The following is a 120,672-nucleotide window of genomic DNA, read 5'->3' as shown; positions in this document are numbered from 1 at the left end:
CAACGGCTCTAGGACATGAATGAACTAGGTGAAGACCAGCAATTGGGGGAATCCGCGAGTTAGGATACTAGATCCATAGGACTTCTCTGGTATAGGCCATGGTCCATTCTTGAGTCGTATTGAAACCCAAGTCTCTAGAGTCGGTCTAGGACGAGTCTAGGGAGGTCTCTTGGCTGAATTGAGCTCAGCTCAATGAGGTTAAGGGATGTGTCAAGTCCGAAGTTTGGGCGGCAACCCGGACGAGGTCCCCACCTTGAGCTCACAAGGCTCAAGGGGCGTCTAGCTAGGACTTAGCCGTTTTTCACTTCTTGATTTGCTTTATTTGAGTTTGCGCCAATTCGGTTTTTGATTCAAACTTACCAAGGCGGGTTGTGCCTTGGATCCGTTTTGCTTTAGCATGTTCTGGATTTGGATTTGGGCTGATTCCATGCATGGGAACCAGATTTATGTACTCATGTATATAAGGTTTTGATTCATGTGTAAACGGATGGAATTTTTGGAAATCAAGGTCATTTGCTTCTTTGCTCTCTCTCTCTCCTCACTTCTCTCTCTCTCTTCTCGTGTCTCTCTCTCTCTCACGTTCCCTCCAATCTCTTCTCGCAAGACCAGCATGCTGGCCCTCTACTTCCCCTTCCCCCTCACGTCTTCCTCTCCTCTCCTTCCCAACTCCTCACTATCTCCCCTCTCTTTCATTTACATCAATTCTCGTTGAAGAAGAAGGTGACGGCTTTCTCTTGGGTGAGCCACGGCCCTAGGAGTTATCATCGTCTTCATCTTCGCATCTACCCAGCCACGTCTTGGGTGCAATATCTCTGCTACATCAGAGATATTAGAGGCCTAAGTTGAACAAGGAGGTTGCGTCTTCATCCAAGGAAGGACAGCAAACCCACGGTTTCCTCATACAAGGTTAGTTCTTGGATTCCTAAGGTGAAAGCTAAGCAACTACGTTGGTTTGGTTTGATCCAAGGTTTGACTTACAAGAAGAGGAGAAGTCTCGAGTCACAGCCGAGATTCCCTTCTTTTCCACGGTTGAAACTTGATTTAAACTAAGTTTTACGTGTCTTAGAAGATCCTAGGCATTGAGGCTTTCCTAGTTGAGAAATCACTCAAGGAAACGGCACAAGAAGAGTCGATCGATTCTAGTTTTCATCCGCGGTCCATCTCTGGAATTTCGCCGGCAAAATCAGAATTCCATCCTCAAGAAATCACGGTGAGACCATCTTGGACATGAGAATGGACCATATAAGGTGATTCCACGCAAAGAAAGAAGAAGATACACATTGGTTTCGCGAAGAACGGCCTAGGCGATAGCAAGCACCAAGTCACCGGGAACTTCTAGTTTTCCGGCGACCTCTACCATAATTCCGGCCACATTTGGGGGATTCTGGTCATCATCACCCAAGGACCAAAGTGCCCTTCCTTGCCACAAAGTGGGACCATCATTTCCAAGGGTAAGTCCGTCCAAAAGTACTCCAAGGAGATATCGCATGGAGAGGAGATTTTCTAGGCAAGAATTAAGGGGAAACTCCTACATTCTAGCTTCAAAAAGTGGTACGAGCTTCATCCTTACCCATCTAAGTCTCTCCTAGCCCTTCATCCAGATCCTTAGGAGAAGATCTGACCCTTGATTTGCACGTGATTTGGAAGAGAATCCCCACATTTGGAATCATCATTCCACAAGGCGCCACCTCGCCACATTTGACTACATTGGAGGAGCCGGCGCCACTTTAGTTTAGGTGATTCAATCATTAACCATCCCTAGATCCCAGCCACATCACATCCCACTTACCACCTTTGAATTTTCAGCCTTAGATCTAGAGGATTATCCTAGGTTCAAGTGTAGGAGTCCACCTTTTGATCCCACGTCAAACTCACTCACGTGATCCCTAACCCTCCTTAGTTCCTCATTAGCTCTCTCATTTAAACCCAAGCCACTCGTTCAATCATCCTTGAACCTAACCACTGGTTCCTAATCATCATCCCACATTCCCTTGTCTTAAGCCACCTCATTGACCTCACACCCTTAGATCATCTTCCCTTACACCGTAGTCGAAGCCGTCCAAGCCCCTATCGCTCCTAACCGGCCCTAAGCCAGCCACACTTAGGATCATTACCAAGCTCTACGGCCGAGCTTTCCTCTATTGACTGTAGTTAGGTAATTCCTCAGCTAAGACCAAGCTGAATCCACCCATCCCCAGCCACGACTACAGCATTTGGTGTGCACCCTTGGGCATTTCATCCACTCGCCCAAGCGAATTGAGGTTGCTATCACCAAGCAACCGGATCCCGTGTGCTACCACGGCACTCAGCCAGGTGGGCTGAGCTAAGAGGCTCTCTCTCAGCTATATCTAGAGCCTACTGCCACACCCGGGGCAGCAGCATTTGTATCAGCTCCGTCAAAACCAGCAGCAGCAACCGAGTTGAAGAGAAAACATCAAAGACTTTACCAGCGATCTTCTCCAACTTGGCGTCTTACTTGGCGTTGCAGCACCTTCCACCTTGGTGTCCCGATTTTCTCAGCTGCAACCTGACGTCTGGAATTCATCCTCAACAGCACCTACAGCAGATCATCAAAGAATTCCAGAAGATTCATCAAATGAACCCCGAGCAAGCCTTGGGGGAGGTACTTCATTTAGACTAGTTAGATTTGCTATTTTCTTTGCATAGTTTTGAATCGCTTCCGCATTTGTCCAGTATTCCTGTAGTTTTTCGGTGGCCTAGAGCCTAAGATCCGGCTACAAGGAGTGTGTTTGGTCTGAGTCTAGCCTTAGTTTCCTCTTTGAGTTGTGTTGGTTCAATCTTTAGGCGTCTTTAGACCCGTGTGGACCCTCTACGAGGATCTTGGGTGTAGGATCGACTCTAGGACTGGGCTGTCGCCTATACCGGAGTTAGGTCCTACCACGTACCGACTCAGGCTCGAATTCTTTGAAAAAATAGGCACTGAGCCACTCGATAAGTTGTCGGCTGCCTCGACTAATAAGTTATTTGTAATATTTACGTTTATTAATTTACATATATTATATATATATATATAATTATGATTAAATTATATTTATATATTATTTTATATTAAAATAATTTTTTTTAATTTGAACTGGGTCGAGCCCAAAATCGAATTCAGGCTGCGTCCACACACGAGCTGTGGCGCGATCAAAACCCGACTCCTTATCAAGGCAGCTCAAGCATTTTTCTTTTTTTAACGATAATCACAAATATAGTTTTTGAGTTTTATACGGTAAGGTATTATGTGTAAAATGGTAAATTTCTTTTCATAAGAAAATAATAACTATTAAAAAAAATTAATCTTTCAAGAAGAAAGAGGAAGGTGACCGAAGTCTTAAAAATTAAACATAGGAAATATGAAAATAATTATTTGGTAACTAAAAGCTACAAAATGAAAACATGAAAAAAATGGGAAAATGCAAAAAAAATGTGTTTTGCATTTTTTACGATTTAAAAAAACACAACTTTTTGGCGTTTTATTAGGCTGGCTGACTCGTTTTTAATATTTTAAACCTGTATTTTTTTTCTTTGAATAATAGGTGTTTTCTGTGGCTATAGTTAAAATCAACATCACCGATGCTTCTGCTGTCCGTTCCTTTTTCCGTTCTCTCTCTCTCTCTCTCTCTCGCGGTCGTTCATTTTGATTATCTTGCTTTTATTTCCGTGCTTCACGTTTTGATAGAGATCTGTTTTGCAGTCCTCTGTTCATCTTCATTTGCTGGTTCGGTTCTTTCATATTTTGATTTTATAGAATAAGAAGTTCGGGGACTTGTCTTTTTCAATTTTTCTGGAAATGAAGACTCAGATACGCTTCGGTGGGCAGTGATTCTTTTTTCGCTGCGTTCCTTCTTGTTGCATAAACAAGGCACATCTCTGTGGGGATTCTCTCATTGCGATCGTGTTCGGGCAACACTGATTTTAGTTCTCACTTTCATTTTGCTGTGACAGTTAGAAATGAGAATTTTGTCGAACAGGTAAAGATGGCCGGAGATAAGTGAAGTAGACAACAATGGAGAATGGAGAAGGTCGGTGATGGACGCAGCAGGGTCCACTAGAAGAAGAGGAAGAGGAGATATTGAGGGTAGAACCAAGTTTTCCACAATGAAGTCCATGGTCTTCCCTCACTGGTTATGCCTAAACCACAGGTACCTGAACGCGTTGGTGCAAGAACACTGATGAAAGTTGAGATGGGTTTTTTCCGGATTTAGAGGAACAAACATTTTCCTGTGATTGTCTTCCGGCAAGGTTGGGCATTGCGCTGCGTCGGCCGGTCGACAAAGTCGGGCTCAGGTTGATCCAAAGTCTTTGGCGGCAGCCAAAACCCAGCCTACTTAGTTATCAAGTCTGGCCTGACCATCAACTTCTTACTTGTTGGGTACTCGATTCTTTGTTTACCTTTATTCAAAACTCTTAACATTTTATTTTTCAATATCTTATAAACACACATAGATGTGTCAAGTGTTATTAAGAGAACCATCAGCGATGCACCAATTGTATGTTGTCATATATATATATATATAGAGGACCTAACACTAAATATCAGTGTCACACATTTTTATTTTATGAATTAAAGGATAAAAGTTCGTCCCTGACGTTCAACAACCTAACACTTAACCAATAGAAAAGAATATGGAGGGACATCTAAAGGTAAGACAGAATGCTTCATTAGTCGAACCATTGGCTTGTAAGAAATTCTGAACCTTGAAACTCACTTCTTCAAGCTTCATTTCATCCTACTCACGTTTGCCTCTAGTTTTACGGTAATTGCATCGTGTACTCAATTAATGTATGCGTGTTAATTTCTTCAGGAAAAATGTTAAGCAACTTTTCTTTAGCTATAAATTTTAAAAATTTAGTCATCTGACAACATTTGAAATCCAACAAATTATATATATATATAAAAGTTTCAGCATTAGATATCATATCTCTTTTAATATTGTGGATTTGATAAGTTGGAATGGTCTAAGTCATATCCAAAAACCAAAACTGGATAGATAAACATTCATTTAGAGGTTCAGCATAATTCAAAGTAACAATTTCAATGACTTTGTGGAGATGGTATGACACATTTAAGAATAACACTAGTTGGGATTTAGGAGATATTCATGAGACAATAATAGTAAGTGCATTACCATTGTCAAACATCCAATTAACTTATCAAATCTACAATTATTAAAAGCGCTATCATATCTAATGCTGAAACTTATACATATATATATATATATATATATATATATATATATATATATATATATATATATATATATATATATATATATATATATAAAATCCAAATTTGTTGAATGCGGAATGTTGTTAGATGAATAAAAATTTAAAATATAGCTAAAGAAAAGTCATTGTATATAATGAATTGCTTAGCAAATTTCCCATAAAAATTAACACGCATATATCAATTAACTCAACAATCCTCGATGCAATGACTGTAAAACTAAGGGCAAGAGCACACATGGACTGGTGTGTGCGATTATATTAATACTTGTGGATCATATAATTATTCACACACTGGTTCCCACTTAAAAATTAAAATTTGTTATCCTGATGTCACTCAGGTATGAAAATTTATAGCTTTGTCACTCCATAAAACATAATTCAAAATTATAAGTAAGCAATCATTTATTTCATTCAAATAAAAAAAAAATCCGAATCAATTTAATCCAAGGTTGAATCCGACCTGTTTGAGAACAGGATTCGAATGACAATTGGCAAAGCAACCCATTTGCATGTTCGTTATTATCTGGATCCAACTAAAGTTGTTTGGCAACGAGTTTGTTATTTTGTGTGAAGCGATAACAAACTATTATTGTTGTCAGACGGCGCCGGCAACAGGTGGCCGGTGGGGCCCACCTGATGGAAAATTTCCTCAAAAGATAGGGTATTTCGGTCATTTAATGAGTCAACGCCAAGAAGTTGGAGGGCTGGGCCTTTGACTGTCTTTTCCCTCCGAAACGGGACACTAGTAAAGTATCTGACCCGGAGAGTTGGAAGAGCTATCTGGCGATGGACGGCCCAGAGAAGTTGTCGTGGATCCAAGCTGCATCGAACGGCTGAGATACTTCCTCCACCCTCTCCAGGAGTCTCCTCTCCATGGAGCCCTAAAAATCTAGGGTTCCGTCATTATCTCTCTTTCTCATTCTCAGAGAAGAAAAACTAATCTTCGTCCTCTGCGTAACTCTTTCTGTCTCTCTCTCTGGGCAACAATGGTGAAGGGACCGGGGCTCTACTCCGACATTGGGAAGAAAGCCAGAGGTGATCTTCAGGAGAACCATTTTCTGACCTTCTATGGCTCGTAGTTCAAGTTTTTGGGTCCTCTTGTTTACTTTTTTCCTTTGTTCTCTTTCCCAGATCTTCTGTACAAGGATTACCAGAGTGACCATAAATTCACTCTCACTACCTACACATCCAACGGCGTGGTAGGTCTCCTATTTGGACTTCCGTTTGCTCTGATGTGGCCTTTTTAAGGAGCTGCAGTTTGTTTAGTGGACCATTTTGTGTGGATTGTGCCTTCCTTCAGTTATATTTGGACTGCGAGTTTCCGTTTCGTTTTGTTAATCACGGTTTTTCCTTTTTGTTCTCGAGCGTCTGGAGTTTCTGATTGTTCCGAGGTCAAACCTTTCCGGATTGGGTTGACTTCTCCGTTCCTGTTCATTATGGCTTCCGTCAGTTACGTTTTTAGCAGCGATTCCGTTGGGGATTGATTGCTCTGAGGTCAAACCTTCCCGGTTGGGTTCATTTTCAGCTAAATAATACGGAATGGTTTCTTTTGCCTTGCCTATATTGCTTTTTATGTGTCTTTGATATAGCTGTTAATATCTGCTGTCGCACATTCTTACCGCGTGCATATCTGATATGGTTTAGGGTTTTGGTTTTAGATAGATGTGTAACTTTTGGTTTGGTCGAGTTCTGCTTTTAAACTATCATTTTTTTCTCAATTGGGTTGGGTCTATAAGCGTGCGTCGACACCTTAAGTAGTGCTTCTCTTTTTGTGTTTAATGTTGTTCACCTTTTTTTGTTTTGAATTTCTGCTCCGACCTTTCACTCAACATGTGAACATGCTGGAGAGGAATTCCGTCTCTTAAGTTTGAGCTGCCTGGTTTATCAAATGTGGTTTCACAAAAATCAGGGTTTTGCAATTCTGAATACTTTTTTTTTTTGTGCAACTAGTACATACTACATAGGGCTTTATAAGCTGGGATGGTATGTGCTTCTCATAGATTTGGCTTTTGATCTGGTTGTTTACGAATGTGAGCTTCTTATTGAGGGTCATATCTTTTCTTTGAGCTCAAAAAAATGCTGGTTCATAATCTCCAAGTCCGGTACGTCTGTTCTTTCTTGTCACTTAATGGTGGCATCTTTTGATCATCTTCTGACTACTTCTCTGATGGAATTTCAATTTGATGACTAAAAAGCCACAATTGAACATCAGATTAATTTTGTTGTTAAAGTTAGTTTATGTGGCTGTTTGTTTCCTTCCTGTTTTTTCTTGATGCTTTGGGGTGAGGAAAAGGAACACAGCAATTGTGCTGTGTTGTGTTGTTTGAATGCCTTTGGCCAGTTAGTCCTTGGAAAGTTTGGTGTTACATTTCACTTGGGACTTGAGCTTCTACATCAATCCAAAGTCGCTCTCTATTTGTCTTTCCTTATCCTTTCATTTGCTGTAGAAGCTAAGATAAATCTTGTCTATCTCAGGCTATCAGATGTGGAAAGTTCACGAGGTTTCTGTAGTTTGTCTTTTTCAATTTTTATCATCTTACGCAGATTTTAATGTGAACATGGTTGACTGTATCAGTGTTGGATGTTAGAGTGTTCTGGCGTTGGCTACGTTTGAGTGTTCAAGAAGCTGGACACTGTCGCATGTTTTCACATGAATATGTGCACACAGGCAGTCCACCACCTATACAAGGTGACAAACTTGAAATTCAGCGCAGGCTAGAGGCCACCAAAATCTTAGTATCTTATTACTGTATTTGTTTCGTGGTCCCTAGTATTTCACAAAGATATGGTTACAAAAAACATGAAGTTGTGTGTATCTAAAATACATATAACTATATAAGTTGGGTTAATGTAAGAAGTAGGAAATGGAAAAAGGGAGAAACTGAGAAGTTGAAGAATTCAGACATAGGAAATGAAAGAAATGGAGAAGAAAAGAAAAAAAGGAGGGAATGAAAACGATTTGAGAGAAATAATATATAAAGGGTGATGCAGCCAATAATAAGTATTGATCGAGATTGGTAATCACAAACATGTAAATATGTGTTACTGACTCCATTAGCATGAAATTTGAGGTAAATTATTGATGAAAATATGCTAATTGATCCTAAATTCTCTTTTAAGGCATATTTGAATGGCTGGATGGAGTGTCTCAAAATGTACTTCTGAGACACTCCAACTTACTTTATCAGGGTGCGACATACTCACATTCAATAACATTTCAAAGGAGTTGTCTTCATTCCCAGGAATGTGACGGATATCTTGAGACACTTCCCCTTTCGGGCACCCCATCTGATGCCTCTCAAGCAAGGCCCTTATTGGCAAGTGACAGCATTTTTTTTTTGGTGCCACACAACATTGCTTAAAATGAGAAAAATTTGAATATAGTTCTGTCACTCATTTGCAGCGATTCAGTTGTCTGGATAGTGGAACTGCATTAATTCTCTGTCCTTATCTCCTCAAGATTAAAGAACTGGCATTGAGATGCATGTTGTGTAGAGCCACTGAGCTGGTTTGCATAGAGGAATCGAAAACAAAAGTACCTGTATTTGGACACCATGGTTGCTTCAATTTTGGTTGGTCAGGACCGTTGAACATGCCTTGTGTGGAAACTTCAGCAAATGGACACTCTTCATCTTGTTGATGGGTACCTGATAATTGATAAAGCTGAACTTTCTCCTACTTCTGATGGCTAAGTTCTGTTTGGTGAAACAATCTATGTGCAATATATTGAATTGTTTCTTCCTGCTGTTTGGGTGTGCTTTTAGAACCTTAGATGTTAGATTGAATATTAAAGCATTTCACTTGCTCCCTCTTTCAGTGAGGCATACATGGGTGTGCATATTTAGATGCTTTTGTCAACATTATGTTTTGATTAGATGATTTTTTCATCTTGCAGGCAATCACAACATCAGGGACGAAGAAGGGTGATTTATTGTTGGCAGATATCAATACACAACTGAAGAATAGGAATGTCACTACTGACATTAAAGTCGACACAAACTCAAAAGTAAGATGATGTATTTGCTTTTAGGTGAAAATGAAATCTAACTTTTGAATTCACTCATGAAGCATGCAGTTATGCCCTTAAATTTATTTTTGGTTTAAATTGTGAACTGTGACTTGTGGACAGCCTGCTGATATATTTGTCTTTGCCAGCTTTTTACAACTGTAACTGTTGATGAGCCAGCACCAGGACTCAAAACTATCTTTAGCTTTGTTGTTCCCGACCAGAAATCTGGCAAGGTAGCAAGACGGATCCTTTACTCCTTTGTTAGTTTTATGATGGAAAAGGATTTGGTCTATTTATATCTATTGCTTTGTCTGTTGTATGATGATTATGATTGTTTCTTTATGATATGTTCTGTCAACACAGGTTGAACTCCAGTATTTTCATGACCATGCGGGGATTAGCACAAGCATTGGCCTGACTGCAAATCCTATCGTTAAATTCTCTGGTGTTCTTGGAAGCAGTGCTGTTGCTCTTGGCACCGATGTTGCATTTGATACTGCAACAGGGAATTTCACCATGTACAATGCTGGATTGAGCTACTCAAATGCAGACCTGATTGCTTCCTTGAACTTGTAAGTGGGCTTTTTCATTATTGCTTCTCTCCTTGAATTTTTAGATATGAATTTTGCAACTCTCCTTATGCTCTATGCATTAGAATTGTGCATCTGGATAACAATTCTAAACCTTTAATGCTACTTCAGCATCCTGAACCTTATCAAACACAATTATGAACTCTCAAACTTTGGTATTCCAAAGAGCAGTTAGTGAACTTGTTAGTTTTGATAGGTACACTTGGTGAAATGGGGATCCTTGTTTTTTAATTCATTGTGACAGATTTGGTAGACAATGATTTATGGAAGTAAGTGTATATTGCTATGTTTTTAATGGCCGTAATTGTGGCTTGGGCTGTTGATTGTTTTTGTCTAATGAAGTCTCCATAAATATTCCTTTTGAAGAATTTATTAACCTGAAAGGTCATTTTGTCAATCCAGTCATAGGTTGACTCTCTGCACCTGAAAGGTCATTCCGAAGAAAAGATAGGTTACTAAGTATCATGGACTCTTCAAAAAAGTTGCTGCACCCGAGTTGACATGACTTGTTTTTTTTTTTTTTTGAGTGAATCATTGGTGGAATTGTAGCTTTAAACTAATTTTGTTGTTTGCTGCATGTGCACCTGTGTCACATAGGTAAGATCAGTTAGGAATAGGAAATATTATGGCCCTAATTGGAGCTTGTTTTTGTTCCCTAGTATGAAACCATAGATCTCATGCTAAAACATCTCACTAGGTTCACATATGTGCATGCAAAGCCATTTTCCTTTTACAACTGAGCACCCCACTGTTTGCAGCATCAGCTCAGGAGTGTTTTGGTTGATCCATGAAAATCTAGGGATGCTACATTCCTTTTCAACTATCAGTATTTGATTGTGCTTACAGATGTGCCAGGGATTTAAAGATGCCCATGATTTTCTTGTTTTCTTTTATGGTTTCTTTGAACACCTGGGGAAACCAGCCTAAGTTGACCATATGACATGGTTGAGCTGGTTAAGTGTGACAGTAATGGTTGGCCATGTCTGTAGGATAGGATGGTTAATCTGGAAGACCTAATTTCCATTTCAGCACTAATCCTTCTCATTAAGATACATTATGTTTCATAGTTAAGGGTGGGTATCGGGCTGCGCCGGCCCGGCCGTCCCGGGTCTCGTTTCGGGCCGGGCCCTGCCCGGCCCATTTAAATTAAAAAATATTTTTTAATTATAAAATAACATTTTTTAATATAAAATGTATTTATTAAGAATAAAAAAATATTATTAAAACAGAAAAATTTAAAAATATTTATATATATTTTTAACTTACCGGGCCTAAACGGGCCGACCCGGGCCTGGCTGTCGGGCCCGGGCCGGAATTTTCCCGGCCCATACCGGGTCGGGCCGGCGGCGGCCCAGCCCGACGCCCAGTCTTATTCATAGTTAGCGTTCACCATTACCATAAGAATCTATGGTGTTTCCTTTGGTCATTATTTTTGTGCATTTCAGTTTTGATGCTTGCTATACAGCCAAAAGTGTTGCTAGCTGTCTGCCTACGTGCTCCTCATGTCTGGGTGGTCACATATTCAAATAGGCTGTAATACCGAGTGGCCAATTTTTGTTTTTCTTCTGCTTTTCTTCCTCTTCTTTTTGTCCTTGTTCTTCCTCTTCTTCCTTCTCTTTCTTTGTGTCGCTTTTTTTGGCCTGCCTAGGCTCCCACCTAATTGCTGCCTAGTCCTTTTCTGGAAGTCCAGTCCGTAGGTTTACCTAGTTCTTTTGACCACGTGGTCTGTTTGCACCACTGTCTAGTCTTACCTAGTGCTTTTTGTTTCAAAGGCTGTTTTGTCTGCACACACATGCATGTGTGCAAGTACGAATGCAGTACAAAGCTAACTTATCTGTTTCTCATCTGTTAAAGTCAGTGACTGTACACATCATCATGAGCAATGGCAGAGCCAGAAATTTTAGTGAAGGGGCACTGATATATAAATTTTGTCAGCATTGTTCTGGCACCCATACAATTCTTTCTACTTGATTGTCTTTGGTGTCTTGTGATAACATGCAGGCATGTGCGAGAGGGTAGTACCAAGCCACACTCTACCAGCATATGTTTATGTCATAACATATACTATTTACAAACACCTAATGTGACTGCTCTTCTATTCAAAATGAGTGGCTGTATACATCCACATTCTTGTTCAGCATGATTCTGGCGTCCATACAACTCTTTCTATTTGATCGTCTTCATTGCTCTGTGACTAGTTACCATCTTGGATGAGGTCCATTTATCCCTTTAGGTTTGGTTTATAAAGTTTTTGTTTGAATTGAACAGCTGCTACGCGTAGTTAACTACTTTAGATATTTTCCGGCGTTACATGGGTATAATAATTTCTCTTCAGTATCTGCAGACCCCAGATTGAATGAAGGTAAAAATGGACTGTTGAGTGTATCTTGTTTACGTCGAGAATCTGGTACTTGAGAGTTGAAACTGACTACCTGCAGTTTTCTCCCGTTCATGATATTAGTGTGCCATTTTCCTTGCTTCATTTATGGGTCAAATGATATTGTGTAACTGCGGTGCCCATAAACTGCCGGTAATGGTGGCTTTCGATGGTGATTGCAGGAATGACAAGGGGGATACCTTGGTTGCTTCCTACTTCCACAGTGTAAGCCCTCTAACAAGCACAGCCGTTGGAGCCGAGCTTTCGCACAGCTTCTCAAACAATGAGAGCACCCTAACGATTGGCACCCAGCATGCATTGGACCCTCTGACGCTGGTTAAGGCTCGGTTGAACAACTATGGCAAAGCTAGTGCTCTTATCCAGCATCAGTGGAGGCCAAAGTCGTTCTTCACAATCTCTGGCGAGGTGGACACAAGGGCAATAGAGAAGAGTGCAAAGGTGGGGCTTTCACTAGCTCTCAAACCGTGAATGTTTTAAGGAGACGGTAGCTTGATTCTCTTGCAGGGTTGAGCCCAAAATAAAGCTACAACTGAAACTCTGGCTTATATGTGACCGGTATTTTTTGGCTACCATTAGAGTTTTACTGTTCAATTTCGGGGATGTACAAAATAATTTTGCCCATGGTAAGACCATGGAACCTAAATGCGGTTCTTTTCAAAGCTGGTCTCCTAATGTCGCTATGGTCTCTACTTTAAATGCTCTGAAACGAGATCTTAGGCCTTTTGCCGCAGTTTTCTTTCACTGAAAGTTCTGACATTCTGATGCTGTATTTTGAAGGTACCCTTCATGTTTCTTTACTGATCTTGTTTCTTTACAATCTTTCTGATTTGTAATACAGCAGTTGGGATGCTCCTTTGTATGGATATCGCGTGTCTAGGCGGACGGGGTTGTACGCCTCTAGCGTCGGCCCTCATGGGGTTGTACCTTCTCGTCCCTACGTTGTACGCTTTCACTTCTAGCATCGGCTCGACAGCTATGAGATTTGAACTATCACTTCTCAAATGACTTCTGAGATTTGTAGACCAAACATCCACTCAGTCAATCCCTTTGGTTCTAAGTTTGGTTGAACGATAGCCGGGAAGCCGTTTTTCTTGTCGAATATAGGAGAGGAGCCTTATCTGAGGGAAGAGATAGCATGAAGGTTCTCACCTCTCCAGTGGTGCCCCCGAGAAAACGAGCTGCTGAACGTACCTAGAATCATCGTCCATGACTTCTGTTTGCAACTAACAAGTCAATGTCTTTAAACCACTGGCTCCAAGTGTACAAACATGGGGCATGAGTGCGCTTTATGTGCAAGTTGAAGTATGTATGGAGAGATCTCACTATCTCGTAAACAAACCTGAGATGGTATCTGGTATCAGGGCCAAGGAAAAAGATGGTATCAGGTATCCTGGGGCAAGGAAAAAGATGGGGCTTTGGCTTTTATCTGGGTTGTGGGATCAATCCTTTTGCTTAAGCAGATACCTTCAAACCACTGCGTCTGCCACCATTGCATTTGCATCTACTACAAATATCAGATATGAACTGCACCAGAGATGTACAGCGAGACTATAGATGTGGAATCCAGATATGAATTTGGATCTGAATCTCGATCCACATTGTTGGTGGCACCATGGCACTAGTGGGGTGGCAGACTGGCAGTGTTACGTGGACAGTGTTGGATTTGCACTCAAATGCAGATTAACGAAGAGGGATGGCATTGGATTTCCCGACTCCACGAGCGCCGGCTCGAAGTTGCTGGTTGCTTGCACACACACGCAGACGCAGCACCCCTATGACGTTTTTTTTGCGAATTAAAATACAACAATGTAGATGCCTTTTGAAAGTAACATTATAGAGGTTCCCCTAACCTCAACTCGCCAATTTAAATAAGAAATTGTGGACTTCAAGCCAGTACTTTATTAATTCAATAGTAAGATACCCACATTTTTAGTGCTTCATTTCATGGAGTCATTGACCGTGTTCGAAAACCTTGAAACCAACGTTAAAAATGATGCCTTTTCCTTACGTGTTGATAGGAGTTTAATAAGCAAAGAAAGCTTATGCATCAAGAAACATGGATTCCACGTCGACTCTTGAACCTTTGAACAAGAAAATCTTGTCCATGCAGTTAATTTGCGAAAAAAAAAAGCACTCGGGCAGCTTGTTCATTGTCCCCGTAGAATATATGATCATTTTATCTTTATATTTGTGTTTATTAAATTGAATGGCCACAAAATCCTCGGAAAAAGTCTTAATATTGCCGCTAATCCAACTTCAAACTCAAATTTAATTCCTTGAAACTTCCAAATCTAACCCGGTTATGTCCCCTACTCTAGACGAAATAACTCTTGGGCAGAGGCAGAATCGGATTTTTTTTTTTTTTTTTTGGGTAGGACCACTCATTTAAAAAAATATTAAAAACATAATAGATAGATTGGACACTAAGCAAATAAGGGGCACACATATAGGAACAAAAAAAATTCTGGAAAACCAACTATGTGAAAATAAATAAAAATATGTTGAACTGTGTGAGCAACTGCCCACACATGCCCCTTCGTGCGCACTAAACGCTGAGCCGACTTTTATCACATCGGCCCATTGCGAATTTTGGAAGAGGACGACAAGAACATTGATATTTCATAATTCACTTACTTTCCTATTTCAAATTATTTTACATAGTGTTTTCTTGATATGAACAAATCAAAAAATTAAATCCATTCTCCCATTTCTGTCTGAACGAGCTTAAGGGAAACTGGTAACTGAAAATCCAATACGTAAATCAGAACATAAAAGGTTTTGATCAGAAACTTAATCATGCCATTCGATTTCATCTAGCGGGGATAGCTCAGTTGGGAGAGCGTCAGACTGAAGATCTGAAGGTCGCGTGTTCGATCCACGCTCACCGCAACAAATGTCAAATCAACTCTGTTAAACTGACAGGGAAAAATATGTCATTCCGTTGAGGGCGTACACTCGCGTCACTTTTTCTTTTTTTGTTTGTTGCTTAGGCTTTCTTTAGGTGTGGTCCAAATTTCTTTCTGAAATTACATGCATGTGTCTTTCTTTCTTCTTCGACCAAAAACAGGGATGAGGACGCTGAATTAGTTGGGTCTCTCTCTCTCCCCACCTTCTCTCTCTCTTTTTATATATATATATATATATATATATATATATATATATATATATATATATATTATCATTTGTTGAGGATTTTGGCCGGCAACCCTAAACCGAAAACCTCATACCAGCTTGGTCTTTGATCTCTTTCTCTCTTTCTTTCTTTGATGCGTCCGGCCATATTGACCTCCCAAAACCAGAGAGAACATATAAAAATTTTTATATATTTAATGATTTCAGCAAGTTTTTAAGCATTGAGTAGTTAATATTAGATTTTTGGAGAAAAATTAAAAAGAAAGAGAGAGCTACATGGATTACATGTCAATTCTTAGTACTTGATTCGGCTGAGTAATCAAGGCAACCCACCGCCTGGCTGACCCAGTTCCAAGCTTGATTTTCCAGTTTGCCAACTATCTTTGAGGTCTTTCGCTCTCTCTTCAACAATTTGGATTTCAATAATTTAGTGCGCTAGGAATGAGAGTTTAATATGTTTAGATATGAATAAAAACCTAAGACAGCACTTCAGGACTCTCCAAAATGGCGTTTTTGGAGCGTTTGGGTGAAATCATTTCTTTTTCCATCCAGTAAACCAAATTACGGCTAAAATCAGCCACAAACATGAACATGAGATATTGGTTTGGCAATTTTTCTTTCATGTGCTGCAATTCTTTCTCTGAAACTTCAAGCATTGAGCAAACATTGAAGATAATCTTCTTTTGAGGGCACATGAAGCAACAACTAATCAAGGCAATGTTATGTTCACAATCCCATTTGTTGGCAAAGCTAGCACATAAACATTCAGGTAAACAGATTATTAGGCATATACACTTGATATCTGATATCTCTATGAAATTCATAATTGCAGAGCACATGATAAATAGAGCTTAGTTGAAAGAAACCAAACTTCTCAGAACAGCACACATTCAAGGCTTGACTGGATTCCTTGGTTGTAACGGGATTCAGAGCTTTGATCGTTACTCACGCAATCTCGAGACTTTGAATGCTGTGATTTTTAAATCATTGATTTAGCGCCAGTTTATTCTTGTTTTGTCTCTTGAGGATCCATTTCGTAACAGTAACAAGTTATTACTGTCCTATAAATCTGTCTCAAGTTGAGGTAAATTCATAAACACATTGTGTTATTTGGGTCTAGGAATCTATCCCAAGATTTACAGTTGCCAAACATGTTCTAAATTGTCCTTTGGCAGCAAGTGGAGTTTCTATGAATCTGTCCAAGAATTGTGGTAAGTTCATCCGACATTGAAACTACTATTTCATGATTAGAGTAAATCTTGCATAGCAAAAACTGCCCATTCTGCGAATACCTTTTCTTAAAATGATAATAGAGCAGTTCTATTACAAAAATGAAGTCGTTCTCCATTGTACATAACGCTGGAGAAAAGCAATTTCAAAACAATCCTCCCTGATGCTTCCTAAAGCTTCGTGATTTTAACGGAATTTAAGTATTTCACACACACACACACACACACATATGTATATATATATAGGGACGTTAATGCGTAGGATATAGTTCAGTAGTTGGTTCAAATTCAAAATCTATGTATTTATATTCAACAAGAAAGTTTTGATCCCCTAGCATGTAATTGTGAATTGCATCTTAATATAATTATATGTTAAAACTTCAGACATGGTTTCACATTTTGAATATTCTAATTCAATTCTGTTCCTAATCCTATTAAACTAGTATACGATTGGTCCGATATGGCAACAAGTATAAAACAAGACACAATATGATGAGTTGACATCCCAGCTGCTTTGGCCATACTCTGTGTCCGATTCATCAAGCCTTTGACCGGTTCAGGATTACTGGTTCGCTCCGGCCCTCACTGGGTATCTGGGAAGGAGGACGGCGAGGCATTGACAAACAAGAGAGAGAGAGAGAGAGAGAAAGGAGGAGATGGTGGAAAGAGGGGGGAAGGAAGAAAAGAAAAGCGTTGCGTTGCCTCCTGCGCTTCGATCTCCCAAGGACGTCATCAATCGGATCTTTTGCCAGCTCGACTGCGTTGATCTCCTCCATTGCTCCCTCGTTTGCAAGTACCATTTTACTTTGCGGAAAATTTTTTATACATTACAGCTCTGTCTGAACTACACCTCCTTCTTCTTTATCTGCTGTGTTTGCTAATTTCCCTCAGAACATCATTTTACGTCTTACAGTTAGCGTTTTTGGATGCCATGGCTTTCATGAACATGGGACTTCGAGGGGAACTTTCACAATGAAAGTTGGACGCGGTTCAATTGGCGATTTCTCTTTCTTTCCTGTTGCCCAACTAAATTTTGACGTTGGCGGTCTGTTTTTGAGTCCTACCAACAATTTGTTAGCTAGATTAGAGTACCCGTCTCTTGCAGTCAGAAACTTATCCTTTCTTTCTTTGAATTGATAAAAATAGAGGCATATTGGAATGTATATTCCCTCGCGTGCACGGGAATTGGAAAAAGCAACTATTTCATCATCATTGTAAATCGTAAACGCTTAGAATTTAGGCTCATATGAGCATATACGTATTTCTCCTTACATGTTTGTTATGTTTCTAGGTGAGAGAAACGAAACCTCTAACATCCGAAAATGGAGATAATTTAGCGCCGTAAATGTTTTTGAGAAGTCTTGAAGGAGATATGCTCGTGAGCGTGCGTACTCTTTCATAGTTTTTTGCGGTCGAAACGAAGTCGGCTGCAGGCGCACACGGATACTCTTAAGTCTTAAAAGGGGGTAGAAAGTAAACATCTCAAGGTGGCCATGGCGGTTTAACGCCATATTGATGATTATGAGAAGTTTCCTGGAGCTGATAATACTCGTGCGTGCTAGTACCAGTTCTTCCGGTATGTAGACTTTTGGACACGAACTGGAGTTCGGCTTTGGGTGCGGGGAAATCTGCCATGCCGAGCACTTGAGACAGTTTTGAGTAGCCGTTACAGAATATTCAACAACTGTTGTTTCCTTTGGAGTTTGGCAACTCATAAAAGTTAGTTTTTTTTCTCTGGTCAGTTGCTTCGTCTGCCCATATGTGATCTATCAACTATGTAATGTGATTAATGGGTTTGAGTGTAAACCAGAGGGTTCGGCGTTTGGTTTTGAATCCAGTTAAGAAGTTTGTGGACGCTGTTGTGTGGTGTTTAGGATTGCCTTGCCAATTATTTGGTTGCTCTCCAATACCTGACCCTAATAGACGTTTTTATGGGCTTTTTCGTCTGAATCTAGTTGATATTCCAATAAATGAATATTTAAACGGAAGCCTCTTATAAGCAAAATATTTGGATTCAATGACATTTTCTGCACAATAATATTACCAGGTAGCCAGTGTCCACTTAGGTGAGTATCAAAATTGGCTCATAAAATGGCCTGATTGGCTGATTCAGGACCTTTTTGTATTCCTACATGTGTTGTTCTTAGTCGATGCTTGTCATTAATCATATGTAAGAGGTATGTCCTCTCTTGTATGTCAAGAGTGGTTGTATTCTTCGAAACATGTGATGAAGCAAATGCTTTTCTAATTGGATGCAGTACCTTTTGATTTCTGCTAGTTCTATTGCATCTGATTCAGGTGGTGATCATGGTCACATATCTCAGGATATTTCGATAGTATTACCATTGTAGCATGAAAAGGAGAGGATTTAGAAATTTTGGAATATATGTCAACATTTTCATTGTGTGGTTGTCAATATCATTTCAGCTCTCTGAGGCCTAGTTATCTGCAGTTAAAACTTCACAAAATAATGTTCTTTTATTGTACTTGGGTTCATTAGCTAAGTGAATAAATTTTACCTTTTTTTGTTTTCATGATTTTGAAAATCCCAATATTTACCTGAGATTTATCAGAAACCCTATGCCATTGCTGAGTCTGACACTTATGATTATGATCCTATAATTCAAGTATCATCATCTTGGACTGTTTATCTGGGAAAATTTATACTTTGTCTAACTGTGTAGATTCTGATTGAATGTATTCATTTTGTGCTTTTCAGCAGGAAGGGTTCGATGTGTTTTTTCATCATTCTTCGTTGTCTGACTGATTAGCAAAGAAAATAACTAAAAGTGGTAACTTTAGTACAAAGAACCACCATGCTTCAGATTTTGGCAAATGAACTTGTCTCCCATGTAAAGTGGAGAATTGAGAGCAGTACATTGTTTTTTTCTGGCGTCTGTTTCTGTATTGTAGTGTTGCTGTTTCAGTTGGATGAATGTTGCCCTACCACTAAGTCATTTTTAGCTAAAGGATATAAGCTTTAAATCAGCATATGTCCCTTTGTTTGCTCAGTAACAAGGAAAAAATGAAAAAAACAATGATTCCACTTGCAGGATAATGTTGCAATCTCTGGCTCCTAGGTAGAGCTGAGTCACCAGCTTTGAAGCTTTGAGCTGAGGATTTATAAGTCCTGTTTTTAGTTCAATCTTAATCTTACTAGGACCTTTTGCCATGTTGAACTGAATCTGGACTAAGGGTTACCGCACATCCACATGACTTTCAAGCAATGCCTACTGGTTTGTTGAGGGAAGGTACCCTGACATTCTATTCAGAGAAATAGAATGCTGAGTAACTGGACACCTGTTTCATCATACCTGAGCTGCATAAGCACATTCAAGCCATGCACACATATTTCATTGGGAATAATTGAGGCAAGAGACACCCTCAACATCTTTGAAGAAACAAAAAATAAATATGTAGTTGACCTATACGGCAAATTGTTTTTGTGTTCATTTTTATTAAATAACTTTATTATTTTGAGGAAAAATGAATTTCTATTAACAATTGTATGACTGTTTCAGACAGTGGTACAGAGACTCCGCAGAGCTAAGGGAGGGTTGGAAGAATGAATATCTAGAAGCTTGTAATTTGAGAGGTTTGTGCATTAAGAGGGAGACTCATCCACCATCAGCATCCTGTTCTATCAGAGGTCTGCATAGCTGGTGCTTTTGATTCTTGCTGCTGCCATTAGGCTTTGTTCAACTTTGAAGAAGAAACCATGGGAGAAGCTTACAAAATGATGCATGTACAGATACAGGGAAAAGAATGCTTTTGTAAAAATGGGGTGATTCATGAGCTTGATTTGAGATTGTAGTATAGCTATATAAGTGCATCTGTATCAAACTACACTTTCGCAGGAATATGATAAAAAATCTGCTCTTGTTTAACACTTCAAAGGTTTCCTGAAGCATACTTTGTCATTCAACCTATCTCACATAGGTATGGGCACAAGTGCCAACACAGGTAAGACCGTGCATATATATATATATATATATATATATATATATATATATATATATATGTAAACAACTTAGCACATAAACAACACATAAAATATATACCAACTGCTTTTTTAGCAGTGTGTTTAAGAAACCTATGAAAAACTCTAAGTATGAAAAACTTTAAGCATATGGACAAAATACATATCAATCTCAAAGTCATCTGCTGCATATATTGCAAAGTTGCAATTGAATAAGGAAAATCATCTACCACACAACTGAGCAGCCCCTTAGACAGTCAAATACGAATCACGACTCAGCATTATGGAACTGGAATCTAAGTGCTAAATGCTGAAATGGAATGGGTCAGTTACATAAAATAACATGGGAGCATGCACGGATGCACGGTTATTTGGAAAAAAAAAATGGTTACATATAAATGTAAAAGAGAAAGGGTAGACAATATAATTTTTGAAGAAGAAAAAAAAAAAGAATAGTTGATGCAGGACATAGAAGAAGGGCAAACGATTCTAAACCTGTCGCCGAAAGTAAATAATTAGACTGCTGGACGAGAGACTGCCAAAAGAAAAAAAGGCCTTAAATATGAAACTTCAACAAAAAATGACCAACTCAGTCCACGGAGAAGTCGCTGAACAACAGTAGCTTTCCTCTCATCGAAAACTGCTGGAAACAGTACATAGAGCAGCCAACATCGCCGGAGAACTCCACTGCACTGCTGCTGTGGGTAATACAAAGAACCTTTGACAAAAGTTGAGGGTTCTGTGTTTTGTTTAAAAGTAAAAACAAAAGCCCTAATTTAAAGATATTTTTGGACTCAAATCAACTTTGACCGAATCTGAAAAATACCAGATACATGTACGGTCAAGCAAATATCCAAGCCACACCCAGTTGCGCATCGGCACCCATACCGGAATGGTACAGGTACTGCTCCCGGTGTAACAGCATTTAACTAGTGCTTACTAGGTAAATGATGTTTTGCTGGTTTGATCTGCCCAGTTTTTTCTTTTGTTTTATGTGTCAAATTGGTGGTTAAGTTGGCAGGACACATCTAGTTTAGAATCATATACGTAGGAAGTGCAGTTTTATTTGGTACTTTTCGTTGACCTATGTCTACAAAACAAGATAAATTGGATACATTGATTTCCAGAACTAATGATATCTTATTTTTTTCAGCTATGTTTCCTTGAATCATTGAACTTGTTCTCATATCCGCTGAAAAATTGTTGTTCCTGTAGTTATAGAAAAGCCTTGCCTTTCCCTCTTGCTTTGCAGTGATTCAGAAATCCAAGAGGATGCAGTAGGCCAATGTTATAGGCAAAAAAATAAGCATGCCAACAATTACCTTACATCAGAAATATAATTTGGCGTTCAATATATGAACTTCAGTGGAGTTTCGGTGCAAAATATTACTTTCCCAGTGCTCAAAATATTGGCTTTGAGATTGTATTCTTTAGCAAATACAAATGGTAACTATTTCCTTGAGGAAGAGCTGCCTGCATAGAAAATTCCAAATATTGACGAGTGATGTTTTGAAATGGACAGAAGATTGACTACTAGAAAAGGATATGCTAATAAGACGACATAACTTGATGTCATTATCTTCAACTGATCTGTATTAACTGATAACTGGTTTTCGTTAAAGCTAAAGTACAAGCATGCGTGCATGTGTAAACATCTCCTCTCATTTATTCCTCCATAGTTGCATGTCCACGAATATGAGCAGTTGCACTTGCCAAGTAAAATGTCTCTGGTCAAAGGGATAGAATAGATTAAATGTGCAGGTCCTGAATTAAGATTCTAATTTGGAGGACTATTGTTAGTGGTGGTGAACTAGATTACGTCTACGGATGCACACAAATTTACAGTTGCATGCTCAAAGACAATCCATCAGAATTTGCCTGCTGCTGCTTATGTTCTCACCTGCACAATAGCAAAACTTTAGTAACGAGTTTCTCAACCCCACGGCTATGGCAGACAATGCCATCACAGCTGGTCCTGAAAAGGAATCTTGCTGCCAAAGCCAGAGGTGGAGCCAAAAGTTTTTTTATGAGGGGGCCTGAATTGATGTTTTTAAATTTTGATGGGAACCCAAATATCATTTTTCAAAATTTTATAAAAAATAAGTAAATTTTTTAAATTTAAATGTATTTTTTTTTTCTTGAGTTGAGGCCAACGCCCTTGAGCCCCTGGCCAGAGCTGCAGCTGTCATTCTTTTCCCACATGCCGCTATCTTGGGTTGAGATCCATGAAAAAGACCTACTAGAGCATGATCTGAGAGGAAGGATTTAATTGAAATAATTATTGTGCACGTCACATCCCCATGCCAAACACACCAGTGGTAAACTTTTTATGAAGGGGTCGAATTAAAGTTTCTAAATTTTGACCCGGTCCAAAATATCATTTTTCAAAATTTTTTAAAAATTTACATGTGATTTTTTTTTTTAATTTGGGGTCATGGCCCTTGGGGGCCTACCATGGCTCCGCCCCTAAGCCCACCATCTGATAGTATGGAGATCGATTTCTCAATCACCTTGGGCATTGCCATGTCAAACCTAAAATTAATCTTCTTGAACTTAGTACTTACGAGATGGATATGGGAGGTAAAAATGAAATAAAGGAATTAGGTGGTTCATTTCTCAAAACCATCACATAAGAGTTCATAGGAACACATACGATACGATGCACCTTCTACCGTATGTCACATCACAAAAATACGATACGATCCACCTTCTGCCGTATGTAGCATTAGTTCCTCAATGAAAAATTGTATATTGTGTCGGTGGTAGAGCCAGACATTTCTAGTTAAGGGGCACTCTAAGTTTAAATTCCAAATTTTAAGGAGCACTCGTTCGTACAAAATTAAAAATTAAAGAAGTTTTTATATGTAAATAAAGTACATTTACTGGCACACCACATAGCAGTGGCGCCGATGAATGGACATGCTCGGGTGCTAAAATGACCAAAATGCCCTTAAAACAATTAAAAAAGTTCAATTTATAAAAACAAAATGAAAAAAAAAACAACCAAAATACATTTGAAAAAAAGAAGGGAATGTCCTTGTGCATTGTTAGGGTTGTGGTTGGGCATCGGCTAACCCGCAACAAATGTATCTTAGCATGACTCGAATGACTTTATGTCAGTAATGGGAAAATCAACTCGGAATTGAATGAACCAAACTGCCAATTTGGTGAATTGGCGTATTTAACGATTCAATTGAATTGATCAGTGAATTAGCAAAAATGATTAAAGAGTTTACTTTTAGAGTAAATTAAAAAAAAAACTACAAGATTTAGTTAAAACTCCTAAAATAGTTTAAAATGTGCACCTTGCAAGTTGACCAGTCGTTTCAATTTGAATAAGCAAATTCAGACAAATTCTAATAAAAAATTGGTTAGAAGTGCTGTGAAGAAAAATTTCTCACACCACAAACTCAAAAAAAGAGAGAGTGGACCTCGGCTGTCAAGAAAGCAGTCATATATATATATATCAATTGGTATAACTGATCAACTTCTATTGTCTCATATTTTAAAAATAGTTAAGCATGTAGTCAATTCGCAACCGAGAATTGGTTGATACTGATGGCATTGACCATTACAATGATTGGTTGCCATCAAAACCGGGTTTAAAGAAAACTTAATTTAGACAAAACCCTGTTTTGTAAAAGGAATCAAAAGCCTGACCTCCTTTTGAGTTATTCAGAAAAACCAAGCTTTGAGTATGTCATCCAAAATAAATAAACAAAATCCCATTACCCATTAAAAAATTTAGTTTCCACAAATAAAGCTTTTAGGAAAAGAGTATGGTGCCCACGCCCCTGTCCGATACCCACAGGCAGGCTAGAAGGGGGCAAATTAAAGTTTTTAAAATTTGATTAGGGCCGAAATACATTTTTCAAAATTTTTATAGCAAAATTTTTTAAAATTTTAAATGTAATTTTTTTTTTTTTAAATTTTGAGGCAGAGCGAGGGCCCATGCGAGGCTGCCGATACCCACCATCCTTACTTTCCATGGAGACAATTTCGACAGATGGGCGCCTAAATGGCCAGAGTCATTTTACACCAACGTCCAAAGTTAAACTCAGAATGTTGCCTTTCAATAATACAATGTGGAGAGCAATTGCCAATTGAATATGTGAAGCATGACAACCAAAAACTTGTATCAGCAGAGATAAGGATGCCAATACATGAAATTTAGATTGGTTATGCGACCAAACTGTTTTGAAAACATAGGATGTGGAATGAAATTTAATATTAGATTAAAGAATCAGATCGGATTTAGATTTAAGAAATGACATCCGATCAGATCCGTATAGAATTTGGATATACATAAATATATAATAGGATTCAGATATGAGTTCAGGTTGGACTTATTTTTAAACAAATATCCTATATCTAATACCCTTACATTCTGAAAATCAGTCAAATGAGGTTCAAAATTCGGATTTGGATGTGTCAGATTCATATGGTGAAATAAAATTTTAGACTCAGATATGAATTTTCTTTTCCCATATTTGAGTTTGAATTCGAATCAACATGTGAATATTTGAAAAAGTGGATAAATTTAGGATATGTCTATTCGGATCCAATCCATTGACATCAGTTTTCTATAGAAGGGTACTAATATGCAAATTGAAACATACAAGGAGTACCACTCTAAAACATCAACCTCTACTTAGGTAGTAGGATTTCCTTCCGCTCGCCTAAAATTATTTTTGTTTAGTTATAAATGCATGAAGGTAAGTCGGTATATTAATCATTTGAAGGCGAGACTTAGTTTGAGAAGAATGAAGAGTGGCTTCATTTTGAGGACAGGAGGATCTATTAAAAAAAAAAATAGCAGCGAATTGTACATTTTGCTGACATCTGTATCAGCAACATGATCTCATTGTGACGCTGGTAAAGACAGTCTCACAACAAGTTATTAAGTTGACTTGAGCATTAGATTCCCTACAGTCTACGGGGAGGGAGCGACCAATTTTTATGCAGGGGAAGAATTCTTAGTTCCCCTTATTTTTAAGGGAGACTACGTTTTAAATTTTCAAAGAGTCAATTTTTTATATTGTAAAAAAAACGCAACTAATAGGTAAGTTGAAGCGTAGCAGAGGTAGGTAACACTTTGAAACAAAAAAGTAGCTTTCATATTTGAAGGGACAAGTATGGATGTTAATACATCCTATTGGGATCGAATGTCTGACCAAACTTTTCTCAAAAAAATTAGATATAAAAGAAAATTTAATATCCGATTCAAAAATTAGATCGAATTCAGATGTGAGAAATGATATCCAATTGGATTTAGATTCAGAGAACATAAATATCCGATCACATTCAGATATAGATTTGAGTTAGATTTATTTTTAAACAAATATCTTATATTTAATACGCTTACATTTTGAAAATCAGTAAAATTCGGATTTAGATTGTGAAATCAGATTTCAGATTCAAATATGATTTTGAATATGTGAATATTCAAACAAGCAAATACTAAGAGCATGTCTGGTTGGAATCAGATCTATTAACATTCTTTAACAATAAGAGGTTAGGTGAGGTCTCACCCTTAAAGCCAAGCGGTGGGTGAAATTTATATACATAAAACAACACTTTGACTCACTATTCAACCATTTTTAGTTTCGAATTAAAAAAAAAAAGAAGTTAGGCCTTAAGGTATCTGTCTATTTGTTTCCTTTGTCAAATACAATAGAGTAAATGATAAAATAATTTTCAATCGGTCAATCCTTTTATATGGATAAATTGAAATATTTATTGATTATTTTTTAAATAAAATAGAACATTTCCTTGCGAAACAGCGTCAGTTGGAGGAATTATGGACAAGTTGTATATATGACAGCGAAGGTCCACTGACATCTATGCCAAGCGTTTATGATTTTTTTTTTTTTTCCATATGCAATTTTTTCTGAATGGTTGGTCATATATTCTACTTGGAGATATTCTGGTTTATGAATCTTGGATTTTCTGACAGAGTTTTTTTAAGAGAGAGAGAGAGAGAGAGAGAGAGAGAGAGAGAGAGTTCACATGGCGCGGACTTGGAAATGTTCTCCATGTTATTCTTTAATCCGATGGGATTTCCACTGTCACTTGGCTGATGACATTCTGCCGATTATCTTTTCCTGATGGGCCATATATCGATATGCCCCTTATGATCTTTCCTCCGATTTGACGTGAAACTTCGTTTAGGATTTTTTTTGTTATGTTCATAATACCCGTCTTCAAATTCCACTATTGATTTTTCCAAGCTTGAGGGACGAATTTTCCTACAGTTTACGTCACCTTTCATCATTCTTGATCGAAAAATGGGGTGGGTGGTCCCTGTTAAAGCAAGTCAAAGCTCCCCACCGGGAATTATGTTCGCGCCCTTCGCACGGCCTTCCTGCCGGCGACGCATTGTTCAAGTTTCTGGCCGATCCCCCAACTAGAGACGGTTTGCTCTGTAATGGGGCTAACGTTGTTGAAGATTGGCATCCCCCGCCCCCTCCTCCTTCTCCTCCCCCTCCTCCTCCTCTCCATCCATGTCGACCCTGCAATGAGCGGCAACCGACTTCCCGAAAGCCGCTGCTCCGTCGCTGCCAATTACACGGACGGAGACGAATTTGAACTGAACATGGTCGACGTCTTTTCCACCTTGAGGAACGAAGCCCCTTCCACTGGTTTTTCCAATACCACCGCGGGCCAAGGAACGGAAGAAGTTTACGGCCTGGTTCAGTGCCGGGGCGACGTCGGCGAGGAGGAATGCAAATCCTGCATCTCTAGGGCCACCTCCAATACTGCCCTAACACGAAGGATGCCATCATATGGTTTGAAAAGTGCCAGCTGCGCTACTCCAACACCAACTTCTTTGGACTCCTCAACCTCAATGATTCCAATAGTTGGTCTTGGGCAAACAGTACAGTGGAATACCCGGAAGAATTTTACGATTCGTTGGGCAGTTTGCTGAAGAATCTCACGTCTGCAGCGACAACAGAGCCTTCGAGGCTCATGTTCGCAAGGGGCGAGACCGAGTACACAATTCGACAGACGCTCTACGGGCTGGTACAGTGCACCAGGGACACCAGCCTCGCAGATTGCAAGGACTGCCTGGAGACGGCCATCTCCCAAATCAACTCGACTACTTGCGGCGATTCAAAAGGCTGTGAACTTCTCAAGGGAAGTTGCCGTGTGAGGTTTGATACGAATAGTTTTTATAGTACCACAGACACAACAAGCCCATCTCCTCCGCCCAGTTCGCCACCTCCAAATTCAAGCCCTCCACCGATTGGTACAGCCAACAGGTTATTCTCTCTCTCTCTCTCAATCTCTCTCGCTAAAGTATATTTTATACTTGCAGGGTCGCAGAAAAGCGAGAGCAGAAAGCGTGTCTTTATCATATTGGCCATCTCTATCTTGATTGTGGCTCTCATTGGTTGCACAATTTGTGGCTTTTACTGGTGGAAAAGAAATCGCTTTCTGCAATTGCAGAGGAACGAAGAAGAGGACGCCTTGCAACAAACAGGTTGGTAGAAAAAGCAACAAAATTGAGAGAGAGGGAGAGAGAGAAAGAGGGGGGTAAGCAACCACAACTCTTATTTTGAAAGTCCTCAGGACTTCAGCCCTTAGCCTTGGTTGCAACTACAACCCTTGGGAGGGTCCTCACAGTTTGCATGAATCACAACCCTTGTGAGAGAACTTCACTCTCAGCCCTTAACCTCCAACACCAATAAAAGGGTAATGCTTACAAGAATTGAACTTGAGACGGGTTGTTCCGCACATTCGACCAACTATGCTATACAGTAGACGAATTAGTTTAGCCAACTGCACACAAGACAAATTGGTCTCAACTCAAGCTTAAGTTTATGAGCTCGGGCTCCGCTTCAGAATGTTCAAACTCGACTTAGTTAGGCTCAAGCCAAGATCTGAATTGAGCTTAGTGAAGCCGTTTATGAAAAAGTAAATAAGAAAAAGAAATTTTACCTTTAACCTAAACGCTAATGACCAGGTTTACTAGGAACCTAATCCTTGCTATTCCTGCTATTTCTTTTTTGCAAAACCTTACTATCTTAGTAAAGCTCTTGACAAAAGATGGTATGACTTATTCCAAGCCAACGAGAATTACGCATGGCGCATGGAGCACGTCTCCCTTGCACATGAACGCTTTCGTACACATACTTCGCAAACTGATTTCGTGGCAATTTGGTTATTTCTGAAAACCAATTCATATTTTGGTGATTTTACTTTTATACGCTTCATTTTTCTTATTGAAAAAGGGTCTTTCGTTTCACATATAAAAGTATTTAACCAGCTCCCAGTATTAAGAACTAGGATGATAAAATTTATATTCCTTCATATGTACGTATCTCTAGACTTTCAGCCTTTTTTATTTGTTTTAAAAAATGAATTAGAACTTATAAATTTAACAAATCAACAAAGTTTAACATCGAGTCAAATTTTAAGAGGTTTTGAAATCAATTGCTATATATATATATATATAGAGAGAGACAAAAATCAAACTGCTTGAGTAAAAGACAAAAGGCGTACTGCTCCCGTAACAACTACAGCTTTTGATCTAATAAAGTTGGGCGAGTCCCCGTAACAACTACGTGCTTCAGTCTCTGGCCCGTAAAAGGGCCCGAAGCAAGCTCAGTTCACCTAGGAGGGAGGGTGACGAGGGGGTCCTATGGCAGGAAGTTGGGCGAGTCCCCTACCTATCTGGGATTGTTGCTTGGGAGCCTATTGCAGTGAAGGCAAACGGCAGCCTCCATCAATTTTTCAAGAGTGAGAAAGGTTTTACTTGCAAATAGCGGTTTGCAAAGAGAGTGGGGGTTTAGGGTTTGTGCGATGGAGACTGATCTTGGAGAAGAGTTTCTGATTCTTGGCGATTCTTCGACTAAGAACAATGGATATGTAATGGAGAAACGCAGCTTGAGGATCAAATCTAAGGCCATTGAGCCAAGGAAGTCATGGGCAAGGTGGAGGATGATTGGACCATCTCTCGGCTAGAGGTGATGGAGATTGAAGGTCGCCCCAAGATCATCATTCAAGAAGGAAACCGTTCGAAGATGGCAGCTCCATTCCAGGGGTATGCGGTAGCCACTTTCATCCGTGCTTCATCGAAGGTAGGTGTCGATTATGTTTTTGCTACCCAAGAACTACTATGGGAGGGCCTTGTTTCGCCTATATCCGCAGTGTTTGTCAAAGGGGATTTCCTTATTAGGGTGTCATATGTAGGCGAACTTAATGTCATCTTAAGGAAAAGAGCTTGGTTGGTTACTGGTGAACAAATGGTGGCGCATGCCTCATTGCATAAACATTGAGGGTTAAAACCCCGTTATGGTTCCAATTATCTGGTTTGCACTGTTGATATTTCTCCCCATAACGCATATACAAAACCAAAAATATATACCCTAAAACAGGATCATGCTCATGCTAAATCATTGAAATAAACGAAACCTTAAACTGAAGCGGAAGCGTACCTGAATCCATCTGATTTGGTGCGCGGGAAGATCGCAGCAGGGTCTTCTAGAGTACGTGCGGCGCGCTTGAGGTCTCTCTCAAATGGGGAAGAGGAAAACCCTAGAAACCAATGTTTCAGGCAACCCCTTGCACGACCCCAGGGACCACTACCATTTTATAATAAGAACAATTACGGATTCCACCCATCAAAGAGTCCGTAATTCCGTACCGGTATCTATACATTTCAAAATTACCCCATACCATCTAAAATGACGTAATATCCCGAAATGCAATCACTTAAGCTGATATTTACATTAAGACAGCCATAATGTCTGAAATTCAATGATCTTACAATCTCTCACTTGAGCCAAATATGTCTTAATACATTCAGACATTACACAAAACCTTAAGAGCTCATAACTGCTATCTTATTAAACATCATTTCACCAATCTCGTCCATGATCATATCAACACAGAACCAAAGCGGCTTTCGCTATATCAAAATTAGCTAAACCTTCAATGATCACAAATGTTAACATAATCAATGACATAGATCTGATATGGATGTATAGCATGAGAATTACATGTAATGTGATTACAACATGTCTATTCTCAACTGGTCCAACTTTAAAACCTTATGGAGATCAAAAACATAAGCACATAAATATAGAATGGAACCAAAGAACTTTAAACTTTATTCTGCAGAAAACTGAATATGTGTCCATACATAAGAGCAAACAAAATACAAACTCCCAGTAAACCAACACATCATCCAAGGATAACACCCCCATACGAACAACATGTTCGTGAAAGACCTTATGTGTTAAACCTTTGGTAAACGGATCCGCAAATCATAGAGTTTGTCCCAATATGCTCTAAAGACACCTGACCATTCTGTATCCCCTCTTTAACAGCCCAAAAAACTTAATGTCGATGTGCTTCGACTTTGACAAACTGTGGCTGTTATAAGAGTACATGACTGCTGAATTATTGTCACACAACAACCTTAGTGGTCTTTCTATACCATGCATAATGCGCAACCTCGTGACAAAATTCTGCAATCATAAAATCTGATTGAATACCATTATCTTGGCACCCAGCAAAGTCAGAATCTGAATACCCAATGATCTCCCACTGGTCTGACTTCCTGTATGTGAGCATAAAATCTTATGTTCTTTTTAAGTACCTCAAAACTCTTTTGGCTGCTTTCCAATGTCCCATACCAGGATCACTTAAGTATCTGCCTAACATTCCAATGATAAATACAATATCCAAACGAGTACAAACCTGAACATACATAAGGCTTCCCACAACAAACAAATAGGGAATCATTTTCATTTCTTTAGATTCGATTTTACTTTTAGGGCACTGTTTGAGACTAAACTTGTCTCCTTTAGCAACTGGAGTCTTTCATAGTTTACAATCCTTCATGTCATATCGCTGATGCACCTTATCAATGTAGGCCTTTTGTGATGATCCAAGAATACCCCGAGAACGATCTCGAAATATTTAGATCCCCAATATAAAAGATGCACAACCAAGATCCTTCATGTCAAACTTTGATGACAAAAATTTCTTAGTTTCATGCAATATGTCCACATCATTACTTGCCAACAATATATCATCGACATATAAAACCAGAAAGATAAATTTGCCCCTACTGAACTTATGGTACACACATTCATCAACCATATTGGTCTCAAAATCAAATGAAACTATAACTTGATGAAACTTGTAATATCACTGATAGGAATCTTGCTTTAGCCCATAGATGGATTTCTTGAGTTTGCAGACCATTTTCTTTGCATCACCTAAAGCAAAGTTTTCTGGTTGCACCATATATATCGTTTCATCAATGTCTCCATTTAGAAACGCTGTCTTAACATCCATCTGATGCAGCTCTAAGTCAAAATGAGCCACAAGTGTCATTATGGTCCTGAAAGAGTCTTTCAACGAAACTGGAGAGAAAGTCTCTGTATAATCAATGCCTTCCTTTTGGGTAAAGCCCTTTGCAACAAGACGTGCCTTATACCTTTCGATGTTACCTAATGAATCTCTCTTGGTTTTAAATATCCATTTACAACCAATGAGTTTCACACCTTCAGGCAAGGGAACAACTTCCCATACGTCATTATCCATCATGGACTTTATTTCCCCATTCATGACATCTATCCACTTAAGAGATTTAGAACTCTCTATTGCTTGCTGGAGGTTGACAGGATCATCTTCCATTAAGCCCATATCAACATCATGTTCTTAGAGATAGACAAAATCATTTGAAATTGTATTTCTCCTCTCTCTAGTGGATCTCCTCAGTGGCACCTCTACTTAATTTTCTTGAGGTTGTTGAGTTTGTTCTCCAGTAGGGAGATCAACATCATTGCCCTCTTCCGAATAGAGTGGACTCTGGTCCCTCTTCCAAGGCAATGTTTCTAACCTGATCACCTCCCCAAACTCAATATCCTCAAAGAAATTAGCATTTTCCTTTCAAAGAAAGACTTACTGAATGGATTATAAAACTTATAACCCTTTAATGTTTGTTCATTTTTCCTTTATACATTCAGTGCAGACATTAAAGTTTGCAAAATCAAGGGACTCAAGAATTCCTTTTGACATAAGCCTTTATATTCTCTTTTCAGAGATATGTCCTAAGCGCCAATGTCATAACATAGCAGAATTCTCTTTGGCTAATTTTCTTTTAGTACCACTAAACGTAACATGCAAGGATTCATTATATGAAGCAACCGTATCAAGCAAATAAAGGTTATCGCTACTAGACAAAGAACCAGTGACAATCAAATTTGAGTACAGAAACAACTTAAATTCACTTCCTCCAAATAAACAATAATAACCGAATTTGTCCAATGAGAAAATAAGAAACCAAATTCCGTCTAAGAGACGATACCACATAAGTTTCTGTCAAATTCAAATAGCAACCAGTCTTTAACAATAACCGAAAATCTGCTATGGCTTCAACCTTCGCCTTCTTGCCATCGCCCACATAGTCGAATCTTTCAGCATCAATTGGCGTTCGACAATTTAGGCAGTCTTGCATAAACACTATGTGAGTAGTAACACCGAATCTACCCACGAAGTGTTTCTAGGTACTGAAGTTAAATTAACCTTAGAACAAACCAAAGTGAAAAGTGTACCCTTCATTTCACGCCATGCGTGATGCTCAGTACAATCCCCCTTCATATGACCTTCACCCTTGCAAAAGAAGCAGCCTAATAGGCCTTCCTTATGCTTCTTCTGTTTCTTAACGGATGATTGGTCAACTGCAATTTCATTAACAGTCTTTCTTTTCATACTTGAAAAAATCGAATCATTTAACTCATGATTAGTACTCAAAATTTGCAAATATCATATAAGCAGAACTCACTGTACAAAGAACAAACCAAAAATACCAAACATGCTCACAATCAATACATGTACAAAGATGAAATAACAAATATAAATGAATTTAAATACAATGGCCTAAATCCCACCACAAGGTACCGGTGCAACATTAATATCCAATCTTTGGATTGAAATACTAACTGCAAGTGGTATTCTTGGTCAACAATGAATATAGATAATTAACTCTGTCAAACAACGAGCCTATCTTTGGATTGACCCGCTATTTACATGGAAACCTGAAAAATTATCACATATTCATTGTCCTGTATACTTAAACCTGACCAAGCAACAATCATTCTTTGGGTTGATCAGTGCCCGCATGGATCAAGTATACTATCATCCAATGTTCAAAACAGGCAAATTCGTACAACAGAGGTCACTTTGGCGACATAAAATACAAACTTACTCATTTCAAACAACAGACATGTCCAAAGATTAAATTCATAATCCAAATATTCATCTAAAGTACACACACAAATTTAAAAACATGCAAAACATGATACATGAATTAAAATTTACATATAAAATTGTCATTCATTGAATCTAAAACCAAATGATTCAATGACGTGACACATACAAAATTGCCTTACATGAATCTAAAACTTGATGCATAAACCAAATTATATACAAATTTGCCCTACATTAAATCCAAAACCAAATGATTCAATGATATGAGCCCAAAAGAGTCCAAAATTTTATAAACCGATACCATAATTGTGCTTAAGTGGGTCAAGAACCACTGAATCGTCCTTAAAGTGGCCCTTATCGTTCTTAAACCGCAACTAGAACACCCACATGCCCCTAAATAGGACTGAACCGGTCTAAAAATTGGACAAACCGGTCAAAAATAGACCGTATCGGTTCTAAAACCCACTGAACCGGTTAAAATTGGCTAAAAACGGTTCCAGAACTCAATGAACCGGTCTGAAAAGCCCTGAATCGGTCTAAATATCAAGTGAACCGGTCTGAAAATTCCCGAATCGGTTCTAAAACTGAATGAACCGGTCCCAAAATGGTCCGAATCGGGTTTAAAAGGTCCGAACCGGTTCTAAAACTGAATGAACCGCTCCACCAAATGTCCGAATCGATCCCCGAAGGTGCGAACCGGTTCCAAAAGGGTACGAGCCGGTTTGAAAACCAACTGAACCGGTCCAGAAAAGATCTGAATCGGTCCCAACATGTCAGAACCGGTTCTGAATCGAGTTGAATCGGTCTGAAACTGAATGAACCGGTTCGATTCTTTTCAAAACCGGTTTGATAATAACGAACCGTTTCTTAAAAGTTAAACCATGGATAGTTAAACCATTAAATCGGCAAACGAATTTTTTTTTTTAAAGCTAATGGATCCGGATCGGGTCTGCAAGACCCGACCCGGTCCGCCCGCCCGCTCGACCGCGCGAGCGATCGCAGGCGTTGCCTCCACCGGGAGGCCACCCAACTGCGTGGGTGGCCGCCAGGACGGCCGGCCGTCGCCCGCCAAAAAAAAAAAACGGCCAATACCGCCGGTTTTCTCCTCTGCTTTTGCAAATCTGCCCCTTTCCAATTTTGTGCGTTTGCATCGAGAACGAGAGAGCCACCGGAGAGCTGGGTGGGCGCCGGCGAGAGGCACGGCGACGTCCAGCGACGGGAAACTCCTCCGGTGGTGGAGATGCGCAGGTGGGTGCCGGAATCGGGCCCTCCCGCTCCACTGCCCTCCCTCTTGTCGCCTACCCTGTTTCCCCTTTCTTCTATCGCCTGCAACGCCCGATGCAAGGGAGCCACCGGTGTTGTTGGGTGGTCGCCGACGGGCGCCGCCTGGACGGCCAGAAGCCACCCGTCGCCCATCCGGCGACCGACGCCCACTGATCCGGCCGTCCCCTTCCTTATGCGTCGTCTCCATATGGCTGCAACGGAAGCCCGACGGCTTCCGTCGCACGCCCTTCACATTTTTTTTTTTTTTGAAAAACAAAAACTTGCAGTCGAAGAATAAAAGGGGAAACATCCCAATGGGAATAACGTACAAAATCATCAATAATCAACGATTTAACGAAGAACATAGGCTCTGATACCAATTGTTGGGATTTCTCCCCATAATGCATATACAAAACAAAAAATATATACCCTAAAACAGGATCATGCTCATGCTAAATCATTGAAATAAACGAAACCTTAAACTGAAGCGAAAGCGTACCTGAATCCATCTGATCTGGTGCGCGGGAAGATCGCAGCAGGGTCTTTCAGAGTACGTGCGGTGCGCTTGAGGTCTCTCTCAGATGGGGAAGAGGAAAACCCTAGAAACCAATGTTTCAGGCAACCCCTTGCACGACCCCAGGGACCACTACCATTTTATAATAAGAACAATTACGGATTCCACCCATCAAAGAGTCCGTATTCCGTACCGGTATCTATACATTTCAAAATTACCTCATACCATCTAAAATAACGTAATATCCTGAAATGCAATCACTTAAGCGGATATTTACATTAAGACAGCCATAATGTCTGAAATTCCTCATAGACATATGTCGGCCCACCAAATGATCTTACATGCACCCCATTTGGGAGAGTTTTCCGAGCAATCACAAATATTCATAAGGGAGATTTGATAGAAGTTGAAGAGCATACGAGATTATTCAGCTGCAATAGCTTTACCCAAACTAGTGGCGATATTTCGATGAAGGCTAAACTAAAATTGAAGGTTGATTTGATGAAAGGTGAGACTAGTTTCTCGCAATCTTTGATTTTGGTGGTTAAGGAAGGGGTAAAGCACCCAATTTTTGGGTTAGCATGGAGTGTTGCTGTTGTCTTAAAATTGTCTGTAGATCTTTCCTTTGCATAGATGCTTCTAGTGGATTTTATCCCTTCCAAGTTGCATGTTCCTGTGAGCTTTAGAGCAATGAATCTGGCGTACCATAAAGGATGGTCGAGGAGGTTTCGAGATGGGCTACCTACATAAATCTCCTCACTCAATTTTCTATTACAACACTTTAGGAAGATCCAATACTTGCTGGTCGCAACATCCTGGCCTTGAATCACCGTTGGGTCCCATGACAAGCATTTGTGCTCATTTGATAGTGCTGGACCAATTAATACGCTTATGCTCCACCAACATCATATGAAAAAGGAAAGGGCAGGCTGACGCTTTCTCAGTAACAACTCGTGCTTGGCCGCTCGCTCGGCGAGCGGCCAGGCCCCTATATTCCTCGAGAGCATCAGTTAACTACAGTTTCATACTGGAAGCTTTCCTCAACCATCGAGTCCTGCATCATCTGCAGAGAGCTAGTGTTAAACTCACTTAGACTTTGCTATGATCACGTAATACATTTCTCCCTGATGCTCCTCTATGTCCTCGTTCTGACCGTATATCTTCCTTTTTCCAAGCTCCTAGAGCCTCGTTCTGACCATTAAGTAGGACTAGTTGTTGTTTCCTTTATTGGTTTGCTTATCTGGGAACAAGAAGCCTGGAGGAACCTCGCGTAGCAAGGGGTCATCCTTATAGGTTTTCTCCCCTCTCTCTTACCTGGGTTGAGTGGAGTTTGCAAATTCCACTTCCTAGAAACCCACATCAGTAACTGTGGCTTTGGTGATTCCCTGACTCTTACACTTTCTTCTTTGGACACGCTCATCCCCAATCTTGGAACCAGAAGATTTGCCTATTTTAAGCTACTTGCATTTTGAGTAGCATGCCTATTATTTGTAGCTGCGGCTTCATGGCCTGTGTCTTCAGCTACTCCATCGACTTCCCACCAGAAGCCATCTCAGCTAGGATACTGTCCGACCTGCTGAAGAGGAGTCTGGTTGATCTGAAACCCCAAATCATGGGACCCCTGCCAGTGTGATATGGGCTCATCATCCTCCATGTTTTCTTCAACCTTCAACATCAACTGTCAGCCGCCCAACCTGAGAAGCTCTAAGCTATAAGAAAGAGAGAGTCCATTGACAAGATTGCCCAAGTCGCTTTAACGTGGTCTGTTGAGCCGGAATGAGTATAGCAGTTCGAGTCTCCAATGGTTGTGTGGATGTGTTATGAGCAACATGGTAGCCTTGTGGAGTATCATACTACTTAAAGTTTTAAGCAGCAAAGGATGAAAACTGGGAGATTGGTTTGCCCAATGCTTGTAAGGCAAATAAAAAGCCAAAAAACAGTATTTTTTTAAAAATGTGGTTCATCACATAGGTGTACTATGCTCAATGCTTGGTCAATTTTTCAAGAGGAAGAAGGTCTTCATTTCATTGGAATCTGGTCTTCTTGATGTGGTTACTGTTTACAAGAAAGCAGAGTCGATCCTTATCATCCTTCCTATTTTGATTTGCACAATTATCATCGATTTGGGAAGGTTGGATTAAATTAGTTAACATATCTTCAGTGGCCATGTTGAAAGCACATGTGCTCCTCATCTTCCGACACCATCTCTTTGGTTGATGAAACCATTGATTGGTTCATACTATTATTGAAAAGAAAATGAAATGGAAATAAAATCAAATATTATACCTAAGTAAAAGGTAACTTGCTCAAGATCCTCATGTGAGGATGAATGCCACAGCAACAATTCTCATATAAAGGAGAAATGTATACTTCCACAACAATATTTGTGGAAGGAGAGAATATACACTTCTTCTCATAATACTTTACCACAAAAAGGGTCCAAGTCTTACTGTTTCAGTATGTTTTTACTTTGTCATCTACCCCTATTTATAGGGTTATGTAATAACCACCATGCTTAGAAAAAAGGGGGTGTGTTTTCCAAATCCACTCTCTCTACCTTGTCAAAACTTTGAATTCGAGAAAAATTCAAATTTGTATATGAGAAAAAAAAATCGAATCCTTTTTCCCATCCTACTCTGATCCAAATCCAATTTCTGACAACTAGCATCCTTAGAAATGTAATATATATACGAACGACTGACATGAGAACCGGCCCTTAAACAATTTACCTTGTTTACTTGAGTTTATTTCAGCTTTTAGGAGAGCAGATCCGATGGATGGACCAACATTTGACCTGGCCACTGTCAGATTTGCTACCAACGATTTTGCAGCGGAAAACATGCTCGGGGAAGGAGGATTTGGCGCAGTTTACTGGGTATTCAGTATTTTGTTTTACCTCTGTTTGCAAAATACCACATATGAAACTGAATGAAACTGATACGGGATTTGTTTTCTTCATTAACATGCACTTTGTCAGGGCGAACTACTGGATGGTCAAGAAATAGCTGTGAAGAGACTATCACGCAATACAGGGAACGGTCCAAAGCAATTTGACAATGAGGTGCAAACACTTGCTAAACTTCAACACAGAAATTTTGTCCTACTTTTGGGAGGCTTTCTAGAAGGTGGTGAAAAGATACTCATCTATGAGTTTGTGCGCAATGCTAGTCTGGACAATTTTCTCTTCGGTAAGCATGTTTCAGTTCTCGCCCTTGTTGTTTACTTAGGCGTTTTGGTTGTTTAATGATGGGGTCAGAGATGTTGTGAGAAGGGGGCAGGCGATACCTTTCAATAGGGATTGCACGTCCAAAGCCCAGATTCTTATATTTTCCTTTAGTTTATTAGGCAAGTTAAGTGTAAACTGCTTTTTTACAGTCACTTGCTCGACGTTTACTTGAATCTAGTGGTCTGTCTGGTGGTGAGTTTGACAAACTGGAGGGGTTGGATCGTAAGAATCCTAAGAAGTCGTAGGAATGTAGGAGCAAGGAATTCTCTTGTTTTCTTACGAAGAGATTTCATTTCTTTAGCCAACTGTAATCTGCCTATAGATGTAGTATCACTCCTTATGAAACCAGTAAGCTGCTATCTGTGAAGCATTGCTTGTGTTGTGGACCTCTTTGTTGAATTGGGATTTTTTCTTTCTCTTTGTGAAATTGTCTTTGTATTTTAGCTTTTAGTTATACAAATTATGGATCACATTACTAAAAAGGAAGAGCACAACTTACCTTTATTTTTATTTATTTTTCTTTTGCTTTTAAAGGAGAGCCAAGAAAGCGTGTGCAATTGGACTGGGTAGTACGTTCCAAGCTCATAAATGGAATAGCAAGAGGGCTTTTATATCTTCATGAAGATTCTCGGCTAAGAATTGTTCACAGGGATCTGAAGGCAAGCAATATTTTATTAGATGAAGACATGAACCCCAAGATCTCAGACTTTGGCACTGCAAAGATCTTTGAAGATCTTTGACACATGCCAAACGCAAGCTGAAACATTTGAGATTATGGGGACTCGGTAAGTTGGTTGCTGCTTGTTGCACTACTCGCCTTTGCAAAAATGAAAATCATGTACCAATATTAAGTGTCAGACTGTCAGTGCATCTGATTAGTGCAAATTTATTGGCAGCTTCTTCCTGAAACCATATTAGTTCAGTGATGTTTACAGTTGAGCGGAATTCTTCAAACAGATTAGGCCAGTGATTGCTATTAACTTGTCCCATAACGTCATACCCCGGCCTGATCGGGCCCAGGCCCGATAAAAGCTGCCTGGGTTTCGGTCCAATGGCAGCTCGATAAATTTTAAATATTTTTTTATTTTATTAATAATATATATTTTATTATTAAAAATGTATTTTATATTAAACAATTATTTTATCTTTTTTAAAATATTTTTTTTATTGTAACTGGGCAGGGCTTGGGCTCGGGTTTCAGACATCGGGCTGGCCCAAACCGATGCCGAGGTCTAGTTCCAACAAAAACCTGACGACCTAAGTTACCATGTGATGGGCTGGCCATATTAGATCCCGACTTGCCTATTAGTTTGCTTCCCGTACAGACCTACATGGGCTGTAAACTATAATACAAGAGAATAGTAAGTTCAAATATACAATGATTTATCTTTTGTTGGGAATTTACTATGACCTTACTCCCACTTCATTTTGACATTAAACTTTCTCTATCAACCTCCCTTGAGGGACATGTGTCTTCGTAGACAGTACCCTATCGGCCTATCCAATTCCAGGGTAGTCCACAATACCAACCATAATGTCCTAGCCTAAAAGTTGACTTGAGTACTTTGTCTTTAGATCCTAACTTACTGCTCGCATGCTTCAATTTAATAACTAATGGGCTGTAAATTAAAACTAGGATAGATAAATATTGTCAATACTTTCCAAAATTTTAAACACAAAATATTTCCCAACTGATTCCCATAATTTGGGTTGCATATCCTATCTCCCCGTTTGCCACTTAAGATGCACCTAATGCATTTATTGAAAAAAGAACTTTCACATGCAATTAACAATTAAGAGAAGTGTCAACATCTAAACATTCTAATAAGTTTTAGTTTTAACAGTTTTTTGCTTTTTCAAATTTTTCTCCAGTGGATATATTGCACCGGAATATTTTTTTGAAGGAAAGGTTTCAGTGAAGCTAGATGTTTTCAGCTTTGGTGTTTTGCTGCTAGAGATCATTAGTGGGAAAAGCAATTGCTCCTTTAATCATCAGGAGACAGATGAGAACCTACTAAATTATGTAAGTGATTAACATTGTTCTTGCGCTTCTGCAATTTAGTAGTTAAACTTCATCCTACTGGGTTGTGTTTAAACTGCAATATCTAGGTCACTTGATGTCTAAGCCATTTCCAAGCAAAGAGCATGTTCAGTATGATATCAAGAATCTAGATGTAATTAAGGCATTGCTTGTCTTTCGTTCTTTTTTTTTTTTTTAGTTTTCAAGCCTAAATAAAAACACCCAGCCATTCATAGTAAACAATAAAATAAATGTCATTTTTCAGGCATGGAGACTTTGGATGGAGAACAAGGCTCTACAGTCTACAAGTTGTGGATCAAACATTGGATGGAACATGTGACAAAAATGAGATATTGAGATGCATCCATATTGGCTTGCTATGTGTCCAAGAAGATGCATCAAGCAGGCCAAAAATGTCCAAGGTAGTTGCGATGCTTGAAAACAGCTCTTTGATTCTTCCATCCATTTTGGCTCCTGCCCCTTCCATCTGTAAAATCAGGAACATTTCTTTGGGTCCACAAACCAGCTCAACCATATCACGGACTGGTTCAGAGTTTGGTTCATCTACTTAGCGAAACTTTGAACTCATAAGAGGAGGAAGTAGTAGAGACGGTAATTTGTTCCCTGCCCTTCAGGGTATCGTTTGTTCTTCTGGTGTTTGAGCTGTGTACGTGTTGATTAGTTTACTGCAGTCCTGTTCGTTGTTGGTAATACTTCTTAGTGAGATGTGGAGATGCCTTATAAGTTCGTATTCCTTTGATGACGAGATGAATGTGTACTTCCTTATTCACAAGGATAAACCACTTTCTCGTTTGTATCATCTCAATGTAATCTTCCTATAGTTGTTAAGACCATAGATAAATGATCTCAAAAAATTGCAGAGTGCATTTATATAGGACTCTTTATGAACTTTGATGACCATCTTTACGTAGAAAACAGAAAAAATTAGGTTTCTCGTGGCTGGAGCTGTACACGAGTTGAGCTGGCCGAGCTCCACTCAACTCATATATCGTTCGGCTTGAGCTCAAGTTAAGTTGTACAATGTCAGCGCGAACTCGATTTGCGCTCGACTCGATAGCTTGAGTGCTGGATCAAGCTTGAGCTCAAGTTGTTTAAGCTCATTTACCAATTCTCTGTTTGACTTGATCGATTTCCTTGGTTTTAAGTTTGAAAATTACAAAATAAAAAAATAACATTGATTAAACGAGCTTACTTGAGTTTAATTGAGTAGAGTTAATGTAACTCAAGCTCGATTTCTTTATAATCGAGTCATGCTTAACCCAGTGAGTGAGTTTAAGTCAAGCTCGAAGTTGGCTTGACTCATTGTACAGCCTGGCTCGACTCATTATACAGCCTTACTCGTGGCAGAGTTAACTTACTGCAATTTGGAATGACCACTTTCCACTTGAAGAGCTATTAGTGCCACCAATCTTAACTGTTTTTCTAAAACAGACGACTACCAAATACCACTTGTTGGATGAACATTAACTTGGAAAATATTTTCAACTGGTGCAGAAATAAAAAAGAATATTGGAAGAGAGGACGTATTTTAAGGGAGACCATGTACCTTTATCTATCAGACATCTTTCTGTGAACAATTGAATTTTGAGAGCTTGCTCGAAAGTGAAAACAAGAAAAAAATACTGAGAAGTTGTATGAAAGGGAATCTTGGTCCAACTGGGTATGTAGTAAGATACTGAGAAGTTGTATGAAAGGGAATCTTGGTCCAACTGGGTATGTAGTAAGTAAGACGGCATGGCGGCTCTCACAAACAAGAGAGAGAGAGAAAGAGAGAAGATGGTGGAAGGATCAGTGAAGGAAGAAAAGGAGAGCGCTGTGTTGCTTCCTGTGCTTCGATATCCCAAAGGATGTTATCAATTGGATGTTTTGCTAGCTCGACTGCGTTAATCTCCTCCATTGCTCCCTCGTTCACAAGTACCATAATACTTTGTGGAAGGCTTTTTATGTGTTACTATCAGCTTTTGATATATCAGTCTTGATATTCACAGCAGTCTGTCTTGCAGAAAAGAAAATAAGGAAGAAGAAGACCAGAGTTGAGAAGGGAGATGACTGCCATAACTGCACGCAGTCTCAACCCTAAAATTTATTATTGCACGTTAGATATAAGACTTGAATAATAAACCAAAAGGGTACAAAAAATTACTTCATATGCCATTAATGAAACATAAACGCACATGAGAAATAAAATAGAAATGAAGCAATGCCTATTTTTGACGGTTTTGGTTCTCGATCAAGATCCAAACCTGTCAGGCCATCCTTTAACATCCTCCCTCACAGTGCATGTTCCTTATAATGCACAACTTGCTATTGAGAAACCAAAATTGATGACTAGTCAAACCTTTTGTAAGCAAATCAGCAACTTGATTATCGGTTTGAACGTAACATGGCTCAATCTCCTTGTCCTCAAATTTTGAGGAATGAATTGTTGATCAATCTCAATGTGTTTCGTCCTACTATGAAGAATGATATTAAAAGCTATGCTGATGGCACTTTGATTGTCACACAATAAGGAGGATAGAATAATAAGCTCTCCTAAATCGCCTACTAAATTTCTCACCCATGTAGCTTCCGCGGTCCCTACTGCCATAGACTTATATTCAGTTTCTATACTAGATCGACTATGGCCTTTTGTTTCTCACTACTCCAAGTAACGAGATTTCTTCCAATAAAAACACAATAGTTTGAAACTGATCTCCTCTCATTTGCCTGCTCAGTTTGCATCTATGTAAGTAATTAGCTCATGCCTTTTACAAGATGAATCACTTCTGCAACCGACAAGGCTCGTATGACCGTTTCTAGGAGCATGCATAAATGTTGAAACTGATCTCCTCTCATTTGCCTGCTCAGTTTGCATCTATGTAAGTAATTAGCTCATGCCTTTTACAAGATGAATCACTTCTGCAACCGACAAGGCTCGTATGACCGTTTTTAGGAGCATGCATAAATTGTGACACTTGATTCAAAGAATAAACAATATTTTGCAGTGAAAGTAAGATATTGTAACATGCTAACAATGTTGTAATACCTTGTTGGATCATGATATATGTTCTTTTCTTGTGAGCTCAACTTTTGATTTAATACACTAAGAGTACTAACAAGTCAATGAAATATCTCATGCTTAGGGATGTCAATGGATTAGATTTGGATCATATATATCCTTAATTATATCTACTTTTTTGGATATTCACATATTCAGATTCAAATTCAGATTCAAATTCAAATAAAGAAAAATCATATTTGAATCCAAATCCAAAGTTTGATTTTATAATTCGAATCCGATCCGATCTTATTTTTATATTTATATCCGAATCCAAATTTTGAACTGGATTTTGTCAATTTTGAAAATTTAATAGCATTAGATACATGATATTTGTTTAAAAATGAATCTGATCCGAATCTGTATCCAAATTTGATTGGATATTTATTTATATCTAAATCCAAATCCAATCGGATGCCATTTACTAAATCCGAATCCGAACCGATTTCTTAATCAGATATTAATTTTTTTTCCATATCAGTTTTTTTTGGATTGGATCGGTCGGATATCTGATTCAAACAAGATGTATTGACATCCCTACTCATGCTTGTCTTGCTCAAAAGATTCAGAGTGTATATTTGGTGTGTCAATGTCAAGGTATCTTGTTGTCTATCAATCTCCACACCAAGAAAATGTCTTAGCTCTCATAAATCTTTTATTTTAAAACTCTTCACCAAAAAATTCTTTACTTTACAAATATAGTTGTCACAATTTCTAGTGGTAACAATATCATCGACATATATGAGAAACTAAGTAGTGATGTTTTTGCTTTGATAAATAAAAAGAGAATGATGAAGAGTGCTTCTATGAAAACCATATTGTTGAATTTGTTAGGAAAGTCTATCAAACCACATAAGCTTGCTTTATAAACCCACTCGTAGCCGATTACATCTTTCTCATGAGGCCTTGGAACAATTTCCCAAGTCTTGCATTCATAGAGTTCCTCCATCTCTTGATTCATAGCTTTTAACCATTGACATGTTTTGGAAGCTTGATTGTAAGAACTAGGTTCTCCATGTTTAGTAGTTTGAGCCATGAATAACTGAAAGTCCAGATAAAAAATTTTATAACTAACCCAACGATAAATGGGATGACGAATGCGTTATGATCTTCTTATAGACTCTCTGGTTCCTTCATGAATTGTGTCGCGATTTCTTCTATGTTAGACAAAACCAAAAAATTGTTGAGGAGCAGCTTGTTCCACATAAGAACCATCATTCGTCTCGAGTATGTCTACATAATAATCATCATTGGATTGAACTGTTTTTAATTGTGCATGTACAAGAGGACAAGAGGATATACATGACAGACTTTCTCTTCACAAGAGTTCTGAATTCAACCACAGGTTGTAGATTTCCTTTTGCACCGAGATTGAATCAATGAGGTCATATTCCTCATCAAACTCATACTCATCAAATACCACATTTCGTGAAGTTTGTATTTTCTTACTGTTAGGATCATAACATCTATATTCCTTATAATCATCCTTCTGGGGGTGCTGAAGGACCTAACTTCAATTAAAAAAAATACTAATTTTCAAAACATTACTTTTAATAGGAAGAGAATATTGGTAGATAGGTACGAGACAAAAGATAAATCCACTTGATTGGGGTAGGGAATAAAAAAAACTAAACATTTAAAATTGATCCCTTTTTATCAAATAGGACATCAAAAAACAATAATTTACCTTAAATGAAAAAGTAAAAATCGATCGCTTAGTATGGCCTTCCTGTCGGCGATGTATCGTTCAAGTTTACTCTCCAATAGAGCTAACGTTGTTGAAGATAGACATCCCCCGCCCCCTCCTCCTCTCCACCCATAGAGGAAAACTCTTATATGGGCCATATTGATGCACAAAATTTCTGATATGGTTAATGACAAAAGTACTATGACAAAAGTACTACTCGTTCACATAAAAAATGACAAGTTTTTGGTAAAATAAAAATAAAAATAAAAAAAGTGAAATGACTACAAAAGACATGTTTTTTTAAATTACATAAAACAACCCCCTTCTTTTATTATGCACGTAAGCTACGCACACATAACAACATACACAACCATTACTACAGATCTACAAAGACTATGAAATGAGCAGCAATCCATTTCTCTGTTGGCACTGCTCTTAACACCACGTTCCCCAAGTCAAGTGAAGATAATTGTGTAGGTGAGTCCCACCAAGCACAACAGTTTATGCATTATGGAGACACGAAAATAGAGCCTAACTTGTGACATGGAGCTTGAGATGGCCTTCTGATTTTGATTCCCATAAATGCTATTGCCTGAATTGTAGACAGTGGAAGACATTACTTTCGGCGTGTATGTTACGTTGTGATTCAATTAACTCAACATTTAATTACAAGAAAATGTTGTTCCAAAACCGCACAATCATCGCACAAGAGGTGTCACTTTCGGCGTGTATGTTACGTTGTAGCCTATGATTATAAATTCTGCACTCGCGTGAAAACTTTTTATGGTTATATGACAATGTTCTAGTTTTAAAATAGGTCAAGTTGGCGATAGATTGAGAAAGAGAGATGTTTTCTTTTTTTTTTTTAAGGACCCGTTTGATGGCCCGAAAATATTCTATAAACGAGGACATATTATTCAAATGTTTAAATTGATTCTTTTTTATCAAGTATGAAATAAAAAAAAAAAAACTAAACGTTGTTGAGCTGGTTTTTGGAAATATGTTTCTGAATACTTTGGAAAAAGATGCCCGTTACTTCAAATTCCACTATTGATTTTTCTAAGCTTGAGGGAAGACTTTTCGTAGAGTTTGCATCGCCTTTCATCATCCATGATTGGAAAATGGAATGGGTGTTCCCTGTTAAAGCAAGCCAAAGCTCCCCAGCCGAGTTTATGTTCGCGCCCTTCGCACGGCTTTCCTGCCGGCGACGCATTGTTCAAATTTCTGCCCGATCCCCCAACTAGAGACGGTTTACTCTGTAATGGGGCTAACGTTGTTGAACATTGGCATCCCCCGCTTCCTCCTCCTCCTCCTCTCCATCCATGTCCACCATGCAATGAGCAGCAATGAATATCTCAAAAGCCGCTGCTCCGTTGATGCCAAGTACTCGGACGGAGACGAATTTGAAGTCAACATGGACAGCGTCTTCTCCACATTGAAGAACGAAGCCCCTTCCATCGGTTTTCTCAATACCACCAAGGGCCAAGGACCGGAAGAAGTTTACGGCCTGGTTCAGTGCCGGGGCGACGTCGGCGAGGAGGAGTGCGGCACCTGCATCACTAGGTCCACCATAGAAATCGTCCAATACTGCCCCAACACGAAGGATGCCATCATATGGCTTGAAAAGTGCCAGCTGCGCTACTCCAACACCAACTTCTTTGGACTCCTCAACCTCAATGATTCCTATCCTTGGTATTGGTATAACAGTACGGTGGAATTCCCGGAAGCATTTTACAGGGATTTGGGCAGTTTGCTGGAGAATCTCACGTCTGCAGCGACAACAGAGCCTTCGAGGCTCATGTTCGCAAGGAACGCGACGGAGTACACAGATCGACAGACGCTCTACGGGCTGGTACAGTGCACCAGGGACGCCAGCCTCGCAGATTGCAAGGAGTGCCTGGAGACGGCCATCTCCCAAATCAACTCGAGTTGCGGCGGTTCACAAGGCTGTGAACTTCTCAAGGGAAGTTGCCGTGTGAGGTTTGATACGAATATTTTTTATAGTACCACCGACACAACAAGCCAATCTCCTTTCCCCACAACAAGCCCATCTCCTCCGCCCAGTTCGACACCTCAAAATTCAAGCCCTCCACCGATTGGTACAGCCAACACTCTGTCAGGTTATTCACACACACTCTCTCTCTCTCTCTCTCTCTATCTCTCTCGGTAAAGTATATTTTATACTTGCAGGGTCGCAGAAAAGCAAGAGAAGAAAGCGTGTCTTCATCATATTGGTCATCTCTATCTTGATTGTGGTTCTCATTAGTTGCACAATTTGTGGCTTTTACTGGTGGAAAAGAGATTGCTTTCGGAGAAAGGAGTTGAAGCCTGGCCATCTGCAGGGGAACGAAGAAGAGGACGCCTTGCAACAAACAGGTTTGTTACAAAAAGCAACAAACAACTTAAGAGAGAGAAAGAGGAGGGGTAGGCAACCACAAGTCTTGTTTTGAAAGTTCTCACGACCTCACCATCAGCCCTTTTAGCCTTGGTTGCAAATACAACACTTGTCCTGACAGTTTACATGAATCACAACACTTGTCCAAGAACTTTACCTCCAACACCAATAAAGATGTACGAACCAAGACAAATTGGTCTCAACTCAAGCTTAAGTTTAGTTAGGCTCAAGCCCAGATCTGAATTGAGCTTAGTGAAGCAGTTTATGAAAAAATGAAAAAGAAAAAGAAAATTTACCTTTAACCTAAACGCTAATGACCAGGTTTACTACGAACCTAATCCTTACTATTGCAGCTATTTCTTTCTTGCATTAATATTACTAGGCACCTTCTGTATACCATAGATTTGTTTCATTACAAGCTAATTTAATCAAGCTTAAGCGAGCTGAGCTTGACAAGCTTGAGCTCAACTCGTTTTTTTCAAACGAATTCAGTTTGGGAGTCCAACCAAAATTAACTTGACTCATTGAATATTAGAACTGCTGTACATCTTACCGCCAACCCCTCTCGTCTTTATTGGGGTATTTTTTGAATTATTAAAATAATTGTCTTTTAACTTTTTCTTACTTGTTTTCTTACCATTCTTCTCCCAAAGCAGCCCCTTTCATTTGTTTGAAGGGTGGGTTTTCTCCATTTGCCATGGAGGAGAGTCAGTGGAAGAGAGAAGGGGCTGCTCATGTAAGATCCAATGTAGATTTTCAGCCTTTGTTGTTTGTTTTCAAAGATGAATTAGAACTTATGAAGTTAACATATCATCAAAGTTCAATAATGAGTCAAATTTTATCGGGTTTTAAAATCAATTGATATATATATATATATATATATAGACCACTTGAGTAAAAAACAAAAATCATACCCATCAAAATTAATTATTAAATTTATTTTTGCCAGTTAACATTATATATATGATCTCACATATATTAAGTTAATCATTTTTTCATTTAAATAATATTTTTTAATAATAAAAGAGACAAACGGTCTTGTAATATCTAAATTTTGATAGTAAAAAGATCAATTTTTAAGAATAATTTAAAATAAAATATAATTTACATTAAATTAGTACTTATAAACACAAAAAGAGGTTTACATTTTGTTTAAACCACTTTGTCACAGGTCTGGTTTTTATCAAGTAGTATGGTATCTACCCATTAAATATATATATATATATAAAATATAAATAAATAAAGTGAACCTTGGCTTGACTTATTTGTCAAATGATTTCTTTTCCTCACATTCTCATAGTAACTATAAGGAAGAGAGAAAAAGTTTACTATGGATTATTATTATCCCAACCAGTATACCTATATCCATCTTTTGTTGTAAACATTTATACTTTTTAATCAATAAAGTTGGGAGAGCCCCCTCCCTATCAGGAATTGTTGCTTGGGAGCCTACTGAAGAAGAACAAATTTGCAGTGAAGGCAAACTGCAGCCTCCATCAATTTTTCAAGACTGAAAGAGGTTTTCCTTGGAAATACCGGTTTGCAAAGAGAGTGGGGGTTTAGGGTTTATATGATGGAGACTGATCTTGCAGAAGGGTGTCTGATTCTTGGCGATTCTTCGACGAAGAACAATGGATATGTAATGGAGAAACGCAGCTTCAGGATCAAATTTAAGGCCATTGAGCCAAGGAAGTCATGGGCAAGGAGGAGGATGATTGGAACATCCCTCCGCTAGACGTGATGGAGACTGAAGGTCGCCCCAAGATCATCATTCAAGAAGGAGACCGTTCGAAGATGGCGGCTCCATTCCAGGGGTATGAAGTAGCCACTTTCATCGGTGCTTCATCGAAGGTAGGTATCGATTATGTTTTTGCTTCCCAAGAACTACTATGGAAGGGCCTTATTTCGCCTAGATCCGCAGTGTTTGTCAAAGGGGATTTCCTGATTAGGGTGTCAAATGAAGGCGAACTTAATGCCATCCTAATGAAAAGAGCTTGGTTGGTTGCTGGTAAACAAATGGTGGCGCATCATCGGCGAGCGGCCAGGCCATCATTTAACTACAGGTTCATACTGGAAGCTGTCCTCAACCATCGAGTCCTGCATCATCGGCAGAGAGTTAGTATCAAACTCACTCAGACTTTGCTATCATCACGTAATACATTCCCCCTGATGCTTCTCTATGTCCACGTTCCGACCATAGATCTTGCTTTTCCCAAGCTCCTAGCACCTCTGGATGATAGGGCCCATTAAGTAGGACTAGTTGTTTCCTTTATTGGTCTGCTTATCTGGGAACAACAAGCCTGGAGGAACCTCGCGTAGCAAGGGGTCATCCTTATAGGTTTTTTCCCCTCTCTCTTACCTGGCTTGAGTAGAGTTTGCAAATTCCACTTCCTAGAAAACCACATCACTAACTGTGGCTTTGGTGATTCCCTGACTCTACACTTTCTTCTTTGGACACGCTTATCTCCAATCCTGGAACCAGAAGATTTGCCTATCTTAAGCTACTTGCATTCTGAGTAGCATGCCTATTATTTGTAGCTGCGGCTTCATGGCCTGTGTCTTCAGCTACTCCATCGACTTCCCACCAGAAGCCATCTCAGCTAGGATACTGTCCGACCTGCTGAAGAGGAGTCTGGTTGATCTGAAACCCCAAATCATGGGACCCCTGCCAGTGTGATATGGGCTCATCATCCTCCATGTTTTCTTCCACCTTCAACATCAAATGTCAGCCGCCCAGCCTGAGAAACTCTAAGCTGTAAGAAAGAGAGAGTCTATTGACAAGATTGTCCAAATCGCTTTAACGTGGTCCGTTGTGCCAGAATGAATATAGCAGTTCGAGTCTCCAATGGTTGTGTGGATGTTTTATTAGCAACATGGTAGCCTTGTGGAGTATCATACTACTTATAAAGTTTTAAGCAGCGAAGGATGAAAGCTGGGAGATTGATTTGCCCAATGCTTGTACGGCAAATAAAAAGCCATAAAACAGTATTTTTTTTTTAAATGTGGTTCATCACATAGGTGTACTATGCTCAATGCTTGCTCAATTTTTCAAGAGGAAGGTCTTCGTTTCATTGGAATTACGATGTGGTTACTGTTTATGAGAAAACAGAGTCGATCCTTATCATCCTTCCTATTTTGATTTGCACAATTATCATCGATTTGGGAAGGTGGAATAAATTAGTTGGCACATCTTCATTGTCCATGTTGAAACCACAAGTGGTCCTCATCTTCTGACACCATCTCTTTGATTGACGTAACCATTGATTGGTTCATACTACTACTGAAAAGAAGATGAAATGGAAATAAAATCAAATATTATACCTAAGTAAAAGGTAACTTGCTCAAGATCCTCATGTGAGGATGAATGCGACAGCAATGATTCTCTTATAAGGGAGAAATGTATTCTTCCACAACAATATTTGTGAAAGGGAGAGGAAACACACTCCTTCTCATAATACTTTACCAAAGAAAAGGGACTAAGTCTAACTGTTTCAGTGTGCTTTTACTTAGTCATCTACCCCTATTTATAGGGTTATGTAATAACCACCATGCTTAGAAAAAATGGGGGAGTGTTTTCCAAAACCACTCGCTCTACCTAGTGAAAACTTTGAATTCCAGAAAAGTTCAAATTTATATATGAGAAAAAAAAGTGAATCCTTTTTCCCATCCTAGTCTGATCCAAATCCTATTTATGACAACTAGCTTCCATAGAAATGCAATATATATACGAACGACTGACATGAGAACCGGCCCTTTACCAATTTACCTTGTTTACTTGAGTTTCTTTCAGCTTTTGCGAGTGCAGATCCGATGGATGGACCAACATTTGACCTGGCTACTATCAGATCTGCCACCAACGATTTTGCACCGGAAAATAAGCTCGGGGAAGGGGGATTTGGTGCAGTTTACAGGGTATTCACTATTCAGTATTTTATTTTACCTATATTTAAAAAATACCACTTATGCAAAAAAAAAAAAATATTGAGTGCGTGGGAGAGACGCTGCCACCAAAACTGAATTATTAACATGCACTTTGTCAGGGCGAACTACCGGATGGTCAAGAAATAGCTGTGAAGAGACTATCGCGCAATACAGGGAACGGTCCAAAGCAATTCGACAATGAGATGCAGACACTTGCTAAACTTCAACACAGAAATCTTGTCTGACTTTTGGGAGGCTTTCTAGAGGGTGGTGAAAAGATACTCATCTATGAGTTTGTGCGCAATGCTAGTCTGGACAATTTTATCTTCGGTAAGCATGTTTCAGTTTTGGCCCTTGTTGTTTATTTGGGCGTTTTGATTGTTTAATGATGGGGTCAGAGATGTTGTGAGAAGGGGGCTGGCAATATCTTTCAATAGGGATTGCACGTCCAAAGCCCAGATTCTTATATTTTCCTTAGTTTGTTAGGCAAGTTATTGCAGTGCAGGTTTAAGTGTAAACTGCTTTTTTACAGTCACTTGCTCGACGTTCCCTTGAATCTAGTGATCTGTCTGGTGGTGAGTTTCAGAAACTGGGGAGGTTAGATTGTAAGAATCCTAAGAAGTCGTAGGAATGTAGGTGCAAGGAACTCTCTCGTTTTCTTACAAAGAGATTTCATTTCTTTAGCCAACTGTAATATGCCTATAGATGTCCTATCTCTCCTTATGGAACCAGTAAGCTGCTATCTGGGAAGCATTGCTTGTGTTGTGGACCTCTTTGTTGAATTGGTAATCTTTCTTTCTCTTTGTGAAATTGTCTTTGGATTTTAGCTTTTAGTTATATAAATTATTGATCACATTACTAAAATAGAAGAGCACAACTGACCTTTATTTTTATTTATTTTTCTTTTGTTTTTAAAGGAGAGCCAACAAATCATATGCAATTGGACTGGGCAGTACGTTCCAAGCTCATAAATGGCATAGCAAGAGGGCTTTTATACCTTCATGAAGATTCTCGGCTAAGAATTGTTCATAGGGATCTGAAAGCAAGCAATGTTTTGTTAGATGAAGACATGAACCCCAAGATCTCAGACTTTGGCACTGCAAAGATCTTTGACACATACCAAACACAAGCTGAAACATTTGAGATTATCGGTACTCGGTAAGTTGGTTGTTGCTTGTTGCACTTCATAAACTTCCTTTGCAAAAATGAAAATCATATACCAATATTAAGTGCCAGTGCATCTGATTAGTGCAAATTTATTGGCAGCTTCTTCCTGAAATCAATGTTGTACGTATCGTACGATACGTATCGTATCGTTTGAAGAAAACGATACGATACACCCCCCCTATCGTAAAAAGGGGGTGTATCGACCCTATATCGCACGTATCGTACGATACAGGGCCCGTATCGTACGATACAGGGCCCGTATCGTACGATACGGGGCGATACACCCCGTATCGTACGATACAGCCTAAAAACGCAAAAGGGGGCCGTGACCTTATTCGGCTTCTTTTTCAAATTTTTCTTCCGTTCTTCATTTCTAACGCTTGGATAGTGCCGTGAGGGAGGGCGATCGTTCATTTTCACCGTGAAAAACTTGATTTTCATCGTCAAATCGAAGATTAAGTGGTCGATTTGTGCGTGGGTGCTTGATTTTCGTGGGAAGGAAAGAGGTTTTCTTCATTTCAGACATTTCTTCTTCGTAAGGTATGAAATCTCATGTTCTTACCATGTATTCTTAATTTTTTACCGTATAATCGTAGATTTGAAGACTTTGAGTGTTTTTCATTAAGTTTACCATAGGATTTCGTTTTTTTTTTTGAAGATATGGATCCTACATGGCAATGGTGCGAAAGGGTGAAGGAGAATAACCGTTTGAAACTCAAATGTGGCTTCTGTGGGAATACACTTTTAGGAGGGATTATTAGAATGAAACACCATTTGGCAGGGACCTCCAAAGATGCGTCTCCTTGTGTTGGAGGACCAAACAAACCTTTGCCTCCATTTGTGCGTCAACAATGTTTAGATATGCTTCATGCTTTACGTCAAAAGAGAATACAAAAAGAAATTGAAGATGCAGATGTAGGCTATAATGTGCCTTTGGAAGATGAAGAAGAAGAGGAAGAAGCTTATGAATGTGATGATGAAGACGATAGCAGTCTAAGAACAGATTTGGAAACCTCAAGAGGTAGAGATCGTAGAGGAAAAAGGATTATGTATGAAGGAGGTCGATCTGGCATAATGGGAAGGAAGAGGAGAGGCACAACAGATGTTAGGGCCAGGCATGGTATGCGACAACCTAGTGGTAGAGTTCCTACTGGTAGGTCTAGTGTTGGCTCTATTAAGAGTTTTTTCCCTTCATATACCAGCCCAGGTGGTCAGCCGCAGATTCGTGCTGCTATGACATCTAAAGATATGCTATATCATGCACAAAAGCAGGTAAGGAAATGGTTTTATGATGCATGTATTCCATTCAATGCAGCTAATTCTCTTCAATTCCAAGCCATGGCAGATGCAATTGCTTCTACAGGCCCCAGATTCAAAATGCCATCATATCATCAGTTGAGGGGCAAAATTCTTCAGGATACAGTCAAAGAAGTGTTTGAGCATTGCGATGAGTTGAAATTATGTTGGAAGGAAACAGGTTGCTCCATTATGTCAGATGGTTGGACTGATACAAAGTCAAGAACACTTGTAAATTTTCTTGTTTATTGCCCTAAAGGTACAATGTTCTTGAAATCTCTTGACTTGTCTGATGTTCCTAAGACTGTTGAGATTTTATTCAATGTTTTTGATAATGTCGTACAAGAAGTTGGACCTGCAAACATTGGACCTGCAAACATTGTACAGTTTATTACAGATAATGCTGCAAATTATAGAGCTGCAGGAGATTTATTATTTCAAAAGTATAGAACATTTTATTGGAGTCCATGTGCCACTCATTGTGTTAATCTAATGCTTCAAGATCTTAATGAGATGCATGATATGAAATCAGCCATTGACCAATGTCAAGAGGTAACAAAATTTATCTATAATCATGCATATGTATTGAGTTTGATGAGAAAATTTACAAAAGGAGTTGAATTAATACGAACTGTACAAACTAGATTTGTCACAAATGTATTGACTGTGCAGAGTGTGGTGAAACAAAGAACTCCTTCGAGACAGATGTTTGCTAGTGAAGAATGAGCTGCATATCCACATGCTCATAAAAGAAATGCTTCTTTAGTTGTGGATATTATATTCAATAACGTATTTTGGGAATCATGTGTGAAGCTATTGAAGGTTTGTGTTCCATTAGTTAAGGTTCTCAGGTTGGCTGACAGCGAGGACAAACCTTCTATAGGGTACTTATATGAGGCTATGGACAAAGCAAAAGAGGCAATTCGAGACAACTTAAAGGAAAAGAAAAAGTTATATATGCCCATATGGAAGATTATAGATAAAAGGTGGACTGGACAGCTTCATCAACCTCTTCATGTAGCAGCTTATTATCTAAATCCTGCAATTAGATTTTCTCCTACATTTAAGAAGGACAGAGAAGTCATGCATGGTTTGTTAGATTGTATTAATGTGTTAGTGGAATATTCTACAGAACAAGATGCTGTGCACAATGAGTTGGATCTATATGATAGTTGTTTTCGGAACATGGGACTACCTGCCGCCGTTCGAGCCAGGACAATGATGCGTCCAGGTAAATACATAGAAATTTTTAATTTACTTTGCATTTGTTACATTTGATTCTTTTAAAACTTTCACATTGATTTGTTATATTTTTGTTTAGATTTGTGGTGGAATAGGTATGAGTTTGATTGTCCAAACCTAGCACGTTTTGCAGTCAAAGTCCTCAGCCAGACATGCAGTGCTAGTGGATGCGAAAGGAACTGGAGTGTGTTCCAACATATCCATAGCAAAAAAAGGAATAGGCTCGAACATAAAAGGTTGAATGACCCTGTCTTTGTTCGATATAATATGAGGTTGAAACAAAGGTAATATAGGCATATAGCTTAATTAATGTTTATATTTTTTGTACAATATATTTATATGAAATTATATACTAACAAATTTTCTCTTATTTAATGTAGAGAATTAGAAAAATCATTAGCAAGGAAGCACACATCTCAGTTCGATCCTATCAGCTTGGAAAATTTTGACGATCTAGAGCCATGGATTGAAGAAGAACCAGCTACAATATTTGATGATGAAGATCTTGAATGCTTCAACCTTGAAGTTGAAGCAACAGAAGGCTTTGTTGATGAAGGAGAGTCTGCTACTGCTGGTGCTGGTGCTGAATATGTTGGTGAAGATCTTCCAATTCTTGACGATGAAGAAGAAGAAGAATATGAAGATGAAGATGATGAAGATTATGAATGATGAATCATGAATGAGAGTCAAGTCAAGAGTGCTTTCATTTTATATGTATCAAAAACTTAAGAGTTATGAATCTATGGTTGTTGAACACTTGATTGAATGTTTTATCATTTATGACTTTATCACTTTATGGCTTATGGCCTTATGCTTTGTTGAATGATATTGTATTATTGTTATGAATTTTGATGTTTATGAATGATGAACGCGTAAGTTTATAGCAATAATAAGTCTATCATTATCTCAAACATGTTTTCTATAAACAATTTATTATTTTTAATTTTTTCTGATTTTTTTATGAATTTTCTGATTTTTTTAAAGTTTTTCTGATTTATTAATAATTTTTAAAAAAAATTTACGATACGGTTACGATACGGTACGATACGTTACGATACGGCATATCTTAAAGCCCAACCGATACGGCTTACGATACGCGTTTTACAACATTGCCTGAAATCATATTAGTTCAGTGATGCCTACAGTTGAGCGGAATTCATCAAACAGATTAGGGCAGTGATTGCTATTAACTTGTCCAAAAACGTAGGTTAGCTGGCTAATCTTCATCATGGATGTCTGAATGTTTCCCACTTTGTTCAGTCACTTCCCACAAAAACCTGACTACCTTAGTTACCATGTGATGGCCTGGCCATATTAGATCTGACTTTCCTGTTGATTCGATTCCGGTACATACCTAAAAAGGGCTGTAAATCAGAATTCAAGAGCATGGTGAATTCAAGTTTACAATGATTTGTCTTTTGTTCTGAATTTACTAGGGCCTTATTCCCAGTTCATTTTGACATTAAACTTTCACTATTGACCTACCTTGAGGAACATGTGTCTTCGTAGACAGTAATCTATCCAGTTCCAGGGTAGTCCACAATAGCAACCATAATATCCTAGCCTAAAATTCGACTCGAGTATTTAGGCCCTAACTTACTGCTCACATGCTTCAATTTAATACCTAATGGGCTGTAAATTCAAAATTTCAAACTAGGATAGACAAATATGGTCAATATTTTCCAAAATTTTAAACACAAAATATTTCCCAACTGATTCCCATAATTTGGGTTGTTGCATATCCTATCTCCCCTTTTTCCACTTAAGATGCACCTAATGTATTTACTGAAAAAAGAACTTTCACATGCAATTGACAATTACGAAAAGTGTCAACATCTAAACATTCTAATAAGTTTTAGTTTTAACAGTTTTTTGCTTTTTTAAAATTTTCTCCAGTGGATATATTGCACCAGAATATTTTTTTGAAGGAAAGGTATCAGTGAAGCTAGATGTTTTCAGCTTTGGTGTTTTGCTGCTGGAGATCTTAAGTGGGAAAAGCAATTGCTCCTTTAATAATCAGGAGACAGATGAGAATCTACTAAATTTTGTAAGTGATTAACATTGTTCTTGTGCTTCTGCAATTTAGTAGTTAAACTTCATCCTACTGGCTTCTTGTTTAAACAACAATATCTAAGTCACTTGATGTCTAAGCGATTTCCAAGCAAACAGCATGTTCAGTATGATACCAAGAATGTAGATGTAATTAAGGCATCACTTGTGTTTCTTTTCCTTCCCACCACCCCCCCCCCTCTTTTGAGTTTCCAGGCCTAATAAAACACCCAGCCATTCATAGTTAACAATAAAATAAATGCCATTTTTCAGGCATGGAGACTTTGGATGGAGAACAAGGCTCTGCAAGTTGTGGATCGAACATTGGATGGAACATCTGACAAAAATGAGATATTGAGATGTATCCATATTGGCTTGCTATGTGTCCAAGAAGATGCATCATGCAGACCAAAAATGTCCAAGGTTGTTGCCTTGCTCGAAAACAGTTCCTTGATTCTTCCATCCATTTTGTCTCCTGCCCCTTCCATCTGTAAAACCAGGAATATTTCTTTGGGTCCACAAACCAGCTCAACCGTATCAGTGACTGGTTCAGAGTTTGGACCATCTACTTAGCGAAACTTTGGACTCATGAGAGGAGGAAGTAGTAGAGACGGTAATTTCTTCCCTGCCCTTCAGGGTATCGTTTGTTCTTCTGGTGTATGAGCTGTGAACGTGTTGATTAGTTTGTTGTAGTCTTGTTCGTTGTTGGTAATGGTTCTTAGTGGGATGTGGAGATGGCTTTACATACACATAAGTTGTGATATGATGTACATTACAATATTTAAGTTCGTACTCCTCTGATGATGAGATCAATGTGTACTTTCTTATTCTCACGGACAAACCACTTTCTCGTTTGTATCATCTCAATGTAATCTCCCTATAGTTGTTAACACCATAGATAAATGATCTCAAGAGATTTCAAAGTGCATATTTATTTATATAGGACTCTGTTTATGAACTTTGATGACCATCTTTATGTGGAGAACAGATAAAATTGGGTCATTCGTCGCTAAGGCTGTACACGAGTTGAGCTGGCCGAGATCCACTCAACTTATATATTGCTGGGCTTGAGCTTAAGTTAAGCTGTACAAGGTCAGGTCGACCTTAACTTGATAGCTTGAGTGCTGGCTCAAGCTCGAGCTTGACTTGTTTAAGCTCATTTACCATCTCTCTGTTTGACTTGATCTCTTTTCTTGGTTTTAAGTTTGAAAATTACATAATAAAAAAAAAATACCTAGATGAAACGAGTTTACTCGAGTTTAATTGAGTTGAGTTCATGTAACTCAAGCTCGATCGTTTGTAATGGAGTCGAGCTTAACTGATCGAGTTCAAGTCAAACTCTAGTTGGCTCGACTCATTGCACAGCCCTACTCATGGCAGAGTTAACATACTACAATTTGGAATGGCCACTCTGAGGAGCTGTTAGTGCCACCAATCTTAACTGTTTTTCTAAAACGAATGACTGCCAAATACCACTTGTTGGATGAACATTAACTTGGAAACTATTTTCAACTGGTGCAGAAATAAAAAAGATTATTGGAAGAGAGGACGTCATATAAGGGAGACCATGTACCTTTATCTATCAAACTTCTTTCTATGAACAACTGAATTTTGAGAGCTTGCTCAAAAGTGAAAACCAGAAAATAATATGGAGAAGTTGTATAAAAGGGAATCTTTGTTCAACTGCTATGTAGAAGGGAGAAAGGCAGTGGCAGCTTTGACTAACAAGAGAGAGAGAGAGAGAGAGAGAGAAGATGGTGGAAGGAGTAGGGAAGGAATAAAAGGAGAGCGCTGCATTGCTTACCGTGCTTCGATCCCCCAAGGACAACTGACAAGAGGATGACGATGCGAATTTGCCCATTTTCAACACTGGACTGAAGGTCTCATCATAGTCTTGTCCAAACTGTTGTGTAAAACCTCTAGCTACCAACCTCGCTTTATACTTATCAATACTTCATTGTGGCTTGTGTTTGACCTTATAAATTCACTTGGAGCCAACTACATTCTTCCCTTGAGGCCTGGGAACAAATTTTCCAAGTCTGGCATTCATAGAGTGCTTTCATCTCTTCATTCATAGCTTCTACCCATTTACATGTTTTGGAGGCTTGATTGCAAGAAATATGTTCTTCATGTTTAATAGTTTGAGCCATGAACAACTGAAAGTCCAAAGAAATTTTTTTATAACTAACCCAACAATCAATGGGATGACGAATGCATTCTGATCTTCTTATAGACTCTCGATCTCTTCTATGATAGACAAAGCCAAAAAACTGTTGAGGAGTAGCTTGTTTCATATAAGAACATCATTCAGCACGAGTAGATCTACGTTATAATTATCACTGGATTGAACTATTTCTTACTGCTTATTTGCAAGAGGACAAGAGGATGTGGATGACTGACTTTCTCTCCATGACGGAGAGCAGGTCTTCCCCATCTTGACCAAAGGCAAAAAGCCCCCCCATGTTATGAAGCATTCTGAATTCAATCATGGGTTTTAGATTTCCTTCTGTAGCGAGATTGAATCAATGGGATCACATTTCTTATCAAACTCATACTCATCAAATACCACAGTTCTCTTGCTGTTAGGATCATAACATCTATATCTCTTATAACAATCGGCATATCTCACAAACTTGCACTTCATAGCTTTATCCTAAAACTTAAACACAACCAAACACACGAAGGTCATTATACACATGATATTGAGCATAGAGAACATAATAAGGAGACTTATTTTCCAAATACTCATGGGCATTTGATTTATGATGTGGACACAGTATGAAAAACAAATATGGTTAAGGGTATATCTGGTTGGAATCTGGCTCATTGACACTATAACAAGAGATATGATATATAATAGGAATTGAAAACCCACGAACTTGTGCAGAGAATTAATAACCAATTATGGAAGCAGAAGTCATCGAGAAGAGAACTTGAAAAAAGGGACCTTTAGAAGTTACAGGAAGTGAGAAACAAGAAGGAAATTAGAAGTGAACACAAGAATTGAACCAACAACTGATTTAAACTTCATTACACACTCTATTCATGACTCTCGACTTTTATTTCAACTGGTTGATTGGATATATATATATATATATATATATATATATATATATATATATATATATATATATATATATATATATATATATATATATATATATATATATATATATATATATATATATATATATATGTTGTTAAGTGCGTTGATGTAAAGCGACGTGCTAAGCTTGTGAAGCGATGCATAATGGTGACAAAAATATTGCAAAAAGTAAAAATATATATGTAAATGGAGCAAATAATGGATATCACCTTCAATGCAATCAAATTGAGATCAAATATAGAACCAAGTTCCAACTTCCAACCATGCATGTCACGTACAGATCATGCACAAATGTGTTCCATATATGTACTTTTAGTAAAAACAAGTTTGAGATGGTCAACTACAACGTTAAGTGCTTGTTTTTGGTTTTTTTGGTAATCCTGTCATTAGGTGAAAACCAATAGTTGTTACTCTGCATTCTTTGATGCACATACATTTTTTGTTAATGAATGGTAGGGAGCCTATCTCCCAATATTTTCCATTGGAGGTGTCTTTAACCCATTTTCTAAGAATTGCTCCCTATAAAGGCAAAAACCTCAACCATTTTTTAACAAGAATACCTATCTTTTATTTGTTTTCTGGAAATGGAACGAAGAATATTGAATACATAAACCTTAGCCGATGCAACTAAAATGGATTAACTGAAATCATTCTCTTGAAGAAGAGGAAAAGGCCGATACGTTAATTGCTCAAAACAAAGACCAAAATAATAATATCTTGTGGTATTTTGAGGGTAGAGGAGAGATAGCTGTTGAAGTCGAGAAAAGAGGCTGTATAGTTTAGTCGGAGAGGGTAGGTACATGGGAAGGAAGGCTATCGGATTTTCCGTGGAAGAGGAAACGACAGAGTGCCATGGGGCGACCTATCGTTGTTCTCTGCCTATGGAAGGGAATGCTTAGGGATGGCAGATCACCCTCCTGCCCTCGTCCTGGAAAAGAGAGAGGGTGTTAGGAGCCTGCGGTGCAGCGGCCGTCGCCTCTCCCTCTTCTTCGACCTCCTCTAATCATGGTGCTTGGAGGGAGGGGGGCATCCGATCCGAGTTCTTACCTAGCGAAGACGGCCATGAGGCTGCATTACCGGTTCGGCTCTGAACAGCCAGTTGGGAGATCGAAGAGCAGAGGGAGAACAGGCCAGTGGTGATCATGAGTAAAAGGGGGAAACAGTGAGGCGACATGAAGAAAAAACACTTCGAGCCTGTTAGCATGTGCATCATGATGGCCTTTGATGCGGATGCATCCAGTTCTTAACGCATCCGGTGGCTGCTGCTTCTTTTCCGGCCACCGCTGCAAATTCTGGCGTTGAAGACCAGATTACCCTCGGCTCCAGCAAAGTCCCGTTCAGGATCATTAAGGGCAAAGTGGTCAAATTCGTCTTGAAGGGAAACCTTAGCCGCCGGCGCACAAGAGGAAGCTCCTTGGCCGCCGGCTCTATTTCCGGTAAGTCCTCATTGTCTCCTTCTCTCCTCCGTCCGATTCCCACGTGTCCCCCATCCAGCCCCTTGCCATCTTCGTGCCAGCCACCTATCCCGCCCGAAATCCTGGTCCCAGCCGCCGCATTTCCAGGATCCGATGGCTTCCTACATTTTTGGAAGCTATCCCTTATCGCCAAGTTCTTTCCTTTTTGATATATTTTCCACCTTGTCAACCCTAGATCGCCTCATCCTCCTAACCCTTCATCAAGCTACGTGTCATAATCCTGTAGCACCCTCAGCCAGCTCACCAGCCACGGGTCCCACCTAGTCCCACATGTCGCCACGTGTCAGCCACGCGGCAGCCACCTAAGCACCACGCGGTTTTCCTTTTGCGGTCATAAGGAAACCACTTGGGCGCTACCTTAGCCTTTCAAAGTTTGTCGCCAGCCCTTTGACCCTCGTGTCCTTGCCAAAACCGATCCTTCTCGCCACCTCACATCTCCTCCACGTGTCACCATCCAAGAGTTAGAGAGATCTCGAGAGTATCCCCTTGTCTCCCTTCCAAATCGCCAAGGATCCTTGCCGACCTCCCCTCCTATCATTTAGGAAGGAATCAGATCTCCTTGCCTTATCGGCAGCTCTCCCTAGCGCCTCTCATTTCGTGGCCTTCCATCGTGCCACGTGGCACCATCCTAGGTGTCCTCCCACTAAGCAAGACCAGCTTAGACCCAACCCTAAGCCAGCCTCGCCACCCTGGCCCTTATCCGATTAGGAAACCCCTAGCCGCTCGGCCCTTGTCCGAATTAGACAACCCATTCCATGTGAACACCCCTTCCAACTTAGGTAACTCCCTTAGCCGCCGCTCCTCTCTCCTCTCTAGAGAAACCCTAGCAGCCACGCGCATAATACGTGGGCCCCACACACCCTAGCCTTGCTCATCCCAACCCTAGTCAACCGAACCCTTCTAGCTCAGTCAACCCGCCTCCTCCTTGGCCAACCTAGACCTATTCTGACACTAGACTTCACTCATCCGAGCTCACCCCTTAGTCTAGGTTGCCCTCATTTCCTACCCTAAGCTCCTTGACTTAGCCAACCCCATCCCTTAATCTTGCTCAACTAGACCTAACCTACCTATAGAGCCCTTCCCGACCAAGCCCAACTAAGCCTTAGTTAGGACTAGGTCTTGGCCGACTAGGCTAGCTCACCTGCTAGACCACTCGGGCCCTTCCTCCGCCTACCTCATCTCCATCGGCCCACTCCGACGTACGTGGCCGAGCCACACCAGGCTAAAAGCAGGTAGGCGTTGCCAATCAGTGGCTTCAGCCCCCCTCGGCAATCATCGGCCGCACCACAGGTCGCCACTCTTAGCGACAGGCGGTCGCCCATCTCGGCGCTAGGCAGCAGGCAGCTGCGTTAACCGCGCCCGACACTTCGGCATCAGGCGGCTGCGAAGATCGGCGTCCTCGGCCCTTCCCGCCTTGAGACTCTGGCATTCCTCGGCCCTCCTCGGTGGGTCCTGACTGCAGGCGGTAGTCTTGTTCCGGCCAGCTACGTGGAGGCATTCCTCAGTCGGCCTTCTGTACCGTAGCTGCGATACCCGGGGATAAGGTCTTCTCCCCGTGGTCCACTCTCGTGAGTGCCAAGCGAGCCTTAGCCGGTATACTCTCTATCCCCCTTGTAGCTCACGGGTGGTTGTTTTAGGTCCATGCTAGTTTGTTTTTGGTTCTTTGCTTTAGCTAGGCTTCAGCCTAGTCCCTTCTCATGGTACCTCGGAGGCGCAAGCGCCAAAGACACGACCACCCGGGACCTAACCTACCTATTTGGGAACGAGCGTGGTTTGGACGTTAGCTTGTGGTTTGTCGTGGTTTGTTGAGTGAGTTGTGAGCGTTGAATTGTATCGCATACGATTGTACTGGCCTCACACCCTCATAGTATTCTTGTAGTAGGTTTTCCTTAATTAGGTTTTTTGAGATACCCCTTCTTGTACTCCAGTCCTATTGGGTTTGCACCGGGGTCCTGTCCGGTCGAGTAGACCATTTGTGTTTAATTTGTTTAGGGTTTTTGGTTTTTAGACATCCCTCAAGAAGGTCTTGGGAAATTAACGCATGCATCACTCGGTGATGCATGTATATCTAATGACATTACTATTATGATGATAATGATGTGTAAATCAATATATCTAGATCGTATGAATGAGCGTGACGCTAGTTTGAATGGGGGAGATGTTAGTTCTATCTAATTAATTTGATGAATGGATGCTGATTGATGATTTACATTGTGATGACTAGAACATATAGAAGGTTGGATATAGGTGCTTAATTTTTTCCCTTGAAAGGGGACATATTGCCCTTTTCTTTTCTACATCTAATGAGACACTTTGCTAATCTAATCTCGTGATGTTCGCTTTGCTAACTGTGACATATCCAAGCTCGGTGGCTAGTCTATGCTCTTTGGACTTTTCAAGTTCATACAAATCCAGAAAAGTGCTCACCCTGACCAAGTTTGATGAAAAATAGCAGCGGAGAATCACGAAGAAGTCTTATGCTGACAGGGAAGGCCCTCATATACAAAGGGCGAAGGTAGGTTACTTTGAGTACTTTGCCTACTCAAAGGTCAAGCCAAAGCTTTGTGAGTATGCTTCTGCACACGAGTCAATTTAGATGCAGTTCCCTGCTTTTGTCCAAATCTCTCCATTTTTACAGGGATCAAAATGAATCAAACTCAAAATGCCTTTTTATGGCATATTACATGAACTTAACCCCATGTGAGTATATGTAATGACAGAAACCCTTTCTATACACTTTAGCAAAAGTGTGTCCTCCGAGCTTCCTTTTTTCTTGGGTCTCACCCTCAACTACGAAGTTCTTTATTAACTTGTACTAAAGACTCATTAATAACACAATATATCACTTTTTTCAAAACCTCATACATTAAACCATACTGTAATTAGAAAGAATAACTTCTCCCTAATGTGAATAATAGTTCGCATAACAAAAGACTAAATGGCCTTCTGTTTCATATATAAATTTTCGATAACTATTTTCATTATGCACATGCTACCAATATGTATTCATGAAAGTATACCGTATCTACCCTCAAAATATCATTACCTTTCACTTTAACTTCTAAGTCAGAAATTAGTTTATATATTGAACAGTTTTCTGCATGCATCTACTTCAAAGAATGAAACTACGAGATGCTCTAAAACTATCTATCTGAATTTTTGACACCCCATTCACAATCCATCATTCAAGGCCTAGTAACCAAAATTTTAGCTTTGGTCGTTAGTGGGGTGGCGGCCCTTTGCAACCAAAACATTGTTACAAGTTTCTGCAATCCTGTGAACTCTAAAGCAAAAACAAGATGTTTCACCCCAAATGTCAAGTTATGTGGACATTTTGATAGGATTTGGAGTTGTTTGTAGAGACATTTTGTAAGTGTCTCATGTTTGAGTAAATTCATAGGCATTTGCATCCCAAAATTTGTTTGGTTTTTGCAATGCTTTAGAAAAATAATAATAATATTTCTCCTTTTAGAAAAAGAACTCGCCTGAGCGTGCGATGATTGGTCATTCTCCGCTCCTTTACAATCAATAAAGCCGGGAGAGTCCACTCCATGTCAGGGCTTGTTGCATGGAAGCCTTTAGCTTACTGAAGATGAACAAATTTGCAGTGAAGGCAAACAGAAGCCTCCATCAAATTTTCAAGAGTGAGAGAGGTTTTCCTTGGAAATAGCGGTTTGCAAAGAGAATGGGGATTTAGGTTTGTGCGATGGAGATTGATCTTGCAGAAGGGTTTCTGATTCTTGGCGATTCTTTGACTAAGAACAATGTATATGTCATGGATCAACGCAGCTTCAGGATCAAATCTAAGGCCATTGAGCCAAGGAAATCATGGGCAAGGTGGAGGATGATTGGAACATCCCTCCGCTAGAGGTGATGGAGACTAAAGGTCACCCCAATGTCATCATTCAAGAAGGAGACCATTCAAAGATGGCAGCTCCATTCCAGTGGTATGCGGTAGCCACCTGCATTGGTGCTTCATTCGAAGGTAGTGATTATGTTTTTGCGTCCCAAGAACTACCATGAAAGGACCGTGTTTTGCCTAGATCCAGAGAGTTTGGCAAAGGGGATTTCCTGATTAAGGTGTCAAATGAAGGCGAACTTAATGTCATCTTAGGAAAAGAGCTTGGTTTGTTGCTGATAAACAAATGGTGGCACATGCCTCTTTGCATAAACCTTGATGGTTAAAACTGATGGGGAGATTTCCTCATGCATACACAAAAATAATATGCCATAAACAGGATCATGTTTTCCACTTTCTCATTCTTCTATTCATTTCATTTGATGTGTTTTTTTTCTTAACTTCTATCGTGTCATCGATGTACTTAAAAACCGAAGCTTGGCAGATTCTAAATATGCAGTGGAAGATGTTTTCTCATCTACGAGTTGTTTTTTAGTTTCGTGTGAAAGCATTGACACTTGGTGGCATGCTAATGCATGATTGATGGTTGTGAATATGCATTTTGTCTGTGGATATTATTTTAAAGATTTGAATCCAAGATAAAAAATATTTCTGTGGACTTTTGCTTCTTGTTAAGTAATCCACATATTTTAATCCATGATTTTTTTTGTGAGGGAGTCACTTTCAGATAGCCTATGATTTTAAATTCTGCACTAGCTTGGAGACTTTTTACGGTTTTATGGCAATGTTTCAGTTTACCAATAGGTGGAGACGGCAATAGAGAGAGAGAGAGAGAGAGAGAAAGAGAAATGTTTTATTTAAAAAAAAAAATGTTTGATGGCCCGCGGTAAATACACTATAAACGACGAGAGTACAAGATTCAAATATTTAAAATTGATTGGTCGAGGCAAGATAATCCTTGTGTAGGGGCCAACCAATCCAACTTTGGGGCATCAAAATGCCCATATCCTTCTTTCCTATCAATTTCTAATTCTGATCTTCCTTCTCAATCTGAAATTATGGTGCTGAAGGACCTAAGTTCACTTTAAAAATACTTAATTTTCAAAACATTAATTTTAATAGGAAGAGAATATTGGTAGATAGATATGAGACAAAATAAATCCACTTGGTTGAGGATAGGAAATAAAAAACTAAATATTTAAAATTGATCTTAATATTAAAAAAATGGTCATTACTTCAAATTCCACAAACCAGCCACAGCTCCTCACCGGACGTTTACTCTCCAATGGAGCTAAAGTTGTTGAAGATTGGCATCGCCCACAAGGTGCACGAAATTTTGTGCCTATGTCAATCACAAAAGTACTTCTCGATCACACAAGAAAAGACAAATTTTTGTTAAGACAAAAATGAAAATAAAAAAATAAAATGATTACAAAGGACACGTTTTACAAAAACATCCACGTAAGCTGCGGCCTGCGGACGCATAAAGGCACACACAACCTTTACTATCCATGGAGGCCATGTAATGAGCAGCAAGCCGCTTCCCCGTTTGGCGCTGCTCTTAACACCATGTCCCCCAAGTCAAGTTAAAATAATTGTGCAGGTGAGTCGCACCAACCATAGGGGACAACAGAATGGAACTAACTTGTTACATGGAGATCAGGGGCTTGAAAAATTATGGGCCAGTCAGAATGTGGTGGTCAATTTAATTCTTATAGATGCTATTTCTCTGAATTATAATCACTGGAAGACGTTACTTTCAAGTTAAACTGAGCGATCTTAAAATCACTAGACCCCAACACAGTCCTAAACTGCAGGGGAAATGAGGAGTTTTGACTTCTCATTCGAGCAGTATGGGTTCCTTTTTGAAATCCCACTACTCTTAGGCCGAGGAGGAACGAGATCGACCTCTAAGTTCGTTCTATCGATTGGAACGGTTGTGGCCCATTTTGAATCGCAAGTGCTGGAGTAAAGATCATGCAGCTCATACTCACGAGTGGACAGTTGACATAGACCCATTTTTGGTATGGTATGAAACCTCAAGACTTAGTCAAGGGTGCAGGCATGGACAATGTGTGGACAATTACTTCATTGGGATTTTATATTGACACTTTAAGGTAATTTTTCTTATTTACTTTTACAAATTTTAAATTTATTACTAGTGGGCCTTAATTGGAAATTTCTGACTCTGCTACGTAATTAGGTTTCATAATCATGATTTTAATGCACCTTATGTTGATTTTGCTTCAAGAAAAAAAAAAGTTGATAAAATTATTCTCTTTCAAAGAGACTTGATGGTTATTGTTCTTGAACAAAAAGTTTGTTGATCCAATTAACTCTCAACATTTATAATTACAAGAAAATTCAAGTTTTTAAATAGGTCAAGAGTGCGATGGATTGAGCAAGGGAGATGTTTTCTTTTTATCAAGGACCCGTTTGATGGCCCGAAAATATTCTATAAACGAGGATATAAGATTCAAATATTTAAATTGATTCCTTTTTATCAAACATGAACTTAAAAAAAAAAAAAGAAACTAAACGTTGTTGAGCAGGTTTCAGGAAATATGTTGCTGAAGTACTTTAGAAAAAGATGCCTGTTACTACAAACTCCATTATTGATTTTTCTAAGCTTGAGGGACGAAGTTTGCTAGAGTTTACACCGCCTTTCATCGTCCACGACGGAAAAATGGAATGGGTGTTCCCCGTTAAAGCAAGCCAAAGCTCCCCAGCGGTGTTTATGTTCGTGCCCTTTCCTGCCGGCGACGCATTGTTCAAGTTTCTCCCCGATCCCCCAACTAGAAACGGTTTACTCTGTAATGGGGCTAATGTTGTTGAAGATTGGTATCCCCCGCCTCCTCCTCCTCCTCCTCCTCTCCATCCATGTCGACCATGCAATGAGCAGCAATGAATTTCTCAGGCGCCGCTGCTCCGTCGCTGCCAATTACTCGGACGGAGACAAATTTGAAGTCAACATGGGCAACGTCTTCTCCACCTTGAAGAACGAAACCCCTTCCGTTGGTTTTCTCAATACCACCAAGGGCCAAGGACCGGAAGAAGTTTACGGCCTGGTTCAGTGCCGGGGTGACGTCAGCAAGGAGGAGTGCGTCACCTGCATCTCTAGGTCCACCATAGAAATCGTCCAATACTGCCCCAACACGAAGGATGCCGTCATATGGTTTGAAAAGTGCCAGTTGGGCTAACGGAACAGTGGAATTCCCGGAAGCCTTCTACATGGCGTTGGGAAGTTTGCTGAAGAATCTCACGTCTGCAGCGACAACGGTGCCTTCGAGGCTCATGTTTGCAATGGCCGCGACCTACTACAGAATTGGACAGACGCTCTACGGGCTGGTACAGTGCACCAGGGACACCAGCCTCGCAGATTGCAAGGACTGCCTGGTGACTTCCATCTCCCAAATCAACTCGAGTACTTGCGGCGGCGGTTCACAAGGCTGTGAACTTCTCAAGGGAAGTTGCCGTGTGAGGTTTGATACGAATAATTTTTATAGTACGGCAGACACAACAAGCCCATCTCCTCCGCCCAGTTCGGCACCTCCAAATTCAAGCTCTTCACCGATTGGTACAGACATCACCATGTCAGGTTATTCTCTCTCTCTCTCTCTCTCTCTCTCTCTCTCTCTCAAGTATATTTATACTTGCATAGTCGCAGAAAAGCGAGAGCAGAAAGCGTGTCTTTATCATATTGGTCATTTCTATCTTGATTGTGTTTCTCATTAGCTGCACAATTTGTGGCTTTTACCGGTGGAAAAGAGATTGCTTTCGGAGAAAGGAGTTGAAGGCCCGCCAACTGCCGGGGAACGAAGAAGAGGACGCCTTGCAACGAACAGGTTGGTAGAATAAGCAACAAACAAATTGAGAGAGAAAAGGGGGGTGGGGTGGGGTGGGGTAGGCAACCACTCTTGTTTTGATTGAAAGTTTTCAGGACTTCACCGTCAGCCCTTAGCCTTGGTTGCAATTACAACTCTTGTCCTGACACAGTTTACATGAATCACAACTCCTGTCCCACAACTTCACTCTCAGCCAACACCAATAGAGATGTACAAGCCAAGACAAATTGGTCTCAACTCAAGCTTAAGTTTAGTTAGGCTCAAGCCCAGATCTGAATTGAGCTTAGTGAAGCCGTTTATGAAAAAATAAAAAGGAAAAAAGAAAATTTACCTTCAACCTAAACGCTAATGACCAGGTTTACTACGAACCTAATCCTTACTATTGCAGTTATTTCTTTCTTGCATTAATATTACTAGACACCTTCTATATGCTGTAGATTTGCTTCATTACAAGTTAATTTAATCAAGCTTAAGCGAGCTGAGCTTGCCAAGCTTGAGCTCAACTCGTTTTTTTTAAACGAATTCATTTTGACTCAAACTCAACCCATTTATCAAACGAGTCTAGCCCAAATTAACTCGACTCACTGAATGTTAGAACCTCTGTACATTGCACCTCCAGCCCCTCTCCGCCTTATTGTTTGTGGGGAGAGTGAGTTGCGGGTGCATGCAAAATATATACAATAAAAGATGAGTTGGGGTATTATTTGAATTATTAGAAAACAAATATCATTTATAGTCTTTTAACTTTTTTTTGCTTGTGTCTTCTCCCAAAGCAACCCCTTTCATTTGTTTGAAGGGTGGCTTTTCTCCATTTGTCTTCACAAAATTGTGCATTGGCATGAAATATGTAACCAGCTCCTAGTATTAGGATGTAGGATGATAAATTTTATATTCTTTCATTGTTATCTATCCCTTACAAATATATAAACTGAACCATAACTCCACGATTTATTTGTTTACAGACACTGGTGAAACTTTTTTTTTCTCACATTCTCTCTCCCCGATCCTCATTCTTCCCCCACTCTTCCCTTTCCCAACTCCCACCTTCCTTCTCAACTTAAGTATTGGTGGCTGCCAGCACCATTCCTAGTGCCGGCGGCCACCTCTTTCCTTCCTCAACTCCCTTATTTCTTTTAACAATAGATGGGTGGAAAACTCTACCCATCTTCTTTTAAAAGAGGAAGAAAACAAGGAGAGTTGCGGAAAGGGAAGAGGCAATCGGGGAATGGCTCTGGTGGCCGTTGGTGGTGGTGGATCAACTTGGAGAGGGAAGGGGGAATTGGGAAAGGGACAGAAAGTGGAGGCTATGTAAAGTCATCACCGACTCTTGGGAAGAGTCGAGAAGAGGCTACGAGCCTCCTTTTTTTGTAGGTCAGTGGATGTAAATGATTATAAAGAAAATAAATTAAGAAAAAAAGAAAAAAATTAGAATGTGGTGGATTTTTCCACTACCCATTAATACTTCCTACAAATAGGGATGTTGGGCATAGTGTGTGTGCATTGAGTGGGTTGGGTTAAGTCTCAAATCTTTGAGGTAGAGTTTGTGTGCTCACTTTGTAAGATGGTGTGTGAGAGTTTCAAGTGTGAGCTCAAGCGCAAGAGCGTTGGGTGCTTGGATGTTAGCTCACTATGTGACCTTGTTGAGGTGAGTTTTTGTGCCTCACTTTTATATGTTTCATTTTAACAAACAATAGAAGTGTATTGTTTGAAGTGTAGTTGGTACGTGCTTTACGTTGTTGCTTGGTTAAGTTCATTTTGTGAACTTTGTTGGTGTTGTTATTAAGTTAGTATTAAGTATACTTTGTCAAGTTTATTATTGAGAATTATTTTGGACGTCGAGACTCTACCGGTTTTTCTCTGCATAAATTTGGAATTGGATCTAAGTTATATCAAGGGCCCACATTTGCTTTCTACAATTGGTATCAGAGCGAGGTTGAGTCTATGGGTTGGTTTAATAGTGAGATTAATTGGGCTAATTATTAAAAATTGTGGCGGCATTAGCAGTTGCATTAAATACTATTGAAAAACGTAACAATAATAATTATGGCTATTGAAAATCTTGCATGGATTCATATTTTTTAGGACATGAATTATTGGATATAGTATTGGGATCAGACACAAATATTCCTGTCGACGAGGAAGCTAAGAAGAAATAGATGATCAAAGCAGGGAAGCTCTATTTGCAATTAAGGTATTAATTGAGAATGATTTATTAGAGCACATACGTGATGCTAATACTCCTAAAGAAGCATGAGATGCTTTTACAACGCTATTTTCTCGAACTAAAGATGTCTGCCAACAACTGTTAGAAAATGAGTTAGGTACATTAACTCAAGAAAACATGTTGGTTGTAGAATATTTTATGAAGGTTAAAAGCATCTATAGGGAGATTTCTCAAATTGACCCCGAGTCTAAGAAAAGTGAGGCCCGTATGCGGAGAATTCTTGTTCGTAGGCTTCATCTAGAATTTAATAGTTTTATAATTGGTGTTCAAGGTTGGCCCGTTCAACCAACCTTTTTGGAGTTAGAAAATCTTTTGAACAATCAAGAAATATTAGAGAAGCAAATGGCTGAGCTTTCACTCAAAGTAAATAATGAGAAAGCTTTGTTTAGTAAGAGTCAGAGATCACCTTGGCCAACTAAGCCGGTCATTAGGTCTCCAAGTAGAAACATTGATGAAAAGAAAGAGAAAAATATACAAAAAAAAACAAGAAAAACTACACAACGGTGGAGACCAAAGAAGAAGTGTTTTAGATGTGAAAAATTTGGTCATTTTGCTCATGACTGTAGAGTCAAATAGATGAAGGAAATGCAGTCACGACAAGTAAGCTACATGGGAGAGCTAATAAGACTGTACAAAAAAGTTCATTTTTATACTCAATGGAGGTTAAAGAGGACATTAAACAAGAAAGATTTAAGTATGCTCACATAAAACCTATAAAAAAAGAAGAAGAGAAGATCAATTATCAAACTGATTGGATAATTGATTCTAGATACTCAAATCATATGACTGGTGATGAGAGCAAGTTTTAAGTATGAAAGAATATGACAGAAATCGAGTTGTTGTTACTACTAACAACACAAAGCTTCCAATGGTACATATTGGAAAAGCAGAGTTGTAGTCAACCTTGGTAAAGTCCAGATTTTACGAAACGTTTATCATGTTCCAGGAATGACAAAGAACTTATTGTTTGTGCCACAACTTGTAGTTTTATGTCACTATATATTATTCGGCCCAAATGATGTGAAAGTTTATAAAAATATAGATGTTCAATGAACCCTAATATTTGAAGGAAAAAAAGTTGAGTCAATATATGTCTTGTCAGCAGAAACAATATATATTGACAAAACAAAGAAGCATGACATTTGAGATATTTGTCATGAAAGACTCGCTCATGTTGGATACAACATACTCCAAGAGATGTCTAATAAAGGGTAGTTGATTGGCCTGCCAAAGCTTGAGGTATGAATAGACAAAGTATGCTCAGAATGTTAATATAGAAAAGTGCACAGGAGGTCATTCAAAGAATCGAAGTATAGAACTAAAACATCATTCGAGCTAGTGCATTCAGATGTACTCGAAAAAGTACCAGACTCATCAGTTGAAGGAAAGTGGTATTTTATTATATTTATTGATGATTTTTCAAGATATATGTGGGTCTATTTCATGAAAGAAAAGTCAGAAGCACTTGAAAAGTTTAAAGAGTTTCACCAGATTGTGAGAAAAGAACTTGAGTATATAATTTGGTGTTTACGTACTGATAATGGTGGAGAATATACATTTGACATGTTTATAAGATACATGAAGCAACATGGTATTCGAAGGCAATTCACATGTGCCTATATGCCACAGTAAAATGGAGTGACAGAATGGAAAAATCGCCACATAATAAAAACATGTCGAAGCATGATGCATGCAAAGAAAATGCCACCAATATTTTGGGTCGAGTGTGTCAGCACCATTGTACACGTAATTAATCGACTACCTTTGCCAAGATTTAATTTTAAGTCTCCATATGAATTGCTTCATAAAAAGAAATCGTCTGTGAGTTATTTTAGAGTATTTGGTTGTATATGCTATGTCTTTCTATCTGAACAACACAAGACTTAGTTCGACAAGAAGGCACAAATATATGTCTTTGTTGGATATAATCCATATCGAAAGGAATGGAGATGTGTTAATCCTAGCATAGGACAAGTTCATGTTTCTCGCGATGTCATCTTTGATGAAGCATCATCCTGGTGGTCTGAAGATAAGAAGGCGCTTTCAGAATCTCCAGTTTTTTAGAGACATGATTAAAAGAAAATACAATTTGAGATGAATTAAGGAGAACCTGAGCCAAGATACATAGAAGCAAGACAATTAGAAAAAAAGTTTAAACGCCTAAACATAACCCAAGACGAGCAGAACAAACAGATCCATGGAGAACGGGAGTTAGTCTTGTTTAAGAGCGAAGCATAAAAGAAGAAGGTCATCACAACTTGAAGAGCCACAAGGAGTCTCTATAACATTAAGAAGATCAACAAGAGTATCAAAACCAAATCTTAAGTATGCAAATACAGATGGTTGAAGAAGCAAAAGATGTTGAAAAATGACAAGCTGCAATGAAAGATGAAATGAAGGCATTAAAGCATAACAAGACCTGAGAACTCATACCAAAGCCTGTAGGAATAAAGCCCATTACTTGTAAGTGGGTTTACAAAATAAAAAGAAAGGCAGCAGTCGATGGATATAAGGCTCGATTAGTCACGAGAGGATTTTCACAGAAGTATAATATTGACCTTGAAGAAACTTTTGCTCCTGTTGCGAAGATCACATCTATACACATTCTGATAGTCATTGCTGCAAGGAAATCTTGGAAGTTATGGCAAACGGATGTGGAAAATACTTTCTTATATGGAGATCTCGATCATGAAATCTATATAGAGCAGCCTGAAGGATTCAAATCTCCAAACAAGGTAGACTATGTTTGCAAGCTAAGAAAAGCATTTTATGGACTGAAGCAAATACCCAGAGCATGATACGAAAAAGTAGCTGACTTTTTGGTGTTTAGTGGATTTCAAGTCGCCTCAGCAGACTCGAATCTATTCGTCAAGACGAGAGGTATGAAGATTACTATTTTGTTAGTTTATGTTGATGATTTAATTATTACTGGAGATGACAAGAAAGAAATTAATCTCATTCGTGAACATCTCACGGTGAGATTCAAAATGAAAGAGCTGGGGAAGTTACAACACTTCCTTGGATTGGAAATTGGTTATGAATCTAAAAGATTATTTTTAAGTCAAAAGAAGTATGCTCACGACTTGTTACGTAAGTATATATGCTCGATTGCAAACCTATCTCAACACCAATTGAGATGAATGCAAAGCTTAGAATTGATGAATGAGGCAAACTAGATGATGTCACTCTGTATCGGCAACTGGTTGGAAGCTTAATTTACTTAACATTGTCAAGACCAGATATTGCTTATGCAGTTGGTATTGTGAGCAGATTCATGCAAACTTCAAGGAAGCCATATTTAGAAGCAGTAAAAAGAATATTAAGGTATGTCAAAGGAACTCTTGACTTTGATATACTTTACGAAAAAAGACCAATTGTCAAGTTGTTGGTCATTGTGATGCGAATTATGCTAGGGACTTATCAACTCGAAAATCAACCACTGGATATACGATTAGTTTTTTAAGTGGTGCAATTTCATGGTGCAGCAAGTGACAACCGACAGTTTCACTTTCTACAACAGAAACAGAATATAGAGCAGCATGTCAAGCAGCACAAGAATATGTATGGTTGATGCGATTGCTAAAAGACATTAAACAAGATGTGGATTATGCAGTAAGACTACTGTGATAATCAAAGTGCAATTAGACTTGCAAAGAATCTTGTCTTCCATGTTCGAACGAAACACATAGAGGTTGAACATCATTTTATCAGAGAGAATGTACTCAAAGAAGAGATTCAGTTGCAACCAATCACTTCAAAAGATCAAGTTGCTGACATTTTTACTAAAGGCTTGTCATTACAAATATTCACCAAGCTTAGAAGAATGTTAAGAGTTATGAGTAGAGAGTCGGTAATAAGGAGGAGATTGTAAAGTCATCACCGACTCTTGGGAAGAGTCAAGAACACTCAAGAGGCTACGAGCCTCCTCTTTTTTGTAGGTCGATGGATGTAATGATTAAAAAGAAAATAAATTAAGAAAAAAAATTAGAATGTCATGAATTCTTCCACCACCGACTAATACTCCCTATAAATAGGGACGTTGGGCATAGTGTGTGTGCATTGAGTAAGTTGGGTTGAGTCTCAAATCTTTGAGCTAGAGTTTGTGTGCTCACTTTGTGTGCTCGTGTGTGAGAGTTTCAAGTGTGAGCTCAAGTGCAAGAGCATTGGATGCTTGGATGTTAGCTCACTACATGAGCTTGTTGAGCTGAGTTCTTATACGGCACTTTTATATGTTTCATTTAGACAAATGATAGAAGTGTATTGTTTGAAGTGTAGTTGGTGCATATTTTAAGTTGTTGCTTGGTTAAGTTTATTTTGTGAATTTTTCTAGTGTTGTTATTAAGTTCCTTTTAAGCAGTGGCGGAGCCAGAAATTTTTTGCTGTGGGGCACTAGTACATAATATGTGAATTTTTTTTCAAGTTAAAATATATATTATTTTAAAAATAAAACAAATGATCATAGTTATGTGTGTGAACCCTTAGCAAAAGAAATATGGGAAAAGTTGGAATGAAGATGGCTGCACACAATTGGAAGGCCTTCCAAACAGCGAGTGTTATCAACAACTTTTATTAAAGTTGTCATAACCGAGGAAAGAATCCAAATGCTTTATTTCAAGAGAAGTCTAAAGAAAGTTTAGAGAAGTTTGATTTGCTTGATATGAGCAAGCCTATGTACATCTACATACTCGTTGAGATATAATGATAATAAAAATAGTAAGAAACTTGCATAGCAACCAAAAATCACGCCCAAGCAAAAGCCGAGAGGAATTGTAAGTTAAATAAACAGAAAAAATGATTACACACTCTTCAATTCTCTTTTCTGAAATCTATTCTCTACTTGTGATTATTGCTCTTAGGTATTCTGTGTAACTAAATGGCACTGGATGAAACTCATGTCTGATGTCTGCGATTATCCGACTAGTGCACTTCCAACCCTTGTATTGTGAACCAGAACAAATTAGCAACTAAATTGTGGGGATTTGTTATGAATTGTAACAGCCAAAGAAGATTACTGAGCTCCCATTATGAAAGAACCTTTCCCATTTTCATCTGTATCACACCCAACAGCTTCCTTTCAAGCAATTGACTTGTACAGCCACAACACTTTTTATGAGTGCTGATCACGACAGAGCTACACCTGACAGAGTGACAGTAAAGAGTCAGGATAGGGCACACTTCCAGCTTCCCCCTTTGGATGATTTGATGAAGGTTTGGGCGCCGGGCAGGGAAAAAATGTTTTGAGAGTTGACGTTTAAGGCTTTAGCCTTTAAGCCGCTGAGTTTTAGAGGGAAATTAAAAACTCTGCTTTCAATATCGAATTGTGGGGCTCGACCCAAGTCTGGCATGGGCATTGGACTTGAGACAGTCTTGGGTGGAGCTCTTTTCAATGGGAGCTTTAATGGGCTGGCGTGGGCCACCACTACTGCTTCTTTTAAGTATATTTTGGCAAGTTCATTATTGAAAATTATTTTGGACATGGAGACTCTGTCAGTTTTTCTTTGCATAAATTTAAGATTTGATCTAAGTTATATCTAGGTCCAACATTTGCTTTCTACAGGGTAAGAGGAACTATAGGGGAGCTAAAAGCGAGAAAAAAGTTTTACTTATAAATGTCTTTCAAACCCATCCATTATGGATTACTATTATCCCAACCAGTGTACCTGTCACGGGCCTGGCTTGGCCGTGCCATACACAGTTGGTCTGTAACATGCAACAGTACCTTAAAATTGTCTTAAAATTGAACTATTTCTGTTGTCTTAAAATTGTCTGTAGATCTTTTCTTTGCATTGCATAGATGCTTCTCTTCGATTTTATCCTTTCCAAGTTGCATGTTCCTGTTAGCTTTAGAGCAATGAATCTGGCGTACCATAAAGGATGGTCGACGAAGCTTCAAGATGGGCCACCTACATAAACTCCTCCCTCAATTTTCTATGACAACACTTTAGGAAGATCCAATACTTGCTGGTCGCAACCACCTGGCCTTGAATCACCGTTGGGTCCCATGACAATCATTTGTGCTCATTGCATAGTGCTGGACCCATTAATGCGCTTATGGACCACCAACATCATATGAAAAAGGAATGGGCAGGCTGACGCTTTCTCAGTAACAACGTGAGCGGCCAGGCCCCTATATTCTTCGAGAGCATCATTAAACTACAGTTTCATACTGGAAGCTTTCCTCAACCATCGAGTCCTGCATCATCGCAGGGAAGCTAGTATCAAACTCACTCAGACTGTGCTAGCTTATCATCACGTAATACGTTCCCCCTGATGTTCCTCTATGTCCACGTTCTGACCATGGATCTTCCGTTTCCCAAGCTCCTAGCACCTCTGGATGAGATGGCCATTAAGTAGAGGACTACTAGTTGTTTCCTTTATTGGTCTGCTTATCTGGGAACAACAAGCCTGGAGGAACCTCGCGTAGTAAGGGGTCATCCTTATAGGTTGTTCCCCTCTCTTACCTGGGTCGAGTGGAGTTTGCAAATTCCACTTCCTAGAAAACCACATCACTAACTGTGGCTTTGGTGATTCCCTGACTCTTTCACTTTCTTCTTTGGACACACTTATCTCCAATCCTGGAACCAGAAGATTTGCCTATCTTAAGCTACTTGCATTTTAAGTAGCATGCCTATTATTTGTAGCTGCGGCTTCGTGGCCTGTGTCTTCAGCTACTCCATTGATTTCCCACCAGAAACCATCTCAGATAGGATACCGTCCGGCCTGCGGAAGAGGAATGTGGTTGATCTGAAACCCCAAGTCATGGGACCCCTGCCAGTGTGATATGGGCTCATCATCGTCCATGTTTTCTTCAACCTTCAACATCAACTGTCAGCCGCCCAACCTGAGAAGCTCTAAGCTATAAGAAAGGGAGTCTATTGACAAGATTGCCAAGTCGCTTTAACGTGGTCCGTTGCACCGGAATGAATATAGCAGTTCGAGTCTCCAATGGTGATGTGGGATGTGGTATGAGCAAGATGGTAGCCTTGTGGAGTATCATACTACTTTAAGTTCTAAACAGCAAAGGATGAAAACTAGGAGATTGATTTGCCCAATGCTTGTAAGGCAAATAAAAAGCCAAAAACAGTTTTTTTTTAAATGTGGTTCATCACATAGATGTATTATGCTCAATACTTGCTCAATTTTTCAAGAGGAATAAGGTCTTCGTTTCATTGGAATCTGGTCTTTACAATGTGGTTACTGTTTATGAGAAAGCAAAGTCCATCCTTATCATCCTTCCTATTTTGATTTGCACAATTTTCATCAATTTTGGAAGGTTGGATTAAATTCGTTAACACGTCTTCAGTGGCCATGTTGAAACCACATGTGGTCCTCATCTTGGATTGATGTAACCATTGATTGGTTCATACTACTACTCAAAAGAAAATGAAATTGAAATAAAATCAAATATTATACCTAAGTAAAAGGTAACTTGCTCAAGATTCTCCTGTGAGGATGAACGCGACAGCAAGATTCTCATATAAAGGAGAAATGTATACTTCCACAACAATATTGGGGGAGTGTTTTCCAAAACCACTTGCTCTACCTAGTCAAAACTTTGAATTCGAGAAAAATTCAAATTTATATATGAGAAAAAAAAATCGAATCCTTTTTCCCATCCTAGTCTGATCCAAATCCAATTTCTGACAACTTGCTTCCATAGAAATGCAATATATATACGAACGACTGACATGAGAACCGGCCTTTTACCAATTTACGTTGTTTTCTTGAGTTTGTTTCAGCTTTTGCGAGAGCAGATCCGATGGATGGACCAACATTTGACCTGGATACTATCAGATCTGCCACCAACGATTTTGCACCGGAAAATAAGCTCAGGGAAGGAGGATTTGGTGCAGTGTACAGGGTATTCAGTATTTTATTTTACCTCTGTTTAAAAAATACCACTTATGCAAGATATATATATATACATACATACATACATATATATATATATATATATATATATATATATATATATATACATATATATATATATATATATATATATATATATATGTTGAGAGCGTGGGAGAGAGCTGCCATCAAAACTGAATTACTGGATTTGTTTTCTTCATTAACATGCACTTTGTCAGGGCGAACTGTCGGATGGTCAAGAAATAGCTGTGAAGAGACTATCCCGCAATACAGGAAACGGTCCAAAGCAATTTGACAATGAGATGCAGACACTTGCTAACAGGGGCGGATGCAAGATTTTTCTCAGGGACGGGCCAAACCATCTGCTGGTCGGGCCAAGAGGAGCGACGGTAAGGCCAAGAGGAGCGACGGGTCGGGCCAAAACTGATTTTTTACATATAAAAAAAAAATTAGGCTCACCCGGGCCATGACCCGGGCAGCCCCCCCTCCCTCCGGCCCTGCTCGTAGGGGAGAATAACAACCTTGGGGACCTCGACACTGAGGCACTGACGTTGTTGGCGTTAGCGTTGGAGTGGTTGTTCATGAGATCAAGACCATCGGGCATGGAGATGGAGAGGTGTGTGCTCGAGTCTGAGATGGTGTTGGCAATGGAGGCGGTGGCGGAGGTGGCGGTGGCGGCGGTGGATTTGGACAGGCCGGGCGGTGTCTGCCTTTCCACAGGCTTTCTTGAACGGTTCTTATCTCCGTGCATGTGCTTCTCACAGTACTTGTGATCTGGAACCACTTCCTTTGAGCACCTCCATTTCTTCCCATCCGTCCTCCTGCACCGCCCTGGCTCTGGCTCCATGCTGCTTCGGAAATCAAAGCACAAGCCGCCGCCTGACACTGCTGAAGATGGACAAAAATAAAAATATATATAAGCAGAAGTTTCCTTGAGATTGACGGTAAATCGGTCTACCATTTGAATCTCATCTCCTAATGCAGAAAATTACAGTTACAGAATAGATCACAAGATCAAATGAATGCTGGGACCTGAACCTGATTCATACAGACCCATTTTCTAATCCACTAGGAAGCTTTTTAAAGAAGTTTCTAATTTTACCAAATCCTCATCCCAATAAATGACATTGTTTAGAAAAACTTCTCTATATTACTCTAAACTCTAACGATCTCACGGTTCATTATCATGAAATGGGTGCCAAACATTGTTATTAAGAAAGAAGAAATAGAACCATACCGGAAAAGATTTAGGGTTTCTTCACCAATTAAGCAAAGAGAATGCCAAACATTGTCCGGAAGAAGAAGCAGAAGCATATTGGAAAAAGATTTGGGTTTTCTTCACCAATGAAGCAGAGAGAGAGAGAGAGTTACAAGTAGAGGGAGAGGGAGAGAGAGAGTTACAAGTAGAGGGAGAGAAGGAACTCATAGGCTAGCTGACGACGCTCTTCTCTGAGAACAGTGAGCAGCGTCCACCGTCGCCCTTCACATAGCAAATGGGCCACAGTAGACCATGGGCAAAGCGGCGAAAGGGCGACGGTGGCGAGTGGCCCAGCGGTGGAGCAGAGACGGTGGCGCCGTCGTGGTGGCGGACTGGCTGGTAGCCGGTGGCACGCGGTCGCCGTCTCTCCTTGTCTCTACCTCCCTCGAATCCTTGATGCCTCCCTCCGCCTTCGATGGAAAGAAACGAAAACGAAAAGGGGAGGGCACTGCGAGCAGGAGAGGAGACGCCCGACCTAACGGGCCGTCGGGCCGGGCTATAAAAGTCAAAACTGAGCCCGACCCATTAAGATCTCGGGCCGGGCCAGGCTCACTCAAGTTGAGCCTGATAACATGATTTTTTGACCCGGACCCGGCCCAGCGGCGGCCCGGCCCGACACCCAGGCTTAGATGAAACAACGCCCTATTTCTAACGGGTTTGGGTCTGGACCAAGATCCAAACCCGTCTGGTGATTTTTAACATCCTCCCTCAAGTTGTGCATGTTCCTATCGTTATGCACAACTTGCTCTTGAGAAACCAAAATTGATGACTAGTCGAACCCTTTGTACGCAAATCAGCAACTTGAATATCAGTCTGAATGTAACATGGCTCAATCTCCTTATCATCAAGCTTTTGATAAATGAAGTGTTGATCAATCTCAATATGTTTCGTCTTTCTATAAAGAATGAGATTAAAAGTTATGTTGACACTTTGATTGTCACACAATAAGGAAGATTGAATAATAGGCTCTCCTAATTCACACAATAAATTTCTCACCCATGTAGCTTCGGCAGTTCCTACTGCCATAGACTTATATTCAGCTTCTGTACGAGATCCAGTTATGGCCTTTTGTTTCCGACTACTCAAAGTAACGAGATTTCTTCCAATAAAAATACAATAGCCTGAAACTGATCTCCTCTCATTTGCCTGCCAGTCTGCATTTATGTAAGTAATTAGTTCATGCCTTTTACAAGAAGAATCACTCTTGCAATAGATAAGGTCATCTCTAATTGTGACTTTCAGATACCTTAAGATTCATTTAACAACATCCATATGGTTATTTCTAGGAGCATGCATAAATTGTGACAATTGATTCACATAATATATAATATCTCATCTAGTGAAGGTAAGATATTGTAACATGCCAACAGTGTTGTGATACCTTGTAGGATCATGACATAGATTCTCTTCCTCTAAGGCCAACTTTGGATTTAATATACTAGGAGTACTAACAGGTTTGGAATCTGTCACGTTTGTCTTGTTCAAAAGATCCAGAATGTTTTGTTGTGTCAATGTCATGGTATCTTGTTATCTATCAACCTCCACACCAAGAAAATCTTAATTCTCCTAAATATTTCATTTTAAAACTCTTCATCAAATTTACTTCATAAATATGGCTGTCACAATTTCCAATGATAACAATATCATCAACATATATGATAAGCAAGTAGAGATGTTCTTGCTTTGATAAATAAAGAGAGATGGTCAAGAGTACTTCTATGAAAAATGCCATTGTTGAATTTGTTGAAAAAAACTGTCAAACCAAGATCAAGAAGTTTTGTTTAAACTATAAAGGGACTTGTGAATCGTACATACCTAATTTGCAATGTCTTTCTCTACATACCTTAGTGGTTGTTCCATGTATACATTTTCTTTCAAGTCTCTATGTAAGAATGCATTTTTAACATCCTGTTGGTTAAGCTAAGCTTCCAATCATGACAACTGCCAATGGGATGATGATACAAATTGTACCCATTTTCACCATTGGACTAAAGGTCTCATTATAGTCTTGTACAAACTGTTGTGTAAAACCTCTAGCTACCAACCTCGCTTTATACCTATCAATGCTTCCATGTGGTTTGTGTTTGACTTTATAAACCTACTTGGAGCCGACTACATTCTTCCCTTGAGACCAATGAACAAATTTTCGAAGTCTTGCATTCATAGAATGCTTCCATCTCTTCATTCATAGCTTCTACCCGTTGGCATGTTTTGGAGGCTTGATTGTAAGAAAATGTTCTTCATGTTTAGTAGTTTGAGCCATGAATAATTGAAAGTCTAGAGAAAAAATTTTTATAACTATTCCAACGATTAATGGGATGACAAATGTGTTTTGATTTTCCTATAGACTCTCTGATTCCTTCATGACTTGTGTTGTGATCTCTTCTATGATAGACAAAACCAAAAAACTGCTGAGGAGCAGCTTGTTCCACATTAGATCCATCATTCGGCTCGGGTAGATCTACATATAGTTATCACTAGATTGAACTATTTCTTACTGTGTATTTACAAGAGGACAAGAGGATGTGCATGATTGACTTGCTCTCCACAAGAGTTCTGAATTCAACTATGTCTTTTAGATTTCCTTTTACAACGAGATTGAATCAATGAGATCACATTTCTTATCAAACTCATACTCATCAAGTACAGCAGTTCTCTTGCTGTTAGGATCATAACATCTATATCTCTTATAATCATTGGCATATCCCACAAACTTGCACTTCGAAGCTTTATCCTGAAACTTATTTCTCAAAGAATAATATATGTGAACATAACAAAACAACCAAACACACGAAGGTCATTATACGCAGAATGTTGAGCATAGAGAACATAATAAGAAGACTTATTTTCTAAATATTCATGGGCATTTGATTTATGATGTGGACAATAACTTGAAAAACAAATATGGTTAAGGGTATCTCTGGTTCGAATGTGGTCCATTGACACTCCAATCAGAGATATGATATATAATAGGAATTGAAAACCCATGAACTTGTGCAGAGAGTTAATTACTAATTATGGAAATAGAAGGCATCGAGAAGAGAACTTGAAAGAAGGGACCTTTAGAAGTTACAGGAAGCTAGAAACAACAAGGAAATTAAAAGTGAACACAAGAACTGAACCAACAACTGATTTAAACTTCAGTACACACTCGATTCATGACTCTCGACTTTTATTTCAATGGGATATATATATATATATATATATATATATATATATATATATATATATAATATGCAATGTTGTTAAGTGCATTGATGTAAAGCAACATGGTAAGCCTTTAAAGCGATGCGTAAACATCAAGACAAAAAATGTCAAATATATAATATTTACAAAAATAATGTGAAAAGTAAAAATATATATGTAAATGGATCAAATAATGGATATCACCTCCAATACAAAGAAATTGAGATCAAATATGGAACCAAGTTCCAACTTCCAACCATGCATATCAGGTACAGATCATGCACAAATATGTTCTGTGTATGTACTTTTAGTAAAAACAAGTTTGAGATGGTCAACTGCAACGTTAAGTGCTTGTTTTTTGTTTTTTTTGGTAATCCTGTCATTAGGTACAAAGCAATAGTTGTTATTCTGCATTCATTGATGTACATAAATTTTTTGTTAATAAATGGTAGGGAGCCTATCTCCCAATATTTTCCATTGGAGGTGTCTTTAACCCATTTTTTAAGAGTTGTTCCATATAAAGGCAAAAACCTCAACCATTTTTGAACTAGAAGACCTATCTTTTATTTGTTTTCTGGAAATGCAATGAAGAATATTAAAGACATAAACCTTAGCCGATGCAACTAAATTGGATTATCTGAATTCATTCTCTTGAAGAAGAGGGAAAGGTCGATACATTAATTGCTCAAAATGAAGACCAAAATAATACTATCTTGTCTCGTTTCGACGGCGGAGGAGAGATATCTATTGAAGTCGAGAAAAGAGGCTGTATAGTTTAGTCGGAGAGGGTTGGTACATGGGAAGTGTAAAACCTCAAGAATATCGTGAGAGAGAGAAAGAGAGGACACGAGCTTATACTGAAATCTCTTCTATGTTGCATATGATTGAGAATATAGCAAATATATAGCGTACAATTGGTGGGAGGTTACAACAAAATAAGGCAAGATATAAAAACGTATCAGATCCACAATTATAGGGGATTGACGTTGCTACTCAGATCCACAATTATAGGGGATTGACATTGCTAATCAGATCCACAATTGTAGGCTCGTCAATCATCATGCAAAACCTTCCTTAACAGTCTCCCGCAATCTGAACGGTGGTTCTACGATGATGAGATTGTTCCTGAAAGTCATGAACATCATTCCTTCAAGAACCTTTGTCATTTCATCTGCTAGTTGCTCTTTGGTTCGAATAAAGTTCACTTGTAACTCTCTCTTATTGATATGATCCCTAACAAAGTGAAAATCAATTTCAACATGTTTGGTACAAGCATGAAAGACTGGATTTGCTACTAGGTATAAAGTGCCTATATTATCACACCATAGGACCGGTGTATCTTGTGAGGAGATCTTCAATTCTTTGAGAAGCGATTTTAACCATAGTATTTCTGCAGCAACACAGTCTAGGGATTTGTATTCAGCTTCAGTGCTGGGTCGAGCTACTGTCCTTTGTTTTTTGGAGGCCCATGAGATAACATTATTTCCTAAGAGAGCAACAAAACCATCAGTCTTTCGGACTCCCAGCCCAGTTTGCGTCTGCATTGATGCTTAATTGCAATGAAGGTGATTGAGTCAAGCGAAGAACATAATGACTGGGTGTCTTTTAAATACCAAAGTATTATTTTAACCATTGTCCAATGAACCACTTTGGGAAAGTGCTTGAACTGACATGCACAATTTACTGCAAATGTAATATCAGAACGTGTCAGTGTAACATACTGTAATGCACCTATCACACTCCGATATAGCGTGGGATCTGAAAAGGAGGATTCTTCAACAGTTGCGACATTTTTGGTAGTCACCATGGGAGACATTGTTTATCCATTTTAGTTTTGCGAAGAATGCTATTAATGTAATTTTGTTGGCATAGGTATATCTCCCTGGGTTGTCGCTTGACTTCAATGCCTAGAAAATACGTGAAAGGGCCAAGATCTTTAACCGAACAAGTGGAACCAGGCTAGGTAATGATACGAGAAATGAGAGCTAGTGCAGACCCGGTGATTGATCAAATCATCAACATAAACAAGCAAATAAAGTTGATGCTCATCATGGGAGTAAATAAACAAGGATGCATCAGATTGAGACACCACAAAACCAAGATCAGTAAGAAAGCAGCTCAAGCAATGATACCATGCCCGTGGAGCCTGCTTGAGCCCATAGAGTGCTTTATCTAATTTGCAAACATAATGAGGAAAGGTGGTATCTTGAAATCCCTCAGGTTGAGCCATATAGACATCTTCAGAAAGATACCCATTAAGAAACACATTGTCAAAATCAAGTTGTCGTAAAGACCAACCAAAGTGGGCAGCTAGAGATAGTAACACTCTGATAGTGGTGGGTTTGACAGTGGGACTAAAAGTTTCTTGATAGTCAATGCCAGTCGTTTAAAGGAAACCCCAAGCAACAAGTTGAGCTTTATGTCATGCGATGGAACCATCAAGGTGACGTTTGATTTTGTAAACCCATTTGGAATTGATGACATGGAGATTCGGTTGTGGGGGTACAAGATGCCAGGTTTTGTTTTTCTGTAACACTGAGAACTCATTTTGCATAGCATTACGCCAACACGCTGATTGAATGGCTTCTTTAAAATTCTCTGGTTCCTCTTGTGTTGTGATGGCTGAAAAAACTTTTGGTTTTGATGAACCAGTCATAGAACGGCTCAGCATTGGATGATATCGTGTGGGAGGATCAAGACTGGTGGTGGCAACATCAATAGCCGAATTGGACGTAGTTGGTGCATCCAAAACAGATGGTGTCTCTGATGTAGAATTTGCAGCCTTATTGAGTGATAAACCGAGGTGCTCACGAGGTGAAGTCGTCGCAGAGGTTGTAGCCATAGGAAGAGGTAACACAATATAGGTGGAGGCTGGCATAGACTGCATTGGATCACACATTGAATCAATTGGACTAGAAGGAGAATTGTTGGTCGTATTTGGTAGCCAACAAGAGACTAGTTCATTTGTGAAATCCTCAGGACAATCGGACCCATCGGTATGAGTTCCATCAAAGACAACATGTCCAGATATAAGAATGCGATGATGTCTCTTGTCATAGCATAAATATCTGTTATGATGACTAGCATAACCCAAGAAAGTACATGGAATAGTCTTGGGCAGAAATTTGGAATCATTCATAGGCATCAATAATGGATAGCATGTGGTTGCAAAAACCTTCAAGTGTACATATTCTGGATCCTTGTGAAACAGCATATAAAAGGGCGATTTTTGCTCCAACTTCAAAGTTGGTAAACGATTGATAATATAAATGGCAGTGCGAAAAGCATCAACAATTCCACTTTGTTCCGGAGTGTAAGGGCAAGAAAATTGATGCGTAATCCCATGTTCATTACAGAATGAAGCTAAGTCAGAGTTCATGAATTCTTTGCCATTGTGAGAATGAATGAAGCATATATGTGCATTTAACTGCTTTTCAAAAGGTCTTAAAATTTTGAAGCACAGAACAACTTCAGACTTAGCTTTGAGAGGAAACAGCCATGAAAATCTAGAATAATCATCAACGATGAGTAGAAAGAACCTGAATCCCTCTCGAGAGGTGAATCGGGGCAGGTCCCCATACATCCATGTGAAACATTTCAAGAGGTCGTGAGGCTTGAAAATCAGAAGTTGGAACGAGTTGCTTATGTGCCTTTCCCAAAAGACAAGACTGACATACTCTTTTTGGAATAGGAGAATTTATTGATATGAATCTACTGGAATTTAAAAAAACTGACAATCTTCTTGTTGGCATGACCAAAACGCCGATGCCATAGTTCAAATGATGCTGAAATTTTATTGACGTCTGCTGGAAACCAGCAACTAAACGTTGCTCCCTTGGTTGAAAATGAAAATCCATGTTTGACCTTGTCGCCTTAATGGGATAGAGCTCATTACGCATCTTTGGTCCTTGAAGTAGAACCTTGCCCGTCTGTCGATCCTTAATAACAAAATCATGTGGTGAGAATTGAAAAATGCAATCATTTTCAGATGTAAATTTTCCCATCGATAAAAGATTATGAGCCATTTTGGGCACATGCAGGGCATTGTTAAGATGAAACGAATACCCAACAGTATTAACTAATAAATTCCATGTATGGTTAATAGAGAGACTTGAACCATTACCAATCATGATGTTGTCCGATCCATCATATGTCGTCTTGTTGTGCATTATATCATCGTTGTTGACAATATGATTGGTTGCTCTCGAGTCGGGATACCAATATTCACTAGTGGATTCCTGCATATTCATAGTCGAGAATGCACGCAGAATATCATAACATGTCCTTGTCGAGTGACCTTTTCGTCCACAATATTGACATGTTATGATGGTGTGAGGATGACTTCCTTTTCCTGTGTTGTTGTTTGAGTCTCCATGTTGTTGTGGTTGAGTTTGAATATGTGGTTGATTTCCTCTTCCTTGGAATCGACCTCTTTGCCGACCTCTGAAGCCGCCTCGTCCTCTTCCGCGCCCTCGAAAAGTGTTGAAACCAATCTGATTTTCAGTCTGTGGGAATGCTTGGACAGATTTGTGAGGATCGATATTAAGTCTTCTCTTGTGTGAGAAGAAGATCAAACAACTCAAAGAATGTAATTGAAGCATTTGAAGAATTCGCACTAATGAGAGTCACAAAACTTTCATATTCAATAGGCAAACCATTCATTGTGATCTGTACAAGATCACCATCCATTGTATCTAATCTTGCCACGGATAGTGTATCAACAAGAAATTTGATTCGCTCCAAATAGGTTTGCATATCCATATTGCCTTTTTGAATGAAATGTAACTCCTTTCGCAGCAGCATTATTCTCAACAGTGATTGAGAACTAAAAGATTTTTCAGCGTATTCCATGCTTCAAACGAAGATTTACTAGTCACGATTTGTTTGAGAACTAGTTCGGAGACGGTGGCCGTGATCCAACTTAGTGCTAGTCGGTCAGACCTCTTCCAAACAATGAACTCTGGATTTACGTCAATCATGCCATCTTTCACAATGGTTTCTGAAGGAGCAGAGAACGTCCCATCTATGAACTGTATAAGTTCTTGGGACTCCATGACTGATTCCAGCTGGGAGCTCCATAATAGATAGTTGTCACGAATCGAGACAAGTGCAGCGATAGCATTCCACTGAGTTGACGATGGGGTTGTCATAATACTTCTAGAGGAAGAAGATGATGGTTACAACAAAACAGAGAACGCTACCCTATTAGTAGCTCCAGGGACCTCCGTCTCTTGAAAAATCAGCAACTCCTTGCTGGATTGTCAAAAAATACTGAGATCTGGACCAAAAATAACAGACTCCGAACGGAATCTAATGCCACCAAGTTTGTTTTCAGATCCGATCCATAGCAAAATAGTGCTTAGGTTGAAGTGACACCTCAGCCTGGATCACATGTTGAGTTTCAGCTTCAATACCATCACAGGAAGCTCTTCAGACCAACCTGTACTCAAAAATTCATCACGCCCTGGTGTCAGCTCCAAAAAATCTGAAATTTGGTGAGATAGCCAAGAGGAAGATAATTCCAACGGGTCCTAGCTCGAGCCAAACTGTGGCCGAAGCTGACAATGCCAGCGATCTGAATTTCAGCAAAATTTTTGGACACAGCAGGCTGCCAGAGCTGAAAACGGCTGGAAAATCTGCGATTTCAATCGGCACTGGTGTAAGATCCGGTCAAGCACCAAACCGTTGGAAGCGCAACTTTCGGATGGTGGTTCCTACTCAGTCTCTCGGTGAAAGATGGTCGGTAGAAATAACAACCTAGGTCTGAAGTTGGAAGACAGTGTTCGGTGAGGAAGAAAACACTGCTGAAAAGGCAGCTGGAAATCTAGAGATTCCGAACAGCTCAGGTGTCAGATCCGGTCGAGCTTGGGATCCTTGGAACTGGAACGAATGGAGGGTGCTGACTGAGTACTATAGAGGCCAACAGTTTCTGACGCCAGTGGTGGTGCTCAGATGAACAAGAACGCAGGACAGCTGTTGAACAAGGGACTCAACTGAACAGAGGAACAAGAATCTCTTCAATATTTTGCTGCAAAGAAATCTCTGCAATTGATCCACAGAAGATCAAGATGGAGCAGAGGCTGGCTCTGATACCTTGTAAAACCTCAAGAATATCGTGAGAGAGAGAAAGAGAGGACATGAGCTTATACTGAAATCTCTTCTATGTTGTATATGATTGAGAATACAGCAAATATATAGAGTACAATTGGTGGGAGATTACAACAAAATAAGGCAAGATATAAAAATGTATCAGATCCACAATTATAGGGGATTGACGTTGCTAATCAGATCCACAATTATAGGCTCGTCAATCATCATCCAAAACCTTCCTTAACAAGAAGGAAGGTTGTCGGGTTTTCCGTGGAAGAGGAAATGACAGGGTGCCATAGGGCGACCTACCGTTGTTCGCTGCCTATGGAAGGGAATGCGTAGAGATGGCAGATCACCCTCCTGCACTCGTCCTGGAAAAGAGAGAGGGGGTAGGAGGCTGCGGTGCAGCAGATTGCCTCTCCCTCTTCTTCGACCTCCTCTAATCATGGTGGTTGGAGGGATGGGGCGTCCGAGTTTTTACCGGGTGAAGATGGCCATGAGGCTGCATCACCGGCCCGTCTCTGGTCAGCCAGTTGCGAGATCAGAGAGCAGAGGGAGAGAACAGGCCAGTGGTGATAGTGAGTAAAAGGGGGAAACAGTGAGGTGACATGAAGAAAAAACACTTCGAGACTATTAGCGTGCGCATCATGATGGCCTTGATGCACATGCATTCAGTTTTTAACGCATCAACCCACATTTTTGGTGTGTTAATGCCCATGCATCACTCGGTGATGTGTGTGCAGCTAATAACATTGCTATTATGTATGATAATGATGTGTAAATCGATATATCTAGATCGTATGAATGAGCGTGATGCTCGTTTGAATGAGGGAGAGGTTGGTTCTATCTAATTAATTTGATGAATGAATGTTAGTTGATTATTTACTTTGTGATTGTATTAGCAGTTGAAAGTTACCTTGGGGGCAAAAAACTCATTTAATGACTAGAACATATAGAAGGTTGGCTATAGATGCTTATTTTTTTCCCTTGAAAGGGGACATGTTGCCCTTTTCTTTTCTACATCTAATGAGGGGCTTCGCTAATCTAATCTTGTGACATTTGCTTCGTTAAGGCGACGTATCCAAGTTCTGTGGCTAGTTTGTGCTCTTTGGACTTTTCAAGGTCAGACAAATCCTGAAAAGTGCTCACCCTGACCAAGTTTGATGGAAAATGGCAGTTGAGATTTACGAAGAAGTCTTGTGCTGACAGGGAAGGCCTTTCTTTATATACAAAGGTCTAAGGTAGGTTACTTTGAGTGCTTTGCTTACTCAAAGGTCAAGCCAAAGCTTTGTGAGTGTGCTTGGGCATACAAGTCAATTTACATGCAGTTCCCCGCTTTCTGTCCAAATCTCTCAATTTCTGCAGGGATCGAAATGAATCAAACTCAAAATGCCTTTTCATGGCATAACATTGTCTGTTACATGAAATTAACCCCATGTGAGTATATGTAATGATAGAAACCCTTTCTAAACACTTCTAGCAAAAGTGTGTCCTCTGAGCTTCCTTTCTTATTGGGTCTCACCCTCAACTACGAAATTCTCTATTAGCTTGTACTAAAGACTCATTAATAACACAATATTTCACCTTTTCCAAAAACTCTAGATTAAACCAGACACTATTTAGAAAGAATAACTTCTCCCTAATGTGAATAATAGTTCGCATAACAAAAGTCTAAATGGCCTTCTGTTTCATATATGAATTTTCGATAACTATTTTCATTATGCGCATGCTACCAATAAGTATTCATGAAAGTATACCATATCTGCCCTCAAAATATCATTATTTTTCGCTTTAACTTCTAAGTCAGAAATTAGTTTATATATTGAACAGTTTTGTGCATGCATCTATTTTAAGGAATTGAACTACAGTATTCTGTTCGAGCACTAGAATGGTGAATCAAGACATACTCTAAAACCATCAATTTGATTTTTTTGCAACCCATTCACAATCCTTCACTCAAGACCTAGTAACCAAAATTTTAGCATTGATCTTTAGTGGGGTGGCGGCCCTTGCAACCAAAACATTGTTATAAGTTTCAGCAATCCTGTGAACAGTAAAGCAAAAACATGATGTTTAGGAATCTAGTGTATGCACCCCAAATGTCAAGTTCATGTGGACATTTTGATAGGCTTAGGAGTTGTTTGGTAGCATAGACATTTTGTAAGTGTCTCATTTTGAGGTAAATTCATAGGCATTTGCATCTCAAAATTTGTTTGGTTTTTGCAATGCTTTAGAAAAATAATAATAATATTAAAAAAAATGACTCACCTAACAGTGCGAGGATTGGTCATTTTCCGCACCTTTACTGAGAGTAACTAATCCAAAGGTTATGTTTGCTCTATATATTTCATATTCATTTGGACATCTTCTTCAACCTAAAGCAGTGCAGTACTTATCAAGGAAATTCTTTTGAAAATAGGTATATCATAAACGTTTATTAAATATGAGAAAATTTTGAAGTAATTTTGAGTTAATAAACCATTTTGATCTAGTAAATCTTTTAAAGCTGAGAAATCTTTTGCAAGTTGCCTTGGAATTTTTAAAGCTAAAGTTCATATTTTGAAAACTTCTTTTGCAATTGATTAGTGTTTTCTTGGAACCATAAGTAGGTTTAAGATATTGTTCTAATTCGATTATTATCTAGTTAGAGCTTCATCTCGTCTTGCTTAAGTTATTTAGAAAAGTATTTGTGATCATTCGTAAATTTCAAATGGTGAATGCATGATTGTTCTATATACTCAAAAATAAATTGTTTATTTATACTTATGACATTCATCTGTCAACATTTTTACCAACACATACACCTGGACTTTCATGTCTATGTTTTCTATTGAAAACTCTTACTACCATGATACTCTTTTCAAGAAATAAATTTGGGTTGTAGACCATCAAACATGACTTTATTATTGGATGCATAACTTAAGTTGTGACCTTGTAGAAGCCAATAAATAAAAATCAAAATTTTAAATTTTGGGTAAAAGACATTTAGAAGAAAGAAAAAGGTGTTAGTAATGAAAGAGAATTTGGAAAAGATCTTGTTAACAATGAGAGAGAGAGGGAAATAGAAGTGTTAATGAAGAGATTTCAAGAAAAAATTTTGAAGAGAAAGACAGATTTAAAGAGAGTAGAAACAAAATAAAGTGAGAGAGATTTTAAGAGAAAGAAAAGAAAGAATACAAATGTTAAGATAAAGGAATAAATAGAAAGAGATTCTTAATAATGAAAGAGAGTTGTAAAAAGGAGTTCAAATCAAGGAGAAAGAGAAAAAAAATGTTTAAGGAAGAGAGAAATATATATATAATTATATATAACATAGGAAAACTTTTAAGAAAGAGAGAGAGATAAATTAAAAAACTTGTAAAAAAAATTGAAAGTTAAAGAGAGAGAGAGAGAGTAGAAAAACTTGTTAATGAGAAAGAGAGAAAAGAAATTTAAGAGAGAGATGTTTTAAAAGAGGAATCAAATTTTTTAGAAAGTGGAAGACATAGAGAGATAGATTAGAGATTTTTTAAAAGAAAAAAATCTAAGAGAGAGACAAAAAAAAATTTAAGTGAGAAAATTTTAGAGAAGGGGAAAATTTAGTAAGAACGATAGGAAAGATCGAGACAAGAAAAAAATGCCTAAATGTGGTATTTTAATCTATATCTTTTTTTTTGTTATATAGAAACTTAGTTTCAATATATACTATTGGAGGGTTTTTTCGCACCAATTAAGTTGGAGAGAAATTTAGTCTAAGCTAAATCTCCAGCATTTTTGGAGAGAGATTTTATTTTTCAAATTCTTTTAAAAACAAGATTATATATATAGCGCGTTTTTGAACTGGTTTGGCCATCTCATTGTCTAACGTAAAAAAAAAAAAAAAAGGCACCCGACGCTCATGCATCGCCTCCCCCACCTCTTCAACGTGGGGAGACCGTACCCTCCCACCGGTGAGACTGTTTGCCGGCGAAGGGAGGCCAGCGGACGGCAATGGGAAAGCAACAGCCTCCCTTTTTGTTTTTTTTTTTTTTTTTCTTCTTTCATTTGAGAAGAAAAAACCGATTGAGGCTTCTCCTGGGCAGCGACCTCCTCCCGCACAGCCTCCGCTGCCTAAACCTAAAAGAAAAATGGGGAGGCCTTGCCTTCCCTTAGCGCCGCCACTGGCCTCCCCTCGCTGCTAAGCAAAACGCTCGGCTCAATAAAGACGATAATCATATTTCATTTGTTCTTATCTACTACAAGAAAGCATGTCTCTCACACAATTGCACATGAGAGAGATATAACTGCAAAAGAAATGAGAAATTAATAACGAAGAGAGCTCCCCTTACGATCACTAGTCGAATGATTAACAAGTGATTTATCTATCTAGAGAATAAAAAAAGTAGTCAACACTAATTGTAGGGATGACATGAGATGGTTTTTTCATGTACCTCAAACTCAATGTTAGAGAGAAAAATCCCACACCAATCTCATTCTTACCGTTCATTCTTATATGAATTGGAAAAATCAACTATCAATACCTCCATATTATCATAAAAACATAGCCAACCCATACATTCAATGAAAATAAGAGAAAAAGGAACACATGTCATGCCTATTCATATTGATAACAATAAAAAGAAAGCGAGGTTTTACTTATCTTGTTCATGCTTCCAATGCATTCAAAAGTGGCTCTTGATCTTAAAGAAAAACTTTTGATCTTAAAGAAAAACTTTTAGAGCTTTCTTGCATAACCATCGGAAGATGATGAAAAGAAAAACAAGAGGAAAAATAACTACATACCTGTAGATAGCGTAGTTGAAAAAGTGTGAATCCTCCAACTTCGAATGAGCAAAGAGACCTTCAAAACGGGATTCTAACGTATTGATGAAGTTATGCAATGGTCTCTCACCTGCTTCCTTGTAGATGGATTGTAGATGGAGGTTGAAGAGGAAAATAAAGCCCAAGGTTGAAGAAGGTAAGTGCTAAAGGAGATAGAAAGGGAGAGAGAAAGGGAGAGAGTCAAGGGAGAACTTCTAAAATTAAGTTGTAGGGTTCAAGAAATTCTCCAACTTGTACTTGTAACTAAGGATGAAGATATAAGGGGTATTTATAAAAGAAATTGGAGCCAAAACCTAAATTTTAATTTTTTTTTTCAATAATTCATGCAAATTTTTATTTTTTGTGGGCTTTGACTTAAGAGTAATTGACTCTTAGCCGTGCAAACACCCGTTAGACGGGATTAGCAGTTGAAATGTATATTAAAAAATATATATGCATATATATTTTTGAAGGGCAAAATAACTTTTTTTATAAAAACGAGTCTGGTTTCATTTTGGGTCCGTTTTAGATCTGGATGGGATTCTTTTTGTTGGGAAAGTGTCCCGATCAACGCCAAAGGCTCAGATGATGAGTTAGGTAGGTGTTTCTGGCTAAAAAACATAAAAGCAAAGGGGAGGCTCGCGTGCGTGCGCAAAGATTCGAATAGTGTCAGAAATTGATTCTTGGACTCGATTTCGGTTTTTGAGTTAGACTTTCAATTGGAATCTAGTTCGGATCCATTGGCGGTTTTCTGGATCCATTTTCCCAGTTTGGGCCTAATTTCGCTTTTCGGGTTCAATTACAGACTTTGGCTTTGCTTTTGGTATCAAGAAATGATTTTGGAACTTGGGGCTTGGGTTTTGATCTCGACCTATATCAGAGGCTGATTTTTGGATCTGAACATTGAATTTGGATCTGAATCTGGATTTGAGGCTTACTTTTGGATTTTGGAGATCAGTTTGGTGTCCATATTAGAATCTTGGGATATACCATTGATCCTAAATTGGGATTTGGGTCCGGATCTAGATCTAAGGGTCTGTTTGGATCTAGAGTTGGGAGTTAGATTTGAATATGGATCTTTGTATCTGTTCTGGATCTAGAGCAGAGATTTGAATTCAGTTATGGATCTAAGGATCTGTTTTGGATGTAGAGCTGGGATTCTGATTCAGATATGGATTTGGGGATTTTTTTTGGATCTAGAGCTGGAATTTGGAATTAGAAATGGATCTAGGCATCTATTTTGAATCTCACACGGTGATTTGAACCGGAACCACATTTGAATTTGGATCCCAAGCATGGAACAAGTCTAAATTTGGGTTGAGCTTGGGTCTAAAGCCTGAAATTAGATCCAAATGCATCATCACAAGTGTGACTGATCATCGAAGCATAAGAGAAAATGATCAAATTGAAGGGAAATTGAAATGCTTGAGACTCAAAATCATTGAAATTTGTTGTAAACTTATGGGAATATAACAAATAGTCTTTTGAAAAATTTAGGGTGATAACATAGGGTACTCACAAAGTGTCTCTATCAAACAACCCCTTAGAGTCAAATTGCATAATCAATTTGTAGAGCCCGAGAGTCGAATTGCATAATCAATGTGTGGAGACCCAGGACATACATATATACTAACTATTAGTACTATTTTAGAAAATATCCTAATAACTATTTGGATAAGGACATGAAATGACACGTCCGGTATGGAGGCAGCTTGGACCCTAGAGGTAAGGGAAAGGAGGAAGCTTTACCTCTCTCCTTTTGAATCGTAGGAAAACCCTGTTGCTCACCCGAAAGGAAAGGATGTGAAGATTTAAATTTAATGGGCCTTACATAGCTGGAAATCGTTGGATGCTAGCAGGAATGAACAATAATTCCATTAAGAAAATGCCGTTCCAAAACCACACCAATCATCGCACGAGAGGGAGTCACTTTCAGCGTGTATGTTACGTTGTACTCGCGTGGAAACTTTCTATGTTTGTATTACAATGCTCGAGGACAAGATGGCGATAGATTGGGAAAGAGAGAAGTTTTCTTTTTCTTAAGGACCGTTTGATGGCCAGCAAATATTCTATAAACGAGGATATAAGATTCAAATATTTAAATTGATTCCTTTTCATCAAACATGGGCTTAAAAAATCTAAACGTTGTTGAGCATGTTTCTGAAATAGTTTAGAAAAAGATGTCTGTTACTACAAATTCCACTATTGATTTTTCCAAGCTTGAGGGACGAATTTTCCCACAGTTTACATCACCTTTCATCGTCCTTGATGGAAAAATGGAATGGGTGGTCCCTGTTAAAGCAAGTCAAAGCTCCCCATCGGGAATTATGTTCGCGCCCTTCGCACGGCCTTCCTGCCTTCGACGCATTGTTCAAGTTTCTGCCCGATCCCCCAACTAGAGACGGTTTACTCTGTAATGGGGCTAACGTTGTTGAAGATTGGCATCTCCCGCTTCCTCCTCCTCCTCCTCCTCCTCCTCTCCATCCATGTCGACCATGCAATGAGCAGCAACGAATTTCTCCTTAGACGCTGCTCCGTCGCTGCCAATTACACGGACGGAGACGAATTTGAAGTCAACATGGACAGCGTCTTCTCCACCTTGAAGAACGAAGCCCCTTCCATCGGTTTTCTCAATACCACCAAGGGCCAAGGAACGGAAGAAGTTTACGGCCTGGTTCAGTGCCGGGGCGACGTCGGCAAGGAGGAGTGCGGCACCTGCATCACTAGGTCCACCATAGAAATCGTCCAATACTGCCCTAACACGAAGGATGCCATCATATGGTTTGAAAAGTGCCAGCTGCGCTACTCCAACACCAACTTCTTTGGACTCCTCAACCTCAATGATTCCAATAGTTGGTCTTGGGCAAACAGTTCAGTGGAATACCCGGAAGAATTTTACGATTCGTTGGGCAGTTTGCTGAAGAATCTCACGTCTGCAGCGACAACAGAGCCTTCGAGGCTCATGTTCGCAAGGGGCGAGACCGAGTACACAATTCGACAGACGCTCTACGGGCTGGTACAGTGCACCAGGGACACCAGCCTCGCAGATTGCAAGGAGTGCCTGGAGACGGCCATCTCCCAAATCAACTCGACTACTTGCGGCGATTCAAAAGGCTGTGAACTTCTCAAGGGAAGTTGCCGTGTGAGGTTTGATACGAATAGTTTTTATAGTACCACAGACACAACAAGCCCATCTCCTCCGCCCAGTTCGCCACCTCCAAATTCAAGCCCTCCACCGATTGGTACAGCCAACAGGTTATTCTCTCTCTCTCTCTCAATCTCTCTCGCTAAAGTATATTTTATACTTGCAGGGTCGCAGAAAAGCGAGAGCAGAAAGCGTGTCTTTATCATATTGGCCATCTCTATCTTGATTGTGGCTCTCATTGGTTGCACAATTTGTGGCTTTTACTGGTGGAAAAGAGATTGCTTTGGGAGAAAGGAGTTGAAGCCCGGCCAACTGCAGGGGAACGTAGCCTCGCAACAAACAGGTTGGTAGAAAAAGCAACAAAATTCAGATAGAGAGAAAGAGAGTTTGCATGAATCACAACTCCTGTCCGAGAACTTCACTCTCAGCTCTTAACCTCCAACACCAATAAAAGGGTAATGCCTACAAGAATCTAACTGAGCCGCACGTTCGACTAACTATGCTATACACTAGAGACAAGGTGAGACAAATTGGTCTCAACTCAAGCAGCTTAAGTTTATTAGCTCGGGCTCAGCTTAAAAACGTTCAAACTCAGACTCAGTTAGGCTTAAGCCGAGATCTGAATAGAGCTTAGTGAAGCCGTTTATGAAAAAAAATAAAACAGAAAAGGAAAATTTACTTTTAACCTAAACGCTAATGACCAGGTCTACTACGAACCTAATCCTTGCTATTGCAGCTATTTCTTTTTTGCATTAATATTACTAGACACCTTCTACATACTATAGATTTGCTTCATTACAAGTTAATTTAATCAAGCTTAAGCGAGCTGAGCTTGAGCTCCACCGCCAACCCCTCTCGTCTTTTTATTGTTTGTGGGGAGAGTGAGTTGCGTGCACCCTCGGTGCCATGCAAGATATGTACAACAAAAGATGAGTTGGGTTATTTATTGAATTATTAAAAAAGAATATCCTTTTTAGTCTTTTCTTACTTGTTTTCTTACTAGTCTCCCCCCCAAAGCAACCCCTTTCATTTGTTTGAAGGGTCGCTTTTCTCCATTTTTGAAGGAGGAGGGTTATTGAAAGAGAGAAGGGGTTGCTGATGTACGATCAAATGTAGACTATTCATTCATGTGGCTGGACAATTAGGAGAGAAAACTAATGGTGGAGCTAGAATTTTTTGTATATAAAGTACTGTTATAGAAATTTTTATTTTTGAACTATATAAAAATATGTAAAAATATGTAAACTATATAAAAAATATGTAAACATATATAAACTATATAAAAAATATGTAAACATATATAAACTATATAAAAAATATGTAAAAATAAATAAAAGTTTTGTTGCTGTCCACACCAGTCTATATGTAGTTTCCCTACTAGAGAAATCCAAGATGAATACCAAAGATAGTGCCAAAAGAAGTCACCACTCAAACGGACTGCTGACATAAAGAGACTAATTAACACTAATTCTGAAATCCATTATCTGTGTAATTCATCAATATCAGGCAATTGAAGTATTCTCCTCAAGGCTCACTTGTTTTTTTCTCAAAAAAGGAAGAAGATTTATACCAGGGGCGGAGCTAAGGTAGCGCTCACATGGATTTTGGCCTCACCTCAAAAAAAATTACATGAATTTTAAAAAATTTTTGAAAAATAATATTTTGACCCTAATCAAAATTTAAAAACTTTAATTCGACCTCTTCATAAAAAAAAATTCTGACCCCGCTCATAATCTATAAGTTCATGTGCATCACAAACTAAGAAAAGAAAAAAACAAAAAAAACATGTCATGCTTAAAGAGCAGCACGTAACCATCTCATGGTATGAGTGAAAAGCTTCCAAGCCAACGGGAATTAGGGCGAGCTCGTTGAGCACATGAACGCTTTCGTAACCACCTAGTGCACGTATCACATACTTGGCAATGTGACTTCGTGGCAATTTGGCTATTTCTGAAAACCGATTGATATTTTGGAGATTTTACTTTTATACTTTTCATTCTTCTTATAAAGAAAAGGGTCGTTCGTTTCACATAAGATAATTAATTTGGTCGTTTCACACACCCCTTTACAAAATTGTGCAGGATGTAGGATAATAAAATTAATATTCTTTCATATATATATATATACGTATCGCTAGTTTTTCAGCCTTTTTTATTTGTTTTCAAAGATGAATTAGAACTTATGAAAATGAAAGTTAACAAATAACAAAGTTCAATTGTTATATATATATATATATATATATATATATATATATATATATATCACAAACCACTTGAATAAAAAAACAAAAATCATACCTATTAAAATTGATTATTAAATTTTTTTTTGCAATTTAACACTATAAATATGATGTTAAGAGTGATATGGTGAGAAGCATTATTAAGTTAGTTTTTTTTACTGAAATAATTTTTTAATAATAAAAGAGACAAACGGTCTTATAGGTAGTAGAAAGATCAATTTTTAAAAATAACTTAAAATCAAATATAATTTATATGAAATTAATATTTATAAACACATAAGAAGGTTAACAGTTTCTTTAAACCACTAACACAAATTTAAAAGGTTTGGTTTTTATAGTAAATAGTCTACTATCTATATATATATATATATATATATATAAAAGTGAACCATGACTCCTTATTTATTTATCAAATTTTTCCCTCGCGTTCTCTTCCCGACCCTCCCTCACTCTTGCCCTTCCTCAACTCCCACCGTCCTCCTCACCTGTGGCTGGCAGCACCTTTCCCGAATGCCGGCAGCCACCTCTTCCCTTCGCCAATTCCTTTTAACAATAGATGGGTGGAAAACTAGAGGGAGAAAATAAGAAGAGTTGCGGAAGGGAAAGAGGCAGTCGGGGGCATTGGGGAATGACGCTGGCGGCTTGGAGAGGGGAGGGAGAATTGAGAAAGGGAAGAGAAAGTGGAGGGTGAGAGGAACTATAGGGGAGAGAGAAACGAGAAAAAAAGTTTATTTATAGAAGCCTTTCAAACCCATCCATTATGGATTATTATTTATTATTATCCCAACCAGTAGCGGCAGCCTGCATCAATTTTTCAAGAGTGAGAGAGGTATTCCTTGGAAATAGCGGTTTGCAAAGAAAGTGGGGGTTTAGGGTTTGTGCGATGGAGACTGATCTTGCAGAAGGGTTTCTGATTCTTGGCGATTCTTCGACTAAGAACAATGGATATGTAATGGAGAAGCGCAGCTTGAGGTTCAAATCTAAGGCCATTGAGCCAAGGAAGCTATGGGCAGGGTGGTGGATGGTTGGAACATCCCTCCGCTAGGAGGGATGGAGATTGAAGGTCTCCCCAAGATCATCATTCAAGAAGAAGAGCATTCGAAGATGGCGGCTCCATTCCAGGGGTATGCGGTAGCCACTTTCATCGGTGCTTCACCGAAGGTAGGTATCGATTATGTTTTTGCTTCCCAAGAACTACTATGGAAGGGCCTTGTTTCGCCTAGATCCGCAGTGTTTGTCAAAGGGGATTTCCTGACTAGGGTGTCAAATGAAGGCGAACTTAATGTCATCTTAAGGAAAAGGGCTTGGTTGGTTGCTGGTAAACAAATGATGGCGCATGCCTCTTTGCATAATCCTTGAGGGTCAAAACCCCTTTATGGTTTCAATTATCTGGTTTGCACCCCATTTCGGAGAGTTCTCCGAGCAATCACAAATATTGATTAGTGAGATTTGATTGAAGTTGGTGAGCATACAAGATTATTCAGCTGCAATAGTTTTACCCAAACTAGTGTCGATATTTCGATGAAGGCTAAACTCAAATTGGAGGTTGATTTGGTGAACGGTGAGACTAATTTCTCGCAATCTTTGAGTGGTTGAGGGGTAAGGCATGCAACTTTTGGGTTAGGATGGAGTGGAGGGCATCAGACTATTTCTGTTGTCTTAAAATTGTCTGTAGATCTTTCCTTGGCATAGATGCTTCTAGTGGATTTTATCCCTTCCAAGTTGCATGTTCCTGTGAGCTTTCCATAAAGGATGGTCAAGGAAGCTTCGAGATGGGCCACCTACATAAAACTCCTCCCTCAATTTTCTATTTCAACACTTTAGGACTCATTGCATAGTGCTGGACCAATTAATACGCTTATGCTCCACCAACATCATTTGAAAAAGGAATGGGCAGGCTGACGCTTTCTCAGTAACAACTGGTGCTTGGCCGCTCGCCGAGCGAGCGGCCAGGCCCCTATATTCCTCGAGAGCATCATTTAACTACAGTTTCATACTGGAAGCTTTCCTCAACCATCGAGTCCTGCATCATCGGCAGAGAGTCATGAAACTCACTCAGACTTTGCTATCATCACGTAATATATTCCCCCCTGATGCTCCTCTATGTCCACGTTCTGACCATAGATCTTCCTTTTCCCAAGCTCCTAGCACCTCTGGATGATAGGGTCCATTAAGTAGGACTGCTTGTTGTTTCCTTTATTGGTCTGCTTGTCTGGGAACAACAAGCCTGGAGGAACCTCGCGTAGCAAGGGGTCATCCTTATAGGTTTTTTCCCCTCTCTCTTACCTGGGTTGAGTGGAGTTTGCAAATTCCACTTCCTAGAAAACCACATCACTAACTGTGGCTTTGGTGATTTCCTGACTCTTACACTTTCTTCTTTGGACACGCTTATCCCCAATCTTGGAACCAGAAGATTTGCCTATCTTAAGCTACTTGCATTTTGAGTAGCATGCCTATTATTTGTAGCTGCGGCTTCATGGCCTGTGTCTTTAGCTACTTCATCGACTTCCCACGAGAAACCATCTCAGCTAGGATACCGTCCCTCCTGCGGGAGAGGAGTCTGGTTGATCTGAAACCCCAAGTCATGGGACCCCTCCCAGTGTGATATTGGCTTATCATCCTCCATGTTTTCTTCAACCTTCAACATCAACTGTCAGCCGCCGCCCAACCTGAGAAGCTCTAAGTTATAAGAAAGAGAGAGTCTGTTGACAAGATTGCCCAAGTCGCTTTAATGTGGTCCGTTGTGCCTGAATGAATATAGCAGTTTGAGTCTCCAATGGTTGTGTGGATGTGTTATGGGCAACATGGTAGCCTTGTGGAGTATCATACTACTTTTAGTTTTAAGCAGCAAAAGATGGAAACTGGGAGAGTGATTTGCCCAATGCTTGTAAGGCAAATAAAAAACCAAAAAACAGTATTTTTTTAAAATGTGGTTCATCGCATTGGTGTACTATGCTCAATGCTTGCTCAATTTTTCAAGAGGAAGAAGGTCTTCGTTTCATTGGAATCTGGTCTTTACGATGTGGTTACTGTTTACAAGAAAATAAAGTCGATCCTTATCATCCTTCCTCTTTTCATTTGCACAATTATCATTGATTTGGGAAGGTTGGATTAAATTAGTTAACATATCTTCAGTGGCCATGTTGAAAGCACATGTGGTCCTCTTCTTCCGACACCATCTTTTTGATTGATGTAACCTTTCATTGGTTCATAGTTCATACTACTATTGAAAAGAAAATGAAATGGAAATAAAATCAAATGTTATACCTAAGTAAAAGGTAACTTCCTCAAGATCCTCATGTGAGGATGAATGCGACAGTAACGATTCTCATCTCATATAAAGGAGAAATGTATACTTCCACAACATTATTTGTGAAGGGGGGAGAGTACACACTTCTTCTCATAATACTTTACCACAGAAAGGGACTAAGTCTTGCTGTTTCAGTATGTTTTTACTTAGTCATCTACCCCTATTTATAGGGTTATGTAATGACCACCATGCTTAGAAAAAAGGGGTGTGTTTTCCAAAACCACTTGCTCTACCTAGTCAAAACTTTGAATTCCAGAAAAATTCAAATTTATATATGACCCAAAAAAAACTGAATCCTTTTTCCCATCCTAGTCAGATCCAAACTCTATTTCTGTCAAGTATCTTCCATAGAAATGCAATATATATACAAACGACTGACATGAGAACCAGGCCTTTACCAATTTACCTTGTTTACTTGAGTTTATTTCAGCTTTTGCGCGAGCAGATCCGATGGATGGACCAACATTTGACCTGGCTACTATCAGATCTGCCACCAACGATTTTGCACCGGAAAATAAGCTCGGGGAAGGAGGATTTGGTGCAGTTTACAGGGTATTCACTATTCAGTATTTTATTTTACATCTGTTTAAAAAATACCACTTATACAAAAAAAAATATTGAGAGCGTGAGAGAGACAGCTGCCACCGAAACTGAATTATTGGATTTGTTTTCTTCATTGACATGCACTTTGTCAGGGAGAACTACGGGATGGTCAAGAAATAGCTGTGAAGAGACTATCACGCAATACAGAGAACGGTCCCAAGCAATTTGACACTGAGGTGCAGACACTTGCTAAACTTCAACACAGAAATCTTGTCCGACTTTTGGGAGGCTTTCTGGAAGGTGGTGAAAAGATACTCATCTATGAGTTTGTGCGCAATTCTAGTCTGGACAATTTTCTCTTCGGTAAGCATGTTTCATTTGTCCCCCTTGTTGCTTACTTGGGCGTTTTGATTGTTTAATGATGGGATCAGAGATGTTGTGAGAAGGGGGCAGGCGATATCTTTCAATAGGGATTTCACGTCCAAAGCCCATATATTTTCCTTAGTTTATTAGGCAAGTTATAGCAGTGCAGGTTTAAGTGTAAACTGCTTTTTTACAGTCACTTGCTCGACGTTTGCTTGAATCTAGTGATCTGTCCGGTGGTGAGTTTCAGAAACTGGAGAGGTTGGATCGTAAGATTCTAAGAAGTCGTAGGAATATAGGAGCAAGGAATTCTCTTGTTTTCTTATGAAGAGATTTCATTTCTTTAGCCAATTGTAATCTGCCTGTAGATGTCCTATCTCTCCTTATGAAACCAGTAAGCTTCTATCTGGGAAGCATTGCTTGTGTTGTGGACCTCTTTGTTGAATTGAGACTCTTTCTTTCTCTTTGTGAAATTGTCTTTGTATTTTAGCTTTTACAAATTATTGATCACATTACTAAAAAGGAAGAGCACAACTTATTTATTTATTTTTCTTTTGCTTTTAAAGGAGAGCCAAGAAAGCGTATGCAATTGGACTGGGCAGTACGTTCGAAGCTCATAAATGGCATAGCAAGAGGGCTTTTATATCTTCATGAAGATTCTCGGCTAAGAATTGTTCACAGGGATCTGAAAGCAAGCAATATTTTATTAGATGAAGACATGAACCCTAAGATCTCAGACTTTGGCACTGCAAAGATATTTGACACATACCAAACACAAGCTGAAACATTTGAGATTATTGGGACTCGGTAAGTTGGTTGCTGCTTGTCGCACTTCATAAACTTGCCTTTGCAAAAATGAAAATCATGTACCAATATTAAGTGTCAGTGCATCTGATTAGTGCAAATTTATTGGCAGCTTCTTACTGAAACTATTAGTTCAGTGATGCCTACAGTTGAGTGGAATTCATCAAACAGATGAGGCCAGTGTTGCTATTAATTTGTCCTGTAACTTAGGTTAGCTGGCTAATCTTGATCATGGAAGTCTGAATGTTGCCCGCTTTGTTCAGTCAGTTCCAACAAAAACCTGACTACCTAAGTTACCATGTGGTCGCCTGGCCATATTAGATCTGACTTGCCTATCTTGCCTATTAGTTTGATTCCCGTACACACCTAAAAGCGCTGTAAACTAGAATACAAGAGAATAGCAAATTCAAGTTTACAATGATTTGTCTTTTGTTTGGAATTTACTAGGACCTTATTCCCATTTCATTTTGACATTAAACTTTCACTATCCCTTGAGGAACATGCGTTTTCGTAGACAGTACTCTATCCAGTTCCAGGGTAGTCCACAATACCAACCATAATATCCTAGCCTAGAAGTTGACTCGAGTATTTGGTCTTTAGATCCTAACTTACTGCTCACATGCTTCAATTTAATACCTAATGGTCTGTAAATTAAAACTAGGATAGATAAATATCGTCAATATTTTCCAAAATTTTAAACACAAAATATTTCTCAACTGATTCCCATAATTTGGGTTGTTGCATATCCCATCTCCCCTTTTTCCACTTAAGATGCACCTAATGCATTTACTGAAAAAAAGGAACTTTCACATGCAATTAACAATTAAGAAATAAGTTTTGGTTTTAACAGTTTTTTGCTTTTTCAAATTTTTTTCCAGTGGATATATTGCACCGGAATATTTTTTTGAAGGAAAGGTATCAGTGAAGCTAGATGTTTTCAGCTTTGGTGTGTTGCTGCTGGAGATCATAAGTGGGAAAAGAAATTGCTCCTTTAATCATCAGGAAACAGATGAGAATCTACTATATTATGTAAGTGATTAACATTGTTCTTGTGCGTCTGCAATGTAGTAGTTAAACTTCGTCCTACTGGCTTGTTGTTTAAACAGCAATACCTTGTCACTTGATGTTTAAGCCATTTCCAAGCTAAGAGCATGTTCAATACGATACCAAGAATGTAGTTGTAATTAATGCATTGCTTGTCTTTCCTTTTTTTTTTTTTCCTTTTTTTGAGTTTCCAGGCCTAATAAAAACACTCAGCCATTTAAACAATAAAATAAATGTCATTTTTCAGGCATGGAGACTTTGGATGGAGAACAAGGCTCTGCAAGTTGTGGATCAAACATTGGATGGAACATGTGACAAAAATGAGATCTTGAGATGCATCCATATTGGCTTGCTATGTGTCCAAGAAGATGCATCAAGCAGGCCAAAAATTTCCAAGGTTGTTGCGATGCTCGAAAACATCTCCTTGATTCTTCCATCCATTTTGCCTCCTGCTCCTTCCATCTGTAAAATCAGGAACATTTCTTTGGGTCCACAAACTAGCTCAACCATATCGGGGACTGGTTCAGAGTTGGGTTCATCTACTTAGCGAAACTTTGAACTCATGAGAGGAGGAAGCAGTAGAGACGGTAATTTGTTCGCTGCCCTTCAGGGTATCGCTTGTTCTTCTGGTATATGAGCTGTGAACTTGTTGATTAGTTTGTTGCAGTCCTGTTCGTTGTTGGTAATAGTTCCTAGTGGGATGTGGAGATGCCTCTATATACACATAAGTTGTCATATGATGTACAACGCAATGTTTAAGTTCGTATTCCTCTGATGATGTGTACTTTCTTATTTTCAAGGACAAACCAGTTTCTCATTTGTATCATCTCAATGTAATCTTCTATAGTTGTTAAGACCTTAGATAAATGATCTCAATAAATTGCAGAGTGCATATTTATTTATGTAGGACTCTGTTTATGAACTTTGATGACCATCTTTATGTGGAGAACAGAAAAAATTGGGTCACTTGTGGCTAGGGCTGTACAGAGTTGAGTTGGCCGAGCTCCACTCAACCCATATATTGCACACCCATATATTGCACGGCTTGAGCTCAAGTTAAGCTGTATAAGGTCAGCGACTCGATAGCTTGAGTGCTTGCTCAAGCTCGATCTCAACTTGTTTAAGCTCATTTACCAGCTCTTTGTTTGACTTGATCGCTTTCCATGGTTTTAAGTTTTAAAATTAAGAAATAAAAAAAATACGAGTTTACTCTAGTTTAATTGAGTTGAGTTCATGTAACTCAAACTCGATTAGTGTAGAATGGAGCTGAGTTTAACCGAACAAGTTCAAGCCATTGGCTCAACTCATTGAATAGCCTACTCATGGCGGAGTTAACATACTGCAATTTGGAATGACCATTCTGAGGATCAATTAGTGCCACCAATCTTAACTGTTTTTCTAAACAGATGACTGCCAAATGCCACTTGTTGGATGATTACATTAACTTAGAAAATATTTTCAACAGAAATAATAATGAATATTAGAAGAGATGACGTCTTATAAGGGAGACCATGTGCCTTTGTCTGTCGGACTTCTTTTTGTGAACAATTGAATTTTTCTATGAGCAATTGAATTTTGAGAGCTTGTTTGAAAGTGAAAACAAGAAAATAATACCGAGAAGATGTATAAAAGGGAATGTTTGTCCAACTAGGTATGTAGAAAGGAGAATGGCAGTGGCGGCTCTGACAAACAAGAGAGAGGGAGAGAGAGGGAGAGGAGATGGTGGAAGGAGCAGGGAAGGAAGAAAGGGAGAGTGCTATGTTGCTTCCTATGCTTCAATCTCGCAGGGATGTTATCAATTGGATCTTTTGTCCGCTCGAATGCATTAATCTCCTCCATTGCTCCCTCGTTTGCAAGTACCATAATAATTTGTAGAAGGCTTTTTATAGGTTAGTGTTAGTTTTTGGTATATAGTCTTGATATTCACCGCAGTTCAGTCTTGCAAAAAATAAGAAAGAAGAAGACAAGAGGAGAGAAGGAAGATGACTGCCATAACTGCACACTAGCCGAACCCTTTGTAACCAAATCAGCAACTTGATTATCGGTTCGAACGTAACATGGCTCAATCTCCTTGTCCTCAAACTTTTGACGAATGAGGTGTTGATCAATCTCAATGTGTTTCACTAAAAGTTATGTTGATGACACTTTGATTGTCACACAATAAAGAGGATCGAATGATAGGCTTTCTTAATTCGCCAAGTAAATTTCTCATCCATGTATCTTCGGCGGTCCCTGCTGCCATAGACTTATATTCAGCTTTCGTACTAGATCGAGCTATGGCCTTTTGTTTCTGACTACTCCAAGTAACAACTTTTTTTCAATAAAAACACAATTGCCTGAAACTGATTTCTTCTTATTTTACCTACCCAGTTTGCATCTATGTGAGTAATTAGCTCATGCCTTTTACATGAAGAATAACTCTTGTAATAGACAAGGCCATCTCCAATTGTGCATTTCAGATACATTAAGATTCATTTAACAACATCCATATGACTGTTTCTAGGAGCATGCATAAATTATGACGCTTGATTCACATAACATACAACATCTCGCCGAGTGGAGTTAAGATATTGTAACATGCCAACAATGTTGTAATGCCTTGTAGGATGATGCCGTAGATTCCCTTCCTCTGAGTTCAACTTTTGATATAATTCACTAGGAGTACTAACAGGCCTGAAATCTGTCATGCCTGTCTTGCTCGAAAGATTCAGAGTGTATTTTTGTTGTGTCAATGTCAAGATATCTTGTTGTCTAACAACTTCTACACCAAAAAAATATCTTAACTTTCATAAATCTTTCATTTTAAAATACTTCATCAAAAAAAAATTTTATGTCACAAATATGACTGTCACAATTTCCAGTAATAACAATATCATCAACATATATGAGAAGCCAAGTAGAGATGTTCTTGCTTTGATAAATAAAGAGAGAACGATCAAGAGTACTTCTATGGAAACCACATTGTTGAATTTGTTGGAAAAACTATCAAATCACAACCGAGAAGCTTGCTTTAAACCATAAAGGGACTTGAGAAGTCTACATACCCAATTTGCATGATCTTTCTCTACATACATTGGTAGTTGTTTCATGTATACCTCTTCTTTTAAGTCTTCATGCAAGAATGCATTTTTAACATCTAGTTGGCTAAGCTTCCATGATCAACTGCCAATGAGATGATAATATGAATTGTGTCTATTTTCACCACTAGACTAAAGGTCTCATCATAGTCTTGTCCAAACTGTTGTGTAAGTATATATACATTATAATCATCATTGGATTGAACTGTTTTTTACTGTGCATTTACAAGAGGACAAGAGGATGTGCATGACCGACTTTTTCTCCACAAGAATTTTGAATTCAACCACAGGTTGTAGATTTCATTTTGCAACAAGATTGAATCATTTGGGTCACATTTATCATCAACCACAATTTGTATTCTCTCGTTGTTAGGATCATAACATCTATATCCCTTATAATCATCGGCATATCCGACAAACTTGCACTTCAAAGCTTTATCTACAAACACCATCAAACACATGAAAGTCATTATATGCAGGATGTTGACCATAGACAACATAATAAGGAGACTTATTTTCCAAAATACTCATGGGAAGTTGATTAATGATGTGGACAGCATTATGAAAAGCCTCCATGCAAAGGCTAGTTGGCACATTGACATTATGTATTATGCTCAAAGCAGTCTCTACGATATGCCAGTGCTTTCACTCGGCTATTCCATTTTGATGAGGAGTATGGGGCAAGATATTTATCTAGTTATCCTAATATTTTGAAGGTATTTAGACGAATATTTGTTTCAAATTAAGACGTGAAAGTCTTGAAAATGTTTGAAGACTTCAAATTTATGCTTCATAAAATGTATCCAAGTATAACGTGAGAAGGAATCAACAAAAAATACATAGTAATGGCTGACGGACAATGAAGGAATTGGGGCAGGTCCTCATACATTAAAATGAATACTCTCAAAAGGTTTAGAACCTCTCTTATTCAAAATATGAAATTGAAGAACATGACCCTTACAAAGTTGACAACTTGAACACTTATTGACTTATGAGACAGACTCTAAACTAGACCTTGGAATAAGGTCATCTGCAACAAGTTTCTCAATAAAATTTTGACCACAATGACTCAAATGATTATGTCATAAATTAGGCTTATTACATTAAAACAAATTCAAGACATCTGGGCTCTAAACCTGCAGCTGAGAAGATGAACTAGAGACTAGAGAAAGAATTGTTGAGCCAATAAAAAAAGTGACCATGGCCGATGATACCCAAGCTTCCTTGAAAACATATATATTCCCTTTTCGCTCTTCCTTAGCGAACGTCTTCTTTATTCGAAGATTCTTGACATACACGAGAATTCAATATAACAATATATATCATCAACATGTTTAGGCGCACAAACAATGTTTTTCTTTATATTTGAAAAAAGTATAACATTGGACAATGATAACAAAGAATTTGACATAGAAAATTGTGCATTTCCAATATGAGTAATGGAATGACATGTTCCTTCAGCCGTGACAATGGACACTTTTCTAAAATAAGGGAATAAGTTAGACAATTTACCTACGTACCCAATGTGTAGCAGCCTCAAAGTCTATGTTCCATTGTCTTTGTTCATTTTGTTTGAAATGCATCCTTGAAAGAGTTATCATAAAATTGCACATCATTCGGCATAGATTTAGAATGTTGACCTTGTGTTGTCTGCATTCCTCTCTTCTTGTTCTCTTGTTTGTATGTCTTTCCCTTATTTTATGGACTGTACCAATAATATATCTTTACATGACCTTTCTTGATGCATAGGAAATAGGTGGGAATTCTATGTTCTTGTTCCTGAAGGGAAATTAGGAGTTGGTAAAATTCGTCTGCCACCTTGACCAAAATGACCACACCCTTGTCCTCCTTGGTAACCTCTACCTCCACGACCATATCCACATCTAATGTCAGTCACTAGCACATTGTGAGAACCTTCATCACTAATCTCAGATATTTGTTTTCTACCCAACTCATGTTGGAGAAGTTTAGCCTTGAGTTCTTCAAAACTAGGAAAAATAAGAAAAACTTCTAGAGCAATACAAAACATATCATACTCTTGGCCTAGCCCACCTAGAATCTATTGAACCTTATCACAATCTGAACTGCATTCTCAATCACAGCAAGTTGATCTATGGTCCCCTTCATTTGAGCCAAATATTCCTTAACGGGGTTTTAATCCTTGAGATTTTGAAATTCTCGCTTTAATTGTAGAACTTGCGCCTCTGCAAGTATGTCCCACAACTTTGATGCACTAAGATCATCAAAAATAGTAGCAAATACTTCATCTGAAAGGGTGGGAGTGATATATGCTACGAGAGATTGGTCACTCCTCATCTACTTAACCTACTCAGGATTCTGCTTTGTTGTGATAGATGTTTCTCCTTTATCATTCTTCACTTCCTGAAAGGTAAACTGCGGTGGGGTAAGGGAAGTTTCTTCTAGATGCCCAAACAAATTATGGCTGTAACACCCCAGATGTTTAGTTCCGTATCGAAGATTGTGAGGGATCTTCAAGGGCTTATAAATGGAGGCTTTAATGAGATGATTGTCCTGGTTCCTAGCCTTTTTAGGATTGGAACCGAAATTGCTAGGGGGCGGGTTGGGATCCGTCGAACCAGGGGCCCGAGCCCGGGAGTGGGTCGGGTTGTTATAATGGTATCAGAGCAGTTTCAACACTCGGACCTAGGGTCCCACACGCGCGGACGCGTGTGCCTTAAGGGGGGTGGATTGTAACACCCCAGATGTTTAGTCCCGTATCGAAGATTGTGAGGGATCTTCAAGGGCTTATAAATGGAGGCTTTAATGAGATGATTGTCCTGGTTCCTAGCCTTTTTAGGATTGGAACCGAAATTGCTAGGGGGCGGGTTGGGATCCGTCGAACCAGGGGCCCGAGCCCGGGAGTGGGTCGGGTTGTTATAATGGCTCTCTATAAAAAGAACTATATGTTATTTGAAGGTCAGATACTTGTTATGGGTAAGCTTTTGGGAAACAAGTTGAGTCAAGAAACTAGAAGAAATGCCATTGTTAGAAGTAGAATCCATGAATGAACAGGAAGGAAAACTTTTTTCTGTCATCAAATAGAATGCCTCAAGAAAGACAATCCTTAGCCTCCGTTCTTTTTTTTTTTTTGGGCTTGTTGAGTCCCTGCTATGCATCCAACTAAGACTGTGTGAAACAGATATGAAATTAATGGCACAATGGATATTTAATTATGCTGAAAAACAAGGAAGAAGGTAAAACATGGAATTCTATAAGTAGACTGAAACAAGGCAGAACATGCATGTGTTTTTCTCTACTCCATCTGGTTTATTATCTGTGTCATATTCGTTCATCAAGCATAGAACAATGTTGAATCATCAATAGGTGTTTAAAAAAAAAAGGAATTGAATCTATCTATAGAGCCGTGTCCAAATAAGGAAGACATGTCTAAGAAGTGTGGAACATTTTTTTTTTAACTCAGATCATATCTGTCTAGGCAACCTTTTTGGAGAAGTCCCCAAACCCATGCTCTGATACCATGTTAGTTTTTGGCATATTAGTCTTGATATTCACCTCAGTTCAGTCTTGCAGAAAATAAGCAAGAAGAAAAGAAGAAAACAAGAGGAGAAAAGAGATGACTGCATAACTGCACGCAGTCTCAACCCTAAACTTTATTATCTCACGTTAGATACAAAGCCAAAATAATAAACCAAAAGGTACACCTAATTACTTCATATGCCATTAATGAAACATAAAGGCACATGAAAAATAAAACAGGAATGAAACAGCGCCTATTTTTTATGGGTTTGGGTCTGAATCAAAGATCCAAACTGTCCGATCATTCTTTAACGGTTACATCGCTGTCGAACTCCACCACCACCACCTTCTTTGTCTGTTGTGTTTACCAATTTCGCACGGAGGATCGTTTTCATCTTAAATTTACCATTTTTGGAGGCCAAGGGCGTTCAAGAACGTGGGATTTCGCGGGGAATTTTGACAGTGAAAGTTGAACGCTGTTTAATTGGCGATTTTTTTTTCTCTTCTGTTGTGAAACTAAATTTTGACGTTGTGGTCTATTATCGAGTACTACCAACAATTTCTTAGCTAGATTGGAGTACCCGTCTCTCGTACTCAAAAACTTATCCCTTTTTCTTTGTTTCTAAACCAGTTATGTTGGAATCTAAATTCCCTCGCATGCACTGGAATTGGAAAAGATAAGTATCTCATCATCAGTATAAAATCGTACACTTAGAATTTAGGCTCATATGACCATATATGTATTTCTCCGAACATGTTTGTTATGTTTCTCGGTGATATAGAAATGATACCTCCGACATCCGAAAATGGAGTTAATTTAGCTGTGTAAATGGCTTTGGGAAGTCATGAAGGACTGATATACCCGTGAGCGTGCGTGCTGGTTCATAGCCTTTTTGGGGTCTAAACGAAGTCGGCTACGGGTGCTTTTAAAAGGGGTAGAAAGTAACCTTCTCAAGATGGGGATGGTGGTTTAACGCAACATTGTTTATTTTTGAGAAGTTTCCTGGAGTTGGTACACCCGTGCATGCTAGTACCAGTTTTCCTGGTTTCTAGCCTTTTGAGCACGAACAGGAGTTCGGTTATGGACTCGGGGAAATCTGTCATACCAAGCACTGGAGACAGTTTTTAGTCGCCATTATAGAATGTTGAAGTACTGTTGATTTCTTTGGAATAAGGTAAAGAGGGTTGACCCTTTTCTCCAACACCTCTTGTATGCAAATATTTAGATTCAGTGACTTTCTGCACCGTAATATGACCCAAGTAGCCAGTGTTCAGATGAGTATCAAAATTGCCTCATAAAATTCCCTGATTGCCTGATCCTAAACCATTTTGGATTCCTACATGTGTGGTTCTTAGTCGAGTTTGGCCTCAATCATATGTAAGAGGGGTCTCCTCTTCTGTGTGTCAATTGTGGTTATGTTCTTCAAAACATGGGATGCAGGAAATGCTTTTCTAACTAGATGCGGTAGCTTTTGGTGTCTGAAAGTTCTATTATATTTGATTCAGGTCGTAATCATGGTCACATGTCTCAAGGATATTCTGTTAGTGTTACCATTGTAACATGAAAAGCAAAAGATTTCAAAATTTGGCAATATAATTAACATTGTCATTATGTTGGTTCAAATCTTTTTAGCTCCCTAAGACCTAGTTTTCTGCAGTTAAACTTCACAAAACGACGTTCTATAGTGCTTGGGCTCATTAGATAAATAGATTTCTTTCTTTCTGTTTTCATGGTTTTGAAAATGCCAAATTTTTCCTGAGATTTATCAGAAATCCTAAGACATTGCTGAGTCTGACGGTTATGATTATGATCTTGAAATTCAAATGCCATTGTCTTGGAATGGTTTAGCTAGGCAAATTACTACTTTATTCGGATGTTTAACTGTGTAATTCTGATTGATATTTCATCTTTGTGCTTTGATCAGCAAAAAGGAAATGGAAAAGCGACAAACATTGTCACTCAAGTAATTGCTTATAATTAAAGAAAAATAAATAAAAATGGTTACTTTAGTGCAAAGAACCAGCATACTTCAGAATTTGGGTAATGAGCTTGTTTCCTATGTAAAGTAGGGAATAAGAGAATTACATTCTTTCTCTTGGTGTTTGTTTCTGTATTATATTGCTGCTGTTCAATTGGATGAATCTTGCACTACCACTAAGTCATCTTTAGCTAAAAGATATCAGCTCTGAGTCAGCACATTTGTCCCTTTGTTTGCTCAGTAGTACAAAAACATGAAAAAAACAGTAATTCGACTTACAGGATATGTTGCAATTCTGACTCCTAGATAAACCTGAAAAGCACCAGCTTTGAAGATTTGAGCTGAGGATCTATGAGTTATTTTTTTAGTTCAATCTTAGTCTTAGTAGGGCCTTTTGCCATGTTGAACTGAATCTGCACTGAGGGTTGTTATACATCTGCATGACTTTCAAGCAACGCCTACGAGTGGATTGAGGGAAGGTACCCTGACATTCTATTCGGAGAAATAGAATGCTGTATAATTGCCTGTCTTTTTCATACCCGAGCTGCATAAACACATCAGGACATGCGTACATATTTCATTGGGAATAATTGAGGCAAGAAATACCTGGGACATCTTTGAAGAAATGAAAAATGAATATGTAACGGATCCATACAGGAAATTGTCTTTGTGCTCTTTTTTAATAACTTCATTATTTTGAGAACAACTGAATTTTGATTAACAATTCTATGACTGTTTCAGACTCCACAGAGCTGAGGGAGAGTTGAAAGAATGAGTATCTAGAACTAGAAGCTTGTAAATTTGAGTAGATTGTGCATGAACAGGGAGACTCATCCACCATCAGCATCCCATTCTATCAGAGGCCTGCACAACTGGTGCTTTTGATTCTTGCTGCTGCCAACTTTGAAGAAGAAGCCATGGGAGCTCCCAAAATTATGAGTGTACAGATAATGGACAAGGAATGCTTTTCTCAAAATGGGGTGGTCCATGAGCTTGATTTGAGATTCTTGCTGCTGCCATCTTAAAAGCTTACTTGTTCCCATAACTGCAGAATATTTTTTGTTCCTGTAGTTATAGAAAGGCATTGTCTTTCCTTCTAGTGCTGCAGTCATTCACAAATCCAAGAGGGTGTAGTAGGCCAATGTTATAGGCAATGCAATAAGCATGCCGACAATTACCCTACATCAGAAATAGAATTTGGCCTTCAGTATAGGAACTTCAGTGGAGTTTCGGTGCAACATATTACTTACCCAGTGCTCAAAATATTGGCTTTGACATTGTATTCTTTAGCAAATACAAATGGTACTATTCCTTGAGGAAGAGCTGCCTGCAATGAAAATTTCAAATATTGATGATTGATGTTTTGAACTGGACAGAAGACTGACTACTGGAAAAGGATATGCTAGTAAGAACATGTATTAACATGTACTTGTTTCTTTCTACCTTGCAGCCTGCATACATAATGCCTGGATAGGCCACAAACCTCTCTCTCTCTCTCTCTCTCTCTCTCTCCCTCTCTCTCTCTCTCTCACACACACACACACAGATACACACACGGTATACTGCAGTCCCATTACTTGCTAAAGGTGGTTCAGAGGCATTTCACTGAAAAAATGGCTTGGTTTCTAGATATTTTCAAAATGACATAATAAAGCAGTTGAATTCTATTGCAACTATCTTTTTTCAGGTTATCTTCTTTTTGAACATAATACACGCCTATTTGGTGTCATTATCTTTAAGCTTTTTTTAGTAACTGATAACTGGTTTTCGTTGAAGCTAAACTACAAGCACACGTGCATGTGTAAGCATCTCATCTCGTCCTTTATTCCTCCACATGGTTTGATATCCACGAACATGGATGGTTGCACTTATCAAGTAGATAAATATCTCTGGTCAAAGAGATAGAATAGATTGAATATGTTAGTCCTGCATTAAGATTTTAATTTAGTGATGACTAGATTGCGTCTATGGATGCACACAAATTTACAGTTGCTTGTTCAAAGAATTCATCAAAATTTGCCTGTTGCTGCTTATGTTCTCACCTGTACAATAGCAAACTTTAGTAATGAGCTTCTCAACCCCACGGCTATGGCAGACAGTGCCATTACAGCTGGTCCTGCAAGGAATCTTGCTGCCAGAGCTATAGCTGTCATTCGTTTCCCACATGCCGCTATCTTGGGCTGAGATGCCATGAAAAGGCCTGCCAGGACATAATCCCAGAGTAAGGATTTAATTGAAATAAATATTGTGATCATCAACTTCAGCAGGACTCACCCAAGCTAAACATGGCCATGCCAAGTCCTCCATCAGACAGTATGGAGATGGATTTCTCAATCACCTTGGGCATTGCTAGGTTAAACCTACAATTAAGCTTCTTGGACTTAGTACATTGGAAACCATTTCATTTTAATCTCTGAGTACTCAATTAGCTTCTGCTCAAAATAAAAGATTATCAGAAAATCAGCCGTTTGATGCTTGACTTTCCTTCTTCATGACATAATTTCACCTACCTGAAGGAGATTAATGCCCAAATAAGTCCGAACATGCTGGAGTAAGTATTTGGGTTTCTCAAGAGCTTTTTCATCACCACGACTAAAACAATTCCTCCAGTACTTTTCTGTCTTGACTTTGTTGCATTGGTGTCCATTGATGCTGTCTGATTGTGTACTCTTTGGCCATCGACTTCGCCTTCCGAAGAATAGAAAGTATATAATAGTGTAAATCATCTATGTGAAAGAAAGCGAACTCATGAAAGTGCGACAATATAACTCCACACTGATATATAGTTGCGGCATTCCTGAGAAATATGTTTTTTCTTGGCTGTCACATTGTCAAAACTTCATACCATCTTTCTACAAGCAGTTCTATTTTCTTTTTTGCTTTATTTCAAACATGATGATTTGTGGGTCTTGGCTACATGCATGGAAAAATTGAATGATAATTGTTTGCCAGTAGATTTTGGAAAATGGCATTCAAATTTCTGTAGAAAAGAAGTATATGAAAATAGAAAAATGGATTAGAAGAGTTTTCACTTCTGAAAGACTGGTTAAAAAATTGTCTTGTTTAAAAAACAGATAAAAAATGAAAAATAAAGACAAAATTATGCCAATGTTGTAAATAAATCCCTTATACGTTCAAATTTTCTGGATTTTTGGAATGATTATGATACTTTACCTATTTAGTCCCTTTTCATAACATTGACCATTATCATATCTAGGATTTTATACTATTACGCCTATGCACTACGATGGCTTCTTGATAAGTCCTTTTGTTTTTAAAGAAGGGCTTTTTTCCCTTTCTGATTCTGCAATCTGCACAATTTATACCGAGTCAGAGACAGACACACTTTAGGACCTTAGCCTACTCTCCACATTCTCAAATGCAACTACTACAGGCCACACAAGTTATATTTTGCAGCATCGTGCTGCACCTTAATGAATGATGGAGATTGCATTATATCTGGTGAACTTGGTTAAGTCCAACTGTTGACTCCTACCTTGTCCTCGCTTGCTCTAACTATCTATCGTATGCACTTTTGCGATCAATTGAACTGGCCAATCCATATCCCAAATAGGAACGAAGACACCTTTATTCGCCGTGGTTACTATGGTGGACATGCAGATGTATATCGACCAGTTGGAGAGAATCTATGCTATTATGACGTGAACTCATTATACCCGCATATAATGATGTCATTTCCAATGCCAGGAGGTAAGCTAGTCGAGTGAAAAGGCTAATGGCCAACTATAGATCTTATTGTCTTTTTTCTCCTTGTATTTATCTATCATGCAAGACATTGATGTGCAGTAACAAGAGATCTGTCCACCAGGCCTTTTTAAATTGAAAAGGCCGGCAAAAGTCAGTGGATAACCTCGGTGCATCTCTGTTGGCTTAATGTGGTAGGCGTCTGGCTAACCCAGCTTGCCTCTTTAAGATTTTGAAGAGAGATTAAAAGAAGGCGGCATCCATATGCTATTGTAGGAACATCAGAACATCTAGTCATGGCTTCCAGTGTCTATGCAATGAGAATGTGGTAGGAAAAATGGCTACCATCTTGCTTTACTACATGCATGAAGTTAAGCCTGTCTGTTGATTGTAGTATTTATGAAATTGCAGGACTGATATGTTCTGAATGATATCAAGAATGATCCATGTGATTAAACTGCTCTCTGCTATCTAGTGTACCTCACGCACTCCTTTAAAAGTGAAATTTAGTCGGGAAAATACGTACCAGTTATTTCTGGAGTTTGAGCTTCTGAATCCACTTGCACAGTACCAGGACTTACTGATGTATCAGATTGTTCATCGTTCGCTACGGCCACTTTGGCCGCCCGAATCTCCATTAACAGCATTAGAAGAGTATTCCACACCATGCTCTGTAAAACTACTATCTGCACCAGTAAGGTAACAGCAGAATCGCCATACATGGCTTTTAGAAGTGGAATTCCCACAACCAACGTGTTTGGCAGTGTTGACAGCGAAAACCCTGTTACCAACCACTCAAAATTACCTCTACTGCTAAGTTTAACCCAGGCTGCCAGTGCAAGAAGAACAACAAATTTCTGCAACATATCCGAGGCTACAAGTCTGGCATTCATCTGATATGGGTTGTTTCTTGAAATCATATCAAACGACAACAAGGGGATTGCAAACATGGCCACATATCTGTTTATTCCAGAGCACTGCTCTGGTGTGAAAAGCTTCAACCATCTTACAGAAGTGTAGGCCGCGATCATAGCTACATAGAGAGGCACTGTTGCAGTGAGAACACGGAGGACATCTGCTGCTGAAATCATCGTTCCTTGGCGTGGAAAAAAACAGATGTTTTGGTCTTATGTATGGCCTGTTTCACTCACTTCTTTTTCTTGTACATGTAGGCCACGCTTGTATGGGCATTAATTCTTTTGCCAAAGAGAACAGAAGAAGTGAAAGTCTTTTATATGAAGCAGATCCTAACAAGAGGGGTAACCCAGGTCCAAATGAAAAGTGACAGCCGTTATTGCCTCACTCGGGTCTCACGAAAGGCATCAAGCTGGCATTATAATAAAAAATCAAGGTGGATTATGAACCGCACAAAATCAGGAATTTGGTAGCTGGCAACAAAGGAAATGATAAGGAAAAACAGAATTTGACTGAAATGAGAAGCTTTGCCTGTCATGCTCCTAAAACGAAGGCAGTTCAAAAGGCCATCCAAGAAACTTCTGTAACTATAAGAGAGAGAGAGAGAGAGAGAGAGAGAGAGGTGAGACTTTGTTTCTGTGGACGTAAAGAAGTTTGGTTGAACCGAATCACGTACAACCTGTGCAAAATCTTCATCTTTGAAGTCATTTTCTTTAAAA

At 39.0% G+C, this 120,672-nt stretch overlaps 7 protein-coding genes, 1 long non-coding RNA gene, 1 other non-coding gene and 1 pseudogene across 12 annotated transcripts; 9 read left to right on the top strand and 1 right to left on the bottom strand.

Moving 5' to 3' along the window:
• Window positions 1-6,113: 6,113 nt before the first annotated feature.
• On the top strand, window positions 6,114-13,049 carry LOC116267681 (mitochondrial outer membrane protein porin of 36 kDa-like). The gene is made up of 6 exons (XM_031649545.2): window positions 6,114-6,270; window positions 6,367-6,434; window positions 9,131-9,241; window positions 9,391-9,477; window positions 9,608-9,816; window positions 12,394-13,049. Exons 1-6 carry the CDS (start codon window positions 6,222-6,224, stop codon window positions 12,698-12,700), a joined length of 831 nt encoding a protein of 276 aa, XP_031505405.1. The 5' UTR covers window positions 6,114-6,221; the 3' UTR covers window positions 12,701-13,049.
• A 1,999-nt stretch (window positions 13,050-15,048) lies between these two features.
• Window positions 15,049-15,121, top strand: TRNAF-GAA (transfer RNA phenylalanine (anticodon GAA)). The gene has a single exon. It is a non-coding gene; the product is annotated as a tRNA-Phe (tRNA).
• A 2,053-nt stretch (window positions 15,122-17,174) lies between these two features.
• Window positions 17,175-20,480, top strand: LOC126409254 (uncharacterized). Its single transcript, XR_007572151.1, has 2 exons — window positions 17,175-17,386; window positions 20,115-20,480. It is a non-coding gene; the product is annotated as an uncharacterized LOC126409254 (long non-coding RNA).
• A 6,779-nt stretch (window positions 20,481-27,259) lies between these two features.
• On the top strand, window positions 27,260-28,104 carry LOC116267637 (cysteine-rich receptor-like protein kinase 25). Its single transcript, XM_050075216.1, has 2 exons — window positions 27,260-27,821; window positions 27,891-28,104. The coding sequence occupies exons 1-2, from the start codon at window positions 27,542-27,544 to the stop codon at window positions 28,061-28,063; spliced, it is 453 nt and encodes a 150-aa protein (XP_049931173.1). The 5' UTR covers window positions 27,260-27,541; the 3' UTR covers window positions 28,064-28,104.
• Window positions 28,105-45,788: 17,684 nt separating this feature from the next.
• On the top strand, window positions 45,789-58,210 carry LOC116267635 (cysteine-rich receptor-like protein kinase 44; annotated as a pseudogene).
• LOC126409226 (uncharacterized) lies at window positions 53,439-56,488 on the top strand. Of its 3 annotated transcripts, none has more exons than XM_050075215.1 (3): window positions 53,439-55,577; window positions 55,668-55,872; window positions 55,969-56,488. In XM_050075215.1, the coding sequence occupies exons 1-3, from the start codon at window positions 55,247-55,249 to the stop codon at window positions 56,255-56,257; spliced, it is 825 nt and encodes a 274-aa protein (XP_049931172.1). In that variant the 5' UTR covers window positions 53,439-55,246; the 3' UTR covers window positions 56,258-56,488. The 3 variants fall into 2 exon arrangements, 1 of the variants encoding a protein (XP_049931172.1); XR_007572054.1 differs by having other exon boundaries at window positions 53,439-53,590; window positions 53,709-55,872.
• A 10,683-nt stretch (window positions 58,211-68,893) lies between the features above and the next one.
• LOC116267773 (cysteine-rich repeat secretory protein 38-like) lies at window positions 68,894-69,277 on the top strand. Its single transcript, XM_031649663.2, has one exon. It carries the CDS (start codon window positions 68,894-68,896, stop codon window positions 69,275-69,277), a length of 384 nt encoding a protein of 127 aa, XP_031505523.1.
• A 31-nt stretch (window positions 69,278-69,308) lies between these two features.
• Window positions 69,309-80,791, top strand: LOC116267634 (cysteine-rich receptor-like protein kinase 37). The gene is made up of 6 exons (XM_050075255.1): window positions 69,309-69,473; window positions 69,584-69,675; window positions 69,813-69,922; window positions 79,886-80,007; window positions 80,237-80,407; window positions 80,498-80,791. The coding sequence occupies exons 1-6, from the start codon at window positions 69,309-69,311 to the stop codon at window positions 80,789-80,791; spliced, it is 954 nt and encodes a 317-aa protein (XP_049931212.1).
• Window positions 80,792-97,501: 16,710 nt separating this feature from the next.
• On the top strand, window positions 97,502-107,681 carry LOC116267617 (cysteine-rich receptor-like protein kinase 10). 2 transcript variants are annotated; one of them, XM_031649463.2, is made up of 7 exons: window positions 97,502-98,573; window positions 98,643-98,819; window positions 104,456-104,577; window positions 104,721-104,931; window positions 105,498-105,738; window positions 106,614-106,764; window positions 107,027-107,681. In XM_031649463.2, the coding sequence occupies exons 1-7, from the start codon at window positions 97,748-97,750 to the stop codon at window positions 107,324-107,326; spliced, it is 2,028 nt and encodes a 675-aa protein (XP_031505323.1). In that variant the 5' UTR covers window positions 97,502-97,747; the 3' UTR covers window positions 107,327-107,681. The 2 variants fall into 2 exon arrangements, with proteins under 2 accessions (XP_031505323.1, XP_049931171.1); XM_050075214.1 differs by having other exon boundaries at window positions 97,503-98,586; window positions 98,752-98,819.
• Window positions 107,682-115,946: 8,265 nt separating this feature from the next.
• LOC116267616 (auxin efflux carrier component 1a) lies at window positions 115,947-120,214 on the bottom strand. The gene is made up of 6 exons (XM_031649462.2): window positions 119,565-120,214; window positions 117,844-118,021; window positions 117,608-117,693; window positions 117,376-117,533; window positions 116,584-116,660; window positions 115,947-116,512 (listed from the first exon to the last, which is right to left on the bottom strand). Exons 1-6 carry the CDS (start codon window positions 120,127-120,129, stop codon window positions 116,446-116,448), a joined length of 1,131 nt encoding a protein of 376 aa, XP_031505322.1. The 5' UTR covers window positions 120,130-120,214; the 3' UTR covers window positions 115,947-116,445.
• Between the last annotated feature and the right edge of the window lie 458 nt (window positions 120,215-120,672).

The sequence above is a fragment of the Nymphaea colorata genome, chromosome 14 (genome assembly GCF_008831285.2).
Source record: "Nymphaea colorata isolate Beijing-Zhang1983 chromosome 14, ASM883128v2, whole genome shotgun sequence".
Classification (NCBI taxonomy): Eukaryota; Viridiplantae; Streptophyta; class Magnoliopsida; order Nymphaeales; family Nymphaeaceae; genus Nymphaea; species Nymphaea colorata.
Note: the sequence above shows the minus strand (reverse complement) of the source record. Positions and strands in the feature narration are given on the sequence as shown.

Excerpts from the sequence above, each read along its gene's own strand:
- LOC116267681 (XM_031649545.2), top strand. The coding sequence starts at position 6,222 with ATGGTGAAGGGACCGGGGCTCTACTCCGACATTGGGAAGAAAGCCAGA. Across the intron at positions 9,242-9,390 it reads AAGTCGACACAAACTCAAAA|CTTTTTACAACTGTAACTGT; the intron begins GTAAGATGATGT and ends TGTCTTTGCCAG. Across the intron at positions 9,478-9,607 it reads CCGACCAGAAATCTGGCAAG|GTTGAACTCCAGTATTTTCA; the intron begins GTAGCAAGACGG and ends CTGTCAACACAG.
- LOC116267637 (XM_050075216.1), top strand. The coding sequence starts at position 27,542 with ATGTTCGCAAGGGGCGAGACCGAGTACACAATTCGACAGACGCTCTAC. Across the intron at positions 27,822-27,890 it reads TTCAAGCCCTCCACCGATTG|GGTCGCAGAAAAGCGAGAGC; the intron begins GTACAGCCAACA and ends TTATACTTGCAG.
- LOC126409226 (XM_050075215.1), top strand. The coding sequence starts at position 55,247 with ATGGACAAAGCAAAAGAGGCAATTCGAGACAACTTAAAGGAAAAGAAA. Across the intron at positions 55,578-55,667 it reads CAGGACAATGATGCGTCCAG|ATTTGTGGTGGAATAGGTAT; the intron begins GTAAATACATAG and ends ATTTTTGTTTAG. Across the intron at positions 55,873-55,968 it reads AATATGAGGTTGAAACAAAG|AGAATTAGAAAAATCATTAG; the intron begins GTAATATAGGCA and ends TATTTAATGTAG.
- LOC116267773 (XM_031649663.2), top strand. The coding sequence starts at position 68,894 with ATGGGGCTAATGTTGTTGAAGATTGGTATCCCCCGCCTCCTCCTCCTC.
- LOC116267634 (XM_050075255.1), top strand. The coding sequence starts at position 69,309 with ATGGCGTTGGGAAGTTTGCTGAAGAATCTCACGTCTGCAGCGACAACG. Across the intron at positions 69,676-69,812 it reads TACAGACATCACCATGTCAG|CTGCACAATTTGTGGCTTTT; the intron begins GTTATTCTCTCT and ends GTTTCTCATTAG. Across the intron at positions 80,408-80,497 it reads TCGGGCCAAGAGGAGCGACG|CCCCCCCTCCCTCCGGCCCT; the intron begins GTAAGGCCAAGA and ends TGACCCGGGCAG.
- LOC116267617 (XM_031649463.2), top strand. The coding sequence starts at position 97,748 with ATGGGGCTAACGTTGTTGAAGATTGGCATCTCCCGCTTCCTCCTCCTC. Across the intron at positions 98,820-104,455 it reads CGTAGCCTCGCAACAAACAG|CTTTTGCGCGAGCAGATCCG; the intron begins GTTGGTAGAAAA and ends AGTTTATTTCAG. Across the intron at positions 104,932-105,497 it reads TCTGGACAATTTTCTCTTCG|GAGAGCCAAGAAAGCGTATG; the intron begins GTAAGCATGTTT and ends TTGCTTTTAAAG.
- LOC116267616 (XM_031649462.2), bottom strand. The coding sequence starts at position 120,129 with ATGATTTCAGCAGCAGATGTCCTCCGTGTTCTCACTGCAACAGTGCCT. Across the intron at positions 117,694-117,843 it reads TGGGCATTAATCTCCTTCAG|GTTTAACCTAGCAATGCCCA; the intron begins GTAGGTGAAATT and ends GCTTAATTGTAG. Across the intron at positions 116,661-117,375 it reads TAAAGTTTGCTATTGTACAG|GCAGCTCTTCCTCAAGGAAT; the intron begins GTGAGAACATAA and ends TTTTCATTGCAG.